Source organism: Callospermophilus lateralis, chromosome 10 (assembly GCF_048772815.1).
Source record: "Callospermophilus lateralis isolate mCalLat2 chromosome 10, mCalLat2.hap1, whole genome shotgun sequence".
Taxonomy (NCBI): Eukaryota; Metazoa; Chordata; class Mammalia; order Rodentia; family Sciuridae; genus Callospermophilus; species Callospermophilus lateralis.
In genome coordinates this window covers 101871237-102015415 of record NC_135314.1, presented here as the reverse complement: position 1 = coordinate 102015415, position 144179 = coordinate 101871237, and positions in this window count along the sequence as shown.

Here is a 144179-nt window from a genome sequence, read left to right as displayed (position 1 = left end):
CTTGGTGTCTGTTTTTAAGTTCTAACATCACAACCCTAAGACTGTTTGGATCCAGAACTAGAGAATGTCTGCTATTCCAGGTCTGTGTATCACAGTGCCCTCTTGGGATTTGGGGTACACTGACTTTTAAGTTGCAACTAGTGAAGAAAAGAAATGGTTAGACTCATCAATGATTGCTTGACACGTTGAATTGCTATTCTTGCCCCAACTAGCTCCTATTTAATATTCAGAGTTCTCAGATAGCAAGTTCATGCATTCTAGCCCCCGATTTATGATTGTTTGGGGGGGGGGCGGGGATACGGTGTTCACTCTAATACTTGGATGTGGAATATAAACAGATATTTATCAATTAATAAATTTGTTACAAATGCTTTTCTATTAACAACAGAGTATGTCTCTTCATTGTTCTATTCAGTATGTGAATGGAGTAAATAAAAATTTATATATTGTTCAATTTCTATTTTAAATGAAAAAAAATATATAAAATATTGCACTTTAAAATTAGTCTCATTAATTCCTATTTTCTCTGTTAACTCAAAAGTGGTCTAGTGCTATTTGTCCCTTTAAATATGCTTGTCTGTGGTTCATTAATCACAACGTGCAGTTCATATCAATGACATTAGAAAGCTTTATTTTAAATTTAAAAGTTGGTTTTGCATTTTAAAAAGCTTTAGAACAGAAGCTATTTCTCTAGATGCCAGATAGCCTGTCATCTTTTTTACATAATTCAATTAAGTGCACCTGTACTAAATATGAAAAATGGACAAAAGAATTGTAAGGGTACAGGATGAACTAACTGAAAAATCTCTGAATATGCACATAAATGTCAGAGTATGGTTAAGGGGAATGCTTCACTGATTATCATGCCTGTATCACTCTGCATGGTTTAGTCAGGATTAGACTATACTTTGGGCATAAGCTCAACAAATTTGGAGGCTAAGCCATTGGCCAGGGTCATGGGAGTCTGACTTAAAATTATTTTTTTAAATTTAAGTTCATGTTAAGACCCAAATATTCTTCTTTATGCCTGCATACCAAAAGTTTATTTATGAATATATATATTTTTTTTCTGTTTGCAATGCAGATATAGAATATGACCACTTCTGACCACGTCCCTTGTCTGGGCCTGATCTGATTGTTGCTGCTGTTCACTCCCTCAGTCCTATGTCCCCAGGAGGAGAGGTCTTTCTTTTAAGATGTAAGTCAGATCATAATATTTTTCTGTTCAAAACCCTCCAAAGGGATCACCTGAGACTTTAAAGTGCTCCACAATGGCCTCCAAAGTTTGGACTAGGAATCTCTAGCTAAACTATTAATACTTTTTCTAACTGCCCTGCTTTCACGATGCTGCCTTCTCCACACTTGTCTGATAGATTCACTTCTATCTCAGTGTCTCAGGACCTTGTACATTGGTTATTTCCTCTATATGAAACCCTTTGCTTCCCTGAATTCACATAGTTTGTTTTCTCACCCAGTGAAAGTTGAACTCAAAGGTCATTTGTTCAGTGAGCCCTTCCCTGAGTACCCCACATAAAACTGCAACATCCTGGGCTGGGGATGTGGCTCAAGTGGTAACGCGCTCACCTGGCATGTGTGGGGTGCTGGGTTCGATCCTCAGCACCACATAAAAATAAAATAAAGATGTTGTGTCCACTGAAAAATAAATATTAAAAAATTCTCTCCCTCTCTTCTCTCTCTCTCTTAAAAAAAAAGAAAAAACTGCAACATCCTTTTCTCTCAACTTTCATTATCCCTCCCCTATGATATTTTTTATAGTTCTTTTCATCATCTGTCATACAATGAATTTTATTTTATTTGTATATTAGTGGATTAATTAGCTACATGAAGGCACAAATTAATGTCTATAGGTTCAATGATATTATATCCTCAGAGCCTAGAAGCATGCTTAGCACTTAATAAAGTTTAATGAATATTTATTGAGTTTATCAGTAAATTATTTAATGGGTGCTTGAAAGTATTAAGTCATGATGCTTGCTGAATTATTTATTTATTTATTGCCGAATTTAGAAGGTGGAGAGTATGACACTTGTTCTGACAGCTCTCCAATGCTAATAGATATCTAACAAAGACAATTTAGGTCTTTAGATAAGAAAGTAGAGTTCTTTGCTTTGCAATACAAAGAAGTTTGTTTATAATTATCGGGAGTTGTGGCAAAACCACTGGGGTCCATCTCTAACCTATTTCTCATATTTATCTTTGTCTTTCCTGTCTTATGGCTATTGCCCTAGATTTTGGCCTCATTAACTCTTAGCTCAATAGAGCTCTCTGCTTTTCTACTCTGTAATAATGATTTCAGTAACTTTATATCTGGCCTTCCTGTCTTATCCCCCTAGTCTACCATTCACATTCCTTTTTAAGTAGTCTTCATAAAGGATGGCTCCAATTTTGTTGGGCCCCCTGCTGATGTGTTATTTCATAACACAGAGTCCTTCATGAGCTATCATGTTTGCCTTAACTACTACAAGTGATTTCTCATTAAATAAATTTTCTTTTTGCAGTTGGAATAGTTTTAATCCCTGAATCTACCTGATATATTTCATCATCCAAGTTTTTGTTCAGTGTTCTCCCCACATTTCTCAGTTTTCAGTCTCCTCCAATTATTTCTTTTTTTAAAAAAAATAATTTTATTTATTCATATTAATCCACCCAATTATTTCTAAATTATAAGTGTGTACACACAATTGAAACCTGTGTTGTTATTCTGTTGAGGCCACCATGTCCACAGTTGCCCTTGATGTTACTCATGAATTGTCTAATTAGGAATGTGCTAAAATATTTGCTCATTCTATTTAAGGTGTCCTCAATTGATTGTCTTCCATTTTCCCAGTTCCCAGGCACCATTATCCACATTCCATATAAAGGTGGGGAAAGAATAGGAATATTTCCACAGATGAAAGATCATCTGTGAATGAATATTCCACGAAAAGGTGAGGATGTCCCAAAGAAAAAAAATATTACAATTGAATACAAAACACAGTTTTTAAAGGTTGGTATATTGAACCACATACAGTTACCCAGGTTTTAGTTTGTTAAAATGATTTCTAAGCTTTGAAAAATTTGGTGAAAATCCCTGAAAATATAAAATGTAGGGCTGCTCCTTAACCCTAGGTCTCCTAACTGGAGTTAATATTCTCTGTGATCCGATCAATTGCCAGTAGTTGAGTTGATGAAAAAAGTTTAGCAGGATTGCAAATCTTCATATTCTAGCTTCAGGCAAATTATTACTAAAGAATGATGTAATGTTAGCTTTTTTTTCAATGTATTATGTATTCATGGCCATAATCTTTCTGCCATTTCTAATTTTGAATACTTTGTTCTCTTGTTTATTCTATTTTTTCCTATTTATCTTTTTTATTGAGATAATAAAATGAAACTTAAGAAGTAGCTTTTGAAAATATCTTTTACTTTTATATTTCATTACTTTTAGTTCCTCCTTTCATTACTTCTTTATTCCTATTTTGGGTTTTTTTTTTTCACTTTTCCTTTTTTTAAAAAATTGACTTTATAGTCTTTAATATTGTTTTAGGCATTTTAAAGGAACAGTTTGTTATATTCTACAAAATCTGATGAGTATTTTCCTCCTTTTTCATTGTTTTTAAAATAATATGTAATTTATGCTTTTCACTTTCAATACTTTTTTTGGTTGTGTATATTTAAGGTGTACAACACAGGGCTACGTGATACATGTAGATTTTTAAAAGGTTACTATAGTGAAGCAAATAACATATTCATTATCTCACAGTTATCATTTTCTTTTTCATTGTGAGAAAAGCTGCTAAAATCTATTTTCACTGAGGAGGAATCTCATGTATATTACAATTTTATTATCCACAGTCCTCACATTGTACTTTAGATCTCTAGACTTGATCAATAATCTGCTGCTTTGTATCCTACAGCTATCATTTCCTCATTTATCCCTCTCTGGTAAGCAGTGTGTTGTTCTCTTTCCTTTGTTGTTTGAAAATCACAAACACATGCACATGCGCACACACACATGCTTGCATACATGTATTAAATTCCCAATGTAAGTGACATCATGCAATATATTTCTTCTGTGTCTGGTTCATTTCACTTAGCATGATGTCCTCCAGGCTTAACCATGCTGTGGCCAGTGGTAAGAACTTACTCCTTCTTTATGATGAAATAAATATTTGACACAGGCATTTTTAGGATTATGTTTCTTAATTTTTAGAGTGAATGTGTTTGTGGTTCACATATTTTTATTTCTAAATATTTGGACTACAATTGGGACCTATGGCTACAGCTTTTGAATTTTAAGTAGTTAATTGAAGTAGTACATAATTTCTTAAAACCTTGACAAATTTTATGGCATACAAAAATACGTATTCTTTATTTGATAGATTCATTAAATAGAGTTTGTTGATCTTATTTATTCAATTCCTTTATGTTGTTATTTAATTTTACCCACTAGTTCTGACAGATATTTGAATAGTTATCAAAATATTTTTACTATTACATAGTCCTCATGTTATAATTGCATGTATGTTTGTTCTTTACTAATATGTTGGGCAGATATTATGATGCTATTTGTTTCAACGTTTATATATACTTTATAAATTAAGCATTTTATTATTAAATCTCCTTTTTTTCCCTATGTTTTGTGTTTTTAATCCAATTTTATTTTATGTGGTTAATTATGTGGTTTTCCTCTCCTCCATCACATGCTCTTTAGACTTTCAAATTTATATATTTGCTCTCTTCATTCTACCTGCAAAATCTTTTTCCTTATTAAGTTCCACATGGGCTTTTTGATCTTCCAAGTCTATATGCTCACAGTGACCACCCTTCCCACCAGTTCATCTCCAGAATATTTTAATTTCAAAATAATATAAGCAATTTTCAGAAAGTTTTTACATTGTAATTGAATAAATGTCCTTGCTGCTCCCTTTTGTTCAAGCTCTGAACTGTATCTTTATATATTTGCATTCTACTTTCTGCTTGGAACAACTTTTTGGTTTTACCTACTTACTTGCACAATGTGAAATTCCTCATTGGGGATGATGTTCAGTGCTGAAATAAGTTTTGTGTATGGATTTTGTAAGCAAAGAAAAAAGTCCTTGTGAGTCAGCTGCTACAGATTATTATTATTATTATGCAAATTATCATTTTCTTATCAGAGCTTGAACTATAGAAGTTGTCTTCTTCTAGCTTTCAAGATTTAATGAGAAACTCCTAAACTTTTCTGCTCTCTGCTGCTCTCCTGTAGCCAGACCACTCTAAGGATACTCATGGGGATTGAGCTGCTTTTCCACTCTGGAAAAGATTGCCATTCGTAATTAGTTTTCTGAAGGAAGAAAATCCAGACAAAATTCCAACTCTTGCTTTGCTCCCCAAACCTACACACACTGATGCCCAGACTTTGTCAGTGGACAAAAGGGCACCTAGTTTTTCGTAAGAAGAACACTTCCCATTTACCAAGCTGTCTGCCTAGAGAAGCTTCATTTTAAATTACTCATCCAATGTAGGCCTCCTAGTTTTCCAAAGACAGTATGTAGGTGAGTGGAGGTTCTTCCTCTCAAGTTCACAAATCCTTTTATACAAAATCCAACCCCTTTCTTCCCTAGGCATCCTTACCTAAAAAGATTTCTTAATTTCAGGTTTCTTGGTTCAATTCAGGGTTTAGGCCTGGGAGAAAGGAATGGAAATCCTTAACCAGTTTTCTCTGTCCTGGATCCTGGAAGATCTAATACTCTCAGCTGGGTCCTCTCCCCACTTCCTTTAGAATTCTAGAGGCAGCTTAGCTCAGAAAAGTAACCAACTGTAAAATCAAAATCAAAATCAAAATCACTGGATATTGGTAACCTAGACTCCTTTGGCATTTCATTTTTCCAGGATCCTGAGGAATCTCTCTGGATTTTAAAATTTCAAAGACCATGTAAGTATCAGATATGACATAGTGTCAGCTACAGAGCATGTGCAAAGTTCTGGCACACCTCGTTGTATCAATTCCTCTTGCTCTGCAGGTTCATCCACTCTTCCTTTTATAGTGCCTCAAATACTCAGACCCAAGGTTCTTCACATATACACTGTTTCATACTAATTCCTACCTACACTGTACTTCACAAACTAGAAGATTTCTTTAAGTCAGGCTTTCCTGAAGGTCTCAGCCAATTGAGTCTTATGAACTAAGTGATCATCTCCATTGCCCTTATTGAGCATGTCTTCCATACTAGATTGCAGGCTACATGGAGTGAGAGATCATGCCTGCATTGTTTTCATTGTGTCTGTGACATCTTGAACAGTGCTGAAACAGTAGGAACCCACAGTGTGTTGTCTGAATAAAACCAGGAGAGCACTCAGATGCTTCATGAAAGTTTTCATGAGAAATCACAAATCATGAGACTATTTGAGGATAAAATTTGATAAGTTGTTAAGTAAACAGTCTTTTCCTAAATTTGCTCATACAAGGAATGGCATCCACAACATTTTGCTGTGAAAAATTTTAAACATATAGCAAATTTAAAAGTATTTTATGGGATCATCCACATACCTGTCATCAGGATTCTACCATTAACACTTCCCTGTATTTGCTTTATCATCAATTTATTCATCTATCCATTTCTATATATATCCATCAATTCATAGTATTTTATACCCAACAAAGAAAATTACATATTGAAGTACATTTTTAAAAAAATATTTTCACAAGTATTCATACTCTCTTGAATTTAAATTTACAATGATTGCACAAATATTAACTTCAATTTCTCTGAATTTTTGATGAATGCATACATGCACTTATGTGACTCAAATCTATATCAGCATATATGCATTTCTGTTAAATCAGAGAGTTCTTAGATGTCCCTCAGATGGGATATTTGTAAAAGTAGTACAATGGTGCATTGGATTTTTTAACAAAGCTTTTGTGAAATTTGAATGACAGCCAATAGAAAACAAAGACGGCGATATAATCAAACAGCAATATTATGAAATAACAAACACAAATCAAAAACTAAGAGAACATTTCCTTCATGATTTGTAATATGTTTTTTAAAAGAGTGACTTCTTGCTCCATATTAATTAGAGGATTCCTGTTATTTCTAAGGATTTCACCTTAATATTACAAAGAAAGGTATCTATGTTTTTCACTACCTGAATCAGGCATAATGTGCTTATGTATGTAAAATTTTTCAAACATCGCCTGACATTTAATAAACCATTAGAAAAATAAGCTGTCATTATTGAAGGTAGGCAGCTATAGTTCAAATATCACTTATACCCTTTGTGAGCTTAAACAAGTTACTTGTTCTTTCTGAGTCCTAACTAACATACCAATAAAATGTTAATAAAATACAAAATAATAATTTGCATGGGGTAGTACCTGACATTTATAAAGTGTGCAATACTTACCTTTGTTGAAATTTTCTTTCCAGTTTCCAATTATAGAAAGGCACTGCAGATTACATGCATTTTTTTTAAACCAAGGAAGAAAATATAAGGCCCTTCTATTTATAATAAAAGGAAATATGTATTAGAAAAAACAGATTCTCCAATACATTGGTGCCCACAATAAATGTTTCATCAACTGCCCAAAAGTAGAATTTTGAGAACCTTTGCCTCAGAGAAATCATAAACACTTGATGGAAAGAACCAAATCAATGAGATCTTTAAGTTATATTATATTTGAGGGCATTAGCATCAATTGCACCATATCTTTGTAGAAAGAGTTAGAAATGAGATGCATTGTTAAAATTTTATCATAATATTTATTTTATTATTGTTTGAGGAGATATTGTGAGTGCTGCTTATTTCCCTTGTTTTTACATAGTAGATTGTTTTTAAGTTCACCTTACATAATTGATATATATTTCTATATATATTTCTACTTAAAATTACTATCACTTCTAGATCATATAAATTCTTACTATTTATCCTATTTAATCTCATTTGCCAACTTTGACAAACTTCGTAAAATCATTATCTGATAATTTTACCACTAGCATTTATTAAGCATAGGATTTTTTAAAAAGGAAAAGAAAAGGAAATGAAGAGTATTTTCAGTGTTTTCCATGCACATTTGCACTGTGAAATCACTTGTAACAGACCCACACAACTAATTAGCAGATCTTTATTTTGCTACGTTTCTGGCCAAGTCAATGTGACAGGATATGGGAAGCCATACCAATTAACAGGTCTGAGCAAGCTTCGCATTTGACAAACATTTAATAAGCAATAAAATAGGAGCTTGGAAATTCTGAAATTCACTGATGGGAAAAAAGAGAGAAAGGAACTCTGTTGCTTCTCTGGAATAAAGAAGGAACTCAATTAAGCTAACAAGGTACAAGCTGTAAAAAAAAAAAAAAATACTTTTTTCTTTTTAGAGTTGAGCTGAATTTTAGTTTAAAGCAGGCAACTTCAAAAGGTCATATCATCCTTTTGTTTTCCCCTTCCCGGTTACATTAAAACCCAATTGTGCACCCCACTACCTGCTTTCTTACTGAGATGTAGTTCTCCTTTGGCATAGGGAATGCCTATGGTGGGATATAAGACTTCTGTTGAAAACTCTAACAAAGACATCATATTTAAAGACCTCTGCAGTGTTTGAAAATTTCTAGTGGTCATATTTTACCAATTGCAAGGGAAGATAATGTCTGTGCCTCTTGCTTCTTTTCTTCTGATTGATCTATACGTATCTGATTCTAATGTTCTTCCAGGCAGCTAGCTCACTAAACCAGAAATTAATTCAGACTACATAAATATGCACATTCTTTTACAAGCTCTTCTGACTTTGTCACTCAGTGAAGAGGCTTCTTGTTTCAGAAATTCAGTAATTTAAAAGAAATTCATCAAGACTAATACTTCTTTACTAAAAAGAATTGTAGGAAATTTTAGTTTACATATTACATTAATCTTATTTACAACTGGCATACTTTAAAAAAAACTTCATGGGAAATATGAACTGACAAGTCAATAGCAGTTTGATATTCACATTAAAAATTATTTTCTGTCAAATAGAGGTATATAACATTTTTATTATAAGATTTAGTGAATCTTAAATCTAATTACATTTATTTTTAAAGTAAAATATGTAATTAATATTGGTGTCCTACAACTAAAATTATAATCTCTTTTTCAAGTAACCAAAGTGAGATTAAAGGCACTACATAAAGCCAAGATTATTCAATGTATGACTTTCTAAATGATTCAAAATCCAGTCATTCAAGTGTTTGTACTATCAAAATTCATAGGACTTAATTGGAAAAAATAAATTTATTGAGAGCAGACTCAAGTCAGGCAATTATTAAGCCTAGGGTACAAAGGTTAGCAAACAGATATGGCCACTGTACTCTTTGTGCTACTTATGAAAAAAAAAGATCAGAAGTAGCAAATTTAAGTCTTGAGTTTTAGCTCCACATAATGATCTTTTGTTTTACTCCTGAATAGGTTGTGCTGATCTGATCTTCGAAAGGCCACTTATAATTTGTGGCCTTTGTATATTTTGTACATGGGGTCTATAGCTTTCAAAAGAAGAAGCATAATATTGCAATTAGTAACATTATTAACAAGAACAACAAAAGACTATGAATGTCTCATTTATTCAATGCAAAATAATTAACAGTTGACATATTTTAATCTTTAGACAGTGTCTTTAGATAGATTTTATATAACACAGAGAGTTCTTGTTGGCTTCTTATTGAAAAGCATTTATGCTTTTTATTGATTTTCCAGGTGCAAAACTGATCTCAAATTCATTAACATTAATATGAGAGAAAGTGGCTTGCTGAAAATCAAAGGAGCATTGCTTTTGAAGGCAGGAAATTCCTTTTACAGTGAATTGGGAATATTCCCAAAGCAAAGGACTTCCAATTAAACATTATTGTTTAGTAAAGAATATCTCTTCATTTACTTTGATCAGTTTATGGTAATCACCAAAACTGAAAGAAATTAGCTATTCAGGGCAGAAATAGGAGTTTGCAATCAAAAAGCTTAGAATTATGAATGCATCTTCTAATACTGAGAAGAACAACTGTGTCTTGTGGTACATAGGTTGATTTTTTTCACTTATGTTTCTGACTTTCTGATTTCTACTTTATATTATTACATACTTATCAATAATGTGCTTATTCATATATTCACTAATATACTAAAAATATTGGTTTTGTACATAAAAGAAACAATGTCAAGAAGGAAAGGAAGATGGAGGCAAAAAGAAAAAGAATTAAGTTCTCTCTCTCTCTCTCTCTCTCTCTCTCTCTCTCTCTCTCTCTCTCTGGGATATGATATAGTATCATGTAAAATAGAAACAAGCACAAAACTCCCACAATGATCTAAGGGTTTCTCAGATCCTGGCAATTGCCTGTCTACTGTTACCAGAATCAGAAATGCTAAGAGGGGCAGACAGAAGATAACCCCTGAGCTATAAAGAAATTCTTTCTTATCAAAGTCTTCACCACACAGCAAACTTAGGTATTTAACAGCCATTTTAATAATTATATTGCCACACAGTTTTGCACACAGAAGCTGACTTGTCTGGGGAAGAACTCTGTGGCTAGTCACAGTTCACCCACATCAGGTGAAGCATGAACTTCTGCATGACATGTTATTGGGGAGAAAATTATTTTTACAAGTATAGAGAAGTGTATCTGTGCATTCTGTGGTTTTCCATTTTTATCAGCACATTCAATTTTTGTAGGAGGTAGTCAAATATTATGTTGCTTCAGATCTACTCTGGAAAGAACTTTTCATCTTCATTGAGATGAAAGAGAGTTTCACTACTACAGATAATTTTCATTATATCAAACACTACAAAAATATTATAGTCTCATAGTTTACGTAGAGTTTTTCTGAAATATTAAGTAATACTAATTAAAAATCCAAGGGCCTGAGCAATGACTTCAAATCTTTTGAACAATAAAGAAAAATTAGAAATATTTAGGTAAATATTTTAGCAGTGTATACTTACTTTTAAGCATAATAGGCCATTATAAATTGAATTCCCATGTTTCTAAAAGTTATTATGACAATATAATAGTAATTGCAAAGATAGTGAATTATTTTTAATTATAAAACATGGGATTTAATCTTTTACTTCAACTTTGTATATTGGCAAACATTTATTTTGATCATAAATATAATTCTGAAACATGTACATTCAGAAAAACAAAATTATATCCCATCTATGTATGATATATCAGAGTGCATAAGTGCATTCTAAGTGTATAACTAATTAAAATTTTTTTTTAAAAAGAGAATACAAAATTATTACATTCCCTAGATTGATATTTAGGTTATTAATAATCATAGTTTCATATTTATAGTGAGAATTATTGACTATGGATGGGATCTAGCATATATACACATAAAGATGAGTAGTTTTAAAAGAGACATTTTAAGAGGTTAAATAACATTATCGAAACATTGTACAGCAGAGACAGAAAGGAAGGCAGAAAATTAAGAGTTTAGTTCTAAGAAGATTGTGCTGAGCTTGCAGGACCTTTGAGCAAAGTAGGCAAACATTTGCCAACTGTAGTTAATTTGAAGAGTTTAAAATTTAAACAAAGCTAGAGTTGAAGACACATACCTGTTCCAAGTTCCATAAAGTGATTTTAAGGAGTGGGGAAAGACTTCAGGTTGGGGTTTGAGTTAAAGTGCTGGGTGATTATTTTCATATAGCACCTATGCACAGTAGCAGTATACAATATACAATAATCATAAAAACAGGACATTATATTTCCTTTTACCTTACCTCTCCCTGAACTCTGTCCCATACAACAGTCAAGCATTTAGCACCTCTTAGACCTTGGTCAATTTGACATGTGGTTGAAAAATTCAATTAAACATGGGGAAAAATTGGCTTATTAATTTTATTTTGGTCAGAATAATAGTGTTCCTAAAATAAAAAAAAATATATCATTAAATAAAATATAAATTTCATAGCATGCTGTGAATACTAATTATTTATTCTGAGAAATAACCACCAAATAAATTTTATGCAATATGTTAGTTTACTAAAATTGCTGTGATGAACACCACAATCTGTGTTGTCTAAACAAACAAACAAACAAAAAATGTTCTCATAATTCTGGAGACTGGAAGGCCAAGTTCAGGTAATCTAGAAGGTTGACTCTTTCTAAGGACTATTAGAGAAAACTCTGTTTCATGACTCTCCTCCAGCTTCTGGTAGGTTGTAGCAATCCTTGGCATTCTCCGGCTTGCATAAGCATCACCCAGATCTCTGCATTCATCTTCACCTGGTGCTCTCCCTATATGCCTGTCTCCAAATTTCCTATTTTTAAAAGGACACTGGTGACATTAGGTTAGAGATCACTGTACTGAATTCATTTTAACCTAATTGATTACCTCTCTATATAAAGACCCTATCTCCAAATAAGATTACATTCTGAGGAATTAGGGATTAGAATTTCAACATATTAATTTTGAGGAGGACATAACTCAGTCTGTAACTTAAGGATGATGCCACAAAGTATAACCAACAATAAAATCGTTTAATAGAATTTGCCTTGCCAGGAATGGTGGCACATTCCTGTAATCCCAGTGGCTTGGAAGCCTGAGGCAGGAGGATCACAAGTTCAAAGCCAATCTCAGAAACTTAGTGAGGCCCTAAGCAATTTAACAAGACCCTGTCTTTAAAGAAAAAGTAAAAGCAATAAATAAATAAAAATAATAAAAGACTAGGGATGTGGCTCAGTGGTTAAACCCCTCTGGGTTCAATCCCAAGTACAAAACACGTTTTCACCCTCTTTCTGTGAAGATAGAAAATATATTCTAATTTTGAAACCTTGATGTTTTGCTGAAAATTGAAAAAATACTCTTACTCTAATGGCTTAATGATATTGATGTGGGAGATTAGTTACCCATGTTGCCTACAACTCTTCCAAAGAGCTATACTATACATTGCTGTTTGAGGAAATATTATCTCATAGTATATTAAATAACGAAGAATTTATTCCAATAATTAAATTTTAGATTTGACTATTCTTTTATTTTTATATGTGTATGCCACATACTTTTGCTTTGCAGAATGAAATTAGAAAAATAATGTGATTTTCTAGATTAAAGCCATTGCATTTTAATGGTTTGTTCAAACTTAACTCACTGAACAGGCTCTCAGGCATTTACTTTTAAACCTGAAAAACAAATACAGAATGTGTTTTTAATTCCCTAGTGAAATCTTTATAATATTTCCATTTCTTTCTTTATGGAGCCTTCAAGGATGTATTTCACCTCTCAGGCAATGATGGAACTCTTAATATTTCCTTCTATTGCTAAAGCTGAGTGAGATGAGGTACAGTAAGCTGGGCTGCCTGGGGAAATAGCATCATAAAACAAGGAGGCTCAACTCGTGCTCTAGTCCATGGTATTTTGAAAGACTCTATTATTATAGTACAACATAGTTGTACTTAACACAATATTGAAATTCATAGACACAAAAGCAAGAATGTAGGAAACAGTCAACTAGGGGATAGAGTTCCTTTTACTTTATATTTGAGCCTTACCCATACTTAAATATCATCTTTTTTTTTTTCCTTTCTTAATCTTCACACAAATGTTTTGAATGACAGAACAATTAGAAAGAAACCAGATTGCAGTATCTATATCTGTCACCATAACAACATTCTGGCTGACATAAACTCCCTGCTGATTTTGCTGCAGTGTATTATCTGAGAGCAAGCCAAGTCTTAACCTAGTTTCCCCCCCCCACCCAATGTATCAGTGCATTGGAAGAAATGCCTTCCTCATCCTATTCTGAAAGTTGAATTTGTCCCCACTGTATGATTAATTTTTTTTTGATGAATAAAGTATACTTAGTTTACAGAAAGTTTCTACTAAATAACACACACACACACACACACACACACACACTATGGAATGGCTGACACGGGCAACTATATGCTGCACAGTGGACTGTGAGAAATTGACTAGGAGTATCCAGATAATTTCAGAGGAAATGAAGACCATCTCTACAAGATCATAAAAATACCAGTGCTCTCCCTGGATCACTAGTCTTGGTTCAATTTCCAAAAGGAGTTGCTTCATTGGTCTTGTTGCTTCAATGATGCTGAAGTATATATTTTTTTTATCTACTCACATAACATTCTGATAACTATGCATATTGAATTAAGTAATTCACTTTTGGCTCAAATATGTACAACTCTCACCCATTCAAGTCAATATTTTTGTATGAACTACATTAATAGATATACATTCGGAAACTTGTGGCCTCAGGAAATAATATAAGAAGTCCTTTCTTGTGCCTTAATCAGATGATATGAATTTGTCGTAGGTTTCAAGTGGGAAAAGTTATCTTCATCATTTACTTCATATTCCTTTCCCATGTCTAAGCATAATATAAATTAAGGCTGGTTTGCTTTTATTATTTTAAAGCTAAAGATGAGTGTTTTTAGACAAGGAACAGACATCAATGTACTTGTGAATATTTTTGACCCTGCTGATTGGATGCCTATGGATAAAGATATTTTCATATTTATGCCATTAAAAAGGTCACAACTGTTCATAATTATGCATATCTGATGCACCAGCAACCCCTTTATTCGTTAGTTGAAAATATTTGTTGTGCTAATGTCTCTCTATTGCTTTGAATTGAATGAGTTCTTATGTTACAGCCTTGATCAATATTTCCTATCCCTTTCCACAAAATGGCAAATAGAATTTCCAAGCACTTTATTGTGCTGCAGAGATCTCAACCATCAGCTGCAGCAAGAACATTAGTGTTCAGTTAATTGGTACAGATGGCCACAGCACTGATTCTACCATTTCATTCAGCACAGATCTGGAGACTGGGGCTGGAACACAGATGTCATACCAGGGGCTTAATTGGTATTTGCTGGTATTGCTTTCAAATAACATATTCTCCTTTTCTCTCTCCCTCTCTCTCTATCCTCCCAGAACTTTTATCAATCTAAAATAAAATTTATATGCTTAGGGAGAAAAAAATGAGGTTTTTATATTTAGCAATATTTTAAAAATATGCATTGGTTTCTCGGTCACTGTTTCTACTTCAGAATATTCTAGAATGATAAAAATAAATCAAGAACTTACCATTTGAAAACACTGTAAAAAGCAGTTAAAGAACTTGATTATAAAAAAGGTGACCACTAATTATAGAAAGAATATAAGTAATTTGGAGATTAGGGGTACAGATATAGAAAGTACCAAAATTTAAAAAAAAAAAAACCTTTCTGAAGGCAGATGTAGATACATAAAATGATATGTATCTACATATCATTCTATGAAAAATGATTTTAAAAAAAGAATAGGAGATCTATTATTTTAACTCAGAGCAAATTATAATAATTCAATAGAAGAGAAGGATTTTGAATACAGAATGGGGAATGGAGGGTGGACTGCAGGGGAACTTAAATAAGATGGCAAATGCACTAGACTTCAAATGATGAATAACAGAACAACTTGTCAAGAGCAGGTAGTTAGTTCCATAGGAGCAACAACTGGAATACCATGAATTTCCACAGAATAGGCTAGTGTTAGATTTAAGAGCTTTGCAGTTTTGTCTTTGGAATTTAAACTTTCATTTGAAGTCATTAATGAGTCATGGAATGTAGAGGAAAAGAGAGAAAAAAGTGGGGGGGTTGAGGAGAGAGGGAGGAAGGGGGAGAGGGAGTGAGAAGAAGAGAGGGGAGAGAAAAGGGGGGCTAAAGTGAGATATTATAAAATTATGATATTTAGTTATATTTCTTTTGTTTGGGGATTTTTGCTTTTCAGTTCAATCATCTATAACAGGGGTTGGCAATTTTTTCTGTAAATGGCCAAATTGTAAATGCTTTTGACTTTGCAGGGCATATAGTCTCTGTCAATTGTTTCAAACCTACCATTATAATATGAAAGCAGTCATAGAAAATTCAAAACGAATGGGCAAGGCTGTGTTCAATAAAACTTGTATTTATTGAGAATAAAATGTGAACTTGATGAGATTTTCCTGTTTTACAAAGTATTTTCTTTTTCATGATTTGAACTATTTAAAAATTTCAAAGCCATTTTTATATTCTGGGTTATATTTGATATTCTTTAAGAAAAGATAATTTTTATTATTTTGTAATAAACACTAAAAAACTTTTGAGAAAATCAATTTATTTTAAGTCTTTGGTTGAGGTATTTTTGGATAATATAACTAACTGTTATTTTATTAAATTGTTTCCAAAGCTGCATACAGCTTATATATAAACATACTTACAATGGGTGTGTATTTCACCAAGGAAAATTCATTTGGAGTGACCCTGATATAATGTAGACAATATCATGTGTTTTTGCTTTGTTTTGTTTGTTTGTCTTTAAATTAGAGCTTTATAATCACACATAGTATAATCACCCCAAAATTCGTACATGCTTGTATCCTATTTCAGATCATGGTCCCCTGCTTCTTCCTTTTGTTTCTCATCCTCCCTCCCCTCTCCTTGTATCCTTCCTCTACCCTACTAAACTTTCTTTTGCTCATCCATTTATTCATATTTGGCTGGTTCTATCTATGCATAAAGGTAAAGTTCCCAGTAGTATATTTACATATACACATTACATAATTTTTTTTACAAATTAATTCTCCATCATCTCCTCTTACCCATCCCTCCATTCTGCTTTTCGTCGGTACTTGTATAAATAATTGCAGTAGGTTATATTAGAAAGCTTTAAAATTACATACAATAAAAGAAAAATAACTTTCTGGGTGCAGTGGTACACACTTATAATCCCAGCTGCTTGGGAGGCTGAGGCAGGAAGATCACAAGTTCAAAGCAAGTCTCAGCAAATTTATGAGTCCCTAAGCAATTTAGTGAGACCCTGTCTCACAATAAAAAAAGAAAGGGCTTCAATCCCTGGTACAAAAAAAAAAAAAAAAAAAAAAAAAGAAAAGAAAAGAAAGAAACAAAAACAAACAAACAAACAAAAACCATAAAATCTCATCCTCATGCCACTAATATTTACAAAGTAGCTGTAATTAGGGAAGTCACTTTTTATTTTATCACGTGGCTCTATACAGACAGGGGCACTCAGTCATAGGCACTCATACAGAAAGCTCAATTTCTTCTAATCTCATGGGATTATGCTTTTCATTTCTTGAAAGCTCTTCTTATCCAGGACTCCTTTCTCGGGCTTGCTGATGATAATCCAAGTAGTTGATAGCATGATATCCAAACTATACCTATTTGGGTTACTCCACTTGCCAGATGACTGAAATTTAATGAGTTGCTCAAAATCAAATGGGAACATCATTTTTTTTTTTTTTAATTTTTTGGGAAGCGAAATGGAGATTGAACTCAGGGGCACTCTACCACCATCCCCAGCTCTATTTTGTACTTTATTTAGAGACAAGGGCTCACTGAGTTGCTTAGTGCCTCACTTTTGCTGAGGCTGGTTTTGAATTCATGATCCTCCTGTCTCAGCCTCTTGAGCTGCTGGGATTACAGGCATGTATCACCATGCCTCCTCGTGACATCTTGCTTTCAGACTTCTGGTCTCTGGAATTGTGAAAAAATGAATTTTTTTCTTGTTTTTTGGGAGACGCCTAGACTGTGGTGATTTTTTGCAGCAGCCACAGGACTTTAATATGTTCTGCACCATTCCACTGTGACACAGGAGTTGTGTGTGGGGTAAGAGAATGGATTTAAACCCTTCTTCATGTCAAGACAACTATTTGGGTGCACCAAATATTTACCACTATCCAGGAGTGTCAGGCACCTGCCTATACAGATTGAAGCACTCAAGTCCTCCCTGACAGAATGCTGAGCTTAAATATGGCATTTGGTGTTACAGGGGCAAAACAAAGAAATATGAAGTGATAAGGAGGAGATAACAACTATTTTAATGTCTTATTGTTCTTACTGCTTCATATGTTGTATCAATAGTGTTAAAACAAAAGTTTGATATCAAGAGGAGTAGTGCTCATAAGATAATAAGTCTGGTCCTAGGTGAATTTATGATTAGGACATAAAGTTTTCCAGCGTTATTTTGGTAAATGTACACCTTTCTTCTGGAAATGCTAATCCTCATCTGAGAAAAAGGGTAGAGGTATAAGCAATTAGGACCTGTGTTGATCACTTACCAGTTTGTTCTCAATTCCAGTCCTGTCTCTGCCCTCCTCTTTGCATCACAAAAACTTGAGCAATGCATGCTGTTTCCCAGGTAGGTTTCTGACTAGTGCCAAAGATCAATGGCATGATATTAGGAAGGAGAAAAATAAAAACCAGGGCATATTTTCCTCTATCTTGTCTTGAATGAGAATTGCTCCTTGGTTTCTTCTCTTGCAAGACATCTCTCCTCTCTACTTTCACAGGTCCCACCAAGGATGGTGCCTGTGTTCCTCGCTTCCAGGTCTTTTTGTCAGAAGCTGCTCACACTAATCGTTCTATTGAATTGACTGAATCTTGATGGATAGAGGAAATCAAAGGGAATAGGCCACATCAGTTTGAACTAAAAGGTAAACCAGTCAGTCCTAACTGGTCACTTAGGTGATCCTGTTTATGTAATGACCTTTATATGAATGATATTCACATTTTCCAAATAAAATTCATTTGTTTATTTCGTTTTTCCAGAGAAGAGAGATAAGACTCAGAGATAGTTGGTGACCTAGTCAGTCAGTAAAGGATATGCCAGGTTCAAATATCAGACTTCTGTCCCCAACTCTGGGATCCTTCTCTTAACCAATAGGATGACATGCCATCTTTCTTCTCGGCTGAAAGGTATAACTAGCTGAGGGCATTTTAATATTTGCAGTGCCATTCAGGGGACATCAAGTTTCTGATTTCTGATCCAGAAGGAATTTTTATTCTCTAATGGCATATATGCAAAAATGAAGCACCAAATTATTAATTATTAAGATAAATATAATATTTAAGTATGAATTGGAAGTCATTGGTCCATTGAAACAAAAAAGTTGAAAAAAAAAGTATTCTAGAGTTTGGTATATCTGCCGATAAACAACAGCCTACAGTGGAGAGAACATATAAAAATATTCACAAACCTTTATTGCTATTTTCATAAGCATGTTCAATGAGGCCTGTATAATTCTTTTTAGGAACTTTTGTTTTCTATAATAAATTATAATTTTACACAAATACTTCAGTGTTTAATACACTTTTATTTACTATGTTTAATGTTTCTGGGGCAACAATTATCCTTGATATATTCATATTATATTTGCTATTAATCTCAATTAATAAATATGCATCATGTTAAATACTATTAAACAAATAAAATCTTAATTTATGGATAGTTATATTCAAATACAAGATTGTTACTCCCAAATATATATAGATGAATAATAGAAGCTAACATAGAGCTTTAATTATAAAAATTAATAGGCCTGGATTTGAAAGTTTAAGACTAATGAGTTTCTAAATAATTAAAGTAGAACAAGATCTTCAAAATATTTTTAAAATACTCTTTCAATGGTTTACTATTTTTATAAAGACACTCAGCTTTATTTATAGTAAATAAAAACTAATTCAGAGAGATTTTCTAAAAACTTTAAAATTTTTTATTACACCTTGCCTTTAATTTTAAAAATTACTATTACAATGATTTTATTTGAAGAATTTTAAAGAAACAGAAATTTTCTTTAGCTGTTTTAGCTTGATAACATCTTATGTAAATTACATACTTTGTTTCAAAAATGCAACTTTATACTGGTCTATAACTTTTAAAAACAGTTAAACATTTACAAAGTATTTTCTAATGATGAATTTATGTGTCTTACCTACATAAATTTCTGATGAAATTATGTACTATTATATGTAAGTATTTTATAAAGTGCATTTGTTATTTGCCATGTCCCATACTCTCCATGATTGAGAAATACTTTTGTGGATAAATCTATGAAATAGCAGGAGAAGAACTCACACCAAATATTTTCTGAACGTCTTCTTACATGTTTCTAATCCTGACAAGTTTAAAGCTAGGAGTGGGAAAAAAAAAAATCATTCTAGCTTTCCTAGTATAAAGATGAGATAAGTGACTTCCCCAAAGATTTTTGTTTCAAAATTAAAATGGCTACTTCACAGAAAACAGAAGATAAACAAAGTATTTTGACCTACACTCTTTTGTTTTACTTTAGATTTTCTGTTAACATTTATACTGTTTTTCTCATCTCATTTCCTAATTCATTTGATCCTTGTTTCAGTCAGATTTTTCGCTGCTGTGACTAAAAGATCTGACCAGAACAATTTTAAAGGAGGAAAAGTTTATTTGAGGGCTCATGGTTTCAGAGGTCTTAGTCCCTAGAAGGTCTATCCATTCCTTGGGGCTTGAAGTGAGGCTAGATATCATGGCGAGTGTGTGGCAGAGGGAAGTAGCTCACATGAGATTAGGAAGCAGAGAGAGAGAGGCCTCCTCTTGCCAGATACAAATATATACTCCAAAGCCATATTCCAATATCCACCTCTTCTATCCACATCCTACCACTTCAGTTACCACTCAGTTAATTCCTATGGTGGGATTAATTCACCGATTGGGTTAAGACTCTTAAAACCCAGTCATTTCCCCTCTGAACCTTCTTGAATCGTCTCACACATGAGCTTTTGGGGGACATCTCACATCCAAACCATAACAATCCTTATTAAAAAAGATCTGTAAGGGAGGTATTATTACCATTTTATAGGTTAGAAAACTGAAGCTTTTAATCTTTCACTTTGTGTAATTTACTAAAATAAATGGTTTGTGCTACAGATAGTCATAGCAATTAGATGTTCAGGGCTTTCTGTAAAATACACTCTGTGTTAAGTCCTTTCTGTGATGTTTTATCATTCCCACAGGGTTAGATTTTAAAGTCATCATTTTACATAAGAAAAAACTGGACTATTGAAAGGTTAAATGAATTCTCAACTCTTATATGTGGTAGAGATAAGATTCAAAATTGGGTTCAACTGACTTCAGAAAAGAAGTACCTTCAGTACAAAAGAACGTGATAATGGAGAGTTCTGTTAGTTCTATTTCTAAACAAGCTTTTATGTATGTGATCATATATTCCTTTTGTATGTTTGGAAAAAAGACAAATACTGTCAACCCTAATATTAACTTTTTAAAATGGTTTCTCTGAGACTTGAGGGCTTACGTTAATACAGATAGAAATACTAAAGTTGAACAACATTTTTCTGATTTAATAAATAATAATTTATAGTATAAAATGTGTCTTAAAAAATCATGTCTCATTAGTTCAACCCAAAGATTGATGATAATAAGGGCCATAGCATGGGCCAAAACCCCAATTTGTTTCATGGATATGGATTGCACATTGAAATGCAAGTCAGCTGTCCAGTCAATGCATGCACTTGATTAAGAACATAAGTGCTTCAGTTCCATTCATCTTTATGCCTGGGGAGAATTCTAAATTGAAAGATCCATTCATGGTGGATTAATATTTTTATGAACATATCATGAAAAGAAGCAGTTAGTCTTAAATAAGATGAATAAACACACTCTATAGAGAAGTATAAAGTTTCAAGTACAAGAACACAGCAACATATCAACAGAGTAGGGGAAGCAAATGTGTTAAGTAAAGTTTTACATCATCACCCTTCCAGTACATACAGAAATAAACAAAAAGATCTAAACAGAGTGGAGATATCATCATACATTTTGAAACTAAAAAATGTCTTGTGTACAATGCAAATAATAAATATAGAAGTGCATGATTTATAAAAAATTGAAACAAAACTTTGAAGGTAGATACATAGCTCTTGTGGTTGTGAGCACATTGTAGTGAATCTGGAAATGAGATATCTCAGGAGATTCCACTAATTTTTGCCAGCATGGAGTGACAAGAATTGATCAAACTTCAAGAACAACAAATGCTCACAACAATTCCAACATTAATGATTGGCAATGCAATTGAATCTGGGAAAGAAAAAAGAAAAAAAAAAAAAAAACTTGTGCCCAAGATGTTGAAGCATAGATAATTGGGCATGTAGATCTTTTGTGCTCCATTTTTTTTCCCCATAAAATGACTAAGAGAATGCTTAAAAGTAACAAGAAGAAAATCTTCTGCAAGAACACAGTAGCCCTGACCGTAGCATAGCCATCACACTTGCCCAAAGTCCTAATCTGATGTGCACAGAATGCTGAATAAAAGAAGATATGCTCATAGGAACACTGGTTCTTCCTTTCTGTTGAGTGTCAGACGTGAGATTGTTCTGGGAGAACTGAACCAAAACCTACATGCTTGTTGATAAGTGCCATAGTAAGGACCAATTTAATCAACCCACATCCTCATTTATAAATATGAGTAAATGTAAAACTTCATTCTATCTTGGTTTTTATCACCATTTTTGTAATACACAATGAGAATTGGCTAATTGTTATTTTCCAGAGGATTTGTACTTCTGTGATTCCAAATGAAGAAGTCCTATAATTTTTTTTCTTTTACTTTCCTGGATCATTTTTTTTAAATCAAGATAGCATAGTTTTATGAAATAAATTGGGTAATTTTTTTCTTTTACTATGATTTGTTATAATTTATAGAAGATAATTACATGTACCTCAAACATTTAGGGAAACTTACCTATGTAAATATCTGCATCTTTTTAGTATGTGAGGTAAATTTGGTTACCATTTTAATTTATTATTTATTAGCTTTTTTTTCATTCTTTTTGTGCCAAGTTTTACATGTTATGTTTTTCCACTTATTATATTGTTTTAACATTTTAGTACTAATAGTTTTTTCCATCAATGTTTTCATATAAAATCAAATGCATTCATTTCAAGAGTATAGTTTGAGTTGTGAAAAATTATGTATATATATTTGTATTATGACCTCCACCATTAAGACTTCTCACACCAAAAAATAAAATGAAATAATAATAGTAATCATCATTATCATCATCATCATCTCATGCTTGTTCATAGTCAGTTTCATACACTATAGCTCTGGTCCCAGGCAATCATTGAATTGCTTTCTTTTACTACCAAATCTTTTTATTCTCTAGACTTTTATATAAATAGTATTTAAAGTATACACTCCTTTGAGTTTGGCATTTTTCAGCATTATTATTTTGATTCATCCAGACTGTTATATAAAATTAGTAGTTTCTTGCATTTAATGGCTGAGTATCTTAAGTGAGGACATAACACAATTTGTTATACCTCATTGATGATGGACATTTGAGGTTTGAGCCAAATAGGAATCAAGCTGTATGGGAATTGCTGAAGAAGGATATGTGCTGGTATAATTTTTCATTTCTTCTTAGATAAATATTTCACAGTGGATGTATGTACGTAAATATTTATGCATATTGTGTATTATACGAGTACATTTAATCTTTTAAGAAACTGCCAGAGTTTGCAAGCACTTGTATCATTTTATATCCCTATTCAGCAATTTGTATACATTTTCATTTCTTTAAATATAAAACAATAGCTATCAGTTTTAAAGTTTTGGCAGTGCTAATGGTGTTTTGGCATCATTATTTGAATTTGCATTTTTGGATGACTAAAATTATTAAAGCTCACAGACATAGAAATATAGGATTAGAGATATTTGAGGGACATTTTTCAGTCCACCAGCATCTGCCCTCTGGACCTCAAAGAATCATGCATATCCCACATACAAAATACATCCACTCTATCTCAACATTCTCCCAAATGCCAATGCATTATAGCATCAATTTAAGTCCCCAATGTCAATAAGCCCCCAAATTTCAAAACTGGTTATAAATCATCCAAATTAGAAATTTTCCTATGAGAAATTTGTCCTAGGATAATTTCTTTTCCATCTATGGAATTGTGAAAGTAGAAAACTCTATTCATTAAATATAATATTGGGGCAGATATAAGATGATAGATATTCCCACTACCAAAGGGATAAACATAAGGAAAAGTAGATTTCTGATACTAAGCACTTTAGAAATGCAATAGAGAAAATAATTGGTTTTCAAGATTTGAGAATAATTCTGGGTGGCTCTAGGTACTACCCTGTTGCACCACTGGCTCTACTTTTGGTGCCAACAAAGTGGGCTTCTTCCTCCGAGCCCACAGCTCCAGCTTTTGATTTCTTAGTTCTTCCCTCAAATTATCCTCTGTTCCCCCTCCAAAGAATTGTATGTGTTTTCAGATGAATAGTTTTATCATTTTGATTCTCATGTATGGAATTTTAGAGGTCATATTCTCCCTTCATTTTGCCCTCACCCTCTCCTTTTCAGTCCATACTGATTGTTTCTGATAGTATACATTCTTATAAACCTGTGAGTCTTTAAGGCATTCAGATTTATATTAGCAAAAGGGCAAGGCACAGATATTTATGAGGTCATCACATGCCTTTTGCTGGCCCTCTTGTATATTGCATATCACTCTAATCCTTGCTTCCAATTTTCATATTGCTCTCACTTTTCTGTGTGTAATGTTCATCTGTCACAGTTATAAAGACAATAGTTATTAGATTTAAGACCTTTCTATTTAAACCAGCATAATCTCTTTACGTCAAGATCCTTAATTACATCTGCAACATTTCTTTTTCTTTATAAGATCATAAGGATTATTAGGACTTGATATCTCTCTTTCAGTGGCCATTTTTTCCTCCTTTTAGAGATTGTTCCATTGGTAGGAGCCAATCAGTTGGAAGTACACAGTTTCTGTTTAATGAAATGAAGACTATTGCAGAAGGAGCAAGTTTATTTTCAGAGTTTTGGGAAAGTTCATATTCAGTTTGAATGTAGTACATAGTAAGTTTTCATAAAACCATAACTTATTATTAATTTATGTTATTCATTTATCATTGGGAATTTCTTAATAAAATGTTTTATAAATTTCATTTAAAAAGGTTTATTCCTCAAATTATCAGCAAAGATACATTTAATTCAACCTCTTTGTGAATATTGTTTTCAATTTCTATACAGCATTGTTTTATAAGATCTTTTCTTTTTTTCCCTAATATTCTAAATTGTGCTATTATATCAGCTACCGAGAGAACTCCAAAATAATGATCTTTAGAATTTAGTGAGTAGAATTTCAGATATCTCTAAAACTTCAAAGTTTCTTTGACGACAATTATAGTTATGTCTCATTTTCAAAAATATGAACAATTGCTTGTTAAGAAAGAAAACATCCTTTGAGAAATCCCAGCAGTTGAAAACAAGGTTGAGTTTTTTTAAAAAAACTTGACATTTACTTTATAGCAAGGTGGAAGTGAACTTAAATTTTGGCCTAGAACTCCCTAAAACAGTTTAAAGTTATTTTAAATGCTTTTGATGTTTTTTTTTAAACTCTCTATTATAACTGTGAAGAGGCACAATATGTTAATCATATTTTTTTTCAATCACTGTCACCCTCCAATGAACACTAAAAGGATTAAGAGACTGCAGATCTCCAGAGCAATCATGTTTATGTTATTTAATTATTTCTTCTTGCTTCTGAGAATAGCAGCTAAATATATTAGATAGAACACTCTGTTATGTTTTTTGACCATCAAAATAAATATGTTATGATCAGGTAACTTTTAAAATACATATTTTTTGTGAGGAAGATTTTCTAAAATATTCTTTAAACATATACATATAAGTCAAAATTGTAAGTTTATTGAACACTTCAAAAAAACATTTATTCATATACTATGTTGTAGGAACTGTTTTCAGTGCTGCAGATATTGCAGTAAACTAAACAGATCTCAAAGAGCTGACATTCCAGAAAAGTGGGACTAACGGCAAACAAATCATTCAAAAATTAAACTAGATTAGATAGTGTTGAAGAAAAACAGAGGAGAGGGATGAGTGGCAAGAAGAAGTGACAATATAATTTTCAACAATATGGGCAGCTGAGACTCATTGAAAACAGGATATTCAAAGACCTGATGGAGGAAGAGACCAGAAGCACATGGATATCTGAAGGATAGTATATACCCAGTGGAAACATGAAGTTCTGTGTTTGAGAAACAGTGAATGTCCATGTGTCTACAACAGAATGAGAAGGAAGTAAGTGACTGGAGGTGGGATGAAACAAGTAATGAAATAACTCTGTTGGTCATGTAGGCCACAATAAGGAATTTGGATTTTTTCCTGAATGAGCAGGTTTCTTTGGAAGATTTTGAGCAGAAGACTAATTTGATCTGATTACCTTTAAAAAGAATGTTCCTATGGAGACTTCACTTAATTTAAGGAGGAGAGAGGAATGATAATAGAAATTTTTCCATTAAAAATATTTATTCAAATCAGTTTGTAAAGATCTATAATGATTTGTATAGATCTATAATGATTAAAATTTGCTTAAAAATCAATACACCAGTATTAGTTGCTTTTGTCAAACTCTAGAAGAATTAGCTTAAGCTTAAAAGAACAATATGTAGAGGTGTGCAAATTAGGAGATCCTTAAATTGTTTCTTAGTAAGTTTATGTATTTCACTCTACCTAAAGTTATTTCCTCAAATTATTATATAGCTACTATGTTAAAGAAAAGCCTAATGGCTACTGTGGCATAAGTATACTATCTTTGAGAAGTTGTTCTTATTAACCAAAAATTAACTCATTTTCATTTCATTGTTCACATTTATAATATTTAATAAAGTAACCACTAACTACTTATGTCTGGGGAACACTTGAAACATTGGTAGCTTGAAGGGAAATGTGCTCTAAGTATAAAAGTAATGGTAAATGTTAAATATTAAGTGTAAAAGTAATGGTAAGTGTTAAATATTTAATATGAAAAAATGCAAAATATATCATTAATTATTGAGTTTATTTGGATTATACATTGAAATATAATTTGCCATATGTGAAAACATTTTGGATACTATGGTTTCAATGAAATATATTGTGAAAATTACTATCAGCAGCCTCATTTTAAATTTTTGTAGTTGATAGAAAATTTTAAGTTGTGTACATGTCTAAAATTATGTTTCTATTTAACATTATTGGTTTAGATGTCAGATGAACTCTAAGGATAATTTTCAAAAGTGTAACAATAACAAAAGAATAATAATTGGCATAAGACTCATAATTCCTTATATGTTAGAATCTTGTATACATGTTAATGGTAGAATAAATAACAAGAGGGCTATATAAATAGTTCAGAACACATGGACAGTAAGGTTGATGAAATTCAGAGAACGATTTCAGAAGGCTTATAATTAAAATGATTTATGAATTAAAAAATGACCTAAATGAGCAAATATAGGCAAAAATTGATCACTCCAACAGAGAGATAAGAGAGCAAATACAGGTAGCTAAAGAATGAGATAGATACTTTGGAAAAATAAAACAGCCAGCAATCCCTGAAATAAAGCATACAATAAACTAAATAAAAAAAAAACTCAATAGAAAGCATAACCAACAGACTAGATCACTTGGAAGAAAGAATGTCAGATAATGAAAACAAAGTATACAATCTGCAAAAAAAGTTGATCACACAATGAAGATAGTAAGAAACCATGAACAGAACATCCAAGAATTATGGGACTGAATCAAAAGACAAAATCTAAGAATTATTGGGATATAGGAAGGCACAGAGTTTCAAACCAAAGGAATGTACAATTTCTTCAATAAGATAATATCAGAAAAATTCCCCAGCATGAAGAATGAATTGGGAAACCAAATACAAGAGGCTTACAGGACATTAAATTACAAAATTACAACACTTCTACACCAAGGAACGTTATAATGAAATTTCCTAGCATATGGAATAAGGATAGAATTTTAAAATCCACAAGAGAGAGGAATCAGATTACGTATAGAGGGAGACCAATTTGTATTTCAGCAGATTTTCAACCCAGACCACCAAGGCCAGGAGATTATGGAACAACACATACCAAGCTTTGAAAGAAAATGGATACCAACCAAGAATCTTATATTCAGCAAAAGTAAGCTTTACATTTGATGACAAAATAAAAACCTTCCACCGTAAACAAAAGTTAAAAAAGTTTACAACTAGAAAGCCTGCACTACAGAACATCCTCGGCAAAATAGTCCATAAAGAGGACATGAGAAACAATGATGAAAATCATCAGAGGGAGGTATTACACAAAGGGAAAAAATAATCAGAGGAGAAACAAGTCAAGTTAAATGCCAAAAATAAACAAATATGGCTAGGAATACAAATCATGTCTCAATAATAACCCTGAATATTAATGGCCTAAACTCACCAATCAAAAGACTAGACTAGTAGATTCAATAAAAAAAGGAATTCAACAATATACTGCCTCCAAGAGACTCATTTCATAGGAAAAGACAACAGAGTGAAGGTGAAAGATTGGGAAAAATCATACCACTTAGTTGGATTATGGAAGCAAGCAGGGATTTCCATCCTTATATCAAATAAAGTAGACTTCAAACTAAAGTTAATCAAAAGGCATAAGGAAGGACACTATGTACTGCTCAAGGGAACCATATACCAACAAGACATAACATATGCCCCAAACAATGGAGCATTTATGTTCATCAAACTATCTCTTCTCAAGTTCAAGAGTCAAACAGACCACAACACAATAATTTGGGTGATTTTAACATACCTTTTCAACACTGGATAGATCTTCCACACAAAAGCTGACTAAAGAAACTGTAGAACTAAATAACACAATCAATATAAGTTAGACTTAACTGATATATATATAGAACATTTCATCCTTCAACAAATGAATACACTTCTTTTTTCAGCAGCACATGGATCCTTCTCTAAGATAGAACATATATTATGCCACAAAGCAACTCTTAGCAAATATAAAAAAGTAGAGATACTACCCTTCATTCTATCCAATCATAATGTAATGAAATTAGAAATCAATAATAAAATAAGAAATAAAATCTACTCCAATACCTGAAGACTAAATAATATGCTACTGAATGAACAATGGTTAAAGAAGACATGAAGGAGGAGATTAAAAATTTTTTAGAGGTGAATGGGAACACAGATACAACATGTCAAAATTTCTGGGATACTATGAAAGCAGTTCTAAGAGGAAAGTTCATTGCATGGAGTTCATTCCTTAAAAAAAGAAAAAGTCAACAAATAAATGACTTAACATTACATCTCAAAGTCCTAGAAGAAGAAGAACATGTCAAACCAAAAGCAACAAAAGACAGGGAATAATTAAAATCAGAGCTGAAATCAGTAAAATTTAAACAAAAGAAGCAATTTAAAAAATTGACAGAAGAGAAAGTTTGTTCTTTGAAAAAAAATAAATAAAATTGACAGACTCTTAGCCATGCCAACAAAGAGAAGGAAAGAGAAAACTCAAATCACTAACATAAGTGATGGAAAAGGAAATATCACAACTGACACTACAGAAATACAGAAGATAATTAGAAATTATTTTGAAAACCTGTGCTCTGATAAAATAGAAAATATTGAAGGCCTTGACAAATTTCTAGAGTCATATAATTTGCCCAAATTGAATCAGAATGATATAAACAATTTAAACAGATCAATTTTAAGCAATGAAATAGAAGATGCCATCAGAAGCCTACCAACCAAGAAAAGCCAAGGACCAGATGGATACACAGCTGAATTCTACAAGACCTTTAAAGAAAAACTAATACCAATATTCTTCAATTTATTTCAGGAACTAATACCAATACTCTTCAATTTATTTCAGGAAATAGAAAAAGAGGCAGCACTTCCAAACTCATTCTATGAGGCCAATATCACCCTGATTCCAAAACCAGGCAAAGACACATTAAAAAAAAAAAAAAAAAAAAAAAAAAAAAAACAACTTCAGACCAATATCTCTAATGAACATAGATGCAAAAATTCTCAGAATTCTTGCAAATCAAATACAAAAATTATCAAAAAGGTAGTAGACTGTGATCAAGTGGGGTCATTCCAGGGATGCAACATTGTTTCCATATATGGAAATCAATAGACTTAAAGATAAAAACCATATGGTCATCTCAATAGATGCAGAAAAAGCATTTAACAAAATACAGCCCCCTTTCATGTTCAAAACACTAAAAAAAGTGGGGATAACAGGAACATATCTCAACATCATAATATCTACCTAGGCTAAGCTGCAGGCCAACATCATTCTAAATGCAGAAAAATTGAAGGCATTCCCTTTAAAAACCAGAACAATACAGGGATGCCCTCTTTCACCACTTCTATTTAACATAGTTCTTGAAACACTGGCAGATAAATTAGACAGATGAAAGAAATTAAAGCGATATACATAGGAAAAGAAGAACTCAAATTGGCACTATTTGCTGATGATATGATTCTACACCTGGAAGACCCAAAAGTTCCACCAGAAAACTTCTAGAACTAGTAAATGAATTCAGCAAAGTACGTGAAAAAGCAGGATACAAAATCCAAGGCATTTATGTACTTCGGTGACAATTTCTATGAAATGGAAACCCCATTTACAATAGCTCTAAATATTTTTATACATACTTGAGAATCAACTTAACAAAAGAAGAGAAAGACCTCTACAATGAAAACTACAGAATGCTAAAGAAAGAAATTAAAGAAGACCTTACAAAATGGAAAGATCTACCTTGTTTTTGAAAAGTAATAATTAACATTATCAAAATGACCATACTACCAAAAACAATATACAGATTTAATGAAATTCCAATCAAAATCCTAATGACATTCCTCATAGAAATAGAAAAAGGAGTCATGAAATTCATCTGGAAAGACAAGAGATACAGAATAGCTAAAACAACCCTTAACAAGAAGAGTGAAGCAGGTGGCATCATTATACCAGACCTTAAACTATACTACAGAGCATCAGTAACAAAAACAGCATGGTATTGGCACAAAATAGACCAGAAGACCAATGGTACAGAAAGAGGACACAGAGAATAACCCACATAATTACAGTTATCTTATATTTGACAAAAATGCCAAAAACATACATTGGAGAAAAGATAGCCTCTTTAACAAATGGTGCTGGGAAAATTAGAAATCCATATGCAACAAACATGCACAAAACTCAACTCAAAGGGATCAAAGACTTGGAATTTAATCAGAGACACTGCGTCTATTAGAAGAAATAGTCGGCCTAAATCTCATCATGTGGGATTAGGCTCCAACTTCCTCAAAAAGGCTCCTATAGAACAAGAATTAATATTAAGAATCAGTACATGAGATGGATTCAAGCTAAAAAAGCTTCTTCTCAGAAAAAAAAAAAAAAACATCAGTGAAGTGAATAGAGAGCCTATAAAATGGGAGCAAATTTTTACCACTCACACATCAGATAGAGCACTAATCTTTAGGATTATAATCTCAAAAATCTTAACACACACACACACAAAAACAAATAATCCTATCAATAAATGGGCCAGAACTGAACAGACACTTCTCAGATGAAGATATACAATCAAACAACAAATATATATATATATATAAAAAAACTGTTCATCATCTCTAACAATTAGAGAAATGCAAATCAAAACTTCTCAAAGATTTCATCTCACTTCTATTAATGGCAGCTATTAAATAGAATACAAACATTGTGTTCTCGAGGATGTGGGGGGAAAAGGCACATTCATACATTGCTGGTGGGACTGCAAATTGGTACAGCCAATATGGAAAGCAGTATGGAGAATTCTTGGATAATGAGAATGGAACCACAATTTGACCCAGCTATCTCAGTTCTTGGTCTATACCCAAAGGACTTAAAAAGAGTATACTACAGGAACACAGCCACATCAATGTTTATAGCTGCACAATTCATAGGAGCTAAACTGTGGAACCAACCTAGATGCCTTTCAGTAGATGAATGGATAAAGAAAATGTGGTATATATACACAATGGAATATTATTCAGCAATAAAAGAGAATAAAATCATGGCATTTGCAGGGAAATGGATGAAGCTAGAGAATATAATGCTAAATGACTTTAGCCAATCCCAAAGAACAAAATGCCAAATGATTTCTCTCATTTAAGAATGTTGATCCATTATATGCTAGAGGGAGGATGGGAGGATTAAATAAACTCTAGATAGGGGAAAGGGGAAAAGGGAAGGCAAAAGGCATAAGGGTAGGAAAGATGGTGGAATACGATAGTCATCATTACCCTAAGTACTTTTTAAGAAGATATGAAGTATATGACCCCACTTTGTGTACAACCAAAGAGATGAAAAATTGTGCTCTCTGTGTAATATAAATTGTAAAGCATTCCTTTGTAATATATAACAAATCAAAATAAAATAAGCAAACAAAAAAGAAAACATAAGAAACTTAGAATACTTTAATTTAATTTTTTTTTACTCTGTCCTGTTTAACCCTGTTTTTGATGCTTCTCATTCATTTGTAATGGGTTTAAATTGACATTGGCATAAATTCCCATGACAGATAAATAGAATAAAATTGAACTAACAAAGATTATCTTTCTTTATAGATGTACTTGTCTTGCCCTGGGATCGTGTCTAAATGTTCTCAGTCTCTTAATATTTCTGCTGCAAATCAGGGGAATCCACAAGGATTCCCTCCACCTGGAAAATTTGCTCTTGGAAAATCATCAGGTTCTGCTTTTGGACATCTTTCCATCTATCTTGTCTCTGATTTCCATTCCTTCTGTATGGTGTGAACCAAATGATTTTTCAGTCTGTTCTTGTCCTGTGGCATTCTGTGCTTGAGAGCAAAGTAAAATTTTCATAAGTTCCTAAGTCCATCCTCAATTTTAAGTAATTTTTTCCATGCAGTGAGGCCTCCAAAAAAGCAACTTCATCCAGGAGAGGCATGTGTTGAGGAAAGCTTGGACCTCTGCATCCTCAGGTTAGTGTTCTATAGTAGCATTTTCTGTATATTTGGATAGCACATTGTTATTACAAATTCCCTTTACATAATTTGCTTCACTTGTACATGTTTTCCATAAGTCAGTGGTTTGATCAACGAATATTTTATCTCATTAGATAAATATACCTGTCATGTGTAACTAAAAAGAACAAATAAAATAAAATAAAGTAAAATAAAAGGGAAGACAATGAAGACAGACTAAATTTCACTTTTTGTTGCTATAAAAGAATATTTGAAAGCTACTGTCTATAGTATGGTACCTTAATTATCTGTTCACAGTTTTGCATGTCTTTGATCAATATCCTATGTAAAATGAGGTGGGAAGATTTTTAGCTAAGTAGAAAAGTGTTTCTAAAAGTATTGCCTATTTCTCAAGTTATTTGTAGCAAAGACTACGTGAAGTAACACTATTTCTAAGGGAGTAAGAGAGTATAATACTAATGTATAAATAATACTTTTCATCACAAGATTAATCATTATTATTACTGTTATTGCTCTCATTATTATATTTTGTTTGAACAATACTTGTTTGTATTTTCTATTTATAAAGTTCTTTCACCATCATTTCATTCCATTCCATTTCATTTTTCTTAAATCATTTTTTTCAGTCTAATATTTATCCTTTTAGTAAAATATTCAGTGAATAAACTTTCTCTTGACTTTGAAAAAGTCTTTACTTTAGTATAATTATTTAATTTTCATTTATCTGGATATAAAATTGGGGTTGGCATTTATATTTTCCTTAAAGCTCTGAAGATATTATCCCATTGTCTCTGTCCTTTATTTTTCTGATGAGTGGTCTATTGTAATTCTAAATATTGTCTCTTATTTTGACATCTAAAGGATTCTCTTTCTAACTTTTAATTTTAACTACTATGGCACAGTTTTGGTTAAAGCAGTTCTATATTTTGTATCAGCAGGAGATTTGATATTAGTTTAAATAGAAAGTTCGGTTCACTTTTTTATAAATCTTTATGTTTTCATTACTATTAGATTACTCTAGTGCTAAGTGAAAGAAATGCAGAAATAAACAAGATAGACAAAGAGTCTGACTTCTGATGGGATAGTCAGAAAAGTAGGTAGGGAAATTTATCATAGGCTTATCAGGTCTAGACAGGGAGTATGAAAAGAATACAAAGAATCGAAAACATCAACCCATGATACAGTGATTTAAAAGGCAAGGTCACTTATGAGAATGATGAAAAAAGTTGACATCAAAATTTGGAACAAGTGAAAAAGGTTTGAAGTAGTCATTGTGGAATTAGTAACAAGGCAAAATAGGAACACACGTGAAGATTATCATATATTTGTGTAGTAATGAATGACATTTTTTGTGGCAGTTATATAAAAATATAGTTAAACCTTAATTATAAATGAATTTAATATTTGTAAATTTACTTATTTGCAAAGATTTATTTGTTACACTTAAATCAATATTCATTACACTTTACTGTCATTCATGGGTATACTTAGAATGGCAACAAATTGGATTTATCTCACATGAATGTTCCCAGCTGTAGTCAAACAGGATAATAGTTTGTATTCTAGTTTTATGTCACATGATATATATGATACCTAGTAGACCACAACAGGTCACTTATGTCACATGATATAAATAAGTGACCTGTTGTGATATGTTAAATATCATATTTTTTGTTTGCTTTTTTCCTTCTTTTACATTTCTGGGATTTTTCATTGGTAATATTTTTGATTAATATAACTCCCAAGTATAGTACTGAAATGCTACTATCTCATGTTCCTAAGTACAAGAAGACAGTGATAGGGGAAACTGGTGTTAGAAAACATTCATTCACACATCAATTATAACACAATTATTGGCTGTGAGTTCATTGTTGTATATTGATTCATTTATGAAAATACCATGAACCAGAGGTGCACAAGAGCCTAATTCTGTATTTTCCCTAGAAGCATGATGCAGCAATCAATAATTCAGTGTTTATTGTAACTTTATAGAAGATAACTACTATGAATAATGAGAATCAATTGTACTTGTTTTTGTTTCACTCTGAAACATTCTATTCAAAGCAGTCTATCCAGAAATCTTGGAAGATTAAAATAGTATTTATCTAATTATTGCCTCTATGACTATGATATTTTTTGGTAAACATTCTATTTGTTTTCCATGGGCTTTAATAATTCTTAAATATTTTTCAAAAATTCCTTTTATCTGCAGATTTAGTTCATTCATTTTGTAAAAATATCTTCCATACTCTAATTATCAAAGCCCTTCCTCTTTCACAAGACATTTAGTTAAATTAGAATAACTTTCTATTTCCCTCTTTTAAAAAGCTCTGGGAAAATCAATAATACCATGAAGGGAACAGGATTCAGTTATGGCAAGAAGATAGAGGAGGATTCTCAGTGATATGGTCAAGGTATTTCTTTAAATAATCAACTTTAATTTTTTTTTCATAAAAGAGATACTTTAGAGCACATGATAAAAGCATTTAAAGTACAAATGGACAAAAAATATAAAAAAAATATTAAACATCTTTAGCCATCAGGAAAATGCTGATCAAAAGTATCTGATTATTAGAGACTTGAAAGGCTTAGACAGAAGGATCATAAATTCAAATCAAACTTAGAAAGCAACTTAGAAAGACCCTCTTTCAATAAATAAATAAAAAAGGACTGGAGATATAGCTCAGTGATAAGCACTTCTGGGTTCAATCCCCAGTATGAAAAAAAAATTATCTGAGATTTTTATCTCATGGAATGAGTGAGTAACAATCAATAAGAATACAAATAACAATAAATGATGGTATGGATTCTGGCAAGAAAGAACCTTTATACATTGATTGTAGTAATATAAATTAACACAACCAGTATATAAATCAGTATAAAGATTCTTCAAAAGACTCAGAATGAAACTGCCATATGACACAGCTATATCTTTTCTCTTGGTATTTATCCAAAAGAAGTAAAATCAGCATACTATAAAAATATATGCTAACAATATTTATAGCAGGCTAGTTCATACTAACCAAGTTATGGAACCAGACTAAGTGTCTGTCAAGTGACAAATGGAGAAAGAAACGATAGTTTATATACAAAATAGAGTTCTACTCAGTTACAAAGAAGAATGCAATTATGTCATCTGCTGGGAAACTTTTGGAACTGGGCAGTATCATTTAAGCAAAATAAGTCAGACTCAGAAAGGATTGCATGTTTTTTCTCATGTAGAAGCTAGAGAGCAAAAAAGGAAAAAAAAGAAAGAAAAAAGAATAAAATAAAAATTGAAAACCAGTATGGTAAAAGAAAGGGATTAGGGGGAGGAAGGAGTGGAGGGCATGTCATGAACTGGGAAATAAAATTGATCAAATTGATAATGTTTGTGTATAAATATGTCCCAAAGAATTTTACTATTATGTGGAATTATTATGCACCAATAACGAATTTTAAGAAAAGGTTTTGAAGAAATGGAGTTAGTTGAATGGAGAGAAGGAAGTACAAATTTGTTTGAGGAAAATTTTAGAAAAAGAAAAATAACTAGAAAGGTTTACATTTTGGGCCTTGATCAAGACATAGATTTAGCAACTGGCTAATGACTGATAAGGGAGTTATCCCAGAAATATTCTGATGGATAGAGAGTGAAGGTGGCCTTATTTCTAGATGCTCTGGGCATAAATTAGTGAGGCCACTAATGGTAGTGTTAGCCATTCTCTGTGATCAGGGGATACCCTCTAGGGCCCAGGTGGTCATAGTGCCCATAGTAGAATTAGCAGAAGGCTTGGGGATCAGCTTCCTATTCTGTAGACACTGAGATAGACCAAGCAGAGCCTTAGGAACAGTTTTTCTTTTAATAATAATAATGATAATAAATGTTTGTCAATGAATATTATGGGACACTAGATTTTCTCTAAGGGCTGCTAGAGATGCACTAAAAACTCCTAATCTTCCTCCTTAAAATTCTCACTTTCATGCAGAGGTCTTACAAAAGTCACCCAGACACCTTCAAAGGGTAATTTATACTCAAATTTCTGTGCCTAAAATTAAACAAAGATGTAATAGCTGGAATTATTAAAAAAACATAATTGAGACAATTTATAATCAATGAAGACTTAAAATCCCCCAAAGTGTATAGTTTTTGCTTTTCTCTAAAATTTTGGAAATATACTTATTTTGTGATAATGACTCAGGGATTCATGTCTGTAGATTGGACAAGATTTGCTTGTGTTGTAAACACCTTTCTAATTGAAGTTAAGACTCTACTGCACATAGTACCTTTACATTGAGTTTTGATCTTCACAGATACCTAAGACTCACTCAAGCTCTGAAGTGAATTGATCGCTCTGTGGAGGAAAATCAAACACAGCTCCATGAGCACAGATGTTTACTTTAAAATATCAGGCATGAGAGGATTCCAAAGATGCTGAGAATTTAACCTGGGGAAGCGAGGACAACCACTTCATAGGGCTTCAGCAGAAGGGAACCAGATGATATCATGCTAATTTGGATAATAGTTATCCAAGCATGGCAGTATGAAAAGAGAGGAATTATTTCTGAAATTTAGGAATCATTGTTTGGGCTATTTGGATGTTATTGAGAGTGAAAGAAAGGGAGAGTTAGGGCCAAGGTCATGTACCTGGCATGGAACATCTACAAGGAACATGACAGCAGAGGGTCGCAGTGGAGCTCTTCAGTCTTCACTGTCTCTTATAATCTTCAACTCATAAATACATTTGAAAAACAAATAAATCCAGCTGAATGGAGCAGCACATGCCTGTAATCCCAGAGACTCAGGAGGCTAAGGCAGGATGATTGCAAATTCAAGGTTTAGCCTTGGCAATTCAGCAAGATGCTGTGTCCAAATAAAAATCACAAAGGTTTGAGGGTGTAGCTGGCTGATAAAGTGCCTCTGAGTTCAATCTGCAGTACTGATAAATAAGTATGTTGATATATAAATAAATAAAAATAAAATAAATTATTTTATAGCAGGAAGATAGGAATTAAACATGAAATTTTGAATGTGAGGCTCATTTAGTTTCCTGGTACTCTGGAATCAATCCTTTGGGCTTTTGAGTAAACAATATGTTCACTTTTGAATCTATATACCACTCTCTTAATATCATTCATTAGACTATCATTCATTTAGTAGTGTATTCTTTCATTTATTAGCAAATATCCTGACCTACTATGTGTCAGGATGTTCTAGGCCCTCAGTTACAAAAACTTAAAAAAAAAATTGAATAAAAGGAAAAAATAACCCTAACTTTAAAAGGTTGTTTTTAAAACTATAAGTTATAATGTCATGCCTACTAATATAGATACTTTATATCTCAATCTATTATATATTGCCCAGATTAATAACTGACAGTTTGTAAAAAATGTAAATTTTAAGTTATAGATTATTGATAAGTATAAATGATAAAAGAGAAGGCTCTTCAAATGTGCAACTATGCAGCATTCAGTTTATTCGCGGATTTCCACTTTATTCCATTAAGAGATTTAAAAATTATGGTGACAATATATATGTAGCACACACAAAAATATATATGCAGCAATACATGTGTCACACACACAAAAGCTATTTAGCTGTGATATATTTTACTTAAAATGTAAAATTTACCTCTTGCTGTTTTACCACGAGGTGGCCTTAGAAATAATCTAACATATTTGAAATTTTCCTTTAATGTATTTTTTTTTAAAGAAACACATCTAACAAAGGCTATGGAGTTGAATGAATGATTCAAAAGGACTCTACAACCCTCAGGAAAGATCTTATTATTCCTGGGAAAAAGGGAGAAAAGTCTTATAAAAGGTTGAATAGGCCTGAGGGAACTTTAACTTGCATGACTAATACTTACTAACCTTGGCTGTTTTACAGGGGGGGTCACATTTTATTTTTGTGCAGATAAACTACTGAATAATATCTGCAATACTTTGGAAAAATAAAAAAAGTTTTTCTGTATTTATCATGCTACTGTAACCACTCCTTCTACAACCTACTCACTGATGTATTCATTTCTTTTTTCAGTTTAGAGCAGGACTGATATTCAATGAGAAAATTCATCACATACTTCTTATCATAAGTCAGAGATTTTATATGAACTCATTCTTGAACCTAAAAGAAAATAGAATTGCATTTAAAATTGGCATATTGCATAAATATGAATATAATTGATAAATATCATTTACATTTGTATATCATACATGTATAAATGTAGTATAAAATTTATGTATTTATATTATTTTTATATCTTTTATACATTGTGTAATTAACAATAGTGAAAATGAAAATTTTTCCATATATTTAATCAGGTGTTAGTTCTGAAATATTCCACAGCAGATTTTTTTGTTTGTTCAGCATATCATTTTATTTTCTATTAAATTTCTCCCCACTTCTTTTTTTAAAATCACTTCTGTGTAGTGAACCCATCCAATTTATTAGGCTCAAATATTTAAATTCCTATTAGAGATATGTACAAACAAATGATATTGTGAATTAACCCAAAGGATTTTCAATTCAAGGAACACAGATGTGATATCCCTCAAAAAGCATTCAGGAGGAAAGAACAGTGAAAGTAAAGGGACTCACTTACATCAAAGTGTGCATGATAGTCTCTCTGGAATCTTTAAGTCTTTATGAAGTTAGTAAAGAGTTTAGACTATTACAATTTAAGTGGGAAAAGATTTGACTTTTTTTTTTTTGCAAAGGTAAACATTAAAAATAGCAAGGCCAGGAAGCTGTAAAAATAGTTATATAAGTCTAAAGGCAAAATATGGCTTGTGATATGTTGCCAATTGAATTCCATGTTAATCCTTATGATAACTCTCAAAGTCAGATTAAACCTGACCAGAATTTCTTTCCCTTGTACATTCCTGTAATGACTTTTCAGTCCTTGGCATTTTTGAATTTTCAGTTATATGATGGCAAAGGTCTATTTTCACACTTACCTCTCAAGATATATGCTCACATTCTTTTTTGCAATAACACTGTGTAAAACAAATTTTCCTAAGTGCTATCCAAAATATCATAAAGATTGACAAAAGGCTGGGATTTTGTTCATTTGTTTCTGCTCCTTACTCAGTTGTATTTTCCTGATCTTTTATTCAAGTTAATCTTTTTATAGTTGGGTCTTCTAATCTTGTTATTATGATGAAATATTGGTGTATGAAATTAAAATGATTTTCCTCTAAGCTGGGATAAAGCTTTATATTAATTTGACACAGGCTATTTTAAGAATGTATGATCTATGCTACTATAACTTTCACTTCTGGTGCCTTAATTAGCATCTTATGAACAGCTTTGTCTAGAATACATTCTTCCCTTCTATTATCCTGGTTAGCATAAAAATTACAGATGCAAGGAAGAGGTGAGAGATGAGATAAACAATGACTTGTATTTCAGTATATTGGAGTGGAAGAACTGTTGGTTTCTTTTGTTTCATTTTCATATCTAACATTACATTGAATTATGATAACTTACTAACTTTTCAATTCAATGTAATAAACATTGTTGAAATATACTAAAGACCAAGTCACTGTACCATAAGTAATTGCAATATCAATAAGAAAAGATCATGGTGGTTCAGAAGTTCATGATCCAGTGGTAGAGAGAAACCCAAATGTAAATATTTTGATTCAACATATATGGCACAGTAATAAGTAGCAATATAACATTTTATGCCAGTGTTCAATGGAGACAACTCAAATTTCTTCAGTAACATTTGGGAAGGCTTCATAAAGAGGATGAGGCTTGAACTGCCCCATATTCCTTACCCTACTTCTTTGTATCATGTTCATTCTGAAATAAGAGGGCCCACTGATAGCAGGGGTAACTTGTTCTTCCGCTGAATTTGTTCTTAGATTGATGTTTTTCAGAATCAAGGATGACCTTTCCATGAATCATGTAACATGGAAGGACGGATTCCTAGCAAAAAAATATAATTGGCCCAGTCCACTGAAAATCAGGATGTAAGAAAGGTAATATTAGGTAGTTGAATTGACAAAAATCAAAGAAACTTGGGACTAACTTCTACTTAGAAACAAAATGCAAAGAGATGGATGGAGAAACTGTTCCTCAGAGCTGCTTTACTAATGGAAAGCTTTGTTCCATTTCCTAATACATATGGTCTAAAGTTTCTATGCATTTGCCAATAAAAGGACATAAATTAACTTGACCTTGAGTTACAAGAACAATTTACCTTTAATTAATTAATTTCCAAGATATCATTCCAAACAGAAACTAGAGTGCCTATTAAAGTTAGTCTTTCAAGAGAGCATGATCAGCCAACATATTTAGGCCAATATACTTAGAAAATAGGTTCATGGTCAAATGATGTGGACAAAAAAGGGAACATTGGTTTGGAGCCATATTGTGAAAATTTATTCTTCATGCAATAGAAAATCATTTGGATTTTCATTGGAGGCCTGTGGAGCAATAGAAATACAAATTCAGAGAGCATACATCTTACTTTGCTTGACAGTTTAGCTTATTCTTATAGTTCTGATATTATTATTAACAGTGGCCTCTTTCATTCTCAAACATGTTCTGATACGGAAGATTATTATATCATCAGTTTAGTTAGGATATATTTTCAGAAGGTATTCATTATCTCTTTCCATCTCCCTCTGGATCATTCCGTTCGAAGTGTCTGTAGGTATTTTTTACATGGTTATGCAGGTTGGAATCAATATTAATAGACAGATTCCTTAAGTTTATGTTATCATTTTGGTTTAACTCCTTTGATGCCCTTACTGAAAATGCTTAATTTCAAAGTTCATCATGGCTCCTAGGCAGTTTCTCAGCACAATTTTTGGTCAGATTTGGACAATAAATGGCTTCATTAGTTACTCCTTTAAGTATTTGCAATACGAATACTATTGGCAAAAGAGTTTTATTTTATCCTGAAAATAAATTTGTAGTTGATAAAGGTAAGAATGTATTTTTGTTAATAATTATCATTTGTTTTCTTTACATAAATGAACTGAAGCTGAATGGCAATAGCCTTAATATCATATGGTTTACAAAACATGTAGTAAATAGTCCCCTCTCCCACCATGCAACTTTCTAGGATAGTCAGAGGCATTCTTATGTTATGCAAATTGCCTATTTAAAGATAACATGTATATACAAAGGAAAGGAATGGAAGGTCATTCCAAGACTGGACAGATGGATGAAAATTCCACAGTGTGTTTTGCTAAGCACCTGGCATTATTTGAATGGCAGCTGATGATTAGAATCACAGAGAAGAATTTGTATTATCACAGGTGACACTGTGACTAATTGAAGAGGTTGCTTATTATAGAATTGGTCAGTTTCCGTTCAGCTACATTCAGGAACCAAGGGCTGCAGGAAATGAATACACAGCACAGTGTTTTCTTAGGGGAACTAAATGAAGGTGGGAGGAAGAGGGGAGGAAGTCTTGCTGAGGGTGTGACGACTCACAGCGGGCTTGAGATGTGTGCTGCTGGGAGGATGCTCACAGCATAGTTTCAAAGTTGCAGAGGAAATAAGAGATAACAGCCTTTTAAGATGAATTTTTATGTCATTTTCTAACTACCCTTCACCACAACTTCTTTTGGAAGCACAAATAATGCAATGGATTTGGACCTCCTTATGATATGTATCACTGTTTCTAGATAATAATAAGCCACCAGGCATCTTGGCTGAATGTTTTAAGAACACAACAGTGCAGACTGTAAGTATCAGTGCCTCAATTAGAATATTCAGAGATTTCACATCTTTCAAAGGGGTTTGCCAAAGGCTTCCCAAGCTGCACACACTGCTGCTTTGCCTCTCCTTTATGCTTTATTGAATCTATTAGAAGACAAACACATCTCTCAGTCATCAGACTTCTTGCTGACAACACCTGTCAGCCTGTCACTCTGCTTCAGAGAGAGAGATACTGTAGGGCGTCATTTGACAGAATTAGAAAATGAGAAGAAACATATCTGAGATAATTATTCTCATGAAAGAAACGAAATAACTCTATTTATTTGAAAATAAATTCAGGGAACTCCTTGAGAAGTTAAGATTAGAAGGTTTTGCTACAAATACTACACAATGATGTTAGAAATCAGGGTGGATTTTCGAGTAGAGGTAAGACATTTAGAAAAAAATCAAGTGGTTTGGATCAATAACTGAATACATATCCTTTCTCTAAATCCACTTATATTAAAAGGGAAATATTCTCATACAATTTTTTATAAGGCTGGAATATTAAATATTTGACTGTGAAAACAAATTTCAGGAAAGTAATTGACTTCAGGAAAGCTTTGAGAAATAATCTTATAGAGCAATTTAAAGCTTATTAAATAATATAGTAAGTCTACAAGTAATAATTTTAAATGTTTTTTGTTTGTTTTTTGATTTTAAAGAAATTCCTTTTTGGTTATTTTCCTTTATTGTTTTATCTTTTAATTATTTAATAAATAATAATATTAATCTTGATATAGCATGATTTATTTTACTTATAAAAAAAGAGATTCATTTTTAAAAGCATGAATTGTGTGCCTCTTCCTTGCTTTTATAACTACTTTTCCTAAAATCAAACTACCACATAATCAAACAGTTTTAATGCCAATATGCACATCCACACGCATATATCCTGCTGTGTTTTATTCTTGTTGTTTTCTCTTGTTTGGTTCCTGCAGATTGTTTCACTTTTTATGAAGTTATTTAGATGGGTAGGAGAAATGTTCTAGGAACTTTTATTTTTTTCAGGTATGACAAAACAATTCCTTCTCTCTGAGCCATCAAGGAGTGAGTGAATACATTGGGATATGCTCACTTGAAACTGTGGCTTTTCTTTAAAAATTTCTTTGTCATATTGTTTTTTTTTTTCCCCGAAGGCAAAATGTCAATCATGACCTCTACAAGGGAAGAAACTATAAATTAATGAAAATGAATTTAGAACAACTTATAAAATGTTATCTTTTTTGAAATGAACATAGGGAGAATCTTTCTCGAACTATAATCAACTATGTTTTTATTATTATGAATATACATACTTCAAAACAAATGATTCATAGATGTTAGATATTGTACTTACTACAAAAAGTCATTCCCATATTTTTATTATACTCAACAACAGAAAATAAAGCCTAAAGTGCATCACAAGATTTTTTATATTCTTTTTTTTCTTTCTTTTTTCTTTATTTCTTACATACATGACAATAGTGGAGTGCATTACATTCATGATTATCCATTCACAGCACAAGTTTTTGTAACTCTCTATATAAAGTATGTTCAGGACAAATTGTGCCATTATACATGAGCTCTCTTATTTTTTTTTTTTGCATACAATTCTTAATACACCTTTATACCACCATTTATCATATTTCTGTATATAAGGTATGTTGACACCAAATTCATTAAGTATTTATGCTTTTTTTAAAACTATTTAAAATTGTTATTTTATCTGTTTCTATAAAAATATTTTTCTTCAATTTGGTATGCTTTTATTTTTGTATCTAAATACACGTGCATATATATGTGAATATGTGTTTGTATGTTTATCTCTTTAGCTATTTTTCAATATTCATTTTTTGTTGTTGCTAATTATATTAATAATAATAATAATAAATGGTTTTGAAATTCATTTTGGGCATAAGATTCCCTAATAATTTCTCTGTTATACAGCCTTCTTTAAAATTGTTTTTTATTTTCAAAGAAATATCTTTCCTGATATTCTGTGGAAAATGTTTCTAAGTAAAAAGCTTTCTTTACCATAAAAATACTTTTTTTTTTCATTCTACAAAATCAAATGCATTGCTACATTTCCTTATTTAAAATACCTTTCAACAAGGATTGATGTTAGGTAAAGAAGAAAACCAAACAAGATTTCTCTCAAAAAGGTCTTAATTAGTGAATCAGAAATCTCGAGAATCCTGAGAAAAAGGATTTAATAACCTGTCTTTGTTAAGGGCTTCAGCTAAAGTGGTCATGTGATGTATGCTCATAGTTTAGCTGCTATGGAGAGGCAGGAGGATTACACCTTTGAGCAACTTATGGAGACTGTCTCAAAATAAATAATAAAGCAATGAGCATCCCTCAACTCAATTCCCCAGTACTGCGGGGAAAAAAAAAAAAAATCATTCCAGCTCATCTAATTCATATATATTGCTCTAAACAATGCTGCTTTTTATTTTAAATATGAACCTCACATCAATTATGCTTTTATGCTTTCAGAAGTAGCAAGTTCATTCGAAATGGAATTCTGTGTGTAAATCTTTATTCACTTAAGAAGTTTTCTTCTGATTTCTGATTTATATTTGTTTATCTTCACTAATGGTTTGGCTGTAGAATGTTCTCCAGTGGCTCAGGTGTTGAGGGCTTGGTCCCAATACAACAGTGTTCAGAGATGGGGCTCCTAAGAAAGTGATAGGATTATCAGGGATTTGACTTCATTAGTGACTTAATCCACCAATGGATTAATAATATGATGGCATTATTGGGAAGTGGTAGAAATTGCAGGAAGTGGGGCATAGTTGGAATATATTGTTCACAGGGTATATGATGTTGATGGGTGTATCTTGTTCAAGGCTCCCTCCTCCCTCTCTGCTTGAAATAAGCAGTTTGGCTCCTTCAAGCATTCTTCTTCATGATGTTCTGCTTCATCACAGGCCATAGCAATGGAGCCAGCTGACTATAAAGTGAAACTTTCAAAAACATGAGAAAATTAAAAAAAAAAAAATCTTTCCTCCTCTAAGTCCTTGTTTCAGATGTTTTATTTTATTTTATTTATTTTCAGAAACACAAAGATGACAAACACAATCACAAATAATTGCAAGATTTACCCCAATGAATGTATTCCTGAAGTCGCTTTTGTGAAAAGAGTCATTTTGCCTAAGTTTATGCTAGCATACTTTTTAGAAAAAAATTGAAACATTTTTTCCCCTTATCCCAGCTTCTGTTTAGAGATTATTTCTAGATTTTTCACAGCTTGATTTTTAGTTATATATGAGGATTGGGGTAGAGGTGAGTAGATATTGTGGTGGGATACAGGAGTCCACAAAAGATTTTAATTGAAACTACAGGTAATTCTACCCTGACCCATCACTCTAGATATCTGCCACTGACTTGCATCTTTTGGCTGTTTTTTGTGAGCAACCTCAGATGGTCCCCAACATTGTGGAGATTCTCACATTATTTAATGCTTCTACATGCCTTCTTGCAGACAGCTTTTTAGAGTGCTTTGGTGATGATGAGGTATAGTTCTAGTAACATCTTGCAAAATAAACATCCAGCAAGACCAAGATTAAGATCCAGTAAGTTTATCATTTGACATAGAGCTTTAAATGTGCCAAAATTTGTGTTAATCTTCAATTTGCACAGTAACACCTTGTCCAGGAAAAAGCTTATTTAACTTATTATAAAACTATATAATGAGAGACTACACAAATTACCATTATTATCACAAATTATTAGTGCTTTTTCATCAGGATATTCTTTTTCAAAGTATTTATTGCAATTTAAAAAGTGCTATAACCTTTTAATATTAGCAAAGGGCTGGATAATAATGTTTAATAATTGATATTATATGAACATAACATATAGACTCTGGTTATTCCAAATCATTTTCATTGCTTTGCAGTATAAATCAGAATGTAAGGTCACATATTCATTTAATGTGCATGTCATGTGGCATGTAGCATTTCAGTGGATTGATGTTAAAATTGACTTTAAAATAACTTAGGTTGGGGCTGGGTCTGTAGCTCAGTGGTACAGTGATTGCCTAGCATGTACCAGAGCCCTGTGTTTGATCCACAGCATGGTAAAAAAAATAAAATAAAATATAAAATGACTTAAGGTTTCTAGTTTTTGTTTGTTTATTTTGTTTTGCTTTTATTCTTTATATATTTCTGATATTAATCGTCTGTTGGAAAAGTAGCTGGCAAAGATTTTCTCCTTTACTCTTTTGTTTTCTTTGTTGTCTTTTTAATTCGATGTCTAACTATTTGTTGATTCTTGCTCTTATCTTCTTGTTATGGGAGTTCTGTTCAGTCTATTCAGGAAGTCTTTGCCTGCACCTGTATGTTGCATTGTTTACCTTATTTTTTTTTTCCCTCACTGTTGCAATGTTTCTGGTCTTCTGCCTTTGATTCATTTTGAGTTTTGTAGAGAATGAGAGATAGGGAGCTAGCTTCATTCTTCTATATATGAGTATTCCCAGGACCATTTATTAAACAGGCTGTCTTTTCTGAAATGTATCTTTCTGACACCTTTATCAAGAATAAGATGGATGTAGTTGTGTAAGTCTGTTTCTATGTCTTCTATTCCTTTGGCTTACATGTCTGTTTTTATGCCAAGTACCATGCTGCTTTTGTCAGTATGGCTCTGTAGTATAATTTGAATCAGATATTGCTTTTTTGGATTAGAATTTTAGCTCTGAGAAATATCACTGGCATTTTGGTAAAAAATACCAAATTCTCTAGCTCTGAAAAATATCATTGGTATTTTGGTGGAGATTACATTGAATTTCCAGATTGTTCTTGGCAATATAATGATTTAAACAATATTATTTCTTCATATCCACAATAAGAAATATGCTTTATATCAAACTTGAGGTTGAAAATATGACAAGGATGGTTTTCATTCACTGGTCAATTTTATCTTATTTGTATTCTTACAAATAAGAACTTAACTTCTTATGATTTTTTGACTGCGTGTACATTTTAAATTTACCATTAAGAGTAAAGGACATTGGAAGGAATTTTAATCATTAAGAGGTGTGTGTGTGTGTGTGTGTGTGTGTGTGTGTGTAGTATATGTCTGCCAGAATAAGAGGTTAAAAATGTGATGATACATACTATTAGAAAAACATATAAGCTGAAAAATTATTTTCAAATAGACATTTGGAGGCAAACCTAGTACAGATAAGTTCGTAATTATATTTCAACTCAAATAACAGCATTAAAACAAGACCACAATTATGAAATTTAGTTTTCAAAAAAAAAGGATGAAATTTTTCTACAAATAGTTGTGTGCAGTGAAGTTGAACTTCATGGGGAGGCCATTTAGCAGATGGTTAAAGGAAAACATGCATCTGTCAATCATTTTGATCGAATCTAACATTATTAAAAGTTCAAAGATGTGTTTATGAATTTTAGACTGCAAATTTGCAGGCTATACATACTTTTATAGTTTTTGGACCTAGTTTTCAAATTCTTCTTCAACCATAACCTAAGAAGTAGATGTTTGGAGTGAGAGTGACTTAATCTTGCCTGAAGAACTGCAGAAGATCATTCATCATCACAAATATTTTTTAATGTTTCTTTAGAAGCCTGTTCAGCCTACATCTCACAGTTACTTTCACTGGTTTGTACAAAAGAATCAGTGTGATGGAAGTTTCTTCTCAGTACTGAACTTGATAAAAATCAAGTTGTGACAATCTCATGAACCTCAATGCTTCCTGTATGTTCATCAGATGTTGTATAATGTAACATCATGGAGCAAATAGTGAAGAAGAGACTTGTGAACCTGAGGGCTGCAGAAAGAAGTAAAGATAAAAATTATATGCTCCATTCGAAGCACCATACTTGTTTTTCTTTCTTTCTTTCTTTTTTTTTTTTTTTTTTTTTTTTTGGTACTGGGGATTGAACCCAGGGGTGCTCAATCACTGAGCCACATCCTCAGCCCTACAGCCCTATTTTGTATTTTATTTAAAGGCAGGGTCTCACTGAGTTGCTAAATGCCTTGCTATTGCTGAGGCTGGCTTTGAACTGGCTATCCTCCTGTCTCCACCTCCCAAGCTGCTGAGATTACAGGCATGTGCCACCATGCCCAGCCAGCACCATATTTATTAATTTAAGTTTAACTAAGTATCAAGATGTGGTCTCTCATATATAAAAAGTAATTATATTGCAGTGGTGAAAGGAAACACTTTGAAATAAGCTATATTGTGTGGTCTTGTGGAGATAAGTGGGAATTTCTGTACCAACCTACCTGTTATTTGCATATGCTTGATCCTTTCAGACCTCTGTCTTAGCACACAATATATTTTCCACCTCTTTTGGGTTTGGAGTAGTGCCCTTTTCATCTGGATAGTCCTTGTCCTTTTGTATAACTTAGATCATATCAGTCATAGAGGACTCCCTTTCATGCCTCTTTCTCCTCTGCCTCATGCAGAGAGCTCACTATCTTTTCCTGTTTGTGTGGTTCTGTGGCCTGTATTGTGAATACAGAGAAACCTTACTTACCTTTCAGTTCTTGGTATCTAGCCCAATGCAAGCGCATGGTACATTACAAGTCCACCGAACGAGGTAAATTACCATGAAAACATGGTAAATACCTCCCTAGTCTGCACCTTTTCAGTGCAACACCATCTTAAGTCTTCCAGATCATGAAGATTTTCTAAACAACAATGAAGGAACACTCAGAATACCTGTCCTATTTCTTTACAATATGCAAGACCTTCTGTTCAAGGTATTTTTTATTTAAATTAATTTACAGCTTTGACTCTTAATTTTCACATTTTGAGTGAGGAGAGAAGGAGGAAAGGTACTGGTGACATTGTTAGGAGAAACCCACTCTTGCCTTGATTCAATCATTTCCAGAGGCAAGACAGGCGGTATGAGACAAGAACATATTTTCTCTTATTTTCAAGTATACAGTTATGTGTTTTCATCTTTTTGTATTAGAGGCTTCAGAAGGGCAGACACTTTTTCCCTTGCAGTATTTGGGGTCAGGGTGAAGGAAATTCAAAACCAATCAATAGCAGCATATAGGCATGGGCATGTTGGAAACGGCTTTCATTTTCTGTTTCTTTACTTCATGACTCTAGGCAGAGCCAGGCCTTCAATGCATTACATTCTTAGCCCTTCTGAACAGAAGTGAATTAAAATGATTATAAGGCCCCCACTTTGCACAAATGGCAAGAGAAGTAGATTTCAATATGTGTGTTTTTATGTACAAAGAGATGGGGAGGGGAGAGAGAGAGAGAGAGAGAGAGAGAGAGATGATTTTTTTTTTTCAAAAAGCTAAAGAAAGCAATTATAAATTCTATGGTAACACTCTAGATTTGAACATATTACCTTTGCCCAAAATATCCTATGTATTGGCACAACGGATAAACCTGAAGAACACAATCAGGAAAAAGGAAAAAAGGAGAGGGATTCATGGTCATAAAGAGACAGGGATTTTATTTATTAGAATACTGAGCTGCTACCAGACTTTTTCATCCATTTCAAGGATCCCATGTCAAACTGATACCTGAAGTTGAAGTATCTCTCAGACTCCTCTCTTATTCACATATATTTGTAGTCTAGAAGGTCAGTGTCTATTGAAAGATCCTAACAGTGCCTGCTCTTCCATGCATAAAATGTAAATGACTCTTTAGCTTTTAAAAGACTGGTAGACTGTGGACCATCTAGCTATAAGATAATGCACTTCAAGTCTTCATTCTGACAGCCTAACCCTTCAAAAGGAGGGAAAGGAACTGAAACATTATGGAAACATGGAGGGGAAGCTGGAGAGAGGTGAGGGACTCATCTTGTACAAGATGAAAAAGTTACCAGTGCTGCCTCAGTGTTCACGGAGATCTCTGGCATATTTCTCCTATAGCTAGTTTCTGTTGCAAACATTAGAATCAGATTATGTGAGAGGAAGTTTCCAATCCAAATGAAAAGCCATTCTAAAATGGGAGAAAATACTATAAAGAACTCTGGTGGCTACAGCTGGAATGGTTGACACCATTCAAGCTCAATTCATGAGTCTAAGATGTTTAGCAAGAGAACATATAATAATATTCCATTTAGTTAATTGTTAGAGGGAAGTTGAACAAGAATCACTATATTCTGTAAGTTGAACTGCACATGAGACACATAAGCATGCTGAATTGAAATGATACGATATTTTAATTGAAGTGATTTTTTTTCTTATTTATCAAATAAAGAACATATACATTTTGTGATAACTGTTGAAATTTGGGTTAAAAATATGGCTTTAGCAGAAGAAAAATTAAAAATAAAGTTATCTTCCATATTCAACACAAATGAGGTATTTGATTTTAGAAAATGTTTTTCCCCACTCTGAGTCCCAGCTATTGTGAAGACTGGATCCTACATTAAGTAGACTTGTGGGAATGTAATAAATGCTCAATGAAAAAATTAATTGTTAAAATAAAGCTACATGATAAGCTTTTAAACAAAGGGATAAATCAGTCATCATACTTTAGAAGAGACTGACACTAGCAATAATCCTCATTAGTTTTACCATGCTGTCAGATAACTTGCAATCCAAAGAACAGAAATAGATGTAAAGTCAGGGTGTTTAAAAATTCTACAAATGTATCTATTTCCGCAAGCACCAAAATGGCAAAAATAATTTCACAAATATGTTTGTTTTTCTATAATATGTTTCCTTTGTATGGTCCCTCCAGGGACTATTACAAACATGTGAAATGCTTTTTCAGATATTTTAAATATTATAAATTTTGGAAAGAGGCAAAAAAGGGTTGAGATAAACTCTTGAATGATGTTTTTCAAGATGATAGTGTTATTTAACTATCTTTTGAGTAATTTTTGCCTTATATGTGGACAGATGTAATATATAAATAATTGTTTATTTATTTAACAATTCATCCGACCCACTAAGCCCCAAATCAAATTATCTAGCAATTTTGTTTCATTTCTCATCACCTTTAAAATTATGTCTCTATTAGTAACTGTTTCCCTTTCATCATGTTTGAGGTTATATTAGAGATACATTTTCACATTCTAGATGGTTTACTGTGTTCTGTGCTTTAATTTCAAGGTGTATACAACTTGTTTACTTAAAAAATATGGTCTAGGTTTTAGTGCTTTTAAAAATTTCCACCTATACCTTATTAATTGAAGGAATTATAACACAAAATCAATGATGATCCCATTTTCTAACTGTTTGAATGTTGGCATTGTCAGTAGAATGGATTTTATAAACCTCTTGCTGGTCACATGAGATTGCTTTTGAAAGCTGTCAAGCTAAATGCAGGAAACCATTCTGTTTGCCGCATGTTTTCTGCATTCGCTGACTGTGCACTGGCATAGTGTCTGCTGGCATTGGACTTCCCTCTTGGGTACAATGTTTTGAGCATTGCTGCCATTTAAATTCTTAAAATGGAATGGATTGGTTCCAAGTGGCATGATTGGTACAGGCAGACAAGTTTATCAGTGAGACTGGGGTTTGCCCTTGGTCCTAAAAGAACTATTACTTAAGTCTTAAACAATCTTTATCATTGTGTGAGAGCATGAGGTCTACAGCATTCATTTTATGTCTACATTACTGCAATAAGAAGACACAGGATGCTGCCACATGCATGTGGAATGCATAATTTAAGCAACCTAGGTGAAACTTAGTACGATGTTGTTAACAAAGTAAAACAAAGTTAAATGTGCATTTTATGTTGATGTTCATATTTAAGCAATTTAATATTGAGGGTTTTATATACATATGATACATCACTATTATGTGAAAACTCATCTTGCCAATGTTTAAAAAATCTATATTGAGATGCTTTCTTTTGGCACAAGATGGCACTTTAACTTCAGAGATCCAATGTAATCTCAATGAACTTTGTCATTGCAAATGGAAAACATGCAGTAGTTCATCCTCTGAAAGCAGAAACCAGACCTAGAAACGGGCAAAGAAAAGCAGAGAACAGTTTTGCAATAGAGACTGTGTTGACATTATGATGTAAGTGAGTGTGGGTGGTTGTGGGAGTGTGGGGGAAATCCCTGAAATAATCCTCTGTTTAATGAGTTTGAAAATTAGAAGGTAAGTTGATGTTATTTTACAGGTGAACAAAGAACACCTCTAGAAACATTTTTCATTTTAAATCTCATGTAGTTCCTCATCAATATCATTTGCTTGAATCATGTCTAAAATACTCTATTTCAAATTTAAAAACCTGATTATTATTTTGGTATAATGCTATGTGATCAGTTACTTATAGTCTCACCACTGTTATTACTACTGCTATTATCCTGTGTGTGAGCATGTGTGTGTGTGTGTGTGTGTGTGCGCGCGCGCGCACATACACATTTTCTTATTTTGCAAGTAAAGAGTGACAATTCTGATCCCTAGCTAATTCCTTTGGGAGTTGACTGCTCTCATTTACATGCATTGTAATGTTTCTGTATCAATGCACTCTATTACTGGATATCTCCATTGTCTAGTGCTATTTAGATGTCCTCTTGGGGAAAAAGCATTGAGTGGTACTGAATTTAAGATGCATGAGCTTGTCAGAGTCACTGTTGCCCTTCTCACTTCTGTACTTAGCTGAAAGCATTGTTAGCTCATGGTGTTCCTTGTTCCTCCCTTTACTGAATGATTTCAGATGTAATATATAAAATCTTTGGGACAAGTTTTTCTTATCCCTATGCTTAGCAATAGCCATTGTTAAGCCATTGTTCATTTTAAAGAAGGTGGTGGTAGGATAAAAATAGAGTGAATAGTCTAGCATTATTAGAAGTTTTATAAAATATATGCAAATTTTATTTCATTGTTATAAAGGAGAACAAAAAAAGAGTGTGGTAGAGTCACAGATTAGAATTATTTAAGGACAGACAATAATTACAAAATACTATCTTTTATTTATGTAGTATATAAAGGTTAATTGAACATTTTCATAAATATTAAAGTAGTAAAACCATTATTTAATAAATGAAAATTTTACCTCTGCTTTCCTCAAAGGAGGTACAGAATTTCTGTCCTACCCACTTCAGATGATCTTTTTGCTCATTCTATTTTAACTTCACATTTATAGTTATTAGTCCTAATTGCAAGAACTGATTTTAGTCTTGCTAATTTAAGTAGGAGAGACCCGAGCTATGTGATGATATTTGACAGCTCCTGGACTCTGTCACAACCAGGGGAGTTAGGCTTGAATGTTAACACTCAGAATAAAGCCAGAAGCAGCAGCAGTACACCATAGCATTGAGCTGACCCAGGGTGGGAATGTCGAGCTAGCAAGGAGAGGGAGATCCCCTCTCCACCCAGTTTGCCAGAAGAGGATTCTCCCACTCAGCCATTACCTCATGCTGCTCCCTCAGCATCTATGGTTCAAAGCTTAAATCCACAGGATTTCATCCTAGGTACAAGTGAATCAGGGGAGTATGCTTTTTTTTTTTTTCCCCACCTGGAAAAATGGGTGCACAATGTGGAAACTATAACCATATAAAGATGTGGCTCCAGAGATCTGGGGCAGATGTGAATTATAGGTGGCTAAAAAATGTTTTATTATTCTATTGTTTCAGAAGTAGAACTCAGAAATTGATACTCATAAATCTGTAGGTTCAGATCTTATAAAGAACATCAGGCCAGACCTGAAGTTGCTAATATATGAATATTTTAATATTTACATTTTCTGCATTGTTAAGATCACTTGGAAAATTTCAGAACTAACCAAGCTTATTTCATGTATTTTTTTTTTTTAAAGAGAGAGGGAGAGAGAGAGAGAGAGAGAATTTTAATATTTTATTTTTTAGTTTTCGGTGAACACAACATCCTTGTTTGTATGTGGTGCTGAGGATCGAACCCGGGCCGCACGCATGCCAGGCGAGCACGCTACCGCTTGAGCCACATCCCCAGCCCTTATTTCATGTATTAAAAATACTAATTTTAAAGGGAAACCTCAGTTTCATTTTAGTAGAGATATGCTCATTATGTATCCTCAAAGGCTAGAAGAATTCTTGGCAGCAGGGCAAAATCAGTTGGCTTTAGCACCAGCAAAAAGAGAGAGAGAGAGAGAGAGAGAGAGAGAGAGAGAGAGAGAGAGAGAGAGAGAGAAAGCAGGCCTCCTGACAGAATGAAGGTATATTTTAAAGAAATAATAATTTTATCTACTAACAATAGTATCTGCTAATAATAGATTTTAGAGAGAGAAAAAACCAAAGCCCGAAGTCCTCACAAATTTCTAATTCACACACTCAATGAGTATTATTTGCCAATTTTGGATGATCATATACAAATCTCAAGTTCTTACAACCTTCTCTCACAATTTTGTTATACTACTGTGGAAGGATGGTCACTAATGTCTTCTTCTCACTCTAGGCTTTGTGAAGTCATGTTTCCAGGGAAAGAATTCAGTTCTGGCATTGTAGTTGCAAGTGAATCTTTATCTTCCAGTAGTGGTTTCTATGGATACTCCAAGGAGCAGCCTGGGAGTTACTTCTTTGATAAAGTCAGCCATCATGTTTTTATTGAAATTATAAAGTTCTATGAAGTGTATGCAAATATCTTTTGTAGGCATATTTACCTCTGGTTATTCCGCAAACACTTGGATTTCATCATTAGCAGGAACCCAACAAAACAGGTTTATGCAAAAAGGAAATGTTGTAATTCATGAAGTCTGGGAGGGTGTGGAATAGTTCAGAAGGGATAAAAGAGTCTCATATATTGGAACCAGAGTTTAAGTGCTACCAGAAATCTTTTTGGAGTAAATCTTCCCAAGAGATTTACAAAATCCATTTGTTGGAGTAAATCTTCCCAAGAGAAAGGACTACTGTTCAAAACATAAACAGGAGGACACCATTTAATCCTATTTCCCTAGCCTGGAACAATAGGCCTAATAGTGATCATGCATAAGCCAGTGGTTGCAAGCTTATGTCTGTGAACTGAGAAAGTCATTTTTTTTCTTAGTTTGTTGGAGAATAGTTTTTAGAGACAGAGAAAAACCATGTGGGTGACAGTAACAGAATACCCACCATATGAAAGAATATCAAAGGTGAGGAGAATTACTTTTGTTACTTTCTTCTTTTTCTCTAATACCTAAGTGCATATAAATTTAAGGTCAGTTCAAGGAATAATAGTATTATTATTGTTTTTCCCACAAACAACACAAGATTATGACAGGCCTCCTTCTTTATGCTCTCAGAGCACTATTTCAATTATAATATCCAAAGATGGATAAAATTAAGTTCATAGAACTTCTTGTTATGTGTAGCTGCTTACTCCCTACTAACTACATGAGGCTAATCTAATTTAACATTGCATACTAGTAAGGCCCAAAAGGAAGTTTAAAAATAGATATTTGGGCTGGCATTGTGGCTTAGTGGAAGAATACTTGGCTAGCATGTGTGAGGCCCTACGTCCAATTCTCAGCACCACATATAAATAAATGAATAGAATGAAGGTCCATCAACAAATAAAAAAAATATTAAAAAAAAGAAAATGAAAAAAATAGATAAAGCTTTGAATCCTTCTCCTGACTTGAAATAGTATGAAGACTTCTCGTGGATGTGTCTTATTAGGCTTCATGTCCTATAATGCAGAAATGGTAGAATGTTGTAAATTTTTCTTTTTCAAAAAAATGTATTAGTGGTTATTTCATTACTAGATATTTTCATGTTTTAGTAACATGAAAAATTGAATAATATTCAAGAGTTAATAATAGGGAATAGGATAGTGAGCACTGTTATAATGAGGACCCTCTCCTTTGTGTGTGCATAAGTGTTTTGTACATAATATATACAAGTCCACTACCTGGGAATTATGTAATCATGTATATACATATTAGTTTGCTGTTATTGTCCATTACAGACTATGAACTTGATAAAAGCAGATTCTATTTATTTGATTCATAGACATTTGACCCAACTATATGAAATTTTATCAATACTTGATTATTTCTTGATCTATGAAACCAGCAATTTTCACTTGGATCAAGGAGTTTTTTTAACTTTATTTATTGATTAACAATGTTTTAACATATTTTTGAGGTACAGGGTGATATTTTGATTCATGTACATACTGGAAAATAAGTTGCCACTCATTAGCTAAGAAAGATATCATTTTAATAGATTGGGATTTATACTTTAAAAATGAAACAGAGTAGAGAATAGAAAATATCAAAGGGATCATGTTATAAAAATAAATATTGCTTTGTAGAACTTCTTTTAGTAGCAGATGTATACAGCCTATCATTTAAGACATTGATTTGGATGTTTAACTGAGAACAGATAGTGGTGCCTTAGACATGGTAGGTCTCTTCCTTTCATGCAAGTCTGAGCTTGGTTGTCCAAAGCTGAACCATAATGAGGTTCTAAGTCTTTTTTTTTTTTTTTTTTTTTTTTTTTTTTTTTTTTTTTGTAGTTTTTGGAAACTTATTATAGACTCAGTACCCAAGGTCTTTACTGGGAGTTGGTCATATAGAAACTTTTGATTCTCCCATGTCAAAATTCCAGACTCCCAGAATGAAAGTGTCAGTTTGTCACATATTTGTGCAGTGATACACCCTAATCAACTAGAGACAGTTTTGTGCCAGTTTAGGATATTACCAGTCAAGTTCCTAGGTGCAAACCAAGGACCAACTTTGAAGCAAAACCTTTTCATGTTAGCAGCCTGAGTCCTGCATGTAATCTCTGTTCTGCACACAGATTCTATCCATTTCTCTCTGTACTACCCCTTTAGTCAGGGTCAGCTTCCTCTTATGAATGAATATACATGTATATGGTGATTATTATTTTTCTGATTGTCACCATGAACATGTTTTTTTGTTTTGTTTTGTTTTTTTTGTACCAGGCATTGAACCCAGGGCACTCAACCATGGAGCCACATCCCCATCCCATATATATATATATATATATATATATATATATTTAGAGACAGTGTCTTATTAGGGCCTTACTAAGTTGCTGAGCCTGGCTTTGAACTCAAGATCCTCCTGCCTCAGCCTCTTGAGCCACTGGGATACAGACCATGTGCCATCATGACCAACTCACCATGAATGTTTTTATTCTCCTCAAATAACTCTGGGGGCGCAGTATATATTTTTGGATGTTGAAAACTGTTCTGGAATTAATTATGATGGGTGGACAACTGTGTGACTACACTGAAAATTACTGTGGTACTCTTTAAATGGGCTAATTCTAAGGGATATGAATAATATCTTTTTAAAAATGTGCCCATTTTTCTTCAGATCTGTTTGAAATTTCCTTGTTTGTTCAAATATTTATTTGTTTTCACAGTGCTTATCTCATAACAATTCTATTATATAATATTTCCCCTAACTGCAGACTAAATGAAGTTTCCCAGTCTAAAATGTTTTGTGGAAAAGAGCATTCATGAAGCCTTAACACTGGTAACACATTATTTTTGAATTTTATATTTTACACAGGAAGTTTATAAGCAAAATTATTTAATTTTATTTCTCACAACAACTCTCTGTTCATTAGAAAGTTGAAGGATAAAAATACATGATAGTTTTATTTGTTAATGTAAAAGTTTGTTGAAGGACTTGACTAGAAGTTTGTAATTTAGAGAGGTCTTCAAAGTTGGATGCCAGAATAGGTCTCAAACTTCGGACAGAATTTGTGTGTATTGCTTTAGATTGGATTTCTCTCAGGTGGAACAGGGTATCCGGGCTGTTGAAAATCACATAATGTGTTCTGTCATTTATTATTAATTGCTCTATAAAAAACTACCTCAAAACTTGGTTACTTAAAATAACAACCATTTTATATTACCTTACGTATTTCATGGGCTGGGAATTTGGGAGAAGACTGAGGGTGTGATATTTCTTCAGGTGGCATGGCAGAGGTAATTCTGTGCTATTCAACTGACAGCTGGGCTCAGATAGAAGGTTGCCATCCATTTCATTCCATCTTGTTGGGAGGAATAAAGATGGCTCTTAAGAACTCTCCATCAGAGTAGTCTACCATGTTGGCTCAGAGCTCCAAAAGACCAAACAAAAACTGTCAGTCTTCTCAAATGCTGGGCCAATGCCTTCACATTATTTTGCTTGTACTCTAGTATTTGAGGCTGTCACTAACCAGTCTAGACTTAGGTAAGAAGGACAACCACTACCTCTCAATGTAAAGTGGTGAAGAATGGGGATCATCTTAGATCCACAGCATTTATCCTCAGATAATTTTGTGGCTTCGTTTATGATTTGCTTGGGAAGGAATCTTGATACCTGTTCTAGCTCTTCAGACATTCAAAAGCAGTCTGAGACTGAACACACTAGGACTTTTCTGGTGGAGACAATGTAAATAGCTAGGACATCTCCTGGACAATTGCTAATATGTTTTTCAGACCACTCATTGCTATTTTTCATTGTTTCATGTAAAAAGTTTATGACAACCTTGCAGTGAAAATTTAATATGCACATTTTAATGCCTTTTTTAAAAAAAATATCTGAGTTAAAAATGAAAAGTTGGGCTGGGGATATGGCTCAAGCGGTAACACGCTCGCCTGGCATGCACGGGACGCTGGGTTCGATCCTCAGCACCACATAAAAATAAAATAAAGGTGTTGTGTCCACCAAAAACTGAAAAATAAATATTAAAAATATTCTCTCTCTCTCTCTCTCTCTCTTTCTCTCTCTCTCTCTCTCTCTCTCTCTCTCTCTCTCTCTCTCTCTCTCTCTCTCTCTCTTAAAAAATAAAAATTTCCAACAGGTAAAAAAATACTATATCAATGAGTTACTCTCCCCTTAGCAAGTGAGGAGCTGATTTAACATGTGATCTCTTTGGAGCCCCAGAATGGATGAAGCATAGGAAGAGTATGCTTTACGTTTGTGAAGAAGGTGAAGCATAAAGATTCAGAATTCAGGAAAATGGAAATAACTGATGAAGAAAGAGAAGGACTTAATTCTATGGTTTTGAGTATAGGAAATATTTCTGAAAGAACATCATTAGAAAGGAAGACAAATTTCATTTACTTACACTTTTAACTGGGACGTTCTCTGGCTGTAGTTGAATATAAAACACTCTGATTTATTTTAGACATTTAACTGCTCCAACTTTCACATTAGATAAATGGGAACATGACCTTCAATTCTCTCTTACTTTAGGGTTTTTGAAAGCTTCAACATCAGTGAAAATTGTTTAATTGTTGACCCAACTGGTCTTTGACTATAAAATATACTAAAATATTTTCCAACATTGACTTGTGGGAAATGAATATTTCATGCTACAAGAACTAATTTGCTTAGTACTTACTGAATACTTACTATGTGCAAAGGCCTTGGACAATTAAGTTGAAACTTGGAATTGAGAATGATTGTAGGTCATAAACACTATTATCTTTTCCTATTTATCCTTGTTTCTTTTTAGTTTTGAAATGGAATTAGACTTTAAAAAAAATCTTATGACCTTCCTCAGGAAGTCTCCTGTTCATTTGAGAGACCTAGACTTCATGACCCACACCTGGGACTAAAATATGCACTTGCCTAAGGTGCCAGAAATACCGTCATGCAGTGTTTGTTGGCTTTTAAAAATAAACACTGTCATGTCCGAACAAGTGGAAAATATAGCTACCCCTGCTGTACTTCCAGTTCCCTTCTCTGTTTGCTGTCCAGAAGCTCTGCCTGAGGTTGAAACACTGAATGGTTCTCAGATACGTCTAAATGCATTCCTTGCTGTGAAGCAGGATGGAAACTGGATGCTTCTCATGGTCTGAATTTCCTTGTGATATTATTAACTTTTTCAACTTTTTCTCCCAAAGGCCATGATAGAAAGTAAACAAAGAAATAAAGCACATCTTTTGGCATGCAGCAAGTTGCAGACTTTATTTTCCACATCTTACACTGTGGGTTTTAAAGAATCTTCTTACACAATACAGTCTTTTTCTGAAAAGTTTTCCTTTATGTATCATCTGAATTTTATTCACTCAAGTTCTACTGCAGTATTCTACTTCATGCTTCATGTACCACTCTTAACAATATTTTTATCTCCTCTGTTCCAAATTCTTAGAGGGCACTGAGTTATTATTTCATATCAGCTTTTGGTAGTTGGTTATCTGGAAAGCAGAGATGCAGAGATGATGTTTTCCAAGGAACATTACAGTACTTTTAAAAACAGTTTCTGAGCTAAAAATATGGACACTTTCAGAGATAATTCAGAAGTCTCTTCATCACAAGAATCGTATATATGTTAGGGTTACGATAAAAATAATGGGTTAGTGGTTGAAAATGTTAAAATCTCTATATTTGTGTAAAATCTAACAGCAAAGTAATTCAAGGATGGATATTTCATGCTACAAAAGTTAAGGCTGGTGTTATGAAATGTTTGAGGATTCTATAGGATGCCTAGTCTCATTTTCATGATTCCTATCCCCAGGCCCCCCAAAATAGTATTTGGAACTAATTGTAAATTCTGAGTTTATGAATATTAATTGCAATGTTCTTTACACTGGTGCGTTAACACAATGTTGGGGATATAGGAAGATAAAGAAAAGGGAAAGAAAGCAAGTTTTCACGGATAAAGTACAGCAGGATAGAAGCAACATCGTTTTCTGAACCCACTTTGCATGTTCTCCTGAATTACCCATATCTATAGAAACCAAGTTTCAGAGAGTGTCATAAAGCTCCAGTTCAATTTCAGGCATGTATCAACATAAAAGAAATAGCTAATTAAGGAAAGCAGTCATGAGTGTGACCTTATGATTTCCGGAAAGTTGCAAGACTCTTTATCAAATGTAGTTAATTTTATTTATTGAAGAAGTTAATTTGTTATGAAGCAAGAAAGACTGGGTACCAGTCGCAGTTTCCCAGAGAGAGAATTTAACCAAGGTGACAGTATCCACCTGAATTCTCAAAATATAGAGTTAAAAAACAAAAAAAACAAAACAACTTGTAGATTGTCAAAAGGCCCAAGGATAAGGAGTCAATGATTTTAAAAATTTCTTCATATATTTGTTGTGGTAGGTACTATGCTAATAGGCACTAGAGATTAAAATAGTAAAGAAAATAAAACTGGTTCCTATCCATTTAATCTTACAGTCTCATGGGAGACATAGGAACTGAAAATATATAGAGATAGATTACAACTTTAATATAGGATATGAAACAAAAATATTAAAAGCTATCTGAGACTATGAAAGAAAGAGGTATGTTTCTTTTCTTTTTCTATCTAACCAAGATAAACCAGGGAATACTAATAATGCCAAGAAATACCATAAGATACATTGCTTCTCAGGTGCCAAGTCCTAAGACTTCCACTGGAAGATGCCTCTGTCTAAGGCTCATTTGCAGAATTATTGTGCAAGCGAACAAGATTTGCTGAATGTTGAAGAGCTAACCATGCAATCACTGCATATATCCATGATGGATTTAAGACTGAAAAGTACATCATTGATAATCACAAAGAAAATCTGAATTTCTCATAGAGAACATGTTCCCAAGGTATAACCTGTGACTGCAGTGGAGAGTGCTTCCTTCAAAGGGCTTTGTTATTCTCCCACCCCCAAATTACTTCCTGCATACCCACCCCCTTAGAAGGGATTTAACCTTTAGGGATGTTGTACCACCGAGCTACATACCTAGAACTTATTTTATTTTGCTTTATTATTATTATTTTTTTTTCAGACAGAGTCTCATGAATTTTTTGAGGGCCTCACTAGGTTGCTGAGGCTGGCCTTGAATTTGTGATCTTCCTGCTTCAGCCTCCCACATTGCTGGGGTTAGAGATGTGTGACACTGCACCTGGCTTTTATTTATTCTGTCAGCAATACTCACTTTCAAGTCTCTTTATCTTTTATTCTTTATTGCCAATGATAAATAACTTTCTAATGATTCTTGTGCATTTAGAAAATATTCAATTTTTTCTGTTAAAAATATCATGTTAAAATTATGACCTCTGTTAAAAGTTAATTTCTAAGACAATTTTAAGATCAACACAGCTGTTAAACTGTTTAAATAGTTATCATCACTCTCTTAAAGTTAATCCAAAGTGCTTTTGGGGTTAGAATAGTAGCTTTGTGAATGCTCTGCACCTCTATTTAAAATGTTAAGGCAATAAGTTTGAGGTACTCTGTAATGTAATTAGCACATAGGTTAAAATTTTAAATAAAATAATGTAAAAATATGCATATTTCTCCCCTGATATATGAAGTTTCAAAGCCATCATTACAACCATTTTTTTAAATCCTTCTTTTCAGTGTGTGCGATTAACATTTCCAGCTGAACCGGGAATAGGAAGTTGTCTTGGCTAAATTGCTTCTTGTTAACTCACCTTCCATGACAGTATGTATAGAAAAATCTCAGTGTACCCAATCATCCCCAGGAACAAGAAGCACTTTACTATGTTTTTCATTCATTCTCTTTCAGACTCTTGCTTTGATTATCTTAAGGTGCCTGAACATTGGTTTCAAAGCTGTTTTAAGTATCTTCTAAGTCACTGGGGCATAAAAGTAAAGTGTATAATTTCAAGCTTTCTTAAAATGCAACATCCTGATTTTAGAAGTCCCAATAGTTCTGCAGCATAACTGCTATTTATGTGAGGTTCAGACATCTCTAAAATCCACAAATAAACATGGTTAGAATAAGTCATGAAACCATCTAAAATAAGCATTTTGGCTCTCATTCCTAACCTATATTTACTGTGCTTCAAGTGTTTACTACTAAAATATTCATCATCAATTGGTGCAGCCAATATGGAAAGCAGTATGGAGATTTCTTGGAAAATTGGGAATGGAACTAGCATTCCTCTCCCTGGTCTATACCCAAAGGTCTTAAAAACAGCATACTACAGGGACACAGCCACATCAATGTTTATAACAGCACAATTCACAATAGCTAAACTGTGGAATCAACCTAGATGCCCTTCAGTAGATGAATGGATAAAAAAAAATGTGGCATATATACTCAATGGAATATTACTCAGCAATAAAAGAGAATAAAATCATGGCATTTTCAGGTAAATGGATGGAGTTAGAGAAGATAATGCTGAGTGAAGTTAGCCAATCTCCCAAAACGAAATGCCGGATGTTTTCTTTGATATAAGGAGGCTGATTCACAGTGGGATAGGAAGAGGGAGCATGGGAAGAATAGATGAACTCTAGATAAGGCAGAGGGGTTGGAAGGGAAGGGAGGGGGCATGGGGTTAGAAATGATGGTGGAATGTGATGATCATTATTACCTAAAGTATATGTATGAAGACAAAAATTGGTGTGAATATACTTTGTATACAACCAGAAATTTGAAAAATTGTGCTTTATATGTATAATAAGAATTTTAATGCATTCCACTGTCATATATAAATTTGAAAAAATTTAGAAAAAAATAAAATATACATCATGAAAAATGCTATTATACTAATATTTAATGGGAATGATTTTTTTTCAATTATACAATTAAGTTTCCTATTTTAATCTATTTTAGCCCACATTCTCCCAGTGCTGTGTGCCACATATTTCACTTTGCTCAACTTTATCAATCCTGGCTCTACTTGTCTCCCTCTAACATCATTAGCCAGGTGACTTTAGGCAATTCTGTTAACCTCCCTGAACCTCAATTACTTTTGTCTGTATGAAGAAGGATTTAGACTTTAAGTCATCTAAATTCTAATCCAATACTGATGTTCTATGACGAATGGCAGCCTTTCAGTACATAGTAAAACTCTCTCAGTGCCTGATCCTAAACAATTACTGTACTAAAGTTTATTTGAGCAAAATGATCACAGCTTGACTGCATGGTTAGCTGCATGGTAGTATTTTAAGTATAGTTTCATATATCTCAGAAAGTTATAAATTAGGGAACTTAGTAAACTGCATTAGCTCATTAATTAAGGTACTTGTTCAATATTCTGAATAGAGGAATTGTATATTTCTCCATATTAAACTAATTTCTTAACATGAATGATGAAAGTTACTGGAGAGCCAGTCATTCACCCTCTACTCCAGAGACTGAACATTTGAGCAATATATTAAAGAGATAAATGAGAATTAAATACCATGGGCACTTCATTGCTCGTAAAACTGTATTTAAGAACTTGCATAGGCCTACAGCTGAAGCTTTATGCATTTCTTAAAAGGTGAACATTATGACTTGCCAATAAGGAAATGTTGGGTTCTTAGAGTTTAACTAGCCAGATACCAGGAAAATGACTTGCAGTGATCTGTCCTATATTGGAGGGAAAAAAAAAAAAATCTTTCTCAGTGAGGCTCTAGAGTGAGGCAAGAATGGCATAATGAGAGAGAGCAAATTTACCATGTTACAAATGTAGACATTGCAGCTCTGAGAATGCAATGATTTTTATGATAGTAATATTAAGAAGGAAAAAGAAAGCTCTGGTTGGTGCTGAATCTTCACTCCCCCTCTTTCTTGCCCTTGTATTATTACTTACCAAGCACGTCTTATAGGCAGAAGAAAAATACATATTGATGTCTACTTGTCAGTTGTTGAGTCAGTCACAACTGTGCACCTAAATGCTCCCTAATTCTGTACAAAGAAAACAAAAATCTCACTATAAAATTCCCTTAAGTAATCAGATTGTGACTTTAAGATGTATAGGTCGTTGATGTAAAGAGAGCTATACTAAAGGAGAGAGTGCTTAACTTTTTGGGGGGTCATAGTTTATGTAAAATGCAAGAAAGAATCTATTTTGCAGTAAATTTTCATGTGGGATTTTGCATATCAAAACTCTAATTTTAACTGTAATTGTCTTCCGATAATCATCATTGGGGAGTAAGGTGGACCCTCCTGGATCACCGTAACACTTTTATCAAAGGCCTCTTTGGATGTGCCCTATCTTTTCCATCTTTTACCTGACTCCAACAAACAGGTTGGCTGGAAGGCATAAGACCTCTGACCAAGGTTGAGACTAGATCATTCTGAGCTAAGCATAGACCAACGCAGAGCCACAGTGATTTAACTGCTTGTTGTGCAATTCACTGAACAAGCCTAGGAATAAGTTCTATGAGGTTCCTTTGGAAAGTACAATAGTTGTTGCCTGAAGCTGTACAAGCTGCCAAGAAGGGGAGGACAACATTGCTTACCAGGTGAACAAGACCCCCTTTATCAAACTGAAGATGGGTAACCATTGCAACTGAAGCCAGGCTTTCATGAAATCTCTTTACAACACAGACATTGACTTTATAGAAGTGCCAAGATAAAATGAATTGAAATTCAGTTATATTTCTCAATGAATAATGTTGTAGCACTCTTGCCTTAGAGAAATGTCCCAAGAAATATGTTTAAAATAAGAGTGGTTTTGTTCATTTAAAAACCTTTCCCTAGAATTTATATATTTTAATATATGTACATGCTGTATTTATGTTTACATATATATGTAAACATAAATACATATTTAATTAACTACTTTGAAATTCTGTAATAAATAAGCAATATAGCAATCTTGACATTAGTTTATTACTATTATATCTTACTAGAATGTAGAAAGAATACAAGTAGTGTGACCATTAGAAGCAGTAACAATAAGTACAAAGAGAAGAAAGAAAAAAAAAGAAAATACCCTTATTTATATTAGAATTTTTTCTGGTTTCAATTCTTGCTTTGCTTTTTTTTCTTTAAGAGTGTCTTGATTTGTATCATCTTAATAATAATTAAGAATGCCTGAAATAAAGAAACTATAATAAGATGAAGGTAACAGTGTAATTGAGTGCCAAGGAGGATATTTGGAACAGTCTAGATTTTAAAATTGCATTTCAGGGAATAGCTTGGAGTGGCTCACTCTTGCCTGAAGAGGTCCACTTTAACTGAAAGGACCATTAAATTCCTGTTTTCTTGCCTTCAGTGCTCATTATTGCTGCTCAGTTTATATTTTAATATTGTAAACTTTATAAAGTTTCACTTGTATGAAAAATAAAATTGAAAACCATTTTTTTCTGATCATCCTTTTATTTTTATTATAGAATAGAAACAAGCTAGAATGTATAATTTCTTATTTAGCAAACGCTAAAAATGTTAGATATTCGAATAGTTAATATAAAACAAAATGATTTGATAAGAAGTTATATACTTTTTATGATTTTTCCTTGTAGAGACTAAACAGTTACCTTTTCACAAAAACTACTTTTCTCAGTAAAAAAAAACAAAACTATTTATAACCTAAGGCCCTATCATAAGTTAACATAAACTATATATTCAAGTTCATATATCATTTGATATGAAACACAGAATCACAAAATGAGATGAAATAACTGATATCTATCAATAATTTTATTGAAGCATCATATCTATTCTTAAACTTACAGGAAAAAAGATTCGTTATTCAAATAATGCAGCTCTATTTGAATGTTATTTTAAAGGAGGTTTCTCTTAATATTTATGCTAAATATTTCTACTGGGGAGTGTAATATTGAAAGAGTAAATTTCCAATGTAATATATTTATTATATTTGAACCCAGATATTATTGTTTCAGGTAGGCAACTACTTGAAATTTTTTTTTTAAATCCAAAATAATTAGGGCAGTGTGAAGGGAGATGAATCTTATCAATACCAATTGGTATCAATTGGGGAAGAAGAGCAGGGGGCTAGCTCTTGAAAAGCACAATATTGTTAATATTTCCCTGGAAGCAATACAAATAACATCAGGATAATTTCCAGGAAGGGCTGCATGGGGCTAGTCCAGACTGATTTAAAAAAGCACATCATTCCCTATATTGAAATACAAAAATTTGATCTGGAAAATGCGCAGCACTGTGATGTACCCAGGATCAAGAAAGATGACCTAAGGGAAGCAATAGTTGGAGATTTCAGTGTTGAAAGAATGAGAATAGAAAGAAGGCTTTGCCATTGCTTTGCTGATGTTATTATTTAATAAATATAAAATCTGAGCATGTGTATTTTGAGTTCTATGGGAGGATGATGCAGGCCTTTTCACAAGCTCAGAAGTAACTGAGTGCAAATGAATCATTGGCAGCATGTTCATATTGCTTTGACTCCTCTCCTAGCTAATGTCAGTGCACACCTAGCCTCTTTTGTTGAGGAAAAGCAGTTTTCACTTCCCTAACAGGGTTTATGAGTTCAATTGATGATTGTGACAGCTTGATCTAGCTGACTCACTCGCTCTATCCCTTATAGAAAGAGGACCAGGACACTCATAATCAGGTAAATAGAGTTGTTAAAAGTCCAAGTTGCTTCCCAATTTATTAAAGAGTTCTATGTTCTATATAATCCAATATGCTACTATAAAGACAGTAACCATAAGACCTTATATTATACCTGAATGATATTCACAATTATACCACCCAGAGACTATCTAATTTTGGCTTAAATGATTTCAGTACTTGAATTTATTGACTCTGAAGCAGGGTTACCATACTTGAACGACTGTGGATATTTAACAATTCTTCTATATTAGTGCAAACAATATTTCCCTGTAACTTTAATCTTGATTCTAATTTAAAACCCTGAGTCCAAGCAGAACAACTCCAAGTTTGCTGCAGGAAACTATCCCATCACCCAGAATTTACCAATGTAAGTAAGAATCTCCAGTCCTTCAAGCAAGCATTTCTTATATGATTGTGCTTCTATCCCTATCAATATCTTTCTTGCTAACATCTAGTTGTTATTATTTGATTAACACAGGATATTTTGGAGACCTAGCATCTCTCTATATATCTATATTTACATGCACACATGTGTATGTATATCTATGTATACATATATATTATGTCTAGACTTATTAAATATTGAGTTATATATTAATATGTGAAATTATATGTACATATTAACCATGTGATAGATATAATATATATAATATTTATATGATTATTGCTGTTGTTTTGTTTGGTGATTTATTTATTTAACAAAATAAATTTTCAGCAGCAACATTCTATTTGTAGTCCACATCAACTATAATGAATGAACTCCTTTTTCTTTCTTATATTGTCTGTTTCTCATTGATCCATAAAGGTGCCAATGTTTTCCTTAGTAATCGCATAAATAAAGTTTTGTCACTTGAATTAGATTAACCCTTTTAGACAATGATCATATTAAACTCCTTTATTTCTTCATCTATATTGTTTTGAGTCTCAAAAATTCACTCTAATCCTAAATTTTTCTCACCCTGAAAATATATAGTACTTCTATGCTTTACATCATTCAAGGAAAATAGTAAACAGGGCTTTATTGCTTCATTGAAATTATTGTACTAATATGGACAGTGATTAGACATAAAGGAAATAAGGATCACTGTTTTTCTTCCTTTTGAGATGGAAGCATTCCTACCCAATCATCTTTTGTGATCTAAGCTCATTTGACCTAAACTCTTTTCAATCAAGAGTATATTTAATGTCGAAATGAAATCATAAAAGAGAAAATATATAATCTAGGTTTATATCATAGATTGAATGCATATCCTCTTCCCCAACTCATATATCAAAATTTCAACATCAAGGTGATGGTATTAGGAAGTGGGTCCTTTGAGGTTATGAAGGTGGAGCCCTCATGAATGGAATTAGTGCCTTTATATGAGACCAAGGGAGATGAATTTTCTATACAAGAGAAGACAGAAACTGTAAATCAAGAACAGGACCTCCACCAAGAATGCAGCCGTGGTGTCAATCCCCAATCTCTAACCTGAAGTTTCAAGAAACTGTGAGAAATAGTGTCTGTTGTTTAAGCCACCCAGGCTGTGGCATTCCGTTCTATCAATCCAAACAGACAAAACTGGTATACTAATTTTAAAATTAGTTCTTATTTTTTCTCTATATTCTTTTATATTTAGACTTAAACTAACACGAACAATAATAATAAGGACATTAATCCACATTGGAAACTTATGAGTCTTGTATACATTATTACTCCAAAGAAGCAACATGATATGAATTATTACAGAAAACAATATTACCTGCTTTATGTTTCCCTTAGTATTCTTTAAGGTTACTATATACTAACATGCCTTTATTTAAATATGACTGAAAAGAACATCTGCGATCAGAGTGAGGGAAATTTTAACAGCATGTTTTTGAAGAAAAGCTAGTTTTTGTGTTGTGGCGAACTGGGCGACCTGGACCAGTTCTCTACTACAAACAATTAATACCTTGGACGAGTAGAAATTTTTCATCCTTGAAATGTAAGCAGGTAGCCAGAACTGATTAAAACTTATGTTGGATTTCAAAATTGAAGGCATTAGAAAAATGAACTTAAATTTCCCAAGTTTCACAGGAAGTGGGACCAGAAAAGAAAAGCCCAGAGCTCATGGAAAGCATCAAGTCTAGTAGGAGAGTCCCTCCTAAAAACATGTATAAAAAACAAACAAAATAAGAAGCTGGTGCAATAAGAATAATTATACCCCACCCCGGCAGAACTCAGAAGGTCGTAGTTTAATCCAGAACTCTGGCAAACAATACTGACATGCTTTGTCTATGTGTACAAGGTTCTTTTGAACTCCATTGGAGTGTAGTTTCACTTACACTTAATAGCTTAGCAGGGACTTTTTAGTCTTCTTGCTTGAATTTGGATCTGAATTCTATTTTTTTTTCTATGTGACTTAAGCTAGGTTATTTAATATCTCTTTCTCTCTCTCTCTCTTTCTCTCTCTCTCTCTCTCTCTCTCTCTCTCTCTTATTTGTAAAATAAGGATTAAAATTTATTTAAAATTTATTTACTTGACTATCCTAAATACAATTTAAGTGCTATTTTTAGCTAGGTATACTATGTTTTTGATGTTGAGTTTACAAATTTATATGACTAATATACCATCTTTTGTCAAATCAAGCATTAAAACACTATTGCATGATATTACAAGGTATTAGACTTTATTATTGAGTAAGGTAGTTATAGCCTTTCAATTATAGGTATGGAACATAGATCATATCTAGATTATACACAAATTAATTTCAGAAATAAGCCATTTAAATAATTTTCTGAAAGGTAAAATTGTTTAAAAAGCCAGTAAAATTTAAAGAACTAAAAGAATGCTACACTGATAGGAAGGAGGGAAGCTTTGTAAAAGATGGTTCTAGAAAAATATTTATTATATTAGTAGAGAAACAAAAGTACACATGGGCTGGGGTTGTGGCTCAGTGGTAGAGCTCTTGCCTAGGATGTGCAAGGCCCTAGGTTTGGTCCTCAGTACCACATAAAAATAAATAAATAAAATAAAGGTGTTGTGTCCAACTACAACTAAAAAATTTTTTACAAAGTACATATAAACCCAAATGATAGTAGAATTATCAATATAAATATTGAATTTTCAAATACCAGGAAATAATTGATGAGATAAACCCAGAAACAATGATAGAAGGCTTTATAAAGTTGTGAAAATGGAAAACACCAACCAATTTAGATTATTTTGTAAAGCCATATATTTGTATATTAATGCCGTTTAAAGATTACAATAGAACAACTGTTGCATCTATACACCAAAAATAAGGATATAAATAACAATGTGAATTACAATTTACATTAAATATAATACAGTGTATAAATTTATTTCAAATTTGATTTTAAGAATAATCCCTTTTCCCCAGCTATATTGAAGTATAACTAACTGTCAAATAAAAATGGTACATATTTATTGTTGTCCATATTCTTTTTTTTCAGTTTTTTATTTTATTTTTATTTTTTAATTGATTTTATTATTTTTTTAAAAACATGGCAACAGTGAAATGCATTACAATCCTTATTATACATATAGAGCACAATTTTTCATATCTTTGTATATAAAGTATGTTCACATCAATTTATGGCATTATAATGTACTTTTCTTTGCATTACAATTCTCAATACACATACATACCACAATTTTTCTTATCTCTGTTTGTTGACACCCAATTCAAGTCTTCATACATGTACTTTGTATAATGATGACCATCATATTCCATCATCCTTGCTAATCCCTTTCTCCTTCCCTTTTCCTCCTACCCCCTTTTCCCTATCTAGAATTAATCTAATCCTCCCATGCTCTCCCTCCCTACCCCACTATGAGTCACCCCCCCCCCTTATATCAGAGAAAACATTTGACATTTGTTTTTTTGGGATTGGCTGACTTCACTTAGCATTATCTTCTCCAATGCCATCCATTTCCCTGAAAATGCCATGATTTTGTTCTTTTTTAATGCTGAGTAATATTCCATTGTGTATAAATGCCACATTTTTTTTATCCACATTTTTTATGCCAAGTCCCAAAAACTAAAGGCTGCATGTTCTCTCTGATAAATGGATGCTGATCCATAAGTGGCAGAGGGAAAGGGAAAAATGGAGGAACTTTGGGAAAAGGGGAGGGAGGGGCAGGGAGGAGAAATGAGGGCAGGAAAGATGGTGGAATGAGATAGTCATCATCACCGTAGGTATATACATATGTATGACTGCACATATGGTGCAATGGTACATCATGTACAAAAATGAAAAGTTGGCCTGCAATTGTGTGCAATGAATCAAAATGCCCTCTGCTATCATACGTACCTAATTAAAATAAATAAATTTTTAAAAATAATATAATATAGACCAGATCTGAAGATTTTTAATTTATTCTTTCATCATTAGTTATATATTGATTATTGTTTGAAATAATGCTTTGAATATACTGTGTGATTAAAATATATTATTATAATTAAAAAATGAACAATAAATCCTTCATATCAAATAAAAAAATAAAAATGATATATATTTAAGTTTTACAGCATGGCATTTCTATACACATAGGGAAATTATTACAGCAGTCAACCTAATTAAAATTCATTGCAAGAGTTCTCAACTCTGATAGGGGATAAAAGCAGACCCACTAACACCCTGTACAATTTGTATTCTTAGATCTAGTCTGGTGAGATCAACTAGTTGCACAAATCAGGCAAAGCAACTTTGTTACTCATAGATAGGTAGAAAGAATCTTAGAATCCATAGAAGCCAATTCTCCAAGGCATAATCCAAGCCCTACCCAACCTGCCCAAAGAACTCTGCTTTGGTTGGATCATTAAGTCAAAGGTTGCAGGACATCCAGTTCTAGGAAGGTGAGGACAGACTCCTACAAATGGTTTCTGTTTCATTTTAGTATAGTGAATTCTTAGTACATTCTACAATTATTCTGAAAGCTACAAATTGCAACAGGGGGCCTGGGATGGCCAAAGTCATTCAGGGCCCTGTCCTCCTGCAATACACCTCTCCTCAGGATCCTACATAGCAAAGCTAGTCCATTTCATAAGCACCTTGACCCATTTGATTTGGAAGCAAAGTTTTGTCTCATCAGATATAACACATCAAATGACATAATGTCAGTGCAATACAATTGCAGAATACATTTTACTAGCCCCAGGAAGACCACTACCGCAAAATGCATAATCAGGCCTGTCTGGAACAGAGACTCACTCAGGATCCTAGTGATCCAGGTAAGTTGCTAAAGAAAGATCCTTCAGATATTTCCACTATCTGCAGTCGAGGGCCTCCTTCCAGGTCTCCTCTACTTGGGTTTCTAGAATACCTGGACTATTTATCCAGGTAGCACAGCCAAATGTATTGGCAATAATACACACTTCTCTAAATTTAACTAAAAAATCTAGGGCAATTCTGTTGTTTAAATAATTTTCCTGAGGGAGTTGAGGAATATCTGAGTTGCTAAGAGCAGTGGAAATAGAGATGTCTGTGTTTGCCATAGTTAGAAATAAGTATTCTTTTTTCATAAGAACTAAATATCATGTTTAGTACCCAAAATCTCATAAAGAACTTGAATTTACTCAGAGTCAACCACCTGGCTGTTCATTAGCAAGCCTGAGGTACAGGGTTGGGCTATTGGCCCAATGGCACTTTTAATTTTCATAGGGGATGTGATAGTCAGGGGCACCCTAAGCACACCTAATGCGTAATATCTACCACGTACCAACTTTCTAAGTATCAAATAGTTCATGCCATATTTGAGTGAAACCTGGATTGCCCTCATGAGCACATTGCACCTTTTCCTCACTTAGATGTTAATGACATTGATGTTCATCAGCTAAGATGCATTAATATCATTGTTGCATGAACTCAATTTCTACCATACAAATATAGGGCTGACAACAATATGTTCCTTATTTTCATGGTCACCTGGGGATGCTTCTCATTAAAAGTACTACCTCACCAGGTTTTGTTAGTTGTGGTTGGTTTTATAGGTCAATTAAGTTATAACAGGGCACCTCTGGCTCCCTCAAACACAGTAAATGCCAGATCTCCCTCATTAATTCACAATTCACATTTTGGTGGTAGTTACTGTAGCATTAGGAACACTGGTGTAGTTTACCACTGGGCAAACAAGAGAGTCCCTGTGGTCTCTGATAAAATGAGATCTGGGGTTATAGATTTCAACACTTTGTCAGTTTTCCCATGATGCCCAAAGCTTTACAGAACCTAAGGAAGTCATTATGCATCCAGGATCTGCTGTAATTGGTAAAGATCAGCTTACATTTTTGTTTTTTTTATGTGGAGTCTCCTAGTTTCTTGGTGTCCTATCTTAGCCCAATTTTGAATTTACCATTTACATTTGATATTTCAGCTCTGTTGAACCTGACCAATTTTGTTGGTGGTTTTCTTTTTAGCTCATTGAGCTACTTAAAGATGAGTATTTCTGAACCTTTGTTGGGCAGTTTGAAGATATCCACTTCTTTAGGGTTGGTTACTGATATTGTGCTCTTTTCACGTTGCCATTTTTTCCTCAACTATCTGTGATCCTGTGACCTTGAATTGGTACCTGAATTTTGAGGAGGAAAGACATTCTTTTAGTGTTTATAGACTGACATCAGCAGGCAAATCCCATCAACACTCAACCCATCCAGGGTTTTGGGGGAGGCCAGTTGTGGTGTCCATGCACAATCTTGCTGCTGGAATTTTTGAGCAGACTGGCCTGATGCATAAGCCTGGAGGGGAAGGCCTGGAGCTTAGAGAATGGGAAAGGAGTTTTGTGGATAACACAAAATGGTTCTCACTACCTTCTTTAATGTGTCTTTTCTTATTTCTGTGTTGTAAATATCCATCCATCTGGATTTTTTACTATCGTAAAGATATTGTTGTACAAGAATAGTTATTCAAATTGATTTTTCTGTGAGGGGACAAGCACTGGAAACTACTATCTACCACCCTGCTGATGTCATTCCCTTCCAAATAATATCATAAAAGATATTTAATTATACTACATTATAAATATATCGAATTATAATGTTTAGTTCTTAACAGTAGTCAATAGACAATAATCCACGGGCTGGTCTTTTCATTTAAACATGGAATCTCTTAAGAGAGTTGCCTTTTAAAATGCTACAATTCATCAGGTCACTGTTTACAAATTAGTTAGACATATGGCAATATGTGAGAAGCTAGTGCTAATTATATGATACTGATTAAAGATACAAGACTTTCAGTTCTAATGAACATTAATTTTATTCTAAAATAGAAGATGATGGAAACAGGAACATTTCATGTGTTTATAATGGTAGCAAAATGTTTCAGCATTGCTCATTAAATACTTGAGCCTAGTTAATGCTCTTCTTTCAATTGCAGTTTACAATATTAAACTGAAAATGATTTTAGAAAATACAAATCACATGTATTTTCTAAAATATATTTCTGATTCTAAATTAATGAACTTTAGATATTATTGAAACTATCCTCATGTCATTGAAAATAAGTCTGATTATTTTCTATTTTAACAACAAAATAAGTATAAACTACCTATTGGAAAACACAAAATGTCATTTGCAATTAAATTAAATTTTGAGAAGAATTGATCTATACTATAATAGATAACTCATGGGAAATTTAATATTGTCATAAATACTGACAGGAGACATAGCTTTGTTTGCTGACAGCTAAGCACAAGCTCGGCTTCAGCTAGGAAAAAGAAATTTATTTTCTCCAAAGAAGTCAGAAAAATTTCATCCCAGCCAAAAACATCATTTTTTTCTTTATCTAATAATAGTTGCAATACAATTGAAGGGCATAGGGTGTATATGCACAGCATTATGCCCATCAATCAGAACAACTGCTCTTTTCCTAACTTGAACTCTCAGAATATCCAGGTTTCATCATATTCAATTATAGTAGTTTAAAGTTACTGACTATAGCCATGTTTGTTTTTACAAAGCATTTTTGAGTGAAATGTGGCAGTATTATTTGATATAAAGACATTAAATACAACTTGATTAATAAAAATCTAAATTGACCCATCCAGATGTGGTTACAAATGCCTCTAATTCCTGTAACTTGGATTACTGAGGCAAGAGAATGGCAAGTTCAAGGCCAGACTTGGAAACTTAAGGAGACCTGTTCTAGAATAAAAAATAAAAAGGGCTAGGGATGTAGCTCAGGGATCAAGCAACCCTGGGTTCATTCCCCAGTACCACAAAAAGGAAAAAGCTAAATTAAACAAAAATAACAAATATGAATATTTCTTTCATCTAGACCTTTCATTCCTTCCCTAATGAAATTGTACTTGCAATTTCATCCACTTCCATTAATAATAAATTAAAGCAGATCTAGAAGTTATATGTATACCTCCATATAATTCATAAGGAAGCAAATGAAAATGTGACTGATACAGGAAAATTTTGGTCTCTTAGAAAACTGAATGATGAAAATAGTTTCATCTTAGAAAACTGTAAGGACAACCAAACAGGAAGATTTTTATTTTTACACTAAAAATCTAATGATGTTAAAGCAAAAGAAAATGAGAAGAACAAAGATAGTGGTAGAAATTAAGAACAATATTCCTGATGAATAACTTTGCCAGCAAGGAATTGATTACCATTCATTGTAAGGTAAAATCTGATCCTTGGGACCATTCTAATCTAATAAGTGGAAGGAAAAAAATAATATATAACTAATTCATATATTCCTTTCTTTCTGGGTTTTATATTCAAAAGTCTAATTAAAGAGAGTATATTAAAGTAATATTTTGCAGATGTGTTGATAGGAGTAATAGAACCAACAAGGAATAATAATGGTCTCAGGGACTAGCAACTTTGTTGAACTTTTAGTAAAACTAGGGCTAGTGGAAAAGAGGAAGAGAGAGTGATTTGGAGTGTGATGAGAGGAGAAGTATTCACAAAGACCAAGTTTTAGAATAACAGAGCCACTAATACAACTGTGGCCATAGTTCAGTGGTAGAGTACTCACCTATGCATGATGCCCTGGGCCTGGTTTTTGAGTAAATCCTAAGGTTTTATCCAAGAGTAAAGCAGACATAACCATTAGGAATTCATACACACACCTGTACACAGGTACAAGCACATACATGAACATGCATACACAAAACATTTAATAATGTATTGAAGTAGGAAAAAATGGGAAAAGTAGTTTTAGGTATTTTTGCTATTAGAAAAAATTAAATCTTAAATATCCTCTATTCTAATAATTACAAGGGAAACCAGTGCTACAGTGGTGGAAGTGGCAGACTCCATGTAAGAAGTTATATGGTGGAAATGACCCATGTCTAGGATAGTACTTGCAATTTCATCCACTTCCATTAATAATAAATTAAGAATAAAACTTTCTTCTGTTCTCTGAAAAGTAAATTGAAAATTAATATGATTGTTTCAGCAAGCTTTTTTGCTGCTATGACTAAAAGACCTGACAAGAATAACTAGAGAAGGAAACTTTTATTTGGGGGCTCATGGTTTCAGATTCATAGATAGCCAGCTAAGTCAGATTAAGGAAGTTCTGGCAAAGCATCTTTCTGCATCTGTTGCAAATGTCTTCAGCTCAAAATAATCCTTGTGTCAAGATGATAAATTTGAGGTGGGATAGATAAAGATATATACCATCGGGATCATTTTAAAATCTACAGTTCAGGAGTGTTGCATATATTGAAATTAACATTTTAGAAGTTATTTTCATTCTTCAAATCCAATATACAATAGCTGTATACTATTAAACAATAACTACCCTTTACCCTCCCACGTGTCCTTGGTAACCATCATTCTACCTTTTGATCTGTAAATCTATTTTATGTAAATGGAAACATAATAGTATTCACATTTTTGTGACAAGTTTATTTTACTAAACACAATGTCCTTAAAATTAATTCTTATTGTAGAATGTGGCGGGATTTTCTTTTTTAAGGCTGAAAAACATTATATTGTATGCATGTTTCACATTTCTTTATTCACTTATACATTGTTGGATGGTTGGATTGCTTCCACCTCTTAATGCTTGTATATAGGACTATCATGGACACAGGTGTGCATTTACCTCTCAGTGATCATGATTTCAATTATGTTGGCTATCAACCCAGAAGTAGGATTGTTGAAGCATATGATAACTCCATTTTTAATTTTTAAAGAAAGCTGTATAGTCTTTTCCACAGAAATTGTACCCTACCAGTAGTGCACAACGATACCCACTTATATACATCATCAGCAACACTTGTTATTCTCTGCTTTTTGGATAATAGCCATTTCAGTGGGGGTGGGGTAGCCTCTCATTGAGGTTTATATTTGCATTTCTATAATGATTAGGAATGTTGAGTATCTTTCCATGTATTTATTGACAATTTGAATATCATCTTTGGAGAAATTCATATTCAAATCTTTCGTCAGTTTCTAATGTTCACATATAAAGGCCTATGTATGATAATCTTGGTCTTCTACTTGGCACTCTTGGAATGTGGTAGAACCTTTAAGAAGTTGGGCCTTATGGTAGATTTTAGGTTATAGGGGATCTGCTTCCTGGCCATGGTGGGATGCTCAGCTTGCTCCACCCTGCACTCTTGTTATGATATATTGCCTTGTTATAGGGCCAAGTAACCATAGACTGAAATTTTGCAAAATAAACCTTTCCTCTTTTTAAGTCCAGTGTCTCAGGTATTTTATTAAATTAGCAGAAAGCTGTCTCTCACACATACACACATACATACACAAGGACTATTGGACTGTTCTTCACTCTTGATATTAACCTCTTATCAGATCCATGTTTTACAATTATTTTCTCTCACTGCATAGGTCACCTATTCACTTTGTTGAGTTTTTCCTTTGACTCACAAAGGTTTTTAAACTTGATATGGTCTTCTCAACTTCTGCTTATTTTGCCTGTGTTTTTGGTGTCTTATTCAATAAATTTTTTCTGTAATTGATATTCTAAAAATTTTCATATATATTTTCTTGTAGGCATTATGTGGTTCTAGGTTTTCCATTGAGGTTTTGTTTATATTGTTTTAATTTTTGTAAATTTTTTAAGATCAAGGTCAAACTTCATTTATTTTTGCATATGGATATCCAGTTTTCCCAACAAAATCCCAGAGACAATTCTTCACTCATTGTGTATTCTTTGTTCCCTTGCCAAATATCATATCACCATATACATGATATTTTATTTCTAGTCTCTGTATGCTATGGCATTGGTCTATTTTTCTGTCATTATGTCTGTGGCACACTGTTTTGGTTCCTATGTTTCATGATGTATTTTAAAATAAGAACATTGAAATTTCATAAGAATTCCAGAATATTTTTTTTCAATTTTGGGGGAAAATACTACTTTTATTTTGATAAGCGACTATATTTTATCTATATATTGCTTGGAGAGTGTTTTAGTCAGCTTTTTCAATACTGAGACCAGAAGACCTGACAAGAACCATTTAAAGGAGCAAAAAATTATTTAGAGGTTTACAGTTTTAGAGGTCTCAATCCATAAATGCTGGCTCTATTACTGTGGACTCAATCCATAAATGCTGGCTTTGTTTCCTATGTAGCAGAATATCATGGTAAAAGAGTGCGGGAGGAAAGTGGCTCAGGAGGAAAGTAGTCATCAGGAAGCAGAAAGAGAAAGCTCCACTCACCGAGAACAAAATATATATTACAAAGACACACCTTACCTCTAATCAGCTACAAAATACCTGCCTACAGTTACTACCCAGTTAATCCCTATTAGAGGGTTAATGAACTGATTAGGTTAAAATTCTCAACTTACCTCTAAATTTCTTGCATTGTCTCACACATGAGCTTTTGGGGGACACCTCATATCAACCAACATGTAGTACAAACATATGAACAAGTCTTCTAATCCATGAACATGTCTGTCTGTATGTATGTATGAATATGTATTCTTTTCTTTCCATGATATTGCAAGAAAATTTTTCAGTCTTCCATCAGAGAGTATAATACTTACTGCAGAATTTTTATATGATTTTATTATCTTTAAATAGTTTCCTTCCATTCATAGCTTTCTGTATGTTTCTATCATGAATGTATATTGGGTCTGTCAAGTGATTTTCTTCCCTGCAACAAATGAGTTTACCATATGGTTTTAACCGTTTCTGCATTCATGTAGTGTATTAAATTGACTGAACTACTAGTATGTTGAATCATCCTTGTAGTCTAGTGATAATTGCCAATTGGTCATAGTATATTTCCTTTTTAATATGTGGTTGGAAGGTTGGTGATATTTTATTAAATATTTTTGTATTGATCCTCATCAGGGATTTTGATCTGTGGTTTTCTCTTCTGTATTCATCTGACTTTGCTAACAAACAGGCTAATGTTGACCTCATAGTGTGAACTTGGAAGTACTCTTTCCTCTTCAATTTTATTTTTTGGAAAAATTTCAGGAGAAATTATGTTAATTCTTGCCTGTTAAATGTTTGATACTTTGGATCTACTTTGGTAGAATATATATGTAGTAAAATTTTTCAGTGAAGCCATCAGATTCTGAGATTTATTTATTGGGAGTTTTTTTTTAATTACTGAGTCAATCTTATTACTAGTTTTTGATCTGAACAAACTAAGTCTTGGTAGGTGGTATGTTTGTAGGAATTCATTTTTTTCTGGAAGTATATGTGTTTGCAATATTCTCTTATTCTCATTTTTATTTGTGTCATGATTTAAATATCTCCATTTTCATTTTTGATTTTAGTTGATTATTCTTTTTGTATTTCTTTCTCTTTATCTAGGTTGGAGTTTGGTATGATTTAGATATCATTTGACTGTTTCCTTCAAAGTTTCTCGTGTTGGGAGCTTGGACCTCAGTATGGCAATGTGAGAGGTGGTTTGGAACTTTTAAGAGGGAGTATAGGAGAAAATTATTAAATCATTGAGAAGATGAGAAGACTGCCCTCAGAAGAAATTGATATAGCTTATATGGGATGTATAATAGTTCTCATGAGTGGGTTATACAAAAAAGCAAGGCTTTTTCTTCTTACATGCTTCCCTCTGGCTTGATATGATGTGGTATAGCTAGGGTGCCCTCACCAGGGTAGATCTAGTGCTGTTTAGACTTTTAATCCTCCAAAAACATGAGCTAAATAAATCCCCTTTTTATATACATTATCTGTTTTTGGTAATTTATAATTATATAATGGATTAACACAGGCTTAAATATCATTTAATTTTTTAAAAAATTTCATTGATTTTTATTTCCGTTTTTTTCTAATCTCTGAACTGATCATTATTTTCATCCTTCCTAGTAGCTTTAGATTTCATTTGCTCTTCATTTTATAATTTATTTAAGATTTAATTTTAAACTATATATTTGAGATCATTCTCTTTTTAAAAAATTATGTACATTAGAGCTATGAACTTCCCTTTTAGCACTGTTTATGCTATATCCCATAAATTTTGGTAAGATTTTTTTTTCATTTGTCTTGATGTTCTTGAATTTTGCCTATGACATCTTTTATCCACTAGTGTTTAAGAATGTGTTTTATAGTTTGTGGATTTTCCAGTTTTCTTCTGATATTGAATTGTAGTTTCATTCCATTGTGATTTCAGAAGTTATTTTGTATGATTTCAATGTTCTTGAAACTGTAAAACTTGTTTTATCATTGATTTAGTGTTTTGTGCTGTTACAATAGAATACCACAGACCAGTAAACACATGATAAATAAATACATGGGCTTATACTTCTGGAACCTGAGAACTTCAATATCAAGGTATTTTCATTTCATGAAGTAATTTTGTTTGTTGTTTATCTTCATCATCAAGGGGCAGAGGTTATATTTCTTTTTAAACATCAAAAGTGAATGAACTCACTATTTTATAATAGGAGTAATTGTGCCCATAAGTAAAAAGCTCTCATAACCTAATTGATTCTTGAAAGTCCTCACTTTTAATATTGTTAAACTGACCATGAAATTTCAATGAGTTCTGAAGGGGGAAATTTTTCAACCAAAGCAATGGTCTAACATGTGGTTGATTCAGGAGCATATTTATATATATATATATATATATATATTTAAGAACAATGTATATTCACTATTTTGGGGTGAGGACCTATAAGGGTGTGTCAGAACCAATTGACCTATGTTGTTTAAGTCTCTTATTGATATTCTGTATGATTGTTCTATTCATTATGTAAAGTAGGGTATTGACATTTCCTTCTTTTATTATGTTGCTGCCTATTTCTCCTTTCTATTCTGTCAAAATTTGCTTCATATCTTTAGGAACTCTGAGGTTCCATGTGCAAATGCTTATAATTATTATATGCTTTGGGTGGATTGGACCTTTTATCTATAATGCTCTCCTTTTCTACTACATTTTTTTAATATTTTAAACCTATGTTTCCTAAAGATTTTATAGCCATTTGTTCTTTTTTGGTGAACATTTGCATGAAACACCTTTTTCAAAACTTATTTTCAACCTATGTTTATCCTTAAATCTAAATTAGTTTTTCATGAAGAGTCTTATTAAGAGAAATTAAAGATTTTTGTAATAAAAACTACATCCCGCCAATTTGTGTCTTTTTAAAATTAATACTTCAAAATTATAAATTTTATGGAGTACCATACAATTTTTGATACATTTATAGATTGTTATTTTAAATCTGGTTAAAAAGATCTACCTCTTCAAATATTTATCATTTCTTCATGGTAAAAACTTCCAAAAACCTATCTTCTAGCTTCTTGGGAATCTACAGTATATTATCATTATCTATAATCACTTTACTGGGCAATAGAACAACAGAGCTCATCATTATTCTCTATAGGTAATTTAGAACTTCTTTGCCAACCTTTCCCTATTCTGCCAGTATCCCCACTCTCCCTGGAATTTGGTAATCACCATTGTGCTGTTAAGTTCTATGAAGTCAACCTTTGAATTCCATACATAAGAAAGATCATATGGTATTTCTATGTTTGGCTTATTTTACTTGACATAATGACCTCCAGTTTAATTCACTTTATTATTTTTATACCAGAATATTATTTTATGGCATATATGTATTATATTGACTTTATTCATTTCTCAATTGGTGTACACTTAAAATTTTTTTCCCATTTGTTTGCTGTTACACATAGTTTCCAAATAAACATGAAAGTTCAGATGTCTTTAACATACTCACTGATTTCATCTTTTTTGGATACATACCCGTGAAAGGAATGGATGGATCATATTGTAGTTCTATTTTTCCTTTTATTTTTAATTTTTAAGGAACCTGATCTCTTGCTTGCCCTTGCATATCTTGCATATGTCTGTTGAACCTTGTCTCCAAATTGCTGTTTGTCTCTGATTTCAGTTGCTTTAAACTCTGTTTTAGTCCACTCGTGCTCTGAATCAGGCAAAACAGAAACCACACTTTGTAAAGGCCTTAAATAAATGAGAATGTTGGAAGTATGACTTTTTTTTTTTTTTGGTTTATATACCATGGGAGGAACTTTGGTGGTTTCTTCCTTCTGGTTGCATGCACTATGCTGTGTAGTGGGAGAAGCATGGGCACACCTTCAAAACCCTGAAAATTTCTTATTCCTTTCTTTAGAACCTTTTGGTACATTGCCCTGGATCCTGTAGCTTCTTAACTGGCCTCCATTGTGAGTACAGATTAATATGGAGGTATTCTGGTCTGTAGATTGTTTTTATATCAGTGTCGGTGAGGGAGGATGAGGGCCTGGAGTTTCTTAGTCTCCTTTATTACTGACATCATAACTACTAAGGTATAGCTATTCATTTTATTAAGCAGAAATATAATCATACAAATATTCTTCTTTTGATTATGTTTTACTCCATCATATTTGTTATATTAGTTTTTACTTTTAGGATGGACCTGGGATTAACTTTTTTTTGACAGAATGATTTCAAATCCAATTAGGTAATTATTTTTTGTAACTTTTTAAAATTTGTAAACACAGCCTTATGTAGGATTTTTAATTTGCTCTATAAATAACAAATATGGCTAAATTAAAAATTCAAATTTCATGATTCATTTTCTATTAAATTATAATTTTAAAAGATGCAGTCTGATGCGTAATGAAATATATAAGATAAAGAGGTCAAACATGTTTTTTTTTTTTTCTTTTCTTTGTCAGGAGTAATCTATGATGGAGCAAAGAAAGAAGGCATAAGCTATAGTTGAAATATGTATGGGTGTGGTATAATACTAGAACGTATGGCCATGAAGACACTTACTATCCTTCTTGGAAACAACTGTAGAAGCTGTCAGTCTAGGTCACGTGATCTTAGCTGTCTTCTAAAATCACCTGAAAAATATTGAAAACCATCAGTTCTTCATCCTTGGAATTCTGATTTAATATTTTAAAAGTGAAAGACCCAACTATATTAGGGTTTTGGAGAATAGGGATAAGGATTGGTATTTTAAAACGCCTTGTCAATGATGATGTTCAGCCATGTTTGAGTGCTATGACTCCAGGAGAAGCCCCACATATGACCTTGTTGGGTAATAAAGTATTGCTAGATTAGCAGAAATCATAGCTTCCTATGCCTTATTTGTTGGGATCAGCCTTTTCTGTGTGCCCATTTGAGAGGTATGAAATGTTAACTTGATTATATTTCACATAAGATATAAAGATAGAAGGAATAGTATGGCAGAAGACTTGTGACGGATGATATTAAATGTGCAAAGGCAGGAGGAAAGTCTTCATAGTTTGGAAAATCCAGTTTGGAAAACCTGCCTAGCCACAAACAATTAAAAACCCATGTGTATGAATAATACCACCTCCTTCAGCACACCTAAGGCTCATATATTTTTCTGGCACCTAGATGCCATCCTGGGTACAAAGCTGTGATATGACATTAAATGTGAATTGGCTGCATTTGTACCTGAAACAATCAATCATTCACTATACACAACTGCAAACAGAGGTTCACAAATTGAAAGCTTGTCTAATCATAGCTCCTTTCTCTGGTACATAAGGAGCTCAGAAAAGAGATTAGAAAGAAATAGATATTTTATTTATTTATTTATTTATTTATTTATTGGTGCTGCAGATTGAAGCTAGGGCCTTACACATGCTAATCACATATTCTACTACTGAGTTACACTACTGCCCCTAGCTATATTTTTATTGTGTTATGTGTATAACATAATTCCACAATTTATGTTTTCAAAGATGATTGCCTTAATTTTATTGAATCTTGGAGTTTGAAATGGTTTTAATTCATCAGGCTGAATATAAAGCTTGTTATATTTGAAGTGCTGGCAACTAGAAAAAAATATTTTGTAAATAAAACATGCCTCACATTCGTCATTTGCTACTTATAAGTCTTCAACTATATTCATTCAAGTTTCCTTATATGTAAAATGTGAATTACTATGCTTATTTCTAGAATCATTTTGAAAATTAAATGCACTGATATATATATATATATGTATATATATATATATATATACATATATATGCACACATATTATATGTTGATATATATACACACATATATATTATATGTATATATTATATGTATAGTGCTACATATTATACTTTAAATGGTATATGGTATGAAATCTCTAAATTACAGAGCACAGGGAATGACTCAAGTTGCAAAAAAATGCAGTATAATAGTTAATAAATTTTTAGAAATTTTATGTTTTCAACTTAGTAAAGTTATAAACCTCAATCATACCACATAATAATAATGATACAGAGGGATCCACAAAGCACTTTTGTATTTGGGTAATCTTTTCTGCCAGTTCCATATATTGTTTTCCTCTCATAATCTGTTTTCAAGAAGTATAAAAACTTTGAGTAAGAGAATAAATTTATAGAATTTAGTGCCTTTTGAGCATGTCCACTTGAGCAGAGATAAAATAAAAGATAAAACAGGTTTCATTTATCAGAAATATTGTGAGTGTATTTTTAGTATAATATATGTTTTAATCATTCCTTTTTGACATTCAAGAACTATTTTTTTTAAACTTTGATATATTTTATATGGGTTTTGATTTTTAAAGCACAGAAATTCTTACCATAAAGAATTGCCTTTGGCCCCAACCCTATAAGTATATCAGATATGGAATTTCAAAAAGCAATTTGATTTTTTTGGCCATGACTTGACCATTGCTCTTGATTTCAGTTGCAAAAGGTGGCCTTAGCACAGCTGTCAATTACATGGAGTACAGGAAGGCTCAGACTTTTAGGATTGATGGTATTTTTGTCTTTGTTTCATTCTACAACGAGCATAGAAATATTTTAGTTTTAGGAATTCAGTCTTTATTCCCTGTCTCTTCTGTCATTTATCAAATGAAACTGTCTTCTTTAAAAGGCAAACGGAACATTTGAACAGCTCAAATATCTGCCTTGCTGATTAGTGACACATTGTTCAGCTAGGCACAAGGATTATATGCAATGCATGGATTTAGATTTGGATATTTTGAACTTTAGTGCCAAAAATGTTTTATGAGGAGGAGTAGTCAAAAGAAAACTATGTCTAGCACCTATTTGAAACATTAGCTGCCCCTCCTAAACAACTAATTCACTACAATAATTGTCTTTTTTAAGCAAATGAATAAGATGATTTACATTATAAATTAAACCTAAAATGCCTATATAATTCTGATCAACATCTTTCATTTCAGACTTGAAATTGGCCTTAAGTCTCTTTAACAACACACAGAATAACTTTTTAAGAAGAATGCAAACTTTAAATGAGAGCAAGTTAAAGCAAGGATTATTACTTCCTCCAGGCAGAAAGCTAATTGTGTATGTGAAGATTTCATCACTCTTAAAAATTCATTGTGACATAGCACTTGAAAAATCATCACCGCTTATATCAATAGCCACATGTTTAATGTCTGTAAATATGGTATTATATTAGCTAAGACATAAATAAATAATTATAACATTTCTTAATCTTTGTTTATAGAAGTGAAATGAATTTAGCGTGGTTCACTAGGAATTTTTTATTTTTTTATTTTTTGCAGATAAAAGTATATATATGATAAACGAAGAAAATTACATTTACCAATAAATATAGTGTCATGCCAAAGAAATGTGAAATCCAACAATATCAGAAACATAAGGGATGCAAGGATGAGCCCGTATAATCTCACCTAATTGACAATTAATTGTAGGTAGAAGGGTGAGTTAAAGTCACAAAATTTCTGGATAAGAGCATAAAATTTTTTTGTTTCACTTGTTTGTATATCTGTTCCTTTACTTTATCTATTTAGTACTGAGAGTGATTAAGAAATAGGATAATAATATTCTCAAGGCATTTGAAAGTGTCTGTTCACAATCATTCTCACATCTTTTATACAAGGATAATTGGTAATTTGAATTTTGCTTTATGATTCCCTAGCTTTCCAGATAAAGGAATAATAAAATTATATTATTAAATTGTGTGATGTTAATTTTGTTAAGTTTTGCAAATTTATGCAAGCAGTATCATACATGTAGCATTGCTCTGAAACTTAATCATCACTCAACATATTTTCGAGATGCAAACATATTTGATATGAAGGATGTGGCACATTCATTTTTATTACTGTAGAGTATTGTACCTATGGAAATATCACCCTTCATTCTTTCATTCTCCTTTCAGTGTTGTTTCCAGTTTCTTCTTACAAATGTTGCTGCTATTATAATTCTCATACAGTTTTTTGGTTAATAAAGGCAAGGGTTTTCTAGGCTATCCACTTGATGTGGATTTTTGTGTCTGGGTGTTTAAACTTACTAAGTTTTTCTAGGCAATGTGAAATTGTTTCCCAAAGTGGCTCTATCAGGTTCTTTACTTTCTTGTGGGCAATCAATGAGAGTTCCTGGTTTTCTAAATCCTGGGCTGAACTTGTCATTGTCTGACATCTTCAGTTTCCAGGTGGGTTTGCAAAATAATTTCTCATTGTCATTTTAATTGCCATTGATCTGAATTCTAATGATGTCCAACTTGTATTACTGCTATGTACAGTTTCTCCTCTGTAGAATATCTATGAATTTATTTTACTTATTCTATAAACTTATTTCTCATACATTTGAGTCAGTTATTTATTTTCTACACAAATTATTTATTTGGTTATATTAGTGGTACATATATTCTCTTTTGAAAAAATATCCATTTTGCAAGAATACAACATTCTTACATACAATTTAAAACTTTAAAAATTTTTATATTCAATTTAAAAACAAAGTGATTTATAAAGAAAATGAAATTTTTCTACAGGAAAACCTGTAGTGATATGATATTGAAATCATTAATATTAAAATTTTTCTTTTATAGATTTTAAATTATGTACATTTTGAAAAATGCTCAGTGTGTCTTAAACATTTTTAATGATTTATATTTGTAATATTTTTATCACTATATTATATACATAACAGTGGGGTTCATTATGACATAATAATAAATGCATTATAATGTAGTTTGCTTTTCAACAATACCACATTTTCCCATTCTTTCCCCTTCTCCTTCTCCTGATTCCTTTCTTCTACTGGTCTCCTTCTGCTTATTTATTGCATTTCTAATTGTTGCATTACAGTTACACATTAAAGTGGAATTCATTGTGATGTATTCATATATGCATATAGCTTAAGTATGTCAATTTTATACCATTGTGGGTCCCCTTACCCATACCTCTTTCCTACTCCTTGATCCTTTCCTCTACTCAACTGTTCTTTTTATTTGAATGACATCCTTTACTTTTTTTCTTTATCTTTGGCTTCTGCAAATGAGAGAAAACATCTGACTCTTGACTTTCTGAGTCTGGCTTATTTCACAGAGCATGATAGTATCAAGTTCAATTCATTTACCAGCAAATGCCATAATTTCATTCATCTTTATGGCTGAGTAAAACTTCATTGTGTATGTTTACCACATTTTAAAAAATCCATTCATCATTGACAATCATCTGTGCTGGTTCTGTAATTTTGCTATTGCAAATTGTAGTGCTACAAACTTTGAAGTGGCTGAATTATTATAATGTAATGATTTTAGTTGTATCTTGATAAATACCCAGGAGTGTGCTAACAGGGACATCCCACCACCCCATGTAGTAGTTACATTCCTAGCATTTTGAAGAATCTCCATAGTGCTTTCTAAAGTGATTATACTAATTTTCAGTTGCCCTGCTACATCTCATCAACATGTATTTTTATTCATATTCTTGATGATTGTTATTCTAACTGGAGTGAGATGAAATCTCTATATAGTTTAATTTTCATTTCCCTAATTGATAAGGATGTTGAATCTTTAAAATTTATTTGTTGACCATTTGCATTTTTTTAATTTGAGGAATGTCTATTTAGTTCATTTACCCATGTATTGATTGAGTTGTTTTGTTTTTTGGCATTAAATATTTTGAGTTCTTTATATATTCTGAATATTAATGTTCTGACAGAAGAGTAGCAGGCAAAATTTTTTTTCCTATTCTTTAGGCTCTTTCTTCACACTTTTTTTCCTGTAAAGAGACTTAAAAAAGAATGGCTTCATGACATTTGCAAGTAAATGAAAGGACTAGAGACTATCATGCTAAATGAAATAAGCCAGTCCTAAGAAATCAAAGGTCAAATGTTTCCTCTGATACGTGGAAGATAACCAACAAGAAGTTGGCGGGGGACAGGGAAAGAATATATTCAGTAGATTAGACAAAGGGGAACAAAGAAAAGGGAGAGGAGATAGAAATGAATCTGAAATAATTTTCCTGTGTACTTGTGAGTGAACCCCACATCATATACATTCATAAGAATGGGTCTTACCTAGAAAAAGATATATCCCATGCTTGTACAATTATATAAAGATGAATTCTAGTGTCTTGCATAATTAAAAGTAACCAATAAAAATATACATTTTAGTTGGAAACCATCCCATGTATTGATTCTTAGTTTTATTTATTGAGCTTTATGTTTCCTTAATGTTCCTTAATAAAACATTAAGGAAATCTTTATCCATGCCAATATGTTGGAGTTTTGGCTCTTATTTTCCTCTGGCAGTTGCAATGTTTCTGGTCTAATTTCTTTGTCTTCAAAGTTCTTTAAGTTCATTTTTGTGAATATTGAGAGACAGGGATTCAATTTCATTGAATTTCCCAGCACTATTTGTTAAGAGGGCTACCTAGTCTCCAACATATGTTTTTGCAAGAATAAGATGACTGTATCTACATTGATTTGTCTCTGTGTCTTTTATTCTATTGTTCTTCCTTCCATATGGTCTGTTTTGATGCAAATAATATATTATTTTTGTTAATATAGCATGTAATATAATTTACAATCAATTATTGTGATCTAGCATCTCCCTTCTTGTTCATTATTACTTTGGATATTATGGGTTTTTTTATTCTTTCATATGCATTTTAGGTTTCTTTTTTCCTAGTTCTGTGAGAAATATCATTGGTATTTTGATGGGGATTACATTGAATCTGTACATCATTTTTGTTTATATGGATATTTTGATGATGTTAATTCTGCCTATCAAATAATATGGGGGGGTCTTTCCTTCTTTTAAGGTCTTTCTCCATTTCTTTATTCAGTGCATTGCCATTTTTACTGTAGAGGGCTCTTACCTCCTTGAATAGATTTATTCACAAGTATTTTTTATGGTATTGTAAGTGGAATTACTTTTCTATCTAAGGTATTTCTTTATTGGTATGTATGAAAGCTATTGATTTTTATGTTGTTCATGCTACTTTTCTGAATTTGTATGTCAGTTCTAAAGTCTTATGGTAGAGTTATGAACTAACTGGGTATAACTGTATTAGATGAGACATAGATGGAGGAGTATGTCACTGGGGGAATTTCTTGAGGATTATGTATCTTGGCTCCCTGTCTCCTCCTTCTCTATCTGCTTCCTGTATGCCACAGGGTAAGCATCTTCCAATACCACACTTCCACCATGATGTTCTGCCTTACCTTGAACAAAAAGCAATGGAGTTGGCTGACTACGAACTGATCTTGTGAAACTATGAGTCCAAAATAAACTTATACTCCTCTATGTTGTTCTTCTCATGTATTTAGATCACAGCAACAAACATGAATAACACAATGTGTTGAAATAGTTTCTCTTATTTTGTTGTTGATTTTTAATTTCATTCCTTTATGATCTGGTAATATGGAAAGGGTTATCTTAATTTTTGGTGTTTGCTAAGGTCTGCTTTTGCCCTACAACATGGTCTATTATCAAAAATTTCCATGTACAATTGCAACTAAGAAGAAAATGAATTCAATTTGTGACGGTTAAAATATTTCATAGATGTATATTTGTTTCATTTGATTAATAGTATTTTTTTTTAATTAAGAGTTAGCTTATGTCTGGATGACCCATCTGTTGGTAAGAGGGTTGTATTATTGTACTAGGGCCTATCTGAGACTTTAAGTCAAGTAGTGTCTGATTTATGCAATTAGGTGCACTGAAATTTGATGCTTAAATATTTACTCTCATTATATATTGTTGTTGGTTTGTTCCCTTTGCCAGTAAGAAGACTGTGATTAACTTTGTCTTGAAGTCAGTTTTGTCAAATATGAGAACAGCTACTCCTGCTTGCTTTTGTTCTCCATTTGCATAGAATGTCTTTTTCCAACCTTTCACATCCAGTCTATGAATGTCTGTGCCTATAAGGTGATTCTCTTATAAATAATATATGGTTGGATCCTGTTATTTTACAATACACTCCGCCAGTCTTTGTCTTTTTACTGGGGAGTTGGGTCATTTACATTCAGAATGATGACTATTAATTTCTACTATTTTGATTTATATCTAATGTTTTATTCAGATTTGACTTTCCTTTATTTAACTCCTCATTTAGTGCCATTCATATATTTGCTGTCTCTAAAGTTTGGTTTATATTTTATCTGCATAAAAATATTTTTAAACTATTTTCTGTAGTGATGGGTTAGAAGTCAAGAATTCTTTTAGTTTATGCTTTTTTAGTTATGACATATTTTTATTTCACTTTATTTCTGAAAGATGGCTTTGCAGGATATGTCAAGGTTTGTTAGAAGACATTACCTTTAAGAACTTGGTATTTATTATTCTAAGCCCTCCCTGCTTTTAAAGACTGTGCTGAGAGATCTGTGATATTTTGTATTGGTTTACTTCCAAATGCAAATTGTTATTTTTCTCTTGCAAATTTTGAAAGTCTATTCTTCTTCTGTATATTAGACATTTTTTAATGTAATGTGAATTAGAGAGGATCTTTTTATCTTGTCTATTTGGTGTTCTGAATGATTTAGGTATTTAGATTTTGAGAGACAAGAATCTGACCATCATAGTATTAATTTATTTTACTGAAGTTTCTCTTGCAGAAATGAAAATGCTAATTCTTATCGTTTTGTGATTAATAAATGAACAAAGCTGTCAGAGAATAATGGTTTTTGGTCATCATCAGGCTTACAATGTTTTAAAGTTAAGACGTTGATGTGATAAACTTGAGTTTCCTCCACCCAGTAGCAATCTCATAAATTTAATTATCATTTGATTGTCCTAAATTGCATTCGTAAGAGTCTATCATTTTTTATGTAAATACTTGTCTTTTTTTTTGCAACTGACACCCTTAAATTAAGAAAAAATATTTTTTAAATTATGAACTTTTGTAAACAAAACTTTTCTTTATTGGATTTTATTTCAGTTAGGCAACAGAATGTATTCTTGTAAAGTTATTCTATAACTTTAAATTATAGTTGTTAACAACATAGGAAAATAATTGATACCAAAATCCTATTCTGTAAATTGGGCATGTATTACATAATGCTTTGGTTAGGACAGAATGTCTTGAATGAGCTGTCCAATAAAACAAGTACTGTTTTGTCACATATAACCTTGATGATCCTGAAAAAAATATTTAATTTCTCCATGTTTTATTTCCTAATCTGTATAGTGGGATTAACACAGATATGATTATAGACTGGTTTGAATATTAAATGCTGTGTCTGAACAGGAAATTTTGAGGGCATAGAGACTCCAAAGTTGGCTTCAGCATTGTGTTACAGTTAATAGTTTTCAAGCAAAAACACCAGGAATACTTGCACCTCAATAGGGAATTTGTATATAACATTCAATATTCATGTGAAGGACTACTGTTTAGCATTTAAAATCAAGACATTATTTTAAAATGAACATTAGGCATAGTAGAAATACATAGTGTTAAATAGGTTAATGTGAAAAGAAACATTCCAAAAATGACATTTTTATTAATGCATTTAATGAGGCAAAAATATAACCAGGATTGGAAGAATCCATGTTAAATCCATGTTAAATTCATTATGGTAGTTTTTCAGAGATGTTAATGAGCAAATAGGACTTGAAATGAGTGCAAATAAAGCTTTGGTAATTTTGCACAACATTTTTTTGTTGTTGTTAAACTTTGAAATGCTATATATATTTCGGTACTGGTAAATATATAATTTACTAAATTTATTTGTTATATATGTTAATATAATTAAACATATGCATTTCATAAATAAAATCTATATACACTATGTGCTTAAATGCATGCATATTAAGAATGTATGACTATGTAAGAACATATAAATATCCATACACACATACAGATACACGCACGCGCACACACACACACACACACACATACTCACATATACACATGAACTAAGAAATAAGGACAAAATATTTTACCTTTTTCCAGTTAAAACGAATTGGTCGGAGACAGTAGACAATCTTTTCTTCTTTTCATTTAAAAGGGAATACTTCTGCAATATATTGACTTTATGTTGCTGTATTTGGAAAACATTGTATCAAGTTAAGGAAAATATTCTGTCTATACTCAAATTGATATATTGATTTTTATTTATACCTTTTATGAATATGGCATAATTATACATCATATTTTTATTCCTTACCCTACTAATATGGGTAATTACTACACTAATAAAATCACTGTATCATAAAAGTTACATGAACAATCATTTTTAAAATTGTAGGACATGCTATCAGTTTTTTTCTTGATTTTACTCGAGTTAATTAAGGATTCTTAAGGAATTTAAAATATTTCTTAAAACTTGAGAATGCAAACATTTTATTTTAATAAAATGACAGTAGGTAATGTTTTTTTAAAAATTCAGTGAATTCATCATTTATCTTCTCTATTTTCCTTATTTCTCATCATTAACTAGGCATAGGCCTAAAATGAAATATATTCTCATCAGTCTTTTACTGACAGGCCACTTTTATCAACTGCTTCCTGTGCTTGTATGCAGTATATCAGGATGTGTGAACTTGACACTTTGATCACACAATATGACTTCTATCCAAATGGTGTCTACCGGAGTCACAGAAACTATGTACTAAAATTACAGGGGGTACTCAGATCCTGAGAGCACACCAGAGAGATAATTGAATAAAACTTTGTTCACCTTCAAAACAGAAATTCTATTAGCATTCTGGAATGGAGGCCAATAAACAAAAGCATGCAACTTTGTTTAGTTGGTGTCCTGATAAGAATGAGAAATCAGTACTATTCTTTGAACAAATTAAAGTTGAAGTGAGGAGAGAAGCATTCTATGAATAATAGGTCTTTTTTCTAAACACTTTAGGGATTTTTTAATACTTAGTTTTGCAAAGCTTTATTTTATTTGTCATATACTATATTCCAGGGATATGAAACATTATGTATACAAGGAAGAATAAGATCTGTCCCAGATTTCAAAGAGTTTATAATTGGTCATAACAGACATTTAAACAGATATTAACAATTACTTTTAATAAAAGCTGTAGACTGTTTCCTCTGATTTGAAATGTGACATGTGGATATGAACTGGAGCTATCCACTTAGTCTCATGAGAACTGATTATTAAATATTTAGAAATTTTGCAAGATGCTTTTGGGAGCTTAAAATAGGCTACATTCAGATAATATATAGGAAAACTTATAGCATATATGTTGATATATGCTAAAATTTTGCCTACTATTTTCCTCTATCTGGTTATCAGAACATTACTAGCTATAACAGGCCCTCAACAGTTGGTGCAGTCTGAATAAGTCTTTGGTATGTATCCAAACAAATGACCTTTTTAAAATTGTTTGATGTACAATGTAATTTTTCAAGATATACTTATATTGTGTATTGTGGGATTTCCTTCCTTCCTCCCTCCCTCCCTCCCTCCCTCCCTCCCTCTCCCTCTCTCTTTCTCTCTCTCTCTCTTTCTTTCTTTTCTTTATTTTTCTATGAGGGATTGAATCCAGAGGCACTTAACCACTGAACTACATCCTAAAACCTTTTTATTTATGTTTTATTTTTTTATTTGGAGACAGGTCTAACTAAGATGCTTAGGACCTTGCTAAATTGCTGAGGCTAGCTTTGAACTTCTAATCCTCCTGCTTCAGCCCCCTCCTGAGCCAGTGGGATTATAGGCATGCTCCACAGTGTCCAGTTTGTGGAATGGTAAACTTTATATAATTAACAAATATGATGTCACTTATGATCAAATATTCTTAAAATATATTTTGAATAATAATTTAGAGAAACCATCAAATGTTAGCTATAAACTGGACGGATAAGACGAAATGGTCTTGACAATCTGACAATCATGATCTTTTCTATATACTAAGGAGTTTGTCACAATCTCAGATGTTTTTCCACCGCTAAAAAAAAAAAAAAAAAGTATTGTTGTCAAACATATCAATTATTTTAGAAGCAGTTTAACAAACTATGAGATCTAAAATATGTTGCAAATTATTCATTCTAATAATATGAGCTGTTCTGAAGGTGTATTTGTCTCCATATAATTACATTTTCGATCCCATAGCTAGGGTCCAATGATGTTTCAACTTTTTTCAAAGCTGATCACCAGGTGTTGCCAGACTGGCCTGAGGCTTAGTCAGTATCTATTAGGATATGGCAAGCTATGGCAGTGTTTCATGTGGCCTACGTTCTAAAGCTGTATTGACCTCTGGCAACCAATTTTTAGCTGATAAATATTCCAAAATTTCATTGATTCTGTGCCTCCTCTTTAGGATTGCAAGAAAAAATGTAACATAATACAATTCATTGTTTATATAAAATTTAAAATTAACTGGCCTACTATGTTTTTATTTTCTAAATGGGGAAATTCTGTTCCTCTCTAAATTTTAGTGTGACCCCCAGAGAGATCACACAATTTTAGAAAGTTTATAAGCTTTTCAGATTTATAATAAAAGGCAGGGGAGAAGATCACATTTTAATCTGATTGTTCTCTGTGGAAAGTTACAGAAGCTAACAGGTTCACCTCTAAAAATTCTATTTAAGAATAGATTTCTAGTATACTTTAAGCTTGGAAAAGGGAGGAAATACATTTTAAATTGAAAAACAACCATTTTTTTCTCAGTGAGAAAGCACATTGTAATCCACACCCACCACCCAAAAAAGAAGAAGAAAAAATAAAATAGCCCAAAACAGTGGAAACGATTTTGTTAGGAGGAAAATCTTAATATATGATTTTACTTTTTATGAGATCACAATGTAATTCTTAGAGATTTGGCTTATTAACAATCACTTTCAGTATCTGTTAGGCTTGTACCATGAAGTTGGTACTTTGCAGTGATAGATTGTAGGCTTTAGGCTTTGTGTATCTCCATTTGAATTTTATCCTCATTTCCCATTCACTATGTGACTTTGTACAAGTTACTTAGTATTCTGGGTCACATTTTTGTTAACTCGAAAATAAAGGTAACCATAGCACCTTACTCATAGAGCTGTAGTGGGAAATTAATGTGTATAAAAGCCATAGAACATTGCCTTGCATAGATATGTACTCAATATGCATCAGATGCTATTATTATTATTATCTGATAAAGAAACAATATGACTATGAACAAATGTGGAAAATGTTGAAGAATAAATACAAATGTTTATTATGTTAAAACATAGCATACAATGAACACGGTTTATGTTACTGTTACAGTTTGGATGTGAAATGTCCCCCAAAGGCTCATGTGTTGAGTCTTGGTCCCCAAAGCAGGAGTGTTTGGGGCTTTTAGGAAATATCGGATCCTGAGAACTCTGATTTCATCAGTGGATTTAATCCATTGGTGGTTGAATGAACTATTGGGAGGTGGTGGAAGTTTGAGGTAATGGGCATAGTTGGAGGAAGGAGGTCTCTGTAGACATTCCCTAGAAGAGTATGTCTCCTCCTTGGCCTCTCTCTGCTTCCTGCCTGCCATAAACTGAGCAGTTTCCTTTGCCATTTTCTTCCACTATAATGTTCTGCCTTACCTCAGGACAAACCAAAGAAATCAGCTGACAATGGAATGAAACCATGAGCCAAAATAAAGCTTTCCTACTCCAAATTGTCTTTTCCAGGTATTTGTCACTGAAACAAAATGCTAACTAACACAGTATTCATGCGGTGACCCTATGAAATAAACTAGAAGAGTCAGGTGATAAATATCCACACCTGAGCCCTAACAACTTTCCTGGAGTGTAGCTTTTGCACTGGCTAACAATTAATTGATGGAAAGCCCAACAAGCACATAAAAATTTATTCTTTGGATGATTTTTTTGAAATAATATTTTTGTGTGTTTGTTTGGTACTAGGGATTGAACCCAAAGGCACTCAACTACTGAGCAGGTCCCTAGCACTTTCACTTCACCCTGTTTTTTTTTTTTTTTTTTTTTTTCCGTTTTACAACAGAATTTCACTAAGTTACTTAGGGCCTTGGTAAGTTGCTGAAGCTGGCTTTGAACTTGCTATTCTCTGGCCTCAGTCTCCTGAGATGTTGAGATTATAGGCATATGGCACTGTTCCTGGCTATTTGGTCAATTTTAAAAGTACTATTTCTTAAAATTTGGTGCAATGTCTTGACAGATCAACACAATCTTTCATATTTAATAATATATTTATAGACGAAATGGTTTAGAAGTGTATACTATTAATAGTTTTGTCTATTGAAAGTAACTACAGAACAATACCGCTCAAAGCACAAGTTATAAATTGATTTAAGAGTAAAAAAGAGAGCTTTCAATGGACATTGAAGAGTCACCATTACACAAAGGAATCATTTTTTAGAAAGGTAAGAATCAGCTTTTTGATCACTGGTAAATTTCTGACTTTATCTAGGATGACTTTCACATTAGACCTATTTCTGGTGAGAATATACTATTTCTCCCTTTCTTTGAGGACATATACACAACATATAAGTAAATAGTCTACTTGCTCACAGATTACCAATACTATAGCTTCTAGAACAGCAATAATAATGAAAGTAAAATTCTTACATGGCACGTTTATAAAAAGGGGTCAGTCTGTTCCAAGTCCTCCTCCATTCTTTGGGTAATAATTGGAAATATTTCTCCATGAGTATGGTAAATGACAACTATTGTCTTAAAACTTTTCTCTTCCTCTCCCTCCACCTCTTCCTCCTCTTCCTTCTTCTTCTTCTAGCTCTAGGATCACACAGAAAAAAAAAAGAAAAAAGAAAAGAAAGAAAGAAAGAAGCCTGTTTAATTCTAAACAAAAATTAAATAGATTTTAAATAGATTTGCATGATTTAAAATATGGTACATTATAGCTCTTATGAAATATCTCAAGTTTGCCCTTAATAATTCTGAGTTTTTTTGATAGTTTCATTCTCTAATTTCCCTTCTTCCCATGTTACCCTTTCCTTTTCCTCATTCTGCACCTTGATTCTGTTCTGTACAAGTTTAACAGCTTTGATGAAGATTTTATTTTTCCTAATTTGTTTTTCATTTAACATGCTATAAAAGTGAGACCAAACTGACTTTTGTACTTTAAAGTAAAAATGTGAAGATTTTTTTAAACTTGGAAGCACATAAGATTAATTGTCCTTAGGGTTGTTCTTTTGCTACTTATTTTTTCTTTCTTTCTATTAACAAAAACTATGATTTGACCCAATCTTTTAAGTAGTTCATTTTTCATGGATTTATTCTGGATTTATAGGAGACATGCTACATGACAGAATATAGAATATAGCTTTTCTAACTTCACAGACTTATATATATAGAGAGATGTATATAGAGATTTACTTTTTGAAAAACATTTCTTGAGTTCCTAGCTATTTCTTCTCCATGCCCCTTTAATCATTACATTGTTCCTTCTTATTTTGAATTCAGTTTCCAGAAGGTTATCCAGTGGGGTTTTGTCCTGATGTTTACTGGTGACATTTGAGAAGAGCAGAGTCTTTGAACATGTACTCAAGTTAAGGTGAGGTCAACCGGATATGAGTGGACCTTGAATCCAATGACTGGTATATTTAAAAGAGAAAATAGAAGAAGATAGAGATGCAGGCATGCACAGACGGAAAGATGAATGCAGAAAGTTATAAGCCAAGGAGGGTCAAGGATTGCTGTCAACAATAGATGCTAAGAAGTGGCAAGGAAAGATTCTTTCTGTTGTTGTTTTTTGGTATTGGGGATTGAACCCAGGGACATTTTGCCACAGAGCTTCATCCACATCCTTAAAACTTTTTATTTTGAGACAGTATTTTGCTAAATTGTGCATTATATGAAATTATATAGATGTTCTTCTTTATAAATACTGATGAATCATTAAATGCCATTTTAAATAAAGATGAATTACAATTAACTTCTAAAATTTTAAAAATGCTATAATGAAGAACATGGTCAATTTCACTTTGATATGATTGCTACATTTGATCAAGTGTGTATTATGTAAGATTAACATTGAAAGAGCATTGGTTATGTTTCTTGACTGTCTATTCTATGCTACCATCTATACTAAATATTCCACATAGATTGTTTCATTTATCCACAGCAACCTTGTACATTACGAGTCGTTGTTATCCCTTTTTTCTTACTGATGAAGTGACCTCCCAAAATGAGGTTTTGTTTTTATCTTTAAAGCTAGTTAAATACTATTCATTATCAAATCCCAGTCTTGACTGGCATTAGCCCAGAGTGTTACACATCATACAGGTACTGTGTACTTTTTTCCCTTCACAGTAGGCATTCAATGAACATTAGAAAGTAAGAAGACATTTTTGGTAATTATTCTTAGAGTTTTTTAAAATAGCATTTATTCCAACACACAGTTTCTTAGAACCACAAGAAAAAAAGGGCTGTCACTTCTGGAACTATCTGCTTGTCTTAATCACTCCCATCCCCAGCCTTTCCCAAATCTCTTCTAAAGTCCCATGAAAACTTTACAAAGCAATAGTTTAACTGACTTCATTATTGTATTAATAAGGAAAATGAGACTTAGAGAGACAGAGGGACTTACCCACAAATGCTATGTCAGATTTCACAGAACTGAGATCAATAGAAGTCCTGCTGAGAAGGAGAAGACCAGTCAACACTTTTTACAGCATAATTAATATGAGCCATCTGGGCTTCCCATTTTTCTTCTCACATATAAAGTAGGAAGCCCAGACACTACTAAGCAAACTACCTCACAGCTGCAGAAAGGACCATGAACATCTGTGAACAATGTGCATTTTATGAAATTATGCAGATGTTCTTCATTATAAATACTGCTGAATCATTAAATGTTATTTTAAATAAAGATGAATTACAAAGGTATTAGCTGATGGTGATAGAGAATGTGCATATCTTGGTTATGTGTAAAACATATTGTCTCCTGTGTGTTACTTACTATATAAAGTACAGATTTTTTGAGTCTAATGCAGGTATAATGAATTTGCATTAAGTGTTGAACGTTTCCTTTCACTTTTTTTCCCCCTTTTCATCTAATCATGGGAAAATGAATTGATCTTAGAGCTTTGTAATTTGGATTTTGTAAAATTCTTAGGTCCCCTGAAATACATCAAGTTCTTTTATCATCAAGTGATTGTAAATTTCATGAACTTCTTCATGACAAAAATGTGATAGCTAGGATGAGTTATCCCTATCCCTTGACTGTCAGGTTATCTCCTGTGGTCTTACTTTCGGAAATATTATGGGAAAGAGAAGTGTCCAGAATGGGGTTAAAGCTAGAATTGGAAGGTTTTGAAAAAAAAATAATAATCAGGGTAAATTGAGGTGTATATCCAGACATAGATTACCTTTAATGCTATCAGTATGTCAAGCAATCAATCTACAATAAGCAATCATTGATTTTCTTAGTTTCTAAGTCACTCATGTATACATTAAGCATTGCAAATTTGTCTCTGCTTCCCTGAATTCTTCTGCCTAGATAATTTAAATAACCCCCTTGAGATCTAATGAGAAAGGAGGCCATTATATCCATGTGCAGTAATCACTTGTGCATCAGGTTATAGAAAATTCAAAAAAGCTTCATGTCATGCTATAGAAATCAGGGCCAAAAAGAAACTGGAGAATTACCTTGATATCACATGCAAATTTTACCAGTATTACACTTGTAGGTCTTACCAGATCATAATTCGACATTAAGCATACTGAATGAACTTCACTTTTTAGCCTTAATATCTTAGCCCAAAGCTCCCTGCTCAGATCAATGTTTGAAAGTCTGGCTGTGAGTAGGCATGAGCCTGCCTTGATTCTGAACCCAGAGCTCTATCTTATCTGAGCACATATCAGAAGCTTCTTCTATGAAAACAGTAGAGTTCATGCAGAATCATTAGCCTCAGATCCTTGGTTAATTTTTGTCATATTTAAATATGCCTGGGTGCAGCAATACAAGTTGAAAAGGGCAATTTACAGATGTATGGACATCTTTGTGACTGTGGATTAAGAAAAGATTTATTAAACTGGGCCTCAAATAACTAAACATATATTTAAAAATGATAAATTGGACTATATTAAAATTAACAATTCCTTTCATAATCAAAGTCAGCATTAATTGTATATAAAAATTACACAGAACAAGATATATACATACACCCTTAAAATAATTTTTATCTAGAATTTATGAGAATAATTAACAAAGAAAAAAGATGATCAGTCCAATAAAAACTAGCAGATAATTTGAAGACACTGTAATAAAATTATACCAATGACCAATAAAGATATGAAAAAGAGTCCAGTCCAATTTCATTAGCAATTAAGAAATTCAAAGCAAGACTTCTAACGTGATAATCACCGAAATGGCTAAAACGGAAAAAGAAGAAAATACAAGATGTGAACTTTGAGCAAGGTGTGGAGCGAATAGAATATTCCTACATTGTTTGGATGTAAAAATTATTACAATGCTTTTAGAAAGCATTTAATTAGTATTTACTAAAGTTGAGTTGTTGATTTCAATGATGAAGCAAATCCATCCTGAAATATACCAGAGAATATATATATATATATATATATATATATATATATATATATATATATATATTATACATGCGCCATATGTATAACAAAAGACATGAGACTGAATGCTATAGGTAATTGCTTCAAACTAGATATTACTCACATGCCCATTAAGAGAAGAGTATACAATTAAACTACAGTGTATTGGCACAATGGAATACTATTCATAAATCAAAATCAAATGCCTACAATTAATCAATGACCTAGGGTGAATTTTATAAAATACTCTTGAATCAGAGAAGCCAAGTGCCAAAATCCGCTTAGTGTATAAATACTTTAATGTATAAACATGAAAGAAACTGAGAAGTATTTACTGTGTATCAAGCTACAGAAAATCTAAAAAAAAAGCTGGAAGTCATGCTATCCCATCCCCTTGTAATTTCATTTTTCATGTAGAACTGGATTCTGCCTCTAATAAATCTTGCATGTCACTCTGAGGGCCTTCCTTAACAAGATATAAATAGCTACTACCATTGGGGTAATGCCCCTCTGTTGTCACAATTTCTGTTGGATATATGGGCCTTGAGATCTACACTGAGCAAGGATTTTCTATGCCCTTTCAAGATTTAGTGAGTTTACTCTTAGTTTCTCTTAGAATAAGACTAGTTCTTATTTCTTCTCTTTTATTTTAATTTTTTCTTTTCTTGTTTTAGATCAGGTTTCTCTTGTTGCCCAGGCTGTTTTCAAACTCCTGAGCTCAAGAAATCCTCCACCTTAGTATTCTGAATAGCTGGGACTAGAGGTGTACACTACCATACCTGGCTAGTTCTTCTTTCTTGATAAGTTCATTTTAGTCTTATCTAAGCCACCAGTAGCTTATTCTTGCTTTATTTCTCTGCACACACTCAAATTCACCTTGCATATCTCAAACTCATATGAGAAGAGCCTCATCAGCATAAATATATGTCTAAAAAGTTAAGTTAGTTTTGGAATTTAAATTGTAGTACAGATACAACACATCCCTATGTTATTATTTATGTTTATTTTAAACTTATAAATAAAAAGTCACAATTTATAGCTTTCCATCTCATGTTTTAATTATATGTATATGTGTATGTGTGTGTGTGCGTGTGTGTGTGTATATATATATATATATATATATATATATATATATATATGAAAGAGTTGTGTCCAGAATGGGGTTTAAGCTAGAATTGGAAGATTTTTTAAAAAATAATCAGGATATATATAGTCAGTGTAAACATATTGACCTCCTTAAATATTGATTACTTCCTTTAAAAAATATAGTACTCTACTGTGTACTAGAACACTGGAACTACTTTCTTCAATCCAATTGTAACTTAGTACCCGTTAATCAGTTTCTCTCTGTTTATTCTCTCTACTTCCCTAGCCTGTAGCAACCACCATTCTACTCTCAGCTTCTATGAGATCAACTTTTTTAGATGCTACGTATGACTGACATCATGCATTCCTTACCTTTCTGTACCTGATTTAATTCACTTCACATAATGACCTCCAATTCCATACATTTTATCACAAATGGCAGGTTTTCATCCTTTAAAAGGAGTGAGAATTCATAACTTCTATGACACCATAGCAGTTAAGGTTATATGTAAAGCATTCAGAGGTAGTATCAGTAATAATATCTTTTCTTTTATAGTATGAAAAGTAAATCTGTATAGGAAGAAGTTTTCAAAATTTTATGGGGATTGCTCTTCTAAGTCATCTTTTATCATTCCCCATATTTTATATATCACAGACTCTGAATAGGTTGAAAAGATAGTTTTGATAAAGGAACAATTTCATTTCTTATGGTCACTTATTTCAAACTTGCTTTATTAGAGACTAAATCCTCAAACTATAACTGGCATATTGGTTATATTCAATAATAATGTCCTTATATTCAGATATTTAAAAAGCACTTGTTTGGGGGAATTAATATTTAAGCAAAATCTTATTCTCACATTTATTTCCAGTCTTCTCTTTGAACCCCAACTCAAGCTTGATCTGCTATTTCAGGACAAGCAATAAGGAGGGATGTTGTGGTCAATTTTGACCCACTTTGTTAATTTTCACTCCTTAGCCCCTCTCCTCCAGCCTCTAATTCATGCAGAACTGAACTAGTGAACCATTAGGAGAAAAATAAGGGAAGACATCTCTCTGTTGAGTCAATAACTATAATTGAATATTAGCTAATGAAACCTTTTCCTAAGCAGATATTTTAATCCTTGCTCTTCTGTGTTGTAGTATCACTGGACTCTTTTGAAATCGCCTGCCTTTCACTGTCTCCTGTATGAAAGTAGTCAAATGGTTGACTTTCTGGGACCCCTTTTTTTCTAATCTGTGTTCCTTTTTGGTTGTGTACTTTTACTCTGTCAGTTCTGGCTGCCTTGTGGTTTCTCCTTGGCCTTTGAGCACTCATCACTCATATAATCTTGCCCCACCAATCACAGGAATGCATCTTGCTCACATAATGCTCTCCTCTCTTTCTTTGCTGGCTGCTCAAGGCATCCTCCTATCCTCAGACAGTTCTAGATAAGAGTCATTATAGGTCTCTAAACCCTACCTCCTATTTGTATATGTAAAGTTCTCCCAAGTGTCCTCTTGACTCTCTTCTGGTGACTGCCTGGAAAAGCTGAAGAGTTTGAAGAGCTCAGTCCATATCCTCTCAGGCAGAAAGATATGAGATTCTCCTCTACCAACAGTCCACATCTTCTAAAATGTTCTCTTGGTGACTCTTGTATTTGCCTTAAAGTGTGGCAGGAGTGAGGGGATCCCCATTCTGTAATGTGAAGATGAAGGAGAAACACTGCCGAATTTTATACTTTTACCAGTTACTCCATAAAACCATCCTTCCCCTACTCTTCTCCCTGTCAAATCCTCACCATGCTTGATATTATTGTTAGTTACTGAGCCTGCTTCTTGCTTTTAATGTCATGCACTACTATTAAGAGTTTCTTGCATATATACCTCAGAGACATCAGAATTAATGATAGATAAATTCTAAAAATTCCCAGTTGACATCTTATTATCAATCTAATATTTCACATGCTTATTTAGAACATACATATCCATTAGTCACTACCCTATGTCATGGTTCTACTGACCAGTGCAGTCCAAAAAGAATATAAGGAAAGCTACAAATGTGCGTTTTACATTTTCTGGTACCAGTTTAAAAAATTTAAAAAGATAGAATATAATTTAATAATTATGATATTTAGTAATATATGCCAAAAGAGTTGATCAGTTTACACATCAATAGGCATTTTCTATTTTTATTTCTTCTTTAAACTCTGCTAGGTATTTGTTAGAGTTTGGTCATGAGGTGTCCTTCCAAAAGCTCCTGTGTTAACACCAAAATATTCAGAGGTGAACAGATTAGATTATGAAAGCTGTAACCTAATTAGTTCATCCTAGTTTTAATGGAATCTAGGTGATTTCTCTAAGCAGGTTGGGTACGGTTGGAGGAGCTCAGTAACTGTGAGTGTTCCCTAGAAGGATTCATATTCTCTGAAGCCTCTTCCCCACCTTCTCTTTGCTTGCTGGCCACCTTGAGCTGGGTAGATTTCCTTTGCTGTTGTCTTCAGCCAAAGTGGTCCAGCTCATGTCAGTCCCACTATAATGGAGTCTGCCAACCAAGGACTGAACCTCTGAAATCATAAACCAAAAATAAACTTTTACTCTTTGCTCTTATAAGGTATTTTGATCACAGCAAGCAAAAGATGAGTAGCACAGTATATTGAAAAAAAATTGCCTTTTATTTCTGTAGCTACCTTTTAAGAACCCATAGGGGCTACTATATTAGACAGTACAATCTGAGACTACTACTCCTGACGGGGTAGAACTGTATCTTATTCATCTCTTCATGATAGGTAACAGGAAGGAAAATCCAATGCTGTAAGTTAGACATTCAGTTGTAACATAAAAGTAAAAGTATACCAGTAACATTGATTAAATATATCTATGATAAAAAGAAGAGACAAAATGAAATGATACTCTAAATTTATTTCATTTACTTTAGGAAGCACATTTAGAATCAGATAGTACTCAACTTTTACCACAGTGATTTGCATCACTAACTTAAAGAAACATACTTGCCTTTTCCCTCTGACTTTCTAATGCCTACTTGATGATTTTTCCTACATATTTGTTTAAATATCAATTATTTTTGTCAGCTCAAGAGGCACTATTTGAATGTGTAGAAAGTACAATGTGTAATAAGAGATAGGAAAAATATAAAGATAATAACATGAAAACCTTATCAAAAGAATAAAACAAATAAAAATGAACTACTTAACATCACCAATTCTAACCTTAGTAGCAATCTCTAAATAAAAAAGTAGTCGTTTAAGTGTTATTTATAAATAGTTCAGGATTTACAGTGATATGTCATTGATGAAGGGTTAAGAATGACAAGAGCAACAATGAATTGTGCTATTGGACTATGTGTGGGTTAAGTTTGTAGCATTTCAACTTAATTAATCTGCTTTTAAAAGTTTGCTTGGTTATATGATGTAGCATGTAGAAATTCAGTTACAGTCCTTTAAGACAGTCAAATAAATCCTTGGCTTAATCAAGGGTACTATTAAAAACACTGGAAGTTATTATTTTTCTCACTTTTATATAATAATTCATATAGTATTAAGCAATCATGCTGTCATATTTTAGGATCGAGTTTTAGTTTATTATGTCTGTTGTGTAATTAAAGAATTGACATCATATTAGGGAAAAAGCAAGATAAAAGAAGTAATATTTTAATTCCTAATCTATTTCACTAATTTATCAAATGATGCGTTTTTATGCAGATAAACAAAATGGAAGATTGAAAATTGAAAATTAAATTCAGTAGAGAGTACAAAATGATGAAAAGCTTTCCTTAATTCCATGTAACTTGCAACAGTCCCATTCATTTCGGACAGCCCCTCCTGTGTAAAGCAGTCATTTAGGAGATGTAATTTAGTTCTGTAAAAAAACCTTTTAGATTATAAGTTTCTCTGACCAGAAAATATTGTTGTTGAAAACAAAAGTATTTCTGAATCCCTGGGCTAGAGTTGGATTAAGGTTCTTAAGTATGAGATAGCTATGAAATATTTTTGGCATTTGAGAATTTTCCAGACATTGCTTTGGTATTAGGTGAAAGAATGGAAAGGTTTTCTTTCTAAATTTTCAATACTTTACAGATATACTGAAGTAAACTTCAAACACCAAATGGAACACATGCAATAAACAATGACACTAAGTTTTCTAGCCATAGGTTAAACCACCTGCACAGTAAGTCACTGGCACTAATTCTTTTCTAGCTAACTGTGTCTGAAAAGATAACTTCGGAGGTGCTGTGTTATCTTTATTTCTTTGTCCTACGTTGTATAACTTGCTACAACTGCAATACATTTTATGTTACTTTATCTTGAGCTAAGGGAAGGGAGGAAATCACACCATCAAATGTTTTGAGTCAATCACCAGTATGACCTAAATGTTTTCCATATGTTTCAGTATTCTCCATATGGTATTTGTGTCCGGAAGTTGCTAGAAGGAAAAAAGAAAATAAAAACAAAAATCAAGAACGAGAAACCTTATCATACTTTCATTGCAAGCCTCATTATCTATTTCACGTCTTTTGAAGAGAGAAACTGAAATTTTTCTTGCTGCTCCAAAATGTCTCTCACTTGCAAATTTGCCTGATTAGTCTTTCTGACCATGCCTGACATATGAATTCTCTTGAAGAACATAGTTGCTTTATTACTTTATGTGAAAACTTCTGATTATTTCTCTTTATTTAACTGACCTTGACTGAACTCTTCAGCTTGGCATGAAAGTCTTCAGTTTATTCCACAACTATATTTCAGTTTTATATTCATTACTATCGAAAGTATTCTCTGCTTCCCTGTGTATCTGTTTCTGTTCATGTTTTATGGCACCTCTATTCATCCATCTTTAAAAATATAATTTCATTTCATTTTGAAATCTATCCTTTGAATAAATAAACATACTATGAAGTATAACAAATATTGCAAATGCATACAAAAATCACACTACCAAAAACAATGATATAAAGCAATAACATTGTTAAAATTTTCTAAAAATTGTGTCTATATGTTTCTAATAATATTCAGAGAATGTAATATGACTAGATATGCAAGGGAAAAAAAGTAAGTCTCCTACACAAGGGGGAAAAATAATCACATTCTTCACAAATTTCTATTTTATTTGATGACATATTAAAAGAGGTCAATCATGATGTTATGGAATGAGAAATCAATAACAGGAGGTTTCAGAAAATTTACAAACAATGGAAATCAAACAATATGCTACCATGCATATGTATTAAGAAAGAAATTGATGGATAAAATTAAAAAAATATATTAGAAAAATGGAAATGCATACCCAAAGTTAAAGCACAAAAGCAGGTTTAAAAGGGAAGTTTATAGCAATAAATGCCTATACCTAATAATAATAATAATAATAATAATAATAATAATCCTCAAATAAGGAACATAATACCTCAAGAAACTAGAAAAAGAAAGAGCAATTTCAATATTATTAGAAAGAAAAAATATAAAATCAAAACAGAAATCAATGAAATGTATACTATAAAAACAGAAAAAAATCAACAAAACTTAAGAGTTTCTTGAAAAGATAAGCAAAATTGATAGCCTTTAGCTTGTGGAAGAAAGAGAGAAGACTTAAATAAGTATATTCAGAAATAAAAGGCATGGATTCCAATTGATGTCACAAAGGATCATAATAGATTACTGTGAGTAACTATGTGTCAACAAATTGGCTAACATAGAAGAAATGAATGCATTTCTAAATGCACAGAAATAAACAAGGTTGAATCAGTAAGAAATAAAATTTGAACTGACTCATAATGTATAAGGACAAAATTAGTAATAAAATCCTGTCAACAATGAACATCTCAGCACTTGATGGTTTTACTGTTAAATTCTCCCAAATAGTTAGAAGTAATACCAATCTTTCTTAAACATTTCCTATGAAATTAAAGAAAAGAGAATACTTGCAAATGGATTTTATGAGGCCATCAGTTTCCTGACACCAAGCCAAACAAGGATACAATAGAAAATAAAATTATGGGTCAATATATTCTATGAACACAGGTAAGCTAAATACTAGAAAACTAAATTTAACATAACATTAAAAGGATCATTCATCATGAACAAGTGGGATGTAAGAATAGTTCAACGTATGAAAATCAATAACAACAACCACATTAATAGTGTGAAGAACAAAAACTATATCACTCTCTAAATAGAGTTAGAAACCATGGATAAAATTCACCATCCTTTCATTATAAAAACTCTGAGTAAATTAAGTGTAAGCGGAAAGTATCTCAACATAGTCTATACATGACATGACAAACTCACAACTAACATTATTCAGTCATGAAAAGTCTAATGTTTTTGTTAAAGATCTTGAACAAAGCAAGAAAGCCCACTCTTGCCACTCCTATTTAACATAATACTGGATTATACTGACCAGAAAAGTTAGGCAAAAGAAAGATATAAAGTCATCCAAATTGGAAAGAAAGATTGTACAATTGTCCCTGCTTGCAAAGTATTTTAGATATATAAAAAAAAAAAGACCCTAAAGATTCCACCAAAACCCTGCTATAGCTAATTATATCAGTAAATTTTCAGGATACAATATCAACATGTAAAAAGTACTAGCAATTTAATATTGTAACAGCAAACTGTCCAAAGTGGAAATAAGAAACAATGCCACTTACACAAGTAAATGAAAACATATCCCATGTTCATAGGTTGGAAAATTAATATTTTTAGAATGTCAGTATTAGCCAATGCAAACTATAGGTTCCATGTACTCAATGCCAATACTACTCTAACAAGGCCTGAATATAAACAAAGAATGGACATTATCCGATGCAGAAAAATAGCCAAATATCTCCATGGAAAACAATTGCTCTTTACTTTCAAAGACAAGATTAGCCTTGCTTCATTCTTTGTCTTCTTGATTAGAATATTAAGATACTCTACCATAAAATTACCCTGCTGTCTGATTATATCCAATTCAAAGTCTTGTTTCCTTGAAGCCTTTTCCAAAGCATCTCACACAAGCTCAAATAGTGTAGTGATAGCTTGTTATTGAGATAGCCCACAGTTCCCCATGCTGTGAGGTATTGTTCTGGAAAAGAGAGGATATTAAGTGACAGATATTAGAATTTTATTAACAGTCTCTCTTTTTCTAGCAGAAGCTAGAGGGAAAAGAATAAAGTTATCAGACCCCATGAATCATGTCTCAATTTTTATTTCTTTTTTTAAATATTTTTATTCTTACCATATTTCCCATTATTTAAAGTACAAGAGTTCTTTTTGCACTTTGCTTATGATCCTGTGTTTTATGAATTTTTAAATGTTTTCAGTAGTGAAGAAGGTATTATCTGAGATTTCACTTTATAAGTATCTGAGATTTCACTTTATAAGTATCTTTTTTTTCCATTTGTAACCAGAAGTTCACACAAAGCTTCCCCAATCTTTCAACATCTCAAAGATATTACCATTCTTTATGTGTCTTGTATAAGTCTTTAATACATTTAGTATTTCCTGACTTGAGCCAAAATAATTTATCTTCTGATCTCCCTGGTATGATACTTTTTTTGACTCTTTTACCTACATATCATAATTTAAATTATAGCTCAAATATGAGTTCTTTAAGAATAAAAGACAATATTTTCTGATCCTTGTATATTATAGAAAAGCTCAAAGATATTTAGTAAACATGTTGTTTTGGGAAGAATGAATAATAATGAATTTAAAACTATGGAAAAATAGCAAGGTCAATGCAAACATTGAAATGATAAAGATAGCATTTAAAAAAAATAGTTTCCTCTCTTGCCTTCCTATCCCCTACTTTTGATCTTCACAATGTTAATGCCCTGATCAATACATACTCCTGTGCTTCCTCATGCTTATGCACAAACTGTACTAGCACAAATACAAATGCATTCAATGTATTTTTTCTGTAATTATCCATAAACACTAAATTATTCACTATATTTATACATATATATTTTTTCAGATGATTCTCATATTCTTCAGTAAATCAAGATATCTATTCATATGTTCATATGTCAAACTGAACTAATTTCTAATTAAATAAATTTAAATAAATTATATAATACTGAATAATAGGTCAATTGAAGGATACTTAGATTCTTACTTTTTTATTTCATTAATAGCAATAAAGCCATGTATAATATTTCTAGGTTAAATTCCAATCGGCAGTGGAAATTCACTGATGCATGATTAATGTATCATCTGTATATGATGTTTCTTAAACTTTTAAGGTACATAAGTGAAAAAAAAGAAAATGTTATTGTACTTTGTATTTCCCCAGCCTCCAGGCGTATATTTTAAATTTTACTGATCTTTTATAATTTAATATAAAATTTTTAATGAAATTTTTGCATACATTTATGTTAACTGTATTTCTTATGTATGTTGCCTATATTATTAATCTTTTTGCTTTTATAAAATAGTTAAACATATCTCTTTTATTTTTGGTTTCTAGAGTTCTTGATTGGATATATTCCAAAGTTCTGTTGTAAAATATTTTATTATTATATTATGTTGCAAATTTTAATTTATTAGCCTAAAATAGTTTATCTGACATTAGAAAGGATCCCATTCATCCATTTTTTTTCAGATACCCCATTCTTTTCCTCATGCATTGAACTGCCAAGTTTTTTGATTACTAATTTTCTAAAATATAATAACCTTTCTTTTTTGAATATCTTTGCTATTAACAAATCTATTAATCTATTAATAAATCTATTAATAATATATTTGCTATTAATAAATCAATAGATTTATTACTGTTTTTGCTATGTACTGAATATTTTCCATTTTTATTTCTATGGTTCTATAGTTTATAGTTCTATAGATATAGTTCAAATTTTTGAACAATATCAAATGTTAAATACATAAAACTCATTTATTTAGTCAGATATTAATAAATTGAGGTCTAATATCATGAATTTAACCATATTTTTCTTTATGGAAAGAGTCTCTAAGGCTAGCCATAACAGGGCACACAGTCTGAATATGAAGAAGATGTTGGAAAGAAAGCAAATGCTTGAATAAAAAGGAAAAGAGAAAAAGAACTGTGTTAATGATCTCCATGTATTTTCTTTTACCTCAGTTTAGGAGAAGATGCTATTTCCATTTTATCAATGGACAAAGAAGTTCAAGGCCAGCTGTTAAGACTTTATTTATCCTGTTGCAAACAAAATGCACTGGTTTTGAACTAGAATGTCCCCCAAAGTCTCACGTGCATGTAGGTTGGTCTTTTAGGAAACTTTTAAGTCATGAGTGCTCTGAGCTCATCAGTGGATTAATCCATTTGATGGATAAATCCATTTGTAGCAGAATGGTTTACTATGAGATGAGACCTAGTTGGAAAAGATGTGTATTATTTAGATATGAGGTTTTCCCCTAAATGCTCATGTGTGAGACAATGCAAGAATATTCAGAAGTGAAATGATTACTTTGTAAGAGTTCTGACCTAATCAGTAGATTGATACAGTGATGTCAATTAACTGGGTGGTGACTGCAGGCAAGTAGAATGTGAGTGGAGGAAGTAGGTCATTAGGGTATGACTTTGGGTTTTATACCTTGTCCATGGTAAGTTGAGCACTACCCTCCCTCCCTCCCACTCTCTCTCTGCTCTCTGGCTCTTATTTCCTGAGCGGCTTTCCTCTACCATGTCTTTCTACTATTATGTTCTAACTCATATTGAAACCCAGCTGTGGAATTGACCAACCTTGTACTGGCCCACTGAAACCATGAGCCAAAATAAACTTTACCTCCTCTACGTTGTTCTTTTAAGTTATTTTAATCACAGTGACAAAAAGCCAACTGTTTTAAGGTGGAATTGTGTGGTATATCTTCAAAATGTATGTCCTCTCCCTGCCTTTTCTCACTCTTTGGCTGCCATGAAGTGAGCAGTTTTCCCTGCTCTGACCATTACTCAGAGTAAAGGAACTGACCAGCCATGGTCTGAATCTTCTGAAATTGTGAAATAAAATTAATATTTCCTCCTCTAAGTTCTTCTTGTCAGGCGTTTTGGACACAGTGATACTAATACATCAACTCTAGACATTCTAAGCATCTACTTTGTGGGCCTGTTGATGTGAGTTATTTTGAAATCACATCTTTCCACACAATGAGTTTCTTGAGTGTCATGTAGACTTAACTACAATCTGTTATGCGTTCCTTACAAACTGGTTGGGACAAAAGCACTCTATTTGATATTTTGTGATATGTAACAAAAAAAATAGAAAGCAATGTATTTTTAAATTGCCTTAGATGTCATTGTGATGATATGACAGAAAAGATCTGAACATTATCTCTGATAACCTAATATATCTATCAATTCACCAAAATAATAAAAATAACTTAGCATTTAGTATTGACTTTCTATAGGAGTCCAATACCTTCATTAGATTTATTAGAAAAGAATCTCAAGAGTAACTTATCTGTGTAATTAAGTAGACTCCCATCTAAGGACTGCAAATATATATTGCATTTTAAAGTAAATTTTAACACTTTTTAAAAATATTTATTTTTTAGTTGTAGTTGGACATAATACCTTTATTTTATTTATTTATATGTGGTGCTGAGGATCAAACCCAGGGCCTCGCACATGCTAGGCAAGTGCTCTAATACTGAGCCACAATACAAGCCCACAAAATACATTAATACATTTTTAATGTACTTTTTAAATACAGAAAATTGGCTTTTGTCACTCTGGCTATTTTAAAGAATGTATATTATTGTTGGAGTTTGAAACCATTATCTTAGAAGGTATTAAGCCAAATGTCATTTATTTGTATCTGAGCCTACTTCTGAACTGAACATAGAAATGCAATATCCTCTTCACTGCAGCAAAAGATATGGAACCCCATATAATTTACTGCTTATAAGCTCTAGCTTTGGTGTAAAATATACTTTTCTTTGAATCTGGGACTTAACTCATATTTGAAAATTTACAATTGTAGGAGTTAAGTAAATTAGCTTGTTTTTTCATCTTCAATATGTCATAATGCTTCTTACTCATATAATTAAAGGGTTTGCAGTACTGGAGCTTGAACCCAAGGCCTGATACATACTAGGAACACATTTTGCCACTTAGTTATATCTCCAGCCCTTTTTAATTTTATTTTGAACCGGGTCTTACTAAGTTATCCAGGGTGATCAGAACATGTTATCTTCCTAACCCAGTTTCCTGAGTCGCTGTGATTACAGGTGTGCACAACTGTGCATGGATTAATATATATTTTTAATAAGCTGTGAGTGTTACAAATATCTTGTTTCTTTGTCCTCCCTATGGCCTTAGCCAAGGGTGATATCCTAAGTCAATGAAAAACATGCAAATTCAATGGTGTAGAGTCTGATACATGATCTGTGTTACTTATAATTAAATATACCAGTTCATTGCAAAATGTACCATAGCCTATTATTTGTTAAAATTTGCCCTTCAGAATTATATATGACAGTACTTAACACTATGAAATAAAAATATATTCTAAGTTTAAATATTTTGAGTGACTTAAATGAATAATGAAAAAAATATAGTTCACCTAAAAACTAGTTGACTAAGTTTTTGTCTGAATCCACACATTTATTTCTTATTTCATTGAATTAAAGTTATTTTAAAAATCTTACTAACAAGATGCTGAGAGGTCATTTAACTGCAAACATGCTAAAAGTCTCTACAATAATAAACAAAAAAGTTGGATATCATAAGTTCTCTTTGATATGGCTACTTTAAATGACTGCAAGCTTAGTGATAATTAATTATATTTCTTGAGACTGAAAACTCATTTTCTATACTGATAATTGAAAGAAAATCTGATATTTTATAGCAAAATACCAACTGGCATTTGTTGTTTTGTAAGTGTTGCCTGGAATGAGGTACTTGAACAGGATAAAGATAAAAGGAAAGTGCCAAAAAGTTGATTTATTTCCCAATTGTTCATGCCTTTCCAATAAACAAACACCAATGCTACACACTGAGACAATTCATATATTTGAAACAGGAAAACAAACTTGTACTTCTTTGTGATTTGTTTTATTTCTCAATATCTAAGCTTTTCATTTCAGGGTTCAAGCAAATGTGGATATTTTGAATGGCTGGGTCATTCTGCATCTCTCTGGAGCTTGTTATTATTCTTGGTACATAGAATTTACACAATAAGTGTCCAAGGAAGGACCAAGTTATTCTACTGTTAAAATAATATTTACCAAAAATTAGATAGTCTAATAGAATAATTAATATGCAATTTTTTCCTAATAGACTCCTAACATTTAAGTAATACATGTTATTTAGTGCTTCCATTTGATCAAAATTAGTTCTAGTATACTTACCAGAGCAGCAATTTGAAATGAATATTAATTTGAATCAATCTTTGATTTGAACATGACACTCAGTTATTTATTAAGAAAAGAAATTTCAAAAAAGAAAAAAGAAATTTCATGTTCTGATTCCTTTGGATTTGATCAGCTTAGATAATTTCCCTTTTATAAAAAATTTTAAACCCTAGAAACTTGCTCTGATCACTTAGAGTTGATGATAGAACTCAAATTAATAAACAGATTTTTTTCTAGTTCTAATCTAAAGCCTTTTTCATGCAAAGCAGAGATATTATTAATTAGCAACCTGATTTGAGATCACTTTTCAAGGCACATTTTCTTTAAATCAGATATTCTACTATAAACAAAACCACAATTATCAATGAAATACAGAAACGTCATTGAATTTCCTCAAATTTTAAAATTTATGTTTTCTGACAAAATTTGTTTTCTATTGTTGAAAACTTACTGAAGTCATCAAATGATATGTTACAATACAATCGAAATTTAAACTTGATCCATAATTATTTTTTCCTGTTTAAAATACTAGATATGTAATATATTAGTGAATTAATAATATCAAGTAAATATATGAAGCTAAACATTTGATTTTTTTTCTTTTTAATTCCAATGTGCCTCATTTTTTCACAAGTGAAATACATTCTTCTATATTTGAGTGAGATTATTGTTGAACTTTGGGTTTATTAGAGCATATTCTAGGTGACTGATGAAGTCAAACAAAGCACAAGGACAAGTTTAAGAAAATGTAAAATCAAAGTTATAATTGCCAAGCTTGCCCATTTCAATTTCCTTCAAAATGTTTTATCATATGGAATTGTTACTATTTATGTTTGTTATGCTAATTTACTTTTCTCAATGAAATAAAGAATGCCAAATCACTAATTTATTAATTTTACTTACAGCTTAGATGGGTTTTTCTAGGCATATGGTGGTTCCCTTAGCATATATTAATTTTATTCAGAATGTTTTCCCTTTGAAGTTAAAATAATAATGAAGTGTTTGGAGAATAGTACATTGAAAATGCAACCAGAAGCACTTTCTCTGCACTAATGTCATTATTCTCCTTAATAATACAGAATTTGGGAAAATCTTAAGATACAGTAGTATCTCAAGCATAAATTTTTTTAAGCATAAATGATCTCATGTTTACAGTGATAACTGTTTGCCCACAACATTGATATAGCTCTATTTTTAAGAAAGGGCACCAAATCAGGCAGAGATCTTACTTTTTTAACACTTTTTAAAATATCCACCTCTTTTTAATTTAACATTATCATAATAATCCCTCCATATCATTTACACTAGTGGAGTGCTAAAGATAACAAGAGCTACCAGGGACCACTAATGTATTTTTAAACCTATGGAAAAAAAAGACTTATTTATTTTTTTACAATGTATGTTTAGCTGTTTAAACTTAGTCTTCAGAATGGAATTTGATAACCAGTGTTTCTCTTTCAAAATAATAGTTTGTTAACTTTGTTGGAAGTGATGTTCATATTGTAGCCTATGTACATATTTCTATGAATAATACTAAGACAGTCTGACTCTAAGGCTTAGAAGCTAATGTAGAAAATATAATGTTAAAACTCACAGAAATATAAATTGATACAGTGCATGGACAAGAAATATAATCTTGAGGGTTGGACTCCATGTTTTCTCTTCTGCTTTATTCTTTAGTTAATTTCAGTGTCTTTGCCTCAAACTCATATTTTACCCTGAACAAATTCAGGTTGTATTTGTCCATTTCTATACAACTAGGGAGATGAAGTCAGTCCTTTGGTACTGACTTGTTTTTCTCCTATCCAAAAACATGTATTGTCCATACTCTTGAATAGCTTGGTAACCCACATTGTTATCTTGCAGTCATTTCTGCATTTTATTTTAAGAGTTGGGTTACAATAACATATGGCTTGTTCTTCCTAACTACATAAAGCATTTATACTGCTGCTTTTACAGTTTTACTGCTCCCTGTTTCCCATTATATTGGGGCAAGATATATATTATAAGATTAATATTCTTCATTATCTTTCTAGCATTATGTTTTATATTCATCAATAGTTTTTTTTTTTTCATTATTTTGATACTTTCAAAAGAGGCCAAAGCTGCTGCAGAAATTCTGAAGTAACCTGGTATGCTTAGATATATGGCTGCAGGGTCAGAAGTTATTGGAAGCTTATAAGTTGTGAGTGTGGAGAGAGGGCACATCCTTAGACCTATGTTACTCAGCTTTTCATTGCTGTGACTTGGACCTGAGGTGAGGCAGAACACTATGGTAAAAGGGTAAAGGGTATTACAGCCAAACATTGTTAAGCTTGTGGCCACCAGGAAGGAGAGAAAGAGAGAGAGAGACTGCTGACTGCAAGAAGCCAAATGCAAAATACAAACCCCACTGGCACACCACTTGTGACCAACTTCCTTCAGTCACACATCTATTGCCTCTGTACATTCCTCCATTGCCAGTGGGCCCTTTTGGGGACACCTCATATCCAAACCTTAACAGACCTCTTGGGCCATCGTCACCCTGTGCAACCTTGCTTTACAGTCTATACTTTCCCTGCACTGTTACCATCACCACCTGGAGACATACTTTCATCATTGCGGAGCAACCAAGCAATCCTCTCTTTAAAAAAAGAGAGATTTTTCTTCATTCATGTTGTTTTTTTAATCAGAAAGTCTGGAGATTTTTTTGGTGCCAATTGTTAGACTCCCATTAAAAAATAATTTTCTCTGTTTTTTTTTTTACTGTGTTTCAGTCAAATCATTTCAATTGAATCCAGTTTTGCAAATGTAGGCTACCTATTGAGACAATCTCAAAAACGTCCATAACATCTCTTCTAACTACTGAATAATTATTTATATTCTAGTCCAGGCCACCAGAACACATACTATGTATTTATGCACGTGCATGTGTGTGAGCGCACTTAGTTTCCCTCAGATACCTGTGAATATTTTTTGCTAGGTAAAACTTCCAATTGAGTTAAATTAATTGAGCTCAATTTAGTTAAATTAATTTAGTTAAATTTAATTCAATTTAGTAAAACTTAGTTAAATTAATTTTTCTCTCTCTATATGTATGTGTGTATATATATATATATATACATACATGTTTACAAATACATATATGTAGAGATACAAATATATAACTGCATTCATTTAAAATGTTACATAACTATGATTCAAAGAGATCTTAAATTTGTGTGTCCAAGGTCACACAAATCACTAAATGTTAAAGTCTAAACCTGATCTCAAATCTGCCTCTCTATATGACACTCCCTATTCTAGAGGAGGGCAGTAGGTTGATGACCATTTGATTCTGCAGGGTTGAAACATCAGTAGTGCTTCACAATTTGCAAGGTATTATCATCGATCTGATGCTATCTGGATCTCTCAAGAGTACTTTGGTCTAATATTTTCTTTTTCTTCTTCTTCCTCTTCTTTTTTTTTTTTTTTTTTTGCTTTAAACAAAGGGAAACATGGAGCTTATAGGGCTATGGAGGGATGCCAGGCTCATTTAAAGGATTTTAAAGTGATATCCAAAATGCCCTTGCATATTCTGTAGAGATGATAACAATGAAAGGATGCATGTTTGAGAAACTGTACCATTGTAGAATGTAATAATGAATAAACAGATGACAAAATGGGAAGCTCTAAGTTGTAAAAATCGGTGGTTGTCTTCTTTGCACTGGATTTATTTTGTGCCTTCAATGTACAGTAGGAGAGCTCCACTATGTACAACCAATGAAAAATCTAGTGGACGAGTTTGTTTGGTCCTCCTCATTTATCACTTTCATTTTTAAGGGCTTTCTTCATAAATCATGTTGTACCATGTATTTGCCAAGACCCTATTGTTTCCACTGTGCTGGAAGCATGTTCTAGTCACCCTGTCTTATGATTAGATCTGTATTTTTCCCCAGTTCCACTCTACATTCTTAATGTAATAAACTTGCCAATGGTATAGACATTGATTGGGTAGCATCCTCATAAGAGAGTTACGCATTTGAAAATAATTTCTAGGAAAAAACCTTTATCAAAATATGATAATCATAATCATTATAGCTACATTTCTCAGACACTTATGATATTAGGCACTTTCTAAATACTTTGGCATTATCTTCCTTAATTTTTAAAAAATCTCCAAGAATTAGGTGTGATTCCCAATTTCTTTGTCTAAATATTCTATGATATTTAAAGATTTTAGTGATTCTCAAGTCCATGTAGGAAATGGCAGAGAGATCATTAAAAGAGTGATTTCTTAAATATCAAAATCTATACTTGAACTTTTATTCTGAACTTGGGAGACACAATATGATTGGATTGTGACTTTATTCTCCCCATAAAAGCTCATTCTAGCTTTGTAAGAGGTTAAAAATAACGATTCATGGTAATTCAGTGAAACTCTAGTATAGTCTTTTCCTATAAACAGAAACTGTTGTTAAAATGTCAGTTAATTATGTCTATTTCAGGTGGTACTGGAAATATGTACTTAAGTTTTACAGACAATATACAAACAACTGCACCATCAAGTGTCATCACACATTCAATATGGAGGTATAGCCAGGCACATTACCAGTAGTGGTGGCAATATTTCACCAATAGAAGATCACAACAATAACATTGAGTCACAAAGGCTGAATCTAATCATTCTCTAAATGAAATCTGGCTTACCCCATGATCTTCAACTAGCATAACTATATTCTGTGTACTCAAACACTTATCTGTCATTGAAGATAAACCATTCCTTAGCCTGCACAGTCATTGAGCCTACAAAAAATATAGAAACCAGATTAACTTAAATTTCTACAAAGACTCTTTGCAAGTCTTTTTTAAAATTATTTCTTATATACATGACAGTAGTAGAGTGTCTTACATTTATTTTTTGCATTATAATTCTTAATTCACCTTTATACCACAATTTATCAAATCTCTGTTTGTATATATGGTATGTTGACACCCAATTCACATCTTCATACATGATTGACAAACAAATTCTGTCTTACTGGTCATCTGCGTGCACAGATAAATGTAAATGAACTATTATATCTATATGTCTTAAGTATTTTGTAAGCATAGCCATTTAAGAGCTATGTTTCTACACATGGTACCCTGACTCCTTTACTTCTCTATAGCATCTCCTAACAAGATACGTAGAATCAACAGTATCTACAGCAAAGCCCTTTAATATTTGGAGTCTTTGAAAACTGGCTGCTCTATGACAATTAGGAGATGCCCTTCCCTTAACTCTTGTTGGCAGTGTCTTTCTGAAACTCTCTCTGGCCCTTTCCTGCCCTATATTGTTCCAGACATGAGACAAGTGGCAGGAGCAACCAGTTTTGGATTCACTTCTCTAAGCCTTAGGAAAACACACTGGCCTCAGGCTGTCATTGCTACCACAATATCTGAACTCGAGGCCACTCGGTTAGTCGCTGCTTTATCACACTTTGTTGTTATTTTTTCAGTGTACCCATCAACCTGTCAAAGCTTGTTTTCCTGTTTCTGACAATCACTGAGCTATGGCCAGAAAACAAATATGCATTGGGATTCTTTTTTTAGGGAAACAAACCCAGTTCTATAGACAAGCTGTTTCTCACACTTGAGATCCATACAAATAGTTTCTGTCGATGCAGCCATTCTTTTGGTTTAGGCAAGCAGTTTCTGTTGCACCACAGCTCACAAAGGTTTCTGGGTGCAGTGCACTCTTCTTAAATTTATTGATATAGCCTGGCATCAAATGAAAAGCTAAGCTCAGCCTCTGTGACCCTTGGAACAAGTCTGTATTGCAAATAGCCATGGAACTTCAAGCCAGGATTTGGCTTGATGACCCGCTGACACTTCTCAGATGCAGAATGTACGGCTCCTCTTCACTGGGCCTGAGTAAATAGTGCCAAATAAAGGAAGCCTGTCATTTGGTTCTTCAGGCGCTTATCTCTAACTCTTCAGTATATTTGTAAGATTATTACTCTGGGCATGTTCACTGTTTCCTTGTTCAATATTTCAGACTGAAAGAATCCAAAGAATATTTCAAGTTAAAGAATAAGGTGACCAGCTATACTTTGTAGCATATATATAGTGACTATAAAGTTTCTAATTTTGATTCTAACATAAATTACAAATAATAAATTGTCCAAAGCTTGGAAACAATATTGAAAATCAAATCACATTTTTTTTGCAGATCTTCTTTATATTTTAGAATTAAGTACCAAAATCTATTTCTGCAATTTAGATACATTGTAATAATTTTTGATCCAGTTTTTCTAAAGAACAGGACTATTAGGCCAATAAGGTCAACAGCAATTTTCTGAATTCTTCTGATATCTTAAATAATGGAATACACTCTTATCAATGTAGGTGGTTATTCAACCAGTGTATAACCATAACTGTGATAAAGAATTTTCCCTGTACAAGGCAGTCCTTTGTCATAATTCTCCTGTTTGATGGAAAGTTTATTTTAGAAAGTCAAAAGGCCAAATTGAAATGAAACAAAACAAAAATGGGACATAGGTTTTTTACTTTTACTCTCTAGGCAAAGGCTGTCTTGTAATGAGTATTGGCTCATTTATTCTGTATGTGAATGTTTCAATGTGTTTGGATGTATGTGATTTCATGCATGCATATGATTGTGTATGCCTATGATTATGCAATCTGCTCTTTACAGTCCAAAGTTATTCAAACATGCCATCTGCTTCTTAAGCATTTTGGAATAGTGTTACACTGAGCACATTATTTCAGTAGTTTCCAAGGGTTTAGAAGTTTTAGATGTCCTTACTGATCATGTATGTGTGTATGTGTGTGTGTGTGTGTGTGTGTGTGTGTGTGTGTGTGTGATCTTTGCCATATCCCTACATTCTTTTTTGGCAAGTTAATCTCATTTTAATTTATATAAAAATTATTTCCTCCTCTTCTACCTCTTTCTTCTACCCTTGATATTTAGGAAATAATATATCTTTCTTAGCATTTAAACTTACACTGTGAAAAATACTTATACTTTTATTTCTAGGTTGCACAGCTAGCTGTAAGAGATCTTCCTGGCTTCCATCAAAAGTGAGAGTATCCGCAAATTTACTGTAAACTTACTTATTATTTCTTTCTTGCATTCAAATTCATTTCAAGTTGCTCTGTCTACACATTCATTGAACTTTATTCACATTACACTGCAATGAACTCAGTTTATGCACCATTCTAGATCCTTGAACTTCCTTCTTTCAGGGTATAGTACCACTAGAAAGAGCTTGAACTACTAACATCTGAAGTAGGTAGGTCTTGCTGCTCTTTTATTCTCTAAAGCTCAAGGGTCCTGCTTTGCTAGTTAATCTCAGGTCCTCCCAATCACAAGCAGAAAAACTCTGAAAGACATAAAGCCTGATTCCTGCTCTTCTTGCTTTCCACCTTCAGCTTCAGGGCTTCCCAGAGAGTGCTAAGGCATGAGAACAGCAAGTGCTGGGAGCCACAGCCAATTAATATGATGCATGGCATTTTTGATTGAAAGGTGATGCCAGCTAGCCATTGAGATGATATGATTATGTTAAAAATTACATTCATGTGGATGTGTAACCAATGTGATTCTGAAATCTTTGTAATGTTTTGAATAACCAATAAAAAAATAAAATAAAAATAAAAGAATTACATTCATATGGATACCGGACTCCTGCTGCGGGACTCCTGGAGAGTTCCCATTGGTTGGGAAAGTGCAGAAGGAGGGAATTCCGGGGGAGGCGCTTGCGCTGGAGTTCCGGGAAGGAACCGGCGGTGCGCCGCGTGGGTGGATCGGAAAGCTTCCCGGGCACGGACGTGGTGTTGGCGGTTTTTTCAAATAAAGTTTGTTCCTGTTTGAGTGGCTCGTGATCTTGTGCCCAGCCAGACAGCGGCAACTGGTGGCCCTGTACGGGGAGCGCCTGAAGCTTGGAGGTGAGTAAAATTGCTCGCCCCTGAGGGAAGGCGACAGAATGGGTGACCATTTCAAAAAACAATGTGTTCTTCTTTTGATTTATTTTGTTTTTGTTTCAAGCTGCCTATCCCTAGAATTTTCTCAGGCAAACTGGGAAAAATGGTTGGCTCAAGGCTTGAAGTTGTTTGGCCCTGAGAAAGAGAAAATTGATACAACTATTCTTTGCTCCGTTTTTGTTTCATTCTGTTTCGGTTTTGTTTTATGCTACCTTATTGGGTTGCGTTACCTTTATAGTAGATTAGAAACTAGTAAAAAACAAACCGAAAAACTGTTAAGTAAATTGTTAGAGGTCCAAACTGTGGTAGAAAACATGTCAGGTCAAGCAAAAGAGAAGGTCTCTCCAACTAGTCAGACAGAGGAAAATTTGAAGAAAGAAAGCTTAGAGGAAAAACGACCATCAGTTGGGGAGTTACAACAGGAGGCTGCTACTAACTCCGTTCTATCACCAGAGGGCGTAATTCAACCAACAGCTCCACCTACAGCTGAGAGGCCCTCAACTCTCGTAGCTGATGCACAAAATCCTAAGGCAAGATCCCAAAGACTAGCATGCCCTGTTCTTGAGCAGGCAGGAGGGCAACGAATCCATCGTGCTTTAGATTTCAAAACAGTAAAGCAATTAAAGGAGGCTGTAACAACCTATGGCCCGCAAGCACCCTTCACCATAAGCATGGTCGAATCTATTACCAACTTAGACATGACACCAGCAGATTGGGCTAACATGTGTCGATCTGTGCTAAATGGAGGACAATATTTGTTATGGAAGGTTGCCAATGAGGAATTCTGCATGGAGACAGCTAGGCGAAATACAGCAGCCGGTTACCCTCAAAGAAATCTGGAGATGTTGTTAGGAAAGGGACCTTATGAGGGTCAACGGCAACAAATTGAATATGATCCTGGTGTATACGCACAAATTGCTGCAGATGCAGTTAGGGCATGGAAAACTTTACAGGGGCATGGAGATTTACAAGGACAGTTATCTAAGGTAATACAAGGAACTAACGAACCTTACGCTGAATTTGTAGATAGGCTTAGTCAGACAGCTTCTAGAATATTTGGAGATGTAGAACAGGCAATGCCATTTATAAAACAACTGGCTTATGACCAAGCAAATCGTTGCTGCAGAGAGGTCATTAGACCATGGAAACATGAAGATTTAAACACATATATTAAATTATGTAGAGACATTAATGAACAAGGACAAGTCTTAGCAGCAGTACAACAGGCTTTAGATGCCAGGCCAAAAACATGCTACAATTGTGATCAGACAGGACATTTTAAAAGGAATTGCCCCATAGGAGGAGGGTTTAACAAAGCTAGGTATCAAAGGAATAGAATACCAGGTATTTGCCCACGATGCCGTAGAGGGAGACATTGGGCTAATGAATGCCGTTCTCAAACCACCATAGAGGGCACTCCGTTATCAAAAAACGGACAAGGATCAAGTGTTTACCCACGATATCGTGGAGAAAGGCATCAGGCTCCATTGCCAAAAAACGGACTGGAGGGCCCAATGCTCCGGGGCCCAAAACCACAAATATACGGGGCAATGGAGGAACCCAACAGCACCATCAAGGTAGTGCCCAGGACACATTATCCATTAAATCCCTCATCAGACAAACTAGAGGGAGCGCAGGGCTGGACATCTGCGCCTCTGCAAGAGCAGTACTAACTCCAGAGATGGGAATTCAAATAATTCCCACAGGAGTAAAAGGACCTCTTCCCCAAGGAATGGTAGGCTTATTATTGGGACGCAGTTCTTCTACACTAAAAGGACTTATGATAAGTCCCGGGGTAATTGATCCCGATTATGAAGGTGAAATAAAAATTATAGCTAGTTCTCCAAGAGGCATATCAGTTATCTCACCAGGGGATAGAATAGCACAGTTACTAATAATACCCAGCCTACATGATAAATTTTCCAGTCGTACTGTAGAAAGAGGTACCAGGGGATTGGGCTCCATAGGTGTAGATTGGGCTATGCTGTCTTTAAATTTAGATTCTCGCCCCATGCTAAAACTAAATATTCAAGGACACGACTTTAATGGGCTACTGGACACAGGTGCAGACCTTAGCATCATATCTAGTCAGGAATGGCCAAAACATTGGCCATTACAACAAGCCACTCAAACGCTTCGAGGCCTAGGAGTGGCTACTAATCCCCATAGAAGTGCAATGGTATTAGATTGGAAGGATCCTGAAGGATGTGAGGGAACTATACAGCCATATGTATTGGATCATCTTCCTATAAATTTATGGGGACGAGATGTCCTAGATCAATTAGGTTTGACGTTAACAAATAACAACAATCCTAATGCGCCCACTACTAGGGCTAGACAAGGTTTTAAAAAAGAAAAAAGATTAGGAAAACAAGGACAAAATATAGCAGTACCAATTCAAATAGATCAAGGAACAGACAGACATGGGTTGGATTTTCAGAAAGGGCCACTGAGACAATAAAAATTACTTGGAAATCAGAAAGACCAGTGTGGGTTCCTCAGTGGCCCCTAACTAAAGAAAAGATACAAGTAGCCCATGATCTGGTCAAACAACAATTAGCGAAAGGACATATACAACCTTCCATATCTCCCCATAATACTCCCATTTTTTGTCATTAAAAAAAATCTGGTAAATGGAGATTATTACAAGATTTAAGAGCCATTAATAATGAGATGGTTATTATGGGACCTGCTCAATCAGGGATTCCCCAATTGTCTGCTTTACCAAAAACCTAGTATGTTTTAGCTATAGATATTAAAGATTGTTTTTTTTCAATTCCAATTCATCCTGAGGATAGTCCACATTTTGCATTTACTATCCCTGCACTAAATCATGAAGGTCCTGATCAGAGATATGAATGGAAAGTACTCCCTCAGGGGATGGCTAATAGTTCAACTATGTGTCAAATTTATGTTAACAAAGCAATCCAACCACTTAGAAATCAAAATCTTGAACTACAAATATTTCACTATATGGATGATATGTTATTGGCACATAAAGATAAAAACACACTGCTAGAATGTTATGCCACACTTACAAATTTATTAAAAGGTTATAATCTAGAGAGAGCAATAGATAAAGTACAATTACATCTTCCAATTAATTATCTAGGAGTCCTGTTATCCTCAACCATGGTCCGTCCACCAAAAATTCAAATACGAGTAGATCAACTCAAATCACTTAATGACTTTCAAAAGTTATTGGGAGACATAAATTGGATAAGGCCTTATCTAGGCATACCAACAGGAGAGCTAGGACCTTTATTTGATATCCTAAAAGGTCCATCAGATCCAAATTCACCCCGCATGTTAACGCCTGAAGCAAGAAAGGCATTAAAAATCATTGAAACATATATGGAAAATATGCACTTGGATAGAATTGATATAAGTTTGCCTTTATTATTTATTGTACTACCAACAAAAAATATTCCTACAGGAGTATTTTGCAAGAAGGTCCATTATTGTGGATACATTTATCTTATTCTCCTAATACTATTCTTACTAGATATCCTGAGGCTGTAGGACAATTAATACTCAAAGGAATAAAAGCAGCAAAGGGAGTGTTTGGGATTTCTCCCAATAAAATTATTACTCCATATACTATGGATCAAATTGATGAGTTAGCTAATGAGTTAAATACTTGGGCAATAATCATGTGTAAATCTAATGTTTCATTTGATAATCACTTGCCATCTAATCCTTTGTTGTCTTTTTGGTCTAAGCATCCTGTAGTTTTTCCAAAAATGACAAGAAAGACCCCTATCATGAATGCTTCAAATATATTCACTGATGGGTCAAATAATGGTACAGCAGCAGTAGTTACCCCTGATCAAACTTTTACATTTTTAGTACCCAAACAATCAGCTCAAAAGGTAGAGCTTAATGCAGTATTACAAGCTTTTATGATGTTTAAAGATTCTGTATTTAATTTATTTTCTGATAGTCAATATGTAGTTAATGCTATAGTATCCCTTGAAGATGCAGGTAGGATTTCCCCTTCTTCTACTGTTTTCTCTTTGTTTTCCACTATACAAAGTCTAATCTGGGACAGAAAAGATCCATTCTTTATAGGACATATCAGGGCACATACAGGATTGCCTGGAGCCCTTAGTTTGGGCAATGAATTAGCAGATAAATCTACACATGACATACATATTTTCTCCACAATAGAAGAAGCTATAAATTTTCATAAAAGGTTCCATGTCAATGCTAATACTTTACAAAAACGTTTTAAAATAACTAAAGAACAAGCCAGACATATAATAAAACAATGTCAAAATTGTGTGACATTTTTACCACAAGTTAATCTTGGAGTCAATCCTAGAGGACTGATACCTAACCATATTTGGCAGATGGATGTCACACACTTGCCAGAATTTGGAAAATTAAAATATTTGCATGTTACAGTTGATACTTCTTCTGGATTTTTGATGGGCTCCCTTCAAGGCGGAGAAAAAACTAAAGATGTTATAGCTCATTGCTTACAAAATTTTGCCACTGTGGGCGTTCCAAAACAGTTAAAAACAGATAACGGTCCTGGTTATGCTTCTACCTCTTTTAAACAATTCTGCTCATCATTTGGCATTACTCACATAACAGGAATTCCATACAATCCACAGGGACAAGGCATAGTTGAAAGAGCTCATCAAACTATTAAAATGTACTTATTAAAACAAAAGGAGGGAATTGGAAAGGGGTATATATCCCCCAAAGATAAACTTAAAATAACCCTCTTTACTCTAAACTTTTTAAATTTGGATTCATCAGGACTTAGTGCTGCGGAAAGGCCTATGTATCCAAAAAATGTGCATAAGCCTAAAGTTCTTTGGAAAGACATTCTAACAGGACAATGGAAAGGTCCTGACCCAGTAATTGTCTGGAGTCGGGGCTCTGTTTGCGTGTTTCCACAGGGAGAACAGCAGCCGATTTGGATTCCAGAAAGACTAACCAAAACGATTTCTACAGATCAAAAAGAAGATGATTTGACTCAAATCCATAACAGCTGATATCCAGAACTCCAGCTTGGCCATTCTTACATCTGCGACAGTGATTAACCAGGATGCTTTTTCAATATCTATTTTATTATTGCTTTTTCCCACATCATAAAGTTCTATTTTATTTTTGAGCTCATACAGACCTAGGTTGATGTTTTTCTGATCAGTTTTATTTTTTGACTGTGGAGTTTTTAACATTGCAATGGAGATTTCACCTAGGTGAAACTACAAGGCCTTTACTATTGTCTTATGTGTTGTATGTTATATGTGCACACTTCTGTTTTGTGTTATATGTCTATATGTGTGTATGTCCATAGATCATATATGAGGAGTGCTCATAAAAAAATGGATCCAAGTACTTTTTATTATTCACGTAATTTTAATGGTTTAATTTAAATTGGGTAAACAGCTGTTAAAAATTATTTTAATATGTGTACAAATAAGCAGGTTAACAAATCTGTTTGTTTATTTTCATCTTTCCTTTTCATTATATTTAATAATTCTGTTCAAGATAATGTAAATTGTTCTAAAAAAAAAATGTTTTCTTAGTACCTGTTAAAATGTTACATTTTTTTTTTCTTTTTTTTTCTTTCTCTCTTTAACATCATTGTCAGAATTCCTATTTTTCATCCCAGTGCCGGTGAAGACAAAGATGAAACCAAACTACAACTTCTTCGATAATTATCACAACAAACTGTATAAACTGATACATCAATGATCTTGGGAGGAAATGGACATATTGATAGATTCCTCCACTTTGAACTGCTTACAAAACTTGCCTGGACTATGTATCACTTGTATGCACTGTGATCTATCTGTTGATACAACAAATTATGGTAATGCTGGCGTATCTTTGCTGATGTGTCACCAGTGATGCAATTTTCCCTAGGAGTTGTCAATTGATTTGGTGTTGTGGCATTTCTGTATCCTCCTCCCTTCTACTAGTGATGGTCTAATTTTGGGGGCCAACAGAGGTGAGGCAAAGAACCTCACCCCCCCACTGGCACCAAGGCCAAATCTGGGGGCCAACAGAGGTGAGGCAAAGAACCTCACCCCCCCACTGGTACATAGGCCTATCCACAAGTATGGCTATATGCTGGACCGGTAGTCAGTGACGGGTATGATCCAATTGCAGTGGTATCAACCTAAGACAGGAGGCTGACGCCTAAAGGTCAGTTTTCCAATGATGGGTAAGAACCATATGTTGAATTGGACAAACCTAACAGGCACGGTCCCTAGCCACATTACTTGTTGCTTAATTAAACAGAAGGGGGGAGATGCTGGGAGCCACAGCCAATTAATATGATGCATGGCATTTTTGATTGAAAGGTGATGCCAGCTAGCCATTGAGATGATATGATTATGTTAAAAATTACATTCATATGGATACCGGACTCCTGCTGCGGGACTCCTGGAGAGTTCCCATTGGTTGGGAAAGTGCAGTAGGAGGGAATTCCGGGGGAGGCGCTTGCGCTGGAGTTCCGGGAAGGAACCGGCGGTACGCCGCGTGGGTGGATTGGAAAGCTTCCCGGGCACGGACGTGGTGTTGGCGGTTTTTTCAAATAAAGTTTGTTCCTGTTTGAGTGGCTCGTGATCTTGTGCCCAGCCAGACAGAGGCAAGCAAGAAGTGTCTGTCACCCATGAGTATGGGCCAGGCTCCTAGGCCTGCAGGTGGCAGGTGACCAGATAGAGCTTGCTGGCCCGCGAAGCTCTGAGTGTGTTATCCTTGCTGCATTGGGCACTTGTGTACGCAGTGCCTGAACATAGCCATGGAACCTCAATGTGTACTTCACAGTTTTGACTAAAAAGACTCAGAATTCTATAGATAATTTGTTTTCCCTCTTTAGCTCAGGACAGTTGGTTTAGAGATATGATGCCTTCATAAGGCCTTGAAGGTGTCCCTCAAGAAAAGCAGTACAGAATGTTCATCACAATGCTTTAGCTGGTCGGTAAAGCCCTCTGTTACTTTTGTTCTCTCTTCTCTGCCTCATTAACTTTTGCCATCTCCCACTTCCCTGAAATTGCATTCTCAAATAACATGTTTGCACATAACCTTTGCTGCAGGATCTGCTTTATATTGTTTTGAAAAACAGACTATGCCACCCACATTAATTCCTATATTTTAAGTCTTAATTCCTTTTAAAAAATGCCTTCCAACTCATTTTTATTTTTTTATTTGCTATTTTTTTTGTCCTTGAATTGTTTTCTTTTTATTGTTTTAGAGTTGGTGATTAAAGGCATCCCTTGAACATATTCTACTATTGAACTCCACCCCAAGCCCCTGGCTCATGAATTCTTTATTTTTTCTTTGTGAATTTTTCCCTCAGAAGTTACTATTTTACTAAAATTTTGTTTTCTTTTATCATGGAATCATGTTAATGATAACTTTTTTCTGTTCTGAAAAAATATATGTATGGAGTACATTTACTGAATTTTGTGTTTTATAATTTTACTTTAAAAAATATCATCTATGCTTGTTTATTTTTATTTTTACTAAAATAGAGTTGAGTTTTCTGCTGTGTACCAGGAGATTATAGGGTGAGTCTACATTTGTTCGCTAGGCTGTTCAACTCAAGCACCTTCTTTGTGGTCACAGAGAAAATTGCTTCCCATGGAGATTGCTAGTCTGTGTAATTTTTGTGTGTTGCTTTGCCTCCCCTGCCTCTCTGAATTCAGATCTAGGGAGACTCTGCCAAAAGACACTGTAGCTTAGGTTTATGCATTTGCGTTAGAGGAGGAGTGCAGCTTTGGCACTGCAGGGTGAACCCCTCAATGATCACAAGGGTATTTATGAAGACAGTTGATTTCTAAAGTACCCTCCTATCAGGTTCCTTGTCACTCTTTTTGCTTCTCCCCTTCTCCGTGGCTTTTGCCTGTGTGTAGCTTCTTTTGTCATCCCTTATATATATTTTCGAATATGCGAATTGCATCTGAAAACACATAGGTATTTGCCATCTGTCATTATAGACTGACCAGCTTAGAGTAGGTGTTTTTGGTATTACATAAAATTACAGGGTACACAATGGCCACTTTTATTCAAAAATAGTAATCTACATTTTAGTAATCATATTATTTAAAAGGGCAGAGATATTAAAATGACTGTATAATAAATTAATCACAGTTAAAATTTATGTTTAACATGATGTGGGAGCTAATGTTAATATTTGTAGGACACTAAAATAGTGGTCGTAACTTCACAGAGGATTACTGTAAAACTTAAAATACTGCATGCCTTCTTTGAAAATTTGAGCTCTATCTATTCTTTTCAGATAAAAAAATGTAAATCGAAATCTGTGTACACACATACACAAAGCACAGAAATAATATACAATGACTTTGGAAGAAAATGATTTGTTGGAACGGGGGTCAAGTTTTTTGTTTGTGTTCTTCATCATCATCTTCCCAGACCTCAATACAGTGCTCACATAAAGTAGATACTCAATAAATGTTTGTTACTAACTAAATTGAATGAATGTTTTTGTTATAACAAAATAATGATACTCCATATTATTTCTGCCTAAAGAAATAGCTGTCTTTGTGATAGAATAATTCTTCATGGATTAATAGCTTTAGGAAGATGGAAAATGGCTATTAAGAAAAACTGTTCAAGTAAAGGGGATGTTGGAGGAACTCTCAGTTAAAATGATGCATATCTACATCTCAAAAAAATTGAAGCTGAAAAAGTAAAGTTTATTAAAATTTCCTGGTTCTTACAAGTACAATAAATATTTAATATGCATATTTTTTACTTAAATTAATATATAAAGACTGAGTTTTTATATGTTATCATATAGAAGGACAAAAGTATAATGTAATTTTTCTGTTCATTTTCTCCATTACTGCTGGTTTTCAATGGAGATTTTATAATTACTGAGGTGAGCAATGCAAACCGGACTTTTTGTGTCTAGAGAATTAAAACAAAATCATGCATTTATTATTAATTTTTTAAAATATTAGTGGTTCTATTGGCATTTCTCTCTTCATTATTAATTATATTATTTTTTTCCACAGAAGGACCATATTGTATTAAAATTGTTTCTTTGTGTACTTGACAATCTAAATACATCTTAAATAAGCTTCATGTTTCTAGTTATGCAGAACCCTTCCTTCCTTTTTGTTGGCAATGTCTTATGTTCAAATATCTTTTTAATCGTTTATATTTTGTAAAACCAAATATGTTGACTCCCTTAACTTACTGGTGTGTATCTGTGTGTACATAGTAGCAAGGCATCAGAGTCTCAAGTGCATAATTTATCAAAATGTTCATGTTAAATCCTTTACCAAATGGCAGTGGACACTATTAAGTGGATAATTCTGTTCTCTTTACGGGAAAAAACATGCCTTTATCAACTTTCTTTTTAAAAGACACATTATGTTAATTAAGCAGGAAATGGGATCTAATACCATAACCTGTGTTATCTATTTCCTTCAGAAGCTATAAGTCACTTGTATCAGAATCTCTGAGAGATTTATTGAAAATGCTTAAGCCAGTTTGGCATGGTGTGTTCCTCTAATGCCAGGTACTCAGGAAGTGGAGGTATGAGGATCACTTGAGCCCAGGAGTTTGAGGCCAGCCTGGACAATATAACAGTCACATTAGGGCCCTGTCTCAAAAAAACTTAAAACTATAAAGCCTATTCCCATCCTCACAATAAATAAACACATGTCAACCTCACATATGCCAAACTCAAAATGAATCAAAATGTTGGACACATCAGACATAAACTTTAAAAGAGTTTTAAACATGCTCTTTGAGATAAAAGGAAAAACTCTTGAAATGATAGAAAAATACATTTCAACAGAGAAATAAAAGCTGTAAAAGAGAGTTAAATGGAAGTGTCATAACCAGAAAACACAATATCTGAAGCAAAAATTTATAGTGAATGTGTTCAATAGCAAAAAGTCAGTGAACTTCATGATATCTCAATAATAAAAAAGAATCTAAGCTGTATAACAGACAGAAGGTATCAAAATATTTAACACTTTTGTTATTTGAGTAAGATAAATGATGGAATGCATAAAAGTAATTTAAAAAAAAATAATAGTCTTGGGCTGGGGATGTAGCTCAAGCAGTAGTGCGCTCGCCTGGCATGCACGGGATGCTGGGTTCAATCCTCAATACCACATTAAAAAAAATAAAAAATAAATAAAATAAAGATATTGTGGTCCACTAAAAATAAATATTACAAAATAATAGTCTTTCAACTAATTTTATAATAATAGTTTTTCCAACTAATAAAAATATTTAAAATTAGGATGATACATAAATTAACAAATTTCAGGAAAATTAGTGAACACCAAAAAAGATCAACTTAAAAGTCACTCTTAGATAAATTACATGGTACATTACTTGTTACAATCAAAGATAAAAAAATGAAATTTTGCAAGTATCCAAAAGAAAAAAAAAGTGAAAGAAAGAAAGAAAACATGAATTAGAACAACAATTTGAATGACTGAAGCTATCTCATATAAAAAATCACAGACCCTTTGGGAAACAGCATCTATACTGTGTTGAAAAGAAAAGCAATGTCAACTCAGAAAAGTTTTATATGCACCAAAAAATCTCCTGGGTAAGTAACCAAAAAATAAGATATCATAGATAAAGGAAAAATAGGGGCATTAAATGAAAACAGTTGTTTTTTAAGAAAGGTCAGAGAACTTCCTCAGGCTGAAGGAATATTTTCTTTCTTCCAGATAGAACTACGTAATGTTGCAACTAAAAGAAAAAACAGGAATTTAACTATTCAAAAAAGATACCAATTTTTCCTCTAAAGTTTTAAATGTGTATATGAGTCTCGAGAAAAAAAATGCTGCTCGGTTGGGTATTAATATGCATAGATACAGAAATGCGATTATTATAAAAAAAGCATAGAGATAAAGAGAGCATTATGATAAAGTTCCTACATTTCACCTAATGTGACAAAATGTTAACTTGTATGAAAAAATTAGATAAGTTTCTTTTAATCTAAAGAATCGCCACAACAGGAATAATACATACAGTATCATTAAATTTAAGTGCAATTCTAAAAATGTTCAAGTAATTTGAAAGAGAAAAAAAAGGAGAAAAGAATAATTAGGGAGAAAAGAATAATTAGAGAGAAAAATAGAAAACAAAGAGTATAATGATCAATGTAAGCCAATCTTACTAATAATTATATTAATGTTAGTCTTCCAAACATTTCAGGTAAAAGTATGAGAATAGCTGATGAATTTAAGATGAAACTAAACTGTCCACTGTCCATAAGAAATTGATTTTAAATATCAAGTCTTAGGTAAGTTGCCAGTAAAGGGATGAAGGAATTCATACCCAGAAAACATGGATGGGCTGTGGAAAAGTAGGTCAGCTGTAGAACACTGCCTACCTCGTATGAGGACAGGGGCTTACTTGTACAATTCAGGATCAATTAATGCTTCTTGTATCAAATATGATATCTCAAGGAGCCAGTAACTGGAAGTTGCTACTTATGCCCCAGGTCATCTTGACAAAATAGATTTATCCTTCATCTGGAATCTTAACATTGGTAGCCATGGGTGAGTTAACATAAAAGTGGCTGTAGACTATTGCTGTCTGTTTCTCATTTAATGTCCTCAGTGCCTCAGGCAGATAGGCTTTCTACCCTACTACAGAATTCTTTGCAGCTCTTAAGTCTTGTTTCAGCAGGCCATTTATTTATTCAATTAATCCAGGATCTGTTGGATTATATACCAGGGTCTTGAGTCCACTGTTAATGGCATGACCTGTGAAATGGGTACCTTTGTCACTCTCAATTACCTGTTATAATGGCACTCAGCTGAACTAGTCCCTTAAAAGTTTTTGATGGGCTCTGTTTCTAGGGAAGGCTTGCATTAAGTCTGTAACTATGTTCACACAAGTCAAAACATATTTTATCCATTTTGCTAATGGGACAGAACAAATGTAGTCTATCTGCCAGAGCTAAAGAGGAAGTCACTAAATTTGCTTTGCCCCTTGGTGGCTTCTAGTCATTGCCAGTAGTGCTGAGAGTAGGCAAGCATTTTGGCAAGCAGCAGCAACATCAGACATCTTAATGGTCAGTCCCCAGCATGCCACAGCTATCCTCATAGTATTCTGATCTGTATGCTTTGATCTACAGTGTAGTCAAGTGGTAATTTCCTTAGCTGGGGCTACCTCCTGCCATCTTATCATCACCAGTTGTAGGACCTTGACTGGAGCTCCTCTGGTGCTGGGCTCCATGGTATGAAGTGCAACATAAGTGGCACACAGTTGATTTTCCAACAGTCTACAACGTTCCTCCACCCCTTCCATAAATGATCAAACTCCAATGTGGGTCTTTTGACCTTTAATCTACTGCCATAGTCCCTGTCCAAAGCCCTCTGGAGTGACATGGATGATATGCTCAGCAGGTTTTAGTGTGTTTAGTGTCCCCAGGGCTTGTTCCTGCTTTGCTGTTCAACCTGATTAAAGGCCTCAGTATGCTGGTCAGCCCAGTCCCATACTGTGTTTCTTCCATACAAATTATTTAGGGGCCATAATAACTGAGCCAGATAAGGATGAAAGCCCAACAGAACCCAGTAGTTCCACATATTCTTGTAATTTCTTTACTGTTTTGGGAAGTGGAAATGCCAAATTTTATGACAAATTTTATAACAGGTTGAGGTATAACCTTTGTCTTACTGAAACTGGAACACCTAAAAAATTCAGATAGACCACAGCCCTGTACTTTATCTGGGTTCATGACCCCTCCCTTCCCTTGTAAAGTAGTCATGAACATGGGTACAGCTCTATTGAGTGCACAGAAAGATTCAGAAACATCAGTGTAATAAAACATTTTTTTACCAGAAGAGATCAGAATAATGTTTGTAAATGTTGCACTACCATTGCATGATACATGTTGAGGCTGCAGAGTCATCTTTGAAGTAACTCCATAAACTCCCATTGCCTGCCTCTCCCATCCATAGACAAACAGGCCTTGACTGCTAGGAGCTATATCCTTGATAAAAAAGGCATTAGCAAGGTCAAATATGCAATATATTCCCAATTGAGTGCTAATCTCTTCTAGAATGATGAGTTTATTAGGAAAAGCTGCATAAAGTGGAGAGATCCCTTTATTTATTTCTTTGCAATCCACTGACCTGTGCCAAGTTCCATCTGGTGTTCTTACAGTAACACAGGGGAGTTAAAAAATTTGGTTGAATTATGTTTACTTTAGCCAATTCATGTATCATCTCCCTTATCTCTTGATGTCCACTGGGAAGCCAATATTGCTTGGTGTAGATCATCCAGCAGGGTTCAGGTAAATTAAAAGGGTGGTGTTTGGCATGCTTCCTTAATATTGACCTTATAGTTGACACATGCTTAATCTCCTGGCAACACAAACAGAACTCCCCTACTTCCATTTGTAGGCATTTAGCCCATAAAATATAAACACTTATAATATATTCAGGTGGGCAGCAGGTGTCCAAGTGGCAACAAGAGTGTTACCGCCTGAACTCTCAATGTTTTCTCCCTTATCCATCAATATCAGTTAACCTGCATGAGAATTTGTCAGTAGTATCATATGTTAATATACACTCAGCTTCTGTGTCCACCAGTGTGTTGACTCTATAAAGAGATTTTTTGAAGACCAAGGTATTTTTAATTCTATATATAGCCTCTAGTCCAGAGACCTGGCTCAGATCCCTGAACCTTGACATTTCTCGTACTCATCCCAGAACAAGGGACTCAAATTCTCTTCAGGAGGGAGCTGTTGGTTCTGCTTTTATTACACCTCCTAATAACAGAGGCTTGTCTTTGTATCCCTTTAGAATAAGAGTGAATTACTCTACATTTCTGATTCTCTCTTTTTTATTTTCCTTATTGGGAGGTAATGATTGAAATCATTCATCTTTGGACAATTGCTTCCATAACTGTACAGAGAGGAATTAGGTTGTTTATCTATTTTCCTTTCATCTATTCCTGCTGCTAATAAACCTACCCACATCTATTTGTGGGAGAGCTGAAGAGTCCCTGTTTGGACTGGGTTTAATGAACTTCTGTTTTCTGCAATAACCTTTCCATTTTCCTTAACTGTTCCTATATTCTGGGAAACTGAGCCTGAGTGTCTAACTCAGCATCTGTGGCTAACTTTAATGCACACAGAAGGAACCTTGCCACTATTGCAGCGACATTCTTTTTTCCATTCCAGGATTCCTGAAGATGCTACTTGCAAAACTTCCAGCACCCACCTTTGCATTTTCAAGGTGTCCCCACCTGTATGTGGTGGTCATTATCTCTCCATTGTGGTGCTGGAGATTGAACCCAGGGCCTTGTGCATGTGAGGCAACTGCTGGGGATATAGCTCTACCAACTGAGCAATATCCCCAGCAGAAGCCACTTCAAACTACATCAAGGCTTGTGGCCAACTGAGGATTTCCCCTCAATGTTTCATTACTTTTTCTGGCTCCAAAGGCAACTTCACATGTTCGTTTTGGGGATCCTGCCTACTCTAATGATTGTTAATCCCAGAATCGCAAAGGCCCCAGCATATTGTTTGCTGATCCCAAAGAAAGAATTTGGTGGCCTCAACATTGTGAGTTTGCATATCTTTTTGCTCAAGTGTTCCTTGGCTACTGCATGTCAGGATAAAATGGAGGGCCACACTGTGCCTACAAGAAAGATAAATTATGTATAGAATGAATTACATGCCAACTGCGCCGATGGAGGTCTTCAGATGTTTTGTGAGTAGATGACTTTGATTTTACAACCCAGGTGCTTCTACTTTGGTACCCACCTGGAGATTGGAGATCAGGGAAGTAGCCAGTTTCATTCTCCTTGTCCCTCCCCCAACACAGTCTTGAGAATTCTTCTCAACAGAAATAGCGTCTTCTAGGCATTGACTTGTGCTTACCCCAATGCCTTGCAATACACAAACTATAAAAACTTTCTCAAGAAGAAATAAATAGCCTATAACTTTCAAAGTATTGAAATCAATGGATAAAAATCATCCATCAAAATAAAAAATGAGCACTGGTGATCTCAATAGTAGATTTTTCTAAACTAATAAAGAAATAATAACTATTCTATATAATGTCTTCCAGAAAATAGAAGAGGGGAAAATATTTCCCAAGTTATTTTTAATGTCCATAAAATAACCTAATAGCAAAATAAGACAAAGATACATTACCAGAAAAACGTAACTTAGAATATATACTAATATTCCTCTTGAAAATGAATTGGAATTCCTCTCTCATTTTTTAAAAATTAGGATTGGAAATGTTCTTTCTGCTAATTTGTTCATAATACCTGGACATAGTAGTGATTGGTGGCCATGTTTACTATTTCTCTCCCCCATTTGTGGATGTTCGTGGGAGATAGAATGACTTTGCTTCATAGGGCAGAGGTTAAAAGTTAGAAAGAGCCCATGTGGGATTCCGTATATTCATAATGTTTAACAATCCTCATATTCTTCCTGTGGTTCATTTACAAGTGGATACATTTTTTTTTCTTTTGGGAGTGAGAGACAAAAACATTGTTATATGTTATTAAAGTAATTAATTGGGACTCCATTAGCATGAGGAAGTTGCAACTGTTAGTATTCATTATAAACAGATTGAAGCAAAATATTTACAGTAAAAATGTAACTTAATCAGAAAATGCCAAATTACTTCTAGATTTTACCAATTGGAAATCACCACTAACCTCCCACCTGGAACTTTCACTTTAACCAATCAAATATTTTGTTTTGCTTCACAGAAATCTCACAAGATTTTCCTTTATAACCCCTTAGTGGAACTGTGAACCACTCGGAATTTGGCACAGTTCCATTTATAAATTTGTTTGCTTTACCTTTTAACAATGTAATTTACAAACTTTGATTAATATTATTTCACATTGCTTAATGGATCAGTTAATAGGTTATTTTATTTCTGAGATTTTGAAAGCATAGCATTACTTCTGTATATTATATCTCAATAACATAGTGCCATCTTGATTCTGTGTAAAGTTCTTTATTGCACAAATTCCTTACTAAGTATGAATATTTATGGAGTATTTTCTCCTGGCAATTTTTGAGTCTTTTAACACTAAGATTCTTTGTGATTTTTAAATCATTAATATAAATGACAAATCATATATATCAACTTTAGTACATTTCTTATGCAACAAAAATTATTAATACTAATAAGTTATTTTAGTAAAATTGAAGGATACCAAAATTAGCATAAGAATTAGTTATATTTCCTTTTCTAACACAAAGTATTTGACAAGGAAATAAGGAAAACAATTTTATTTACAATAATATCTAAAAAATGAAATAAAATACTTACAAATAAATTTAATCAATATGGTAAAAGATTTATGCACTGAAAACTTGAGGACACAATCAAATAGAAAGATCTGCCTGGCTTATACATATAGAATAATTAATATTGGTAAATGTCTCCACTAGTCAAAGCAGTCTATAGATAAGTGTAGTCCCTACCACATTTCAATGATATTTTTCACAAAAATAGAAAAAAAATCTAGACTTACATGGAAAAATAAGTTTCCAAATACCTAAAATATTATTGAGCAAAAAGAACAAAGCTAGAAGTGTTACATCACTTGGCTTCACAATACTATGAAGATACAGTAATAAAAACATCATCGTATTGACATAAAAAATAGTCACATAGACCAATGGAAAATAATAAAGAGCCCAGAAATATACCCACACATTTATGATGGTCTTTGTTCATCTTAAACAAAGATCCCAATAACAAACAATGGAGAAATAATAGTCTCCTCAATAAATGATTTTGGGAAAACTGGATATTCATCTTCAGAAAACAGAAACTGGACCCTTGCCCTTCAGCATATGAAAAATCATGCTATCCCAAGATACACTGCTCTGTCATATGGAGCATTTTAGGTTAAAGACAGTTAAAACGGGTGTAAGACAATCATCCTGACTTTCCTCTTGTTTATTAAAAGCAAGAGATGAGATTTTCATGTGAAAGTTTCCTCTTGTACCAGGAGAAAAGTGTTATTCTTACATTTTTTTAAGGATAGGAAATTGAGACTGAGAGAAATCTAAACAAACTTATCCAAGTCCCTTTCACATTGTAAATTTTTAACATTTACTATTCTTTGTCTAACTCAGTGTATAAGTGCAATTCTAATTGTGCCTTTGAGTATTTATATCTTCATGAAGTCTCTTGGACCTCATAAAATTTGTATCTCAATACATGTGTACACTTTTCTCCTATCAATCTGTTTCTTGTCAATTTTATTCTTAGGTATAGCTAAAAAAAAAAAAAAAAAAAAAAACAAGAAAAAGTTTTGACACCTCTCCAACCTCTCCAACATCATAGAATAACTTTATTATTCAAAGGATTTCTATCTTTACCTTTTGAGATAGCATACTAAATATTTTGCCACAATAAAGCTACTATCATAAACACAAATTTAAACATGGCATTATGTGATTATTTTCTCAAAAAGATTTTATTCACTTACATTTTTTTCTTTTTATTATAGCAAAGTGCAAATGACATATTTTGAAGATTTTTTTTGTATCTCATTGAATTATTATTATTTTATAATGAAACCTAATTTTACCTCATAGAAGGAGTTTTACCTCAGAAAATTACTTTTAAAAGAAAGTTTTGAGGGCTGGGGTTATAGCTCAGTTGTAGAGCACTTGCCTAGCACATGTGAGCACTGGGTTCAATCCTCAACACCACATAAAAATAAAATAAAAGTATGGTTTATCTACTATAAAAATATTTTAAAAAGAAAGTTTGAAGATGGAGTATGAAATTTATGAAAATAATTAATTACATCCAAAAGTCAAAAACATGTTCCCTGTATATTTCAGTCTCATATATAGTCTTTCACTATATGTCAATACACCTATTAATATTAAATTTGCAGAAATAGCCACTATAGCAAGGAAATATCTTAATTTTTTATGTATTCTCATATTTCAGCATATTTCAGTTACTCAGCAGGTACAATAGGAGCCTTCATAGTTTATTAATTCTAGGTTAATTGACATTTTGTGTTAAATCCTAAGTTCTTCCTTTAACTTGCTGCATACCACAGGTGTTAAATATACTGTCTTGTGTGAAGTAACCTGTATTTTTTTTTAATTCTATGTCAAAAGATAGCAGTTTGTCTTTCCCTTTTGGATCTAGGATGACCTTGTGGTTTGCTTTTTTATAATACAAGGTGGAAGAAATGACAATGTGAGTTTTGGATCCCAGGCCTTAAAATGTTTTTGTGACTTCCATTTTCATCTTTTAAATATTGTCATTAGTTACCCTGTTAGGTTCCAGGCTTGCTTACTGGAAGATGAGGAACCACAAGGAAGAGAACTGATTCCTTCTCTGGCAGGTCCCCAATACAAACAGAAAGATGTATGAGTGAAGCTGTCTTGAAACTTTTAGCCAATTCTAAGACTGATGCTGATGAGACTACTTATCTGAGTCCAGGTGCAAGCAACAGAGGAATCACTCAGCTGATCAACAGAAACCTGAGAAGTTGTATTTTTCACACTTTAGGTCCCTAAGCTATAGGGTGATTTCTTATGTAGCAACAGATAACTGATGCAATTGTAGCAGCAAAAATAGGTGGTATAGAAATCTGAGAGGAAATAATTTTGTCAATTAAGAAACCTAAAGAAAATGAGCTAAAAAGGCACAATCAATAATATATTTTTCTCTAAGAGAATGCAAAATCCAAGACTAGATAAAATATACTTTGTTTTGAATAGTGAGTTGAATAAACCTGAGGGAGTACACAACATGTTTTTTGTACCACTTTAATTCTTATAAACATTATAGGTGATGTAAATGTCATGAATATAGAATTATATAGAATTATGCATATTTTATATTATATAATGAGCATTTTTATACTCTTTTATATAGATATGCATGAACAAAGGTGTATATGTTCATATATGTGGATGTATGACAATAATCACACACAAAGTTAAGACTCTATTGTTAAAATTTTTATATATATATATGGTTTTCTGGACCCAGAAGCCAAAGCCAAATGATTGTGTTCGGGCAAATGTTAAGGTTGAAGTAAATTTTCAACTTGGTTACATTATAAACTATACTTTCAACTGTGGGTCATTGTCAAAGTACTTGACATTAATATAAGGGTTGTCCAAATAGGACATTGAGTTTAAGCTCTTTGGCAGATGAAAAGAGAAGAAAATATAAAATACCAGAAAAAAAGCAAGTTCAAGAATGGATAGTGTTGACAACAGTTACTTTGTATTCTGGGCTTTGTGTCTTCCAGACACTATTACAGGTACTTTTAATAAATTTTCCTACTTGTCCAAAACAATTGAAATATTTATTATTCTATATTATATACCAGAACATTAAAGATCAGTGAAGTTTCATGTTTGTTAAGTGGACAAAATTTCATTAAGTGGAAATGACTCAAGATCACATAAAATACTGAAAGTAAACTACAATTCAGAAATGACAAGGAATTCAGAATATTAAGACAGAAAGAGTTGGAGAAAGCAGAAATAACCTCTATTATCTTCAGCTCCATTAAAGTCATTTGAAAATAAGGCCTATTTAGCATTACAGAAATAGTGTCACAGCTGAGAGTACTGAGAGTTTTTTTTCAGAAATATGTCAAAAACATAAATTGCAATTCATAAATTTTAAATAATAAGATAATAATATTTCCATTTTTTCATAAAATTTCAGATTTATTTATGGCTTGCCAAATATTCCTTCTGTAATAGTAGATACAGCTCTGGCCTCTGTTTCAGACTAATTTTTATTTTAAAATTGGGGCCGTTGCCAAAATAATAAAAGCAAGCACCGGTATAGCACTTACTATATGCCAAATATTATCCACGGCATTTAATATATATAAACTCATTCTCAAAAAGCTCTAAGAGGTCATAACTGCTAATATTCGTGTTTTATGATAAGGAAACAAAGTAATAGAAAGGTGAAAAAGTTATCAACTTCAAACTACCAGTGAGTGATGGAACAAAATCATATCCAGAATGCCCTAATCAACAACACAGAATGGATTCTATTCAGTTGGTCAAAATCTAAAGGTGAACTTAACCAGTATTTCCTATGTGGAAGCTAAGACTTTTCATAGAACTCTATTTTTCCTTCTATTTCTAGTTAGTCTATTGTATTTTAAATGCTGGCCATAATCCATTGAGCTACTCTATTGTCTAGGCTACTATAGCAAAACCCAGCAAACTGCATAGATGAAAACTACATAAATTTATCATCTCATAGTTCTGGAGACTAGAATCAAGATATTTACTGGACCAAGGTACTAGTGAAACTTCTAGTGGAGGATCCTTCCAAGCCTTTTCCAGTCTGGTAGATTCAAACGTTCCTTGTTTTATAGCAGAAGAACTGTAATCTTTGTCTCTATCTTCACCTGGTTGTTTTCTTTTTGTGTGTCTGTGTCTATTTAGACCCTCTAAAATCCATCTTAGCTTCATTATACCTGTGAAAATCCAATTTTCAAATAAGACCACATTCACCAACACTGGAATGTGGGGGAGGGGGTGTGGGTTTCAACATCTTTTTTAGAGATGTTAATCAAACTCCAACAACTAATGAAATCCAGGTCTCACTGTATTTTCAAGACAGCTTTCCACCATATTATCAAGAAGTGATATTCTTAAACTTTAAATGAAAATAGCACTGTGGTCCACATACTAAATGCAATGCTTCCTAAATCATATTAAGTGATTTAAAATCTGGAAGATAATGAAAATTACACGTTGGGCTTTTAGTCAAATCACCTTTTTCTTTCTCTCCCTCTCTTCCTCACCCCCCTCACTCTCTCTCTCTCTCTCTTTCTAAAACACACACACACACACACACAGAGTGGCAGATATATTGCTGGACATAAGACTAAAAATTTTTGTCAAATGGAAACAAATCATCTCTTTGATTTCCTAGTATAATTATTTCTTGGTAAATTTTATCTATCAGAAATGATGTATTATTCTACAAAATAGTAAAAAAGACACTTTACTTTTTAATCATGAATTTTTAGATGAGTTAAATTATTTTAGAATAATAATTGCATGAAAAATAAACTTAAATTAAGTAAGCTTTCATTCAATATAAATTGATTCTTATGCAAGCATTTGGATTTTTTAAAGTGGGAAAGTAACTTTATTTTTTTTTTAGAGCTTCATATATATATGAACTATATAGTATATAGTAGTTGGTTTCTTTCTGACAAACTCATACCTTCCTGCATGATAAGTACATGACCCCCCTTTCCTCCTGTCTTCCCTCCCATCCCATGTTCTCTTTCTTCTATTCAACTTCCTTTCATTCATCTGTTTACTTATGTTAGAGCCAGACCCTTCTGGTAGGCT